At 39.1% G+C, this 132073-nt stretch overlaps 1 protein-coding gene and 1 long non-coding RNA gene across 7 annotated transcripts; one reads left to right on the top strand and one right to left on the bottom strand.

The window, feature by feature from the left end:
- Positions 1-32629: 32629 nt before the first annotated feature.
- Positions 32630-122626, bottom strand: LOC135795881 (LIM domain transcription factor LMO4-B). 6 transcript variants are annotated; one of them, XM_065307677.1, is made up of 8 exons: positions 121921-122626; positions 110085-110122; positions 75843-75891; positions 66010-66127; positions 55712-56007; positions 54912-55239; positions 47105-47430; positions 32630-34237 (listed from the first exon to the last, which is right to left on the bottom strand). In XM_065307677.1, the coding sequence occupies exons 5-7, from the start codon at positions 55857-55859 to the stop codon at positions 47136-47138; spliced, it is 771 nt and encodes a 256-aa protein (XP_065163749.1). In that variant the 5' UTR covers positions 55860-56007; positions 66010-66127; positions 75843-75891; positions 110085-110122; positions 121921-122626; the 3' UTR covers positions 32630-34237; positions 47105-47135. The 6 variants fall into 6 exon arrangements, with proteins under 6 accessions (XP_065163749.1, XP_065163750.1, XP_065163751.1 ...); XM_065307678.1 differs by having other exon boundaries at positions 75847-75891; XM_065307679.1 differs by lacking the exon at positions 110085-110122.
- Positions 122627-122663: 37 nt separating this feature from the next.
- LOC135795882 (uncharacterized) lies at positions 122664-123426 on the top strand. Its single transcript, XR_010549173.1, has 2 exons — positions 122664-123026; positions 123107-123426. It is a non-coding gene; the product is annotated as an uncharacterized lncRNA (long non-coding RNA).
- Positions 123427-132073: the final 8647 nt, after the last annotated feature.

The raw sequence follows: 132073 nt of genomic DNA, 5'->3' as shown, positions 1-132073 counted from the left end.
AGGGATGAGCATCCCAAACTCTCCGCATGCGATAAAATAAAGTCCTCCTCGGCCAATGGGTGGATTAGTCCAGGCGAATTAAAGGCCGCAATAAAACTGGCAAACGCCAACCAGTCGAACGGACCAAAGATTAGAAGATTTTCGAAATAAAAAAGCGTATAGAAACCGATGCTGACTTAAAAGAAGTGGGGAAGCGATGAAAGGATATGTAACACGCAGCGAGGGCGAGTGGACAGAAAGAATGGAAATGCTCACTGGTGACAATAGTTACGAGGAGCTTTACTGGTCATTACAAAACGCTTTGTTCAGCAACTATCTGCCAAACTGGATAGTTGCGGGTAACAAAAAAAACATTGGTTCGCCAAAAAGATCGCTAATACAGTGACGTCTCAGGGAAAACAAAATTTAAATAATGGTTTTTGTATATAATTTTTAGTGCCTTTGGTAGAATCTGAATCAACATTAAACCACTATATAATTTAAGTAAGTAAATAAGTACGTACCATGCAAGGTTACATTTGTATTGTGATTGGGGTTATATTACCCAATTCGCAAAGATCACATTCGAGTTGATTTTGATGCAAGATAGAAAACTCTATTCGAAGTATTTGAACTGGAGTATATATTGGGTGATTTTTCGTGGTGACTTTTTAGTGGTGGAGCGTTTTTTCTTCTCCTGATTTCTGATAACGAATAGTTCGGAAATTCGTTAGTGTTACTCAATATGGGCGGAGTCTGTAAACGATCTTAGATCCGATCAACGTTGCCATCTAAGCTCGCTTTTCGCATGGAAAGCGAAAGAACTGAAACTTTGCTTTTTTAGATGTATGCAAACCAATTTATTTTGATGAAATGGAATACAGAATGATAGCATTAAAATTGAATATTTGCATGTTTTATTTTGGGAATGCACCTAACACATGGTAACATTGTATAGGTAAGTTTTAATGCTTTCAATTGTAGATCATAGTGCTGGTTATTATATTGATATGAATATGTATGATGTGAATGCCGAAAGTAAGTGACCGTGCACCGTTTGAACAACAACAGGATATGCAGATATAATAAAGCGTTTTCATGTTATTGATTTTAATTTCATTACGTTAGTAGGTACACCTGTAACTGCCAGACTAAGCCAATTAATTAACTTTTACACACCCATGAACATGCTGCAAGTAATTGTAATTGGCAAAGGTGATGTACATGTGCCGAAACACATGCGTGCATGTACCTAGGCTGCGGAAATATCCGAGTGAGTTTTATTGCCGCAAGCAATTTTTTAATTTACAACAATGCCTTGATACAATCGCGCAACGAAGGTACAAGTAATAAATTAATACGTCAACTCTAGCTACCTGCTTGATTGTTTGCATTACGAAATGTTTATCAATATGGAAACATTTATTCCTTTCATGCATTTTGCATTTGATCGCTTCCAATCTGTAATTGAAATTTAATACGTCCAGCAGTAAATTACTTATTCCTATTACTTATCACATCTGGAATGCATTTATTAATGTATTAAGCAAGATGCAAATTTCATTATTTGTTGGTGGTAACGCTTCAGAAAATATATGTTTTGTTCGTAGTATCAGCACCAATTACGCGCGGATATTTTTAAATCAAAATGAACAGCATTGTGTGCGAGTGTACGGTGCGCAACACGGAGGCGTTTAGATGTAAAATTTATTTTAATTGAACGCAGTATAATTCACTTTTTAATTGGCAATATGATGACAATTTCAACATATCGCCCGGCGCGCCGCACATGAAATTAAAACCGGTGATTGTATTTCTATGTGCGTAGTTTTTGATGATTTTTAATTAAGAGCTCACGTCGATGTGCGCTTTTAATTTCAATAATTGTCAATCACAAATTAAAGCTTATACTTATTATTGCCGTGCGCAAGTTTGGAAACAATTTGCAAACTGATATTAACTTTCCAAGCGGGTAATTATTATCTGTTTGGCGTTTTATTTCAAACACTTTTATTGCGTTTAATTTTTAACAAAGTAAATAATCATATCATTTGTAATATAGTAATGTAGGGAAAAATGTTAGGAAATATATTTGTTATGGAGAAATGTAAGTTACGCATATTTATCTCATTTTTTAGACATTAGGGTAATAATCACCCAAATCAATTAATTAGTTTGAACATATACAAATAGTCACAATTAATGATTGATTTTACAGTTACTTTGCACATCACCGTTATTAGTCTTAATTTATAAAACATTTAAATATTTTGTACAAAGTAATAAAGGCAATAATATAAATTATTATTTATTTTGTCGTTTTACTTATTGCCATCAATCTAAAAATACATTTAATTAAAACGCATAAGTGTGTAATGATAAAAACATTTTTCTTATAATTGTCTTCAACAATTTTCGTTTGCTTATATTTACTTTGGAACTCCTCTAGATGGCAGGAACGGTCGATTATTCAAGCTCTGAGGAGTTTCTTCCAGGTTGCAACTCTTTGCTCATGCGATGGCGCTACCGGACTATTGCTAGGACTTTTAAAATTCTCAGGAACCCAGACCACGCTGCTTCTTAACACCGCGGTGTCGTTTTCAACACCCGCCAACACACTAGCACTGAAACGAGCGCAACTATTGTATTAAATTAATTGAGTATTAGAGCGAATGTTTCCATTTCATCTTCGTACTCATGTGTTCGTATATACAATGCACAACACAACCCCATACTCACTCTCACTGGAAGACAATGGAATTTAAATGCAAAAGACCTTTTGCATTAATTAAATTGAATTTAATTAATTTTTAAGTCGTTTTATGGTTAAAGGGGGTTGAAGCTGTGGATAGGGATGACTTCTACCGCCAACCGCCATGGTATCACCAGAGCAGTGCAGAGTAGTAGCGTAACATTTGCTATATTTTGTTTCGCTGAGTTTTCAGAGTGTTTGGTTTTAATGTTCGACTGGTTTGTCCTGTTTTCTCTTGTGGCACAGAACCTGGAATACACACACTCTGCCAACGGTGGGACGAAAGACTGTTTGCTAGCAGCTCGGACTGTGAAGCTGGATTCGTAACTGAATGGGAGTTGCGGCTTCCGACGTTCCGGACTCGTTTCGGTTGCGTTTACATTCGCGCGCATCGCATACACTCGCGAACAAGAGTCATAAATCAATCCGTAATTAATTTCAATTTAAATCCACGAAACCGAGTTTTCACTGTGAGGCGCGGGGGTTGCAGAAGAGGATAGAACGACGAACGACAATTTGCTCGCTCGCAAATAAATAAACATAAGGATTTTCTGCTCGACAAGGCTGAAATATTTCGATTGCGACAACGATTTAATTGTTATTAACCAACTTAGGAAAATCCAATTTAATTAACCATTCATTCATTTAAATATTTTAACATTCAAAATTTGAATTATATAGGTACTTACCTAATGCTTGTGTACCATACTAAAGTGTAAAATAGATTTAAGAAAGAGATAAAATCAGAAGGAATCAGAACGCACAATGTATAGCGAGAGACATGGGAGAGAGAAGTGAGTGAGATGCGGGCGATGTGGCGGTGAATGGTAAACGCGGCTGCCGGAACAAGTCGTTCGTAATAAGGATGAAATGTGTCGTTGATGAGCTTTGAATTGTGAAATTATCGCCGCTGATTCTATGCCATAGAATAGATATATAGATACCGACGGCGGTAGCGGCGAGCGAACGGCCGTGCTAGCGTACGTCGCCCGTGAAAATGCTGTGGGACGTGCGAAGGGTACCGGTGGTGGTTTTGCCAAGTCGCAGTCGTTTATGCACCACAACGCCAGACAAATATACTGCATGTGTCATAATCACAATTATATCTATTTTATTTTGTTAGTCTACATAAACGTAACAAATTTAAAATTCCACAAAAAGTTTTTAGTTTTTCAATGTCAATAAAATAGTAAAATTATTAATTATATAATGATAAATGTTTAATTTAACTGCAACATTAATTACCTATTACGAGCACAGTAAATCCATTGACACACAGTATAGTAAAACGTGCCGTTTGAATAAAAACAAAATCACAAAAAGTTCTCTAACATTTTTATATCATTAGCATTAATATTATTACCATAATATTTTTTACCACACAATAATCTGCTTGAAGAACATATTAAATTTTACTTATCAGGAAAAAACTTGAAAGAAAAAATAAGTCTATTAGATTAATTCTCGTTATAATTTCTATTTAACTTTGGTCTATTACGAGTCTATTGTTTGTGCAAGAAGTAGAATATAAGAGAAAATTACGAAAATTAAACGTCGACCAAACGAAGCAAACGCCGCGACCCGCCGAGAAACCAACTCTAGCCGCGCGCTTCGTGTGTTTTGACTGCAAGCGCAATTACTGGAAACTTAATTACGCGCAATAAAACTAACTTTATTGCGCCATTGTCACGTATATCTATCTAAATGAATGTTGTATAAATCCTGCGGTGCCTCCCCATGTTGTTCCCGTTGCGCTATGTTTTCCAGCGCGAGGTCTTAAGAGGCGGGCGCGCTTACAGCAAGCGAGCGCGCCATCAACTTGCGAACGAGCTGGAACAAAGCGCAGACGAGAAAAAAGAGTTGCAAACGAAACCACAACACATATTTTATTAGAAAATTTTAATCGATATTGGCATATTTACATAAATTCAATTCAAATTTAACAAATCTCATAATGATCTAAACTAGTTTCCTTTTTAAAATTAACTTTAATTGATTTTGAAAGAATTTAGGCAATGTTTGTAAAGTTGAAGCTTTAACACTAATTGCAACCTCCAATTAGGTCTAATTAAATACTCTAGACTGACCGATTACAAATCGTACGTCTCGCTTGCGATTTTCGCTCTACCTACGCTACCCACAAACTACCCCTTCCTCCATAAACGTCGGTTTTGCACTATCACACATAGGCACTTAAGTAATAAATCTCTAAGTAATAAATTAGTTAATTTGGTTTGCTTAAATATCTCAGAATTTACTAATTAATCTATACCTACTATCCCTTTTTCTTTTAATCTTTTTTTCATTTTAATCTTTCAAATCAATTTTAATTTAATAGTAGTAATTAATATAACATCTTTTGTAATATAATCATGCCAAAATGAACGTGAAATTTTGCGAGAGTTTTTGAGCAAATTAAACTTTGGAACGTTTTGCATACCTGCAGTTATTTAATAGGAATTTGAATAATTTAATTAGTCTCGGACCTTGGCGAGGTGGAGGCGCGGCGATGGCGTACAAATGCGCGTTTTACTCCGCCAAAGCGCGTATATTTGATTTAATTTGGTAATTTACGAATTGTTTTCTCCTTTAATTTTTGTTCCCGCTGATATTGCTTTCGCATAGTGCATACATAAATACATGGTGCATACATGGTGTACTAAGCAATGTAAAATGATGGAAGTATTGCATAAAAAGTTGAACACTGTTTTATTAATTAATTTATTATAGAGTTGTATCAAACCAATATTATGTTCTTAACCTTCATATATAAAAATTAAAGTGTGCGTAAGTGCGTAACTTTAAATTATGTATATGATTTGTGATTGTTTATTATAATGTGTATACCTATTACATAATATTATATATTACAGTAAACCTTGTATGAGAATCATTCGCACGAGCAAAATACAAAATGCGAAATGTAAATGAAGCTGCCGCGCGACCCTTTCCGGCGCTAGCCTCCTCCCACTTTAAATTAATTAAATCTAATTTTGTAAATCGACGCGCGATTCGGCGTCTATCGCGCGTGTATCGGAATTAATTTAAGTTTTCCAAGTAATTAACAATTAATCCACACATAAGCTAATTATTTATTTGTCAGTTACGTAAATTAATTAATTAATTAATTTTCGAAAATCGCACGCTGCGAGTATTAGGAATTGGGTTTCGATGCTGTTTTATTCGACATCTAAAACGGAAATAGTCTAAATTAAATTGATGTGCGCATTAATTTAATTCCATTCAAACAAATTCAATCGCAGAAATTTAATAGAATCACAGCAATGCACTAAAAACATTTATCATGAATAGTGCGTAAATAGATAGATATTAAAAAAGTAAATTAAAAATATTCGAAATAAAAACCTCAATTTACGACACAAGTTACAAATGTCAAACGAGTGTTTAGCTTTCAGTAAAGTGTGCGCATTCACTTTATTTATGTGGAGCGTTTAATCCGTTTTATAGTTATTGCACAAAGTTTTACGTAATTTATATTATAATGTTACATTGGCCCTTGTGTAACGGCATGTGGGTGTGACATCGCGCTCATTCGCGAACGGACAATCTTCCTTCCACTCAGTGCCCTTCTTGTATTGTCTACTCGCGTGTATTTTGTCGGCAATAACCATTTTACAACAAATTTCTTGGGTATATCTTTGGTTCGCTTGACACTTGCAGGGATTTGGTCGTGAATTGCTCTGTGTTTTGCACAACTTAAACTACGCTTAACTATCCAAAAGTGTCTGTTAGGAAAGTTGCAACTAAAAAATTTAACAATTTTGGTTGTCCTATGTGTGTAAAGCATGCATTCAATTTGATTAGTGGAAGAATTCAGTATCGAATAAGTAAATAATTAGGTAATAAAAATGCGACATGCGTTAGTGGCAATAAATCTCGCTTCATGGCACTATTCATGCACTTTTTCTCGTGTTTCATGCTTTTAATCAACCTGGTAAAAACCACCAATGATACTTCAGGGCCATTTTATGTCACATTATGGCTACAAAAAGTGATTGTATTGAATTAAATTTATTAGAATAAAGAATCATTTTTAATATTTTAAATTTCATGTTGAATAATTAACGAATTAATATTCCAGACATCATTATATAAGGATCTGTTCGTTTATTAATGTTTGAATTTACAGCCGCTGTCTAGTTACATTTGTACGAGAGCATCTGTCTACCTTTGGTACTGAAATGCTGATGGCGCTGACGTTTGCACTAGCGCACTCTGGTGATGGTGGCAGACGAAAATAAAATTTTAATAGCGCCTCGGGTCTCTTTCCTCTGCGTAGCCTACACGCGCTTGTACCTTCTATTGTATAATCAATGCAGATATTCCATTACAAAATTGGAATACGTTTCAATTCTAATATGCGCCGCAGTAGCGATATAGGTGGTTGTATTTTTGCCGCCGTTTGGAAATTTATTTTCATTTGCACATTCGTTCAACGTACACCGCATTTTCTTTTTTATGCACGCTCACGGAATTCTATTTGAATATTCTTGCATTCGCACATTCAGTTTTTAGTCTGCAGTCTAGCATGCAGTTGCATTAATTGTCACATTGTGAAATATATCGCTCTAGTAAAAACATGCTTTAAATTCGTGTCGAGAACAAGATTATTGGTTTCTGTAATATAATTTTTTTTTTCATCTCAATTATTAAAAACTTTCTTTTTGTTCAAACGTTTAACTATAAAAAGTTTTTTACAAAAAGATTAAACCGCGTAACTGTCATGAAGAAAAAAAGCCGCGTCGAAGAAAGTACGAGAGCATGGACAAAAGTCCAGTACTGTTAGTGGAAGACGATGATGAGGATGCCTACGAGGACGACAATTCTCGGTTTCGTTTTAAAATAACGAGGCTTGTTAGTATTAATGGTGCGGTTGTGGAATTCGAGCACGGCAAGGTATTATGACGACTGGTAGGATGGAGTCCGCCTCGATCCGACAATCTCCCCGCGAAACTAGCTTCACGCCGATGTCTGCAGATCCGAGTCTAGCAGCCGCAAACTGCAAGCCCATATTTTATTCGGCGCGGGGATTCCGATGACGAGCACGCTGAGCTCAAGTGTTAAATCACGGTCGGCCCTAATGAACTCGCCGTTTAAAAGACAGGGACTCACTCCTTTCATTCATACAGCATCATAAAATTCTGCATCGACCACAGATAGAAACTTATCGCGATCGACGTGTGACGGGTGCGGACCGAAATAATGATGAGCATGAAACAGCATGAATAAGTCGATTTTCACACAGTTAAAATTCCGCATGTGATTAAGGAAAATTATTAGTTGATTCGGTAGCATTTTATATCACCTGGTGTGACTCTAGTGAGATAGAAAAAGGGCAAGATTGTCGCCGTGTCACCGTCGGGATATTGATTGCTAGCGATATTGTTTACCGTCACGGGCATCGATTTAATCACACTCACCCGGTGCACTAACAACACGCGCCGGTGCGACCATACATGTACAACCAGTTCATACCCAATTTGCCTAATCACATTCGCCGTTCTTTTTCAATCCAATCCTTTCGGTCTCGCACGGGCCCAATTCAATTCACTCAATTACAATCGCTTTTGCTCGATCGCGCCGCCACCGCCGCCCCCAAAGCCGAGCAGCACGCAATCAAAAAAGGTTTCATAGAAATTAAAAAAATATATGAAGCGTACCCATGCGAATCAATTAAACTTTCGCAAACAATTTCATAATTGATAGCATTTTTTCCAGGGCCTCATAATGCACCGAGAATACTATTTTGGATATTGGACATAGGAGTAGAACATAGTATCAATATTAAAAAGGGTTCAAAGCAATTAAAGGATTAAACAAGGGCCGCTCTCATTGAAGATGCAATTAAAATGTGAATATTTGGTATTGGGGGAAATGAGACTGGGGTGTAAGAATATATTGATCATACCGGTCCATCTCTAACAAAATGATCATGATAACGTACTCACGGGAATACTATAAAGGAGGAATTGCGTTACCTAAGGCATTGACTGCAAAAAAGCATCTAGAAGCAAAAAAGAACGACTATAGTAATGTCACAACCGTACCCACAAAATTTGTCACAACCGTACCCGAACCTCTTTTTCGAAAACAAAAATTCGCCATGACTTTGTCAAATAATCTACGTAAAAAGCAAATGCTTATAAATAACTACCAAAGTTCAATTTAAATGAAACAAAAAACAGAAGTAATCTATCTGTATACAAACAACAATAATTATTAAGTGAAGCCGTACAAAAATATTTACTTTTGACTGTCAAAAAGCAATGTGGGCTCCTAGTTACGTACACGTCGCGCAATGACTGATGCAATACTAGAGAAAGGGTTCAAATTTGCACCCCGCTTCTTTATCCTCTTGCACCCTCCCCCATATGACGTATAGTTTCGTTATTATGACGACTGTCACTACCGTACCCTGGCACAACCGTACCCAGTCTACCCTACGTGGGTTGCATATGGTACGTGATAGGAAATGGAAAATAACCCTAGACCAAGATATTATAACCAAATTGAAGTTGGTGTATATCGAAATGAAAGCGATTAATATGAGGTATTAGGAGGGGTTGGTTGGTCGGTGGGTGTCGAGCGATTGGCAAAAATAACCTTACTGCCTTTGCGTGTTGGCATATTTCGCACGTATGTAAAATATATTAATGTGTACGCCCGTGTGTGAATTGCATGCTACTTGCACCCCGTCATCCTGAGGGCGAGGGTTCATTTCATTAACGCTATGCCAAAGGAGAGCCGTATCTGTTGTTGTTTTAAGCGCGCCTTTATCTAATCAGACAAGAGCGCGGGATGCAACTGGAGTTACAACAAGAGGACAAGACTCGTAATTTGCCTTTGGCACTACGATAAGGGGATGCTACGCAAAACTAACAAGAAAGACAATTCCTGCACAAAGCAACGCACAAACTCGCCTGATAACTGAATACAGCCAATTTAAATATGTCGAAAAGAATGAAACTCAAAAATCAAACCTCAAAATGTTAGCATGTTCAATGTAACGATGATTAAGGTTGAAATTGCAATCAGAGTGTACTTTCTATGATGACTTGCAACGTACTAAATTATCAGTAGATAGAATACGTGGCGTGTTATCACATCCAATACTTCGGTTGTGTTTCTTCCACATCCCTCGAGTGGCATAGTGCGTTTTGCGTCGCGCATTCTACGTATGAATGCCGGTGACTGCCAAATGTAAATTTGCACAGTCAAACAGTAAACATTCACACCGAGCAATTACTGGAAGTTATGTTTATAATTAGGCAGCGACAATATTTCCCCAAAACGTTCCGTTCGCTAATTCTAAGTAAACAACGGAATTCGAACGCGAATGAATGAAACGGCGACCGAGCAAAACGAGAGCGAAGACGTCAGCAAATAAGCAGCAGCGCAGTTCTACGAATGCACAACAGCAATACAAAGCAACTTCGGTATTATACCACTTCAAATTCACAGAAAAAATAATGGAGTTTGGGTGAACTAAACCTTTAAAGAACACACTAGTAGGTATACAAAATTATTGTTTATTATACATTTGTAAAACTCTGACCAAATAAATTTAATAAAAACAATTTTTTTTAAACAAATTACAAGCATGCAGAATGTATCAATTGTTCTACGTTTGTGAGAGAATATATTTGTCTGTAATTGTATGGCAGGTAATGAGTATCGTATCTGTAGCGAGCGTTTGTCGGGCGGCGATCGCTTCGGTCGATGTGCCCTTTTTACCAATTAATCGACTCGCGATAATTAAGCCAAGCCTATGTGGCTGCCTCTTGCTCGCACCCGTCTGCCGTTTGCTCGAAGCCCGCTGGCGTTGTTATAACGATTGTGTTCCAACTTCCACCTATCCGCCCTGTCCTTCCATCCGCCATCATTTACCTTGGCTGGTTGCACACATGTGAAATGTTTCAAATACATACACGACCTCGGGCTGCAATTAAGAAATATTTTCAACAATTGAGATATTGTAATCGTAATCAATTTTGTTTTGTTTTTACATACGTGCATTTCGATTTGATCTGAAAATAATATTTCTGAAAGCAGAAGGTTTGAAAATTTAATGAAGTCAGTTTGGAACATTTGGATGTGTGTGAAAGTCTAAGTGCGCACGCTTATTGTGCTCTTGATATCGTCCCTGCATACCTATTACCCGTCCCGAATCATTATTTATTCAGCGTTATGCTCGTGTCCAGCGCGCGCGGGCGGATAAAAGTCGGACGACGGCTCGAAGCATCTTTATTTGCCGTATTTAAACTTGTATGCGACGGCGTACGTTTGGTCGGTACCAATTGAATGTAACGAGTCCCTACTGAACCTGCCGCGATCAAATTCTACGAAGTTGACTATGACGTTTCTTTCACATGGATGTCAAATGAGTTTCAATATTTTCCTATTAAATATTCATGTGTAATTGAATAAAAGTGACGCATTTTAAATATACAAGTTAATTATTTACTCGAAGCATCATATTCAGCAAATTTTAAGATATTATTTAAACATTAACTGTCAAAATTGAAAATTGCTATAATTTTAACATAGATATACTTGAGAAATATAAATACGTGTTACTAAAATTAATTCGCTGCTGACTGCTCACATGTAAATTGTGACATAATACAAAATTCAATGATTCGCGATGATACAAAATCCGGCGCGATAACGATCAAACACGAAATCTGATTCACAAATAGTAATAATAACATGCAATAAGTTTCTAACTGCTTGCGTGTGCAAGCGGCGTGTGTATCGAATTTACACGTTGATATTTGAACGAGTTGATGGCAATGCCGGCGATTCATCCTCCCGGATGTGATGGCCATAGTGTTCGGCATCCAAACTCCGAATACGATTCCAGCGCTTCTGTTGCAGCCTGGCGCAGTTCCATGGTTAGTGTTAACGATTTCAGGCATTATAGACTATTGACTGATGTGCTCTGATATTGATACTATTGAGATGCATCGAGACAAAACGAATCTCATACGCGCAGCGACTAGTCCAACATTATAAAACACTGAACTATACAGCATGTTATATTGTGCACATTTCATTGAAATAATAAATTCATAAAATACAACATTAATGTAAAACTTGATAGATATATCTTTCTTTTCTTGGCCAAAAATGTTTTTTGTGTTATAAATTTCTATCACTCTGTATAAAATATTGTGCATTAACCATATGCCATTTATAAAGATCCAATATCCCGTACAGATGTAGGTATGTACTTTTATTCGAGCGTATCTCCGAGAGTTTTTTTCGTCACTTGTGATGAAAAAGTTTGATTTTCACACTTTGTGGATTAAAACCAGATTGAACACAGCAGCTTCAACAAAAAAAATATATAATGCGCAGCAAAATGCAGCAGAACAATAATACCGGAATCGTCTGCGACAGCAGAGAAACAACGTAAATTCTCTTGTTTGGACATTTAATAAACTAAAGTGTGTAACGGCACAGACAGGGCGCCAACGAGTGAGTGAGAGAGAAGAGGCAAGTAACAACTTGCAATTTAAATTTTTTTAATTAAATTAAAATTACCGCCCTCGTTGTCGTTGTCCTCGCTGTAGGGGTATGTTTCGTCCGCTTTCTGCAAGAACCTAGGTGCTATAGCACTTTTTTTAAGCGGCGGGAATTTAAAACGCGGTCAGTTTATTTTATAATTCGAGCGCGCAGTGCCGCGTGCATTTTTTAGCGTTTAGTTTACTGCTGATTCCAGGGCCAGTATTTAATTTCGCGCGCTTTACGCATTAAAACAATATGCAAATGACACTTACACACGTGTCACTTCACGGATAAAACAGAGTACACATTATAAATTAACCATTGTAGGAATTATAAATATAATTGTTAATATAAAATAATTATTATAGTCTAGAATAAAGTTTTACTTCTACTAATACTAGTTTTACTAATGTTAGTACTTAATATCGATATACAAGATTTTTTAAATAGACTAATATAAAATCTTACGCGACCCATAAGTCCATCAAGCAAAAGTGATTGTTTTATTATAATAGAAAGTGGCTAACATAATATGGGGTTCGAAATCAATTTGTGTTGGACACGCTTAATATTTCAAATTCTAGAGTCAGGTTTACTCGTACCTAGGTTGGACATAATTCGAATTCAATCCACTTTTAATGCGATCTGTTACGGCTAATTTTTATATCTTCATTATTTTCAAGAAAATTAGTGAGAATGGAGTTAAAATATGATTTACTTCATTATTTCTTGTTTGTGGTTGACATGTAGGTACTCCTAAACCCCGATATTAATACCTTTATGTAGAAAAACCAGCAAATACAATTATTTATCGTTATGCTACAATGATACCTTAATGACCATTGCGACGTGAAAATGAATAGTTTCTGGTCTTTGATATTAGCAGAATTATTCCATCATTTTTTGAATCACATGAATTAACATGTACCGTTAACAAAAACCTAATTGTATTCCTGTAGTTATGTTCATAACCTATCATTTCCTAAGGCATAACTCTACGCTCCGGGCCAACCAGGCTTGATATGTAATTGTCGTTGAAGAGGATCGCTGCAATGTGAAATTCCAGGTATGACGATGACATAGTAAAACTTGATGAATTTATGTTATCATTAAGTGCAACACGAAACTAGAAATTTATCATCGTCTTTATTGTATTTACAAGCACGCACTTTCTTATCGTCTGCGTAGTACATAATTCATTCATTCATGGCCTGACAAAAGTATGAATTAGAACCATAAAACCAGGTTTATTATAAGTACAAAATCCAGGCCCGTAATATGTAAAATGTTAAAATTATGCAATTTTTTTTGTAAATTGTACAAAAATACTTTGGTTTTGGAGATGGTTTCTTTCCGAACTAAAATTCTTTCAGGAATTTTTAGTGTGCGAATAAAATGTACCGAGTTTAATTACTGGCAAACGTGAACAAAACCTTGGATGCCGTCCTGGCATATCACCGTAAAACCCTTCCCTTGTTTAAATGACATTTAGATTAAATTCCTTTCGGCGCTGCCTTTGCAGTTGTTTTAAAAAATCCACCGCTGCAAAATTAAACGCAATATCATATAAAAATGACAAATATTACAATAATAATTTACTTCACTGTTGCATCTAATAGAAGCTAAATTTTGTTACAAAAATTTATTGAAACTTTATTTCAAGATTGAAGGGTCCGGTACGTCTTGTCGCATAAATCATTTACAAAAAACGAATAATCATTAATCATCGTCGTCGATTTGCATCCTCTTTCGACGGCTATTATTGCCTTGTATAACGAGCGTTAATCCGTTACCGTAATGGCCTGACGTAAATTAATCTCTTTTGGCATGTTTACTCGGTCAATTAAACATTGCGCATCTTTCAAATCTGTTTTGCATTTCTAACACACTCGTTGTTTTGCACAGAAACTAAAATAAAACAATAAATAAAACTATAAATAATAAAATCTACCAGTCTAGTTTTCAAATTAAAAAATTTAGAAATTACTAAAATACTATTGTACTTACTATTGTTCGAATAAAACATGCAAGTCAAAGCAACGCAAATCTGCCATAACACAAGCGCATAATGTAACTATGGGGAAGACCTACTAAACGTATTCGTTCCAGTTGGTCTCTTTAAAATTTAATAAAATCGCATAAACGTTCATTCAAACGTCGAACATCGCAAACGCCGGGAACAGAATCGAACCAAACCTACATTTACAAGCTGGCGTCAGTGGCTGCGCCGCCCTCCAAAGCTAATCTAATAAGAAAACCTTTCAATCATATGCAATTTTATTATATTATGAAATATTACCGGGAAAAAAGCCGCTCTGGGAAACTTGTTCGAAAAAACCAGCGGAGGAGAAGTTTGAGTTCTCGAGATTTCGCACAGAAACAGGACGGAAACATTTACAAACGTATTTACTATCAATACAATAAAAACTCAAAAATCCAAACCGAAATCGTTGTGCAAATTCAATTCAAATTCGCATTCGATAAAACTTTTCGCATGTTTGGCAATATTTATCAAAACTGATTTACTGGATTTTTGATTTTGTTTTAGTACCTACTTCAAAAAGGTTTTTTTTTTGCGCTGTTGTTTGCATAATATTTTTATACGAATCGACAAAATATTTTTCTTGTAAAAATGTTGAAATGCTTATTAGGTATGAGTTTGCACTGCTGAAAACACAACTGGAGTCGGGAGTGGATTGAATTAGATATTGAAATTCGGGTTTCGTATTTTTGCGCGCACAATATGCAGGTAAGTACCAAAGTGGTGAGCTATTATTGCCCGGCTGGACGGAATAACTGGGAACATAACAACAAGCATTATGGTCCCTCGTTCGAGGGCCGCTTCCAGTTTCAGCGTTTTCACTCGGCCCATGTCCGAGCCTGCTACTCGCTAAAGTAGTTGTTGTTGCAGCAACGAAACGAAACGCAAAACTAACGAAACGTACACGATAAAAGTTCTTTCTTGCTGCTCGCATGGTTATGCGCCTCTTCACGTGGGCACTGTGCCGCTGGCCGGCAAGTTTAAATAGCCCCTCTCGGACAAGGAGCTTATTTTAAAAAGCGACGCGTACTCTTCTTCCACTTGACAAAATACGCCGTTTCGTAGACCTCGTTATTTTGTATCGGCTATTTGATCATTGGTATTTATTTCCAATTTATTGCTATTTTACCTTTTCCCTTGTGCGCACCGAACATTGTCCGACTGGGCGGCGTTCATCCCTGGCCCTCGTTATTTCATCTCACAATCTACACATCGCAACCAAACTCTAATTTGTTTGCCAACCCACTACCACTTACGCCAAACATACTCCATAGAATTGCATATGCATGCCAATCTTCTTTGTTCACCAACCGTTTGCGATACTAAATTTTTTAAATAATTTAAGCACATGTCATTCTTCAATTTTGAAACGGTAATTGTACACTTGGTGGTGTTTGAACAATGAAGGGCATATGAAGTTGAAATAAAAGAGGGTTCCTTGCGCAGTTACATACAATCGTCAAACTGAAAAATTGAAAAGCACAAGAAAAAAGGAATACGTATGCGCTCGCAAAACTTCCCAGCAACCCAGCATATACTTCCTCCTTCCAAATTGCTTCCATTTACGAGATTGCACATGAGAGCTGGGGATGCCTTATTATATTATGTTATAGGTTGGTTATTTTTGTTGTCGATGACCATTAGTAAAATGATCTCTCTATTCAAAACGAAAGTTGAATATTTGATTTCTATTGCTTGGCATAATTGTAAAAGCTCAGAATGGAATGTTCTTTTACCTAAGCGTAATTGACGTCCCTGCTTACTAAAAATCCCATACTGAAAACGTATATAGATATAAAATCATAAACTTGCAAATATTTTAACTTTGTCATATCGACTAAATTGTAGATGTTTATATGCAGCTGTGTTTATATATATATATATATGTATAGATAATATATATAGAAAGTTTGGCGTACGTGTATTATATATATTCATGATTGTGAATAAAAGCGGCTCAAGTGTGTTCTCGTGAGTGTACACAAAAGTGCGCTTGTAGTGCGAGAGTACAGGCGGTAACCGCCGCGTTTGAAAATTAGTTCAATAAGAAATAGTCCACGCTTCTCAATCATTATCGTGCCGGCGACCGACGTTCTGCAGGCGCACCGCAACCGGCTGATTGGTGGAATTTGCATATGCAGACGATATGCGTGTCTTCATTTGCTCACACACAGCGTGCGCCTGCCAAGGAGTGAATGTGGAGTGCGACGCTACATAATGGTAAACGCGTAAGGAGCACTTTGGCAAATCATCCGAATTTAATGACGCTAATTGGATTCTCTTTCCCTTTTAAACTTTTCCATATGACGCGTTTTGCCGAGCGGTAGTTATTCACTTTTTAACAACATTACACGAAAAAACGAATTATTTGACGCATTGAAATTGATTTTATGCGTAAACAACTTTATTATATTCTTATGTTAAACATTATAAGTAAAGCTTTAATACAGTTATACCTTAATTTAGATGATTAGGGAGACTGGGTACGGTTGTGACAATTTGTGTTTGATTACCAATAGTTTTGTTAATTTACCAGTTAGATCGTAGAAAAGTAACTTTTATGGTAATTTGTACATTTGTCTATACAAGAATACTAAAATGTTGGCCCTAAATACGACGTATAACTAATAAGATAAATTTAAAAAAAAAAGTCAAATTGTCACAACCGGCCACACACCAAGGACGGTTGTGACAGTGGTTGGGTTCGGTAGTGACATGCAAAAACATACACTAAAATGGCCATTCTCTTGGCAAAAATCTAGTGCATTAATATGAATGTGAGAGGAATGATTATCCAGCAATAGAAAAACTTGATATGTTAGAGAAGAATTTCTTAAAATGTTCGAGAAATGTTAAGAATGAGGCATCCTGCATCCAACCTGAAGGATTTACAGTTCCAATTGATCACACCGGTCCATCTCTAACAAAATGATCATGATAACGTACTCACGGGAATACAAAAAAGGAGGAATTGCGTTACCTAAGGCATTGACTGCAAAAAAGCATCTAGAAGCAAAAAAGAACGACTATAGTAATGTCACAACCGTACCCACAAAATTTGTCACAACCGTACCCGAACCTCTTTTTCGAAAACAAAAATTCGCCATGACTTTGTCAAATAATCTACGTAAAAAGCAAATGCTTATAAATAACTACCAATGTTCAATTTAAAAGAAACAAAAAACAGAAGTAATCTATCTGTATACAAACAACAATAATTATTAAGTGAAGCCGTACAAAAATATTTACTTTGACTGTCAAAAGCAATGTGGGCTCCTAGTTACGTTAACGTCGCGCAATGACTGATGCAATACTAGGGAAAGGGTTCAAATTTGCACCCCGCTTCTTTACCCTCCCCGTATGACGTATAGTTTCGTTATTATGACGACTGTCACTACCGTACCCTGGCACAACCGTACCCAGTCTCCCCTATAATAAAGCTTTATTTTTTATCCAACATACAAAAAAGCCATTAGGGACATGTGGCTTTTTAATAGATTTCAAATTGAACCACGTTTGCGGAAGGTATAATCAAGTTTATTTCAAGAGACAAGAAGCAAATTAGGATGTGATCGGTGATCGTTTAAGGAAGAGAAGGTGGAATCAGTACGATGAAAAGCCCTCCATCTCCCTGCGAGTCCCAAACATACAGCTGCTCGTTTTCCGCGTTTCATAGGTAGTTTCTCTGCGTTGCGTTATCAGAGACTACGAAAATCTTGTGCAACTTGTGCGTTCGTGTGCACACGTATATGTGCGGGTTTAAACAAGGCGATGGGCGGTCCCACGTCTAACGAGCTAGATTGGATTGGATTTGAATTGGTTTAGATTGAACAGCATTTTGCGACAAGACGCAGCAATACACCGGGTTCAATCAGTAACAGAAACATTGCAACATTGCATCTTATCCATTTTCAATTGCACCTAAACTATTATAGGTATTTGATTTTTTATAAACTATGATAAGATTAATTACCGTATATAAATCAACGACTTTTCATAATATACAAGTATACTATACAAATCTTTTACTACTTTTAACCTAAAATAATACTTTTAACCTACTTGTTTGTTGATATGTTTCTGATGACTGCCTGTAAGTACGAGCTGCTGTGTTCATCGTCTTTGAGAAATACAAATATCTTTCTGTGGAAAAGACACCCTTTCGTTCCTTTGCAGGACTAAAGGCCAAGTGAACCAGAGACGGTTTGCGGTTTACACGGCGTTGTCGCCTCCCTTCCCGCTTTGCGCCAACCCACCCTTCGGCCGTTCTAGATAAACACTGGAACATTATTAATTGATTCCACTTACTAATTAGTACTCGACAAGTACTGCGTAACGGTGGGAGTAAAATGAGAGCAAGGTAAAAGGCGGTTTTAAGGGGGCGTAAGTCTTGTACGCAACCCTCGCAACGACGTTACAGGCAAATGTACACAGATATTTAATTTGTGCGTGCAAAGGAAAATTGGAAAATAAAAATTTAATTACCTCGTTAAATGTAATATCTAATATATTTTATATTTTATAATAATACACTAATTGTTGAAAATATGTTAGATTTTCGAAACAAGTCACGTAATCTCTCTCTGGATGTCTTGATTAAACCTAATTCAATGTTCAATCCGTAATAATTGTCGTAATTTGGTGTTAGACTGCATTGTAATTTTTTTTTTGCTTACCAAACAAATTATTAAATGTCAGTTTATATTACGAGTACGTCTTTTATTAAATAAAAAATAAATTAGTATGGATAAATGATTGTATTTTATTGTGGATAAACTAGGAAAATTGTCTGAAGGTCTAAGTATTTAATGTGTAAATGCGCATGTATCGTGCCGAATGTGGGTAGCTCTGATAAGTGGAAATCGGACGAAAATTCCTTGCCAAAAACGAAGGCTCGTTAGTGACGGATTAGTATCGTACGTGACAGGGGTCGGTGATCATTCCTTCCTTTCTCGTCCTCCTCCACTGGGGTTGAGTTATCTCCGGCGTGCCGGTGGTGGCGGCGGCTGCACGACGAGGACGCCCGCGCGCACGCCCTCATGATAGCGAGCGAGTACGCACAACGGCAATTAGTCGTTGTTAGAAAATATTACGCGTGTGTGTCCTGCATAATTGCGCAATCCCCGGCGTGCCAGCAGCGCGGTTGTATAATAGCAATGGTAACATTCAATCAGGTCGGGTATTATTTCCGCGCGTACCGCTCTTCTGTCGTCCGTCGCGCGCCGCGCTCTCCATACATATCAAAGTAAAAGAACAATTTACATTTCCAGCCGGCGCTCGTTAGAGGGTCGCATCGCTAATTGCTCATAACTGATTGCGATTGGGGACTTGCACACGTACAACAAAAATTCTGAAAGCCGTCGTTAATGGTGGACGCCTGGCGTGCAGCTTTCGTTTGCGTATCTGAACGAGGTAATGATATCCTAGTTCGAGCAGAATAATCATCATAGCACACTGACAAAGCTGCCATAATTATGCTTCACACTAATATTAAAATGATTATTAGATTTTTTTGTCAAATTATTCAATTACGTTTCCTTCATGAAAAAACTTTAATTTCTAAAAAACTTTAAGTTCAATCTAATATAATATTGGTATATGTATATTCTATCTATATCAAAATGCATTTTTTTTAATTGTAAATGTTCTGTCAAAGTGATATTCAACGTATCAAACATTCCAACATGTTAAATATTTGACAAATGGATTCGAAATAAATAAATAACTGTTCAATTTCCAATTAATTCATATTTTTTTCGTTTTTCATCGAAATGGATTCGTAATTTCGCTGTGCGCACGTGTGTTGGTTGTAAATTGAATTTTTTACGTGTTTCACGATGAAATTACCCCCAGGCCATCTACTGGTAATTAGTCGATCTCTCGTTTTTAAAATGTGTACCGTGTACTACACACTTGCGTTCATAGTACGTGAATAAAACGCGCAAAAATGCGGCGAAAAAAAAGTAGACAGAGAACAAACACTTTTCATTAACAAAATACATTTTTGAATCGACAGGCTGCCGTCGACTGCACTTAATTGAAGAATTTATTTTTTTAATTAACGCGTTTGCAAAACAGACGTGCACTCGCACGCGGAGGGGTTGTGATACGGTGAGAGCAGTGTGTGTCTGCTTGATATCAACACTATTTTTTGTGAGTTAATATTCCTCACGCAATATATTCAATACGTTAGTTAAAACGAGTAGTAGAGCAACGCCTTTGATGCGGTCCTGACATTTTAAAGAGTTAGCTTTGACCCGGTCGAACCGAAGTACTTTTATATGTATCCGAAGCAAGCAAATTCCCCGTAATAAAATGCACCCTTTTAATGGCCGGCAACTTTTTAATTAGGAAGTCCACACTTACAACCCAAACCCTCACGACGGCCCCACGCAACAAGAGCATCCAGAAGTGTACTATAACCACCATCGAAGTACGACGGGGTGGAAACTGGCGTCGGCGGAGGCGGCGGCGGCCTTCGTCCGGGAAGCTTAATTAACTTCTACGTATAATGCGTAATTAAAATAGAGAATACCCTCTTCACGCCGCACCGGCTACGCTTTTAATAAACATTAAACATTTCTTATGTTTGATTTCAACTCTTTCTGTTAACAAACACAGTTTTTTTTAAATCAACCTAAGATAATTTAGAAAATTGAATCATAAAAGTCTATTTAAATTGTGCTGACTAACATCAGTTTTGCAATAATCCTTTTTAATAGCTACTGCAAAAGAAGACTTACAGCAGCATTATTATGCATATTAATTCCATTTTGGTTAATCTAATCGCTTTTGTTCTCGCTTCATTTGGTGTGAGGAAAAACATCCCGTATTTATTTTTAGGATTGTTTTAACTTTCAACTATTAAGCCCTTTATTATTTCATTCCATTTGAATGCCCACAGTTTGGTTTTTGTTTCTAAAACGTACTTATTAAGCCCCGCGCACTATTTGAAAGTCCTTAAAGCATTCCCAAACGCCACCACCGCCAGAAAAAGGGCGTTCTGCGGTTGAAGATAAAGGCAAATGAAAAACCAGCCTTATGCGCCAATGCAAGAATACGCTTGCTTTCACGCAGCGCACGCTCTGTTTCATAGCTTAACGAATAAGATAAACAATGCCCGGCGTGGAACCTAAATGCTGCGAAAGGGTAGTCCACCGCAAGATTAGGAAACAGAAAACATGCTAATGCGTTTTAGGAAAAGTCGTCCTTCTCGTTAGAGCCGCAGCATGTAAGCCTCATTCCGAAACAAAAATTGTTTATTTTTAGGCGGTCAATTTGGTGCATATATGTGGGGCTTAAACAAACACTCGAAACGCGCACTGCTACAGAAATCGCGCAGGGTCCGCGGCATTCAGTACCTCATCATTTCGGGGCCTACGTTTCGTTTCCTTCGTCATTTGGCGCGTCTCGGGCCTCTGTGTATCCCCAACAGGCCGCAGGACGTGCACACAACCCTAGCCCAGGCTCGTTAGGACGGTTAAATCTATTTCTCCACGGCTGCCTAACTGACAAGAATGAACCAACAAATGCTTAAAATGATTGGACATGTGGGAGTTTTCAACAGTTATTAGTAAAACTTTTTTGTTAAACATGACGACTCCAAAATACATACAGGTGCGTTGGCAGTATTTATGAGCAAAATATTTCTAGTTTTATTTGAAGTATAATTTATTTAATGAAAACAAAACCTAGCAAGTTTCAATATTAACGTGTAATGATTGTTTCGAATGCCCCGAAGGAGCAGCTCCGTTGTAACCGTGCAGAAGACAGCTCTATTAGCTCGTATTTATCATGCAATTTGTGTATGTACACACGCAGCATACAAGGGCATCATAACGATGCGCAGGGATAACTGTTGTCCATCCATGCAGATGATGACCAGCTTGCCCAGAGGAGCAAAATAAGTGAAGCGCAAAACTTGATACGGACTCTATGACAGGTCGCTCGAATGGAAAACGTGCATAACCCGTGTGCATTTCGACCGAGACGAATTGTTATTTGTAATTTTGTGTTCAACTAATACGTATGTGTACGTAAATAAAGGTATAGATAATATATGCATATTTATTGGTTTGCGCGTTCCTACTTGACCAAAGCTATGATATATAAATTAATCGCAAAATCTGTTGGTATCCGCATAACTCAACAACACGTAGATCAATTTGACCATTCCTTTTTTTAAATGTTCGTTAAAGTCCAAGGATGGTTTTTACGGCAAGAAAAATTCGAATAATTGCCGGAAAAGTCCTAAAGACAGCCCTTTTCTATCGGATAAAAGTTGGCATTGAGATTCAATCATAGCTATAGTTAAATAGTTGAATCCGAGATGGCGCGCTGAAGTGTATTATTAGCAATTCTTTATATAATTAATTTCTTAAAAATACAATTGCGAATTTTATTGATAGAATTGACACATACTATGTCAAGAACAAGAGAGTAAAAACGAATTACATTTTTATTAAACACTACCGAAGTACACATCCACTTCAATTTATTTACGCATGGCTGGTGGCAGTTATTCATTTTTGATCCTATAGTTAATTATAAAAATTGTATAATCATTTTAAAATTGTACTTTTTGGTAGGTATATTTCTTTAATGTATTATTATGTTATTTAACGTCACATAAGTGATACTATCGATATGTCCCAAATAATTCGTGTATTGTTTAGTTTTTTTTTTTAACTAATGAGCTCACTTAATTAATGAATGACGAGATCATATTCAAAGAACCATGCTTGAGGGGGATTTATACGTCAACGCATCTTTATTAGCGGCGCATCCTCCAATGCCCACATTAAAAGTGAACCATAATAATAGGATGCTTCAATGGAGCTTAACCAAAGTACGAAATTCTTCTTAGCATTTCAATAAGCGGTTAGGTATCAAGCAATTCACTTTTCACCTCAATTGGCGCACAAGACAAAAAATGAACAAATATTTGAACAGGAGTTTTTTGACAGGAGTTTCTAAAAACCAAAGCGGGCAAATATTAAATTATGTACAAAATGCAAATAACAAATATTAAACGTAAATACTAAGAACAAAACAACTGGAATACTCTGCTTCATTACGCGCTTACTGGCGGCAGCCCTGGAAAGCAAACGCAAAGTGGAAAAATCTAAACCTTTTGTTGTGTCTTATATCATTTGCAACAAGCCATTGTACACATTGTTGTCTTACGCTTTGAATCCTTTGCATGTTTGCGTTTTCCTGGTATACGGCAGGGAGAATGAGAGTCATTCAGTCGTCTTATAACTTAAAAGCCAGGGTGTGGAAATTTATAATATCTTGCATATTCAGGCACACATTGTTTCAAATTTTCCTACAGGATAATTCATTTATGTGTATTTTATATGAATATTTTTAAATTGGCAAATGCTACTGCTACACAACTCCGCAGTCTATAGAAAACGTTTTCTCTTTAGTACCCTGTATATGGTGATACAGAAATCTGGAATCTAAAGTGTAAGGTATTTCCTCTAGCACGTGCGAGGAGTGTGCACCATTATAACGCCATACGCTAATTTCTCATTCAAATATTTCATTAGCTTCTTCATACATGAGAATAAATATTTAAAAACGCAGCAGAACGAGTGGAGTAGAACAAGCACACAACATTATTGTTCGCATTGAAAGCGCCGAGATGATGGAATGCAACAACCCATTCGTAGCGCCCTTGCTCGTTCGTTAAGCGATGAGGGTGTTCTCGCTCATTGCATTTATTCCTTCGCTTCGTCGGGGTCTCTCTTAAATTTAACACTTTTACAGCCTTTACAGTAAACCATATGGGTGGGTATTAGCATTATGCAAAGCAAAGGAACACAAATGAGTTTCGTTCTGGAATATTGTTTTAGATAAAGTTTTAGAAACTTGTGTATTTAATTATAAGAAACAACAGATTAATTACATTGTTCATTAAAAACCTTTGCAGCCTTTAACGACGGGAGAACAACAGGTTTGTTTGACCGTAAAACAATGTTATGGATATCTACCCACCAAAGAGCTTTCCATTTTATAATTAATATTATGCGTGGTAATGACAAACGAAATGATCAATGCAAATTTCCGCGTATGATTTTATTGAGGCAAATTTTGATCTTTTCGGTCGCAATTTTATTAAAATGTTTTTTTTTTAAATTGCAGTATTTATTTAGCTCTAATATTAATAAAATGCCCTTTCTTTGCTAATTTGTTGCCCACTCCACCAAGTTTTATTATAAAATACTGGATATTAAAAATAAAGATTTGAATTGCTTATGGATAAAATCTGTAAAAACAAGTGTAATTTACAATTCGATTAGGTAAAAAGTTAATCCATAAACTACATTGTTTTTTCTCGCCAGAATCCCATTAATTATAGAAAGTATCCATCCCAGGCGCAGCTCTTTACGGTGCGCTCGCTTGCTCGGGGGTGGTGGCTCACTTCCACAAGTCGCTTTTCGTACTCATTTATGTAATGGCATCCAGAAGCCCCTCGGCAAAGTACCCCGCGCTCGGAAACCTATACACATACTGCATCGAGCAGTATCGGGCTCACGCCTCGAACGGCGTCCCGGACGCAAGGACGACATTGTCCATCACCTTCCTGCGCGCTTGTCTGCGGGTAAGCATCAAGTAATAAAATTAACTCGTAAAATTTATAATAATTATTTTTATGTTTGCCAATTTCCTGTTCATCCATTCAATTAGACCCCATTTCGATAATGAAACAAGTTTAAAACTTTTGTTGTCAATGTGTACTTCTAACACTTTCGGTTATGACAAAAATGAATTATGAGCAAATTATTGTAACACCGTCTAATATTAGATAGAAAAAGAGGAGTTAAAGTTAGTATTTGACAATTAATTATATTTCAAAATTTTATTAGTAAAACAATAAAATATGACAATACTAATAAAATAAGAGATTCAGAGTAGGAATAACGTAGAAAAATAAAATCAATTTAGTCTAGCAAGGCGTAATCGCTCGTACGTTGGAACGTTTTAGAAGATTAGTGGTAGAAAGGCGCACGGATCGATTATATTAGCTAATAGTCGGCACGATTACACTTATGTAATGACATTTGTACGAGTTGTAATTCCATTACCTGGTCTCGCAGTAAATCTGCTCAAACGAGTAAGGCCATCCAGTAGGATGGCTAAACACGCCGCCAACACAAACGACTCCTACAACTTTGCCGAGCAAATATGTGTGAGTGCATTACATACATTTATGAAGTCTAATGAATTAGATATTTCACAAGGTATATTAGTGAAGAGTTTAACATAGCACTAGATAACGACACATAGCAAGGATAACAATTTTAAAATACATAATAATAATTAAAATATGTTACGTTTAAACAATTGAAATTTTTTTATGTTTCCTTCATATCGTAGAAGTTGTTACTAATCCATTGGACATGAGTCTTATCCGGAAAATCAAGGACATCATTTTGATTCTACAGATTAAGACGCAGCTTATGAAATAATTAATTACATAAAACTTATATAAATCGGATATTAGTCTGGTTGCCATATTTACCTTGGAAATCACTTATCTTACTCAATTTCCCCAACAAACAGTTTCAGTTAACAATATTATATTTAACATTATGCGGATTAATTAAATCTGCTGTTATCCATTCGTTAGTGTGTTATTTCATGAATATAAAGTGCATTAGGGTACAACTAAAAAAAATTGTCAGAATTGCTCTATCGACATATTATTTACTATTATGTAGACCCAATATTTTTGGTATCAAAAATTATATTTAAATTAAGTGAATTCTAAATTTTCCTGAAAACATGTTTAAATACAAAGCGCACAATTTAGAGTCCTCATTATTTAAGTTTTGGTGATGAATTTCTTATTTAGCAACAATCTTCCTTAAAGGGTATGACTATGTCGATATTGTTTGGTATATTATCATGTTAATTATTTCATGAAAATATTTTTGACAACAACTCAAGCCAATCAATTAGAACCACGCATAACATTGTAATATTTGAAGTAATTAATTATATTACACGAGCGGCGGAAAATTAGGTATCCGCGTGGTTCCGTTACGTGCAAATCTTATTTGTGCTATTCCTCATGCTTTATAATATCAACAATTATAATTGCGGAGGAGAAAAGCACGCGCGGAGGTGAAACGGTATACGCCAACTAATTACATCGAGGGGGTAATTAAAACGCAACAAAAACCGAACAAAAGCATCACTCAAACATTGTGCGAGAACGGCTGACAAGAGAAAAGAATAATTTTAATTAAATTTATTTGAAATCTAGTTAAAAGCGAGCGAGCGAGCGAGCGCGCACACGACCGTCCATATAATAAAAAGTGGCTCTCGTCAAGATTCATTATGTGATGTCGGTGTGACAAGCCCCTAATGAGGACTCTTCCAGGGTTTTACAACGTTAATTAAGAGAATATGATACTTCTGTGTTTCTCTTTTGCTTTGCGCACGGTCGGGCCTGTCTGGCGCTGGTCTGATCTGGTTGACTCTTCTCTCCATTCCGCAACTCCACACGTTCGCTACTGCGGCGTCTTTTTTTCTTCCGTCGTGTTTTGGACGCCAAGCGCAACGCACCGCGCGACATTCATGCACGTCCGCATCTGTCTATTAGTGAACTAAGGTAATGGTGGATTTTCCGTTCGTCGGTCTGTCACTCGAAATCAGAATTTACTATTTTGGTGCTCATTATTTCATTAATTAATAACAAATGCTTCAGGCGGACGCTATTTTGATTCCACTGAATAATAAACATACAATAAGCAATTTGAAAGTCATTTACAAATCGTAATATTATTTATAGCTATCTCTTTGGCACAGAGTAAATGTACACATCGAACATACAATAAACTAATTAATTAATATTCTGATGAATTTATAGGAAACAAGGCCGTGCCAAAGTTTGCGAATAACAGCGACCGGTCGAGTGATACAGCGCGGCGGCGACACTATTTTGTACGAAGGAGCGTTTCACGGGATCAATTTTAATAATTTGGGTCTTACCCCCGTTGTCTCACGATATGCCAGTACCGGAAAAAGCAAACGCGTCGTAATAAATTACCCTGCCGCTTACGTCCCTACTGATGATAATTTATGGCTAATTTAAAATGAAATTAAGTGGCGACAAATTAATTAGCGTTATAAAAATTATTATACTCGTACGTACGTAATTTATTTCAAGATTTAATTGAAATTATTCCATACATTGTTATTTAATTAAAACCACACCTTTGAACAAAAACTTGAAAACCTTTTCTTCTCTTTGATAGGTAATCCCATTTTTTTCAGCCGCGAAAAAAATTAAGCGTATATCCTACAGTAAATAACTCTGATAATTTGTCATACCTGAATTTATTAAAATGCACATATGAGTTTAATAAAGAAAGAAAGCAAATGCGGAAAGACTTGAGACTTCAATGCTCAGATTTAAAAACAAAGACCCGACAACGAAAGAAAATATTTGTATTCGTTTTGGGTGTTTTCAGTTAACTTTCATTTAGTTGGCAGTGTCTCCGCGCCGTTCCCTTTAATTAACAGAAAGTGGTTCATTAGAGCTTATTCATTAAAGCAAGGAGTAATTAGCAAACTCTAATGAATGCTATAATAATCTAACAGTGACTATACCCTACTTATAGTGTATTTTGTCTGCAACTTCAGTCTCTGCACTAATAGGACTGCATCCTGGCAGGCGGGCATCTCACTTCGGACGCCGCCGCCGCTGTGCGCGACTATCCATCTATCGCGTGCACTCCACGCCGCCGCGACGGTGTGAGCCTCTACTACCACCCCATCCCTCTATCAACTAACCCCATCGCGCGTTTAACCGTGCACCCGACACGCGTTTACTTCGTCTCGCTCCCACTGCTATAACCATGAGCTGCTTATTCATCTTTTGCGCTGCCAGACAGAAATATCTTTAATTAAATATAGCAATTACCGGCGGGAGCTCGTTAAAAGTTCATTAAAATTAATTTAATTCCAATAAATATATCTTCCTTTTAATGCGTTGGAACGAAATATTTCATCAACAAAGTCATAAATAGGTTGTTTGTTTATTTTTTTTGCTTGCTTCGTCATTACCAGTAAAAACATAGATTTTAAATATTAAAATAAATTAGTATGCTTTATATTCTATCAGATTGTCACATGAACATTGGGACTTTGCTACAGATAAGCTTTTAATGCAAAATGAATGTTTGATGATGCTAGATTAAAATATAACTTCGTGTCTTCTGGAATATGAAAAATGTTTTTAAGGCTATTCACTGCGATCCAATCGGAAACACCGAACATATGTGTTAATGAGTCATGTAGAAAGAAATTATCTTTTGACGTTCATCATAGCAGCCGCACACCGTTAGGTTAATCCATCAAAAAAAAAACGGACCAAACGTTGGAAAGACACGAAAGGAAAGCGTCCGCTTATTACTGGCTTTTATATTGCACTACCCAAATCGAACGACAGCGCGTTTTTATTGTTTTCGAAGGTTATATGTGAACGAACGAATCAACGAATGGTCGCTCGATGCAGACACCTACAAATTCGAAGCAGCATACTTTCATAAACGCTTAGTTTGGTTTCGCTAGGTAGGTGCTGGTACGCGGCGCAGGATTCCCGGTTCTAAATTAACAAAAAAGCAATTAAATAGAAACGTAAAAGTTTTATTTCCTCAATTCCGCGAGAGCCCACCGGCCTTTTCCGACCGTCGAGTGTAGGTACGAAGAATAACAATACTAATTTGACTTTACGGAAGTGTGTAATCCTCCGGAGTTGATTAATGAACTTTTTTCTCTGTTCGTTCCGTTTCGTTCAAAATTGCCTCCGAAAAAATAATTAAATCTTATCTTGTATTCTTTTTTAGGGATATAAAATGGGTTGAAATTCTTTTTGTGTAGGTACTAAAAGCAAAATAGCAATTGCGTGGATCCTGATCCATATTTTTATAAAAGGCATAATATTAAGTAAAGTTTTATCTCGTAATTTAATCATCACATTTCTGTTAAACTTGTTAATTAAATACAATTTGTTACATAGGTACAATTGATTGACTAGTGGAAAATGTGACTGTATAAAAAGTTTTTAAAATCAAAAATTGTCAAACTCATATTTGAACAAATTTGAATGAAATTATTTATTGTAATTGTATCGTAATAAAATTTATTTGTATTAGAACTGTAAATAAGCAAAACCCAAATTTAATCAAGTAAAAAGTGCGAAAGTAAAATTTGAAACTGCAATTTGCGGCAATTAATATTCAGATGCATTAAGTGAAACAGCCGGAAACAATTTTGATCGAATCAAACGTAACGCATAACAGAACGTGTGCACGGCCGCGCTAGTTTGAAACCTTGCATTATTCACATACGCGATAGTAACAGTTAAATAAATTAGTTCCTATATCATTGTTATCTGACATAACAAGTGCACATTACAAACAACCGCAAAACGTTTGCAGCGATCACTGACAGCATTGTGATTTAGATAAAGTTGACCGCATGCTGGCGTGCAAGAAAATGGAATCTAATTAACAATTACTTGCGCACGGCGGAGGCGTGTATTACCTCCTGTATTTTTTCCGGCTGATGAATTTCCCATGTAGCGTAATAGTATAAATTACCAAATGCAAAACGACCGTCTTGGCTTGTTTTTCGTGCTGCGATATAAAGTCCTTTCGAAATTTAAATATTCATTAAAGTGTTTTGTGATACGTATGTATGCTTTGCACATTCGCCCGTTCGGCAAGCGACTCCTTTGAGTGGCGAGCAGCGTATCCAAATCCGCCACGGCGACCGCCCTCAACCCAGAGTCATTTCGCCAATACTCATTCAGCACACATGTACGGTGGCATGTACCCGCGCCACCGCCACCCGCTTGTAAATTATTAAAAACGGTAGTGATTAGATTTGATAAATTTAAGAGGTCTTTTCAAATGTGATTAGGTTTTAATATTAGATGAACGCTTGTATAGGCAGTAAAGGTTTTATGTGTACGCGATGTGTACGTTGGCTTTTTGCAATAAGAATCTCCGAGCACCACCAGGCAAAGCCCAAGCAAATGCCAAATTGTAGTAGTTTTTAAGGGCAGCCAGCGAGATGCGGTCGCCCGAATCGTTCCTGACTTTCGTGCAAAGTCTTTATATTCACCGCACCGTCATGAAAAATCATGTTTTATTCCTTCTTACCTAGACGCGCTGAACTTAAATCCAAATGCATTTTATTGTTTTTAAAGTGTACGTATTTCTATTCACAGTACACAGGAGAACATCTAAGCTTACTCGTACTTTAAGAATCTGCTCGCTCCTACTTACGCTTAAATATAATTCCAACACTGAAACACCAGGAGACAAACATTCCTACTACATAGCTGCCTACTTAAAATATTAGAATCGTATTTACTATGCCAAGTCAGAGAAATACATTTAAAAAGGATATATAAACAATAACTGTTTCAATACATGAGATTACGTATACGTTTGCGTGAACAAAGCAGTCAAGAAGCATATGGTGGTTTCCCAGCAAAGCCCCACTTCTTGTCCGTGTTAGGGGGTGCTGTTTCATAATTCAAGTCCCTATTATTCATATTCATCCGACAACTACTAATTCCTGTTGTATTAAAAGGCAATAAAATGATAAAACCTATATTGTGTTCACAAATGCTACTTTTGGAAGTCTAATGAAGAAAATATTAAGAAATAAATTTTTGTACCATCGGATAGAAGTATTAAAGAAACAAATTCAAATAATTTTTAATAATATAGGGGAAGGTAGCCTAAGTTGGACCACCACGATATCCGCGGACTATTGAAGTTTGTGCAAAATTAGACAGGCCCCTTGTTTTACTCGTATTTATAAACAATTAATGCAACTATTTGGGTTAAAACTTGCCGCGTGTTTGCGTCGTGACAACAACTTCGTGTATCATTAATTATCAAATCTATTATAACGACGTAAGTGCAAAAGCTGTCAAGCCGTTTAAACGTTAGTTTTACCGATTATAATTATATCATCAGAAAGCTTATTTATTTATCTATAATTTATAGTATTAATTTTGAGAGGTTATGTTATATTAAGATTGTCATTGATCATTAAATATAAATTCTTCAAGTTGCCCAAGTTGGACCGAAGACAGGCACCGGGTTTTAACAGGGAAAACGTATATCATTTTCTCGATCTCCTAGAAAAGCTTGTGGACGAGCACAAATCTTCGAAATGATCCAGTGTATGAAATGCCGCACTTTGGTTTATACAAAAAGTGCTTGTGTTAGTGCTAAAACTAAAATTTACTATTGTGTCAATTGCCGTTAAAAAAGCATGGTCCAATTTAGGAAACCGCGCGGTCCAATTTAGGAAACCGGTTTCTTAATTTGGACCAAAAACACAATTTTTTAAAATTAAAATTTGAGGGATGTAAATAAAATTTTTACTTAAATCAAAAATATCATTTTGTTGGTATGCCCTTTGAGTCACTTTTCCGCTACTTAATTTTTATTGACAGTTTATATGTGGCTCCATAAATCAAAAAATATAAAAATGGTCCAAATATGGCTACTTTCCCCTACAATATCTACACCATATTTAATTAAATTTTTAAAATGTTGGATATAAAAATGTATTGAGTCTTCTCGTGTTGATCATAGATGCAAATTATAAAACAAGTGAACAAAATATCACTAACAATATGGCCAATTATTAGCTGCAATAAAGTTTGTATATATACATGTGTATATGCATATCTATGTTAAATTTTTTGTTTACAACAATTGTTGGGTATCCGCACGCGACAGTATGAGTTCCTAGATGATTGGACCGCAAGCTTAAAGAGCAACAAACGAGTCTACCCAGTATTTTAAATAGTTTGTAACATTGTTTTGATATTAAATACTTCGTGTAATACTGGCTCCCAATTTCAGCAAAAGGAGATTATTAATTGAATATGTTTCTTAAAGTAATAAAAAGTTAAAGTTGTTAGGTAAATGCAGTACTGATGTGGAATGTGTGTATATTATTAAAGGACATCACAAACCTTTTAACATCGCCGGGGAAAACGTTGGAAAATTTTTCGACTACCCTCTAAGCGACATTCGATGTATCTGGGCACCTGTGGAATAAAAACACATCGAAATTTTATAGAAAACGTTCAACCTTTCAACCGTTTTCGGCGTCGCACAGTGCTGGCTGGAACTCACTGCCAATTGAAGTGCATTCATTGAATGAACGAGCAAACTTTATTTTCAATTAATGCGGCCAAAAAAGAACCACTGAAAATATATGAAAGTTTAATAATAAAGGAAACGATTAATGGATTTGACAAATAAAGCACGACATTTTCAAATTGATTTTGTTTATTATTGTGGAATGCACACAGAATTAATGGAAACCTAACTTTTCAACGTCCTTTTCCAAATTTCAAAAGTTTGTCATTGTTCTTGATATTTTATAATAGAAACATTTTGAGCAAATTATTTTCTCAGTGTGTGTTTTAGTGTTTTTATACGATGTGTTGGTTATTAAAAGTACAAGACTCGAGGATGTCGGGATTGCTTTGGGACAAGACTCAAATAAAATACCACCAGGAAAATTGAGTGGAGAGTAAGCAGAAACAGGAACGAGGAATATATGGATACAATTTTATGGCTTGTTGCGATTGTGTCTGCTGAGGATGTTGGTTTATTGCACACAATTTAACTTTTTAATAACTACAAATCGCCGCAGTAGTGTATGAGATTTCATTATACGTCTTGCATGACAGCGCCCGTGGCAGTGCACTCGGTTGTTTTCAGTTTCAATTACGAACCAGTGTCACAATTAGAGCACCGCACGCGCACGACTATTTCGCTTCGCTTTCGATTGGTTAGCTTCACATGATGGTAGTTTGTACTTCGGATTAAATGATTGACAGTTCGTTCCTTCGTTCGATATACATTTTGGTGCACAACGTATGATTATTGAAACAATCACGGAGAGGAGGGTAAATTGACAATTTCCAATGACTCAAACCGTTTGTTATATGTAAGATTGAAGATTTGCAAACAAACTGCTTTGTGATCGGTCCGTTTGCAATTCCAGAGAATCGAAGAATAAAAATATTACCTAGTAACAACAATAGCAACGAGAAATAAACGAATAATACAATAATTTAAACAATAATCACAAGTCTCTCGCCAGGGCAAACTCGATAACTTGTGTTATCTCATCACTTCTGCCTTCCAGATGCATCTCTGCATTTGCCCTGCTTGTTACACTTCAAACGGAAGAAGAACGCTTATCGCATCTGCATGTGCCATTCACTCACAATGTGTTTTCGTTTTTATCTCGGATATTACTGGTTTCTTTCGATATTTAACAATTAATTATTATTACTCAATAAGTTTATGTACAAAATAAAGATTGTCGCAGATGTCGACATCTCGGCTATGATTGCTGTTCTCCAATCGCAGCTTGTCTTCACAATATTTGCATCGTTTCCTTCTGTGTATACCCATTTTCACATTATCTGTGCTTTAAATACAATCGAGTGATTCTATTTACAATGATTTAAGTACACAATAAGTCTCTTCATCAACGCAGGCCTTAAATTAGAGCGTTCATGATTAACTAACTAACAAACTTTGTACAAACAAATTCGGGCGCAAAACCCACACTTTGAAATCGGTGCGTATCCACTTTGACCTAGCTTCCTTCGTTGTTCACTGCATCGCGTAGACCTAACACCATTTCGTCGTCGATTAATATCACTTCAGCGCTTTATCACTGCGTCCAGCATTTAGTTGCGTAATGCGTATTTGTTTATTAAGATACTTCGTTGGATAAAACTTGGTCGATGTTGTCCATCTCCGACGACGTGACGCTGCTCTCTGGTCAAGTTCATTCGCTGCAAGACGAACATGAATCCACATCGTCGGAGGAGTCCTCATCGCAAGAATTTGAATCATCTACAACAAAGAAAAACAACATTATAATAATTAATTTGGTAACGCGGGGTGAGACCGAGGTCCTGGCATTCATGCCGGCCGAAAGGCATGCATAATGAAAAAGGGGATTTTCGCAGGAAGCAGGTCCTAGCAGCAAGTCGTAAATATCAATTACAATGCAGCTATGTGTTTCGGTACATTAACATTAGTATTAATCAATAATGTATGCGCATAATACATTAATTCATTTCCCGAACGTTTTCAGAGAACCATTTCTTTCTTCGGTCATCACAAGAGCATCCAGCGTACTGAAGGTGACTACTGCGTTACTGTGGCCCGAAGCAAGCAAAATAACCGGAAATGTGGCGGATAGCTGCAACGTTCGGGCTTAGGGAAGGGAGCGTGGGTATACGGCGATAGCTGAAAAACAGTCGTGGGAGTAGGTTCAATCTCGCTAATGGGCAATGAGGGCAAACTGACAAGCTCATATGGGTTCACCAGGATTATTTCAATAAAAAGTTTTACGCATCACAATAATATACTATCGTCGGTAGCACGCCGGAATCTGGCAGAATGTCTTGTTTTCCGTGCGCAAAATTTAATTTACATTAAATATTCAAGTGCATTTGTTGTTCGCTATATACGCAGTGTGTCCTTCTAACGCGACACCACTACCTATATCCCTGCCGCTGGCACTAGGTTCGATAGCAAATACACACAATTTGCAAATTGCGAGCGACGCCAAAGAAAGCCCCCGAAAAGGACAATTACAATGTTTCTCGTGTTCGTGTTTACACATCGCGCTCGAGGTCTTGTATGTGCGCAAGAATGAAATGGAAAAACAGTGAATTCGAATCCAATTAGTCGCTCTACTAAAGTCCTAAAAAAATTAATGAATTCCTTTCATTTCGCGAATTAGGTTATGCAATGTTGTAATTAGAATAACGAGAGAAGGCGGGCGGTGGCGCGGCGCGCATTAAGCAGCAAGTAAATTTATGTGCGCTATCGACACTTCTAGTGCCTAATGGAAAGTAAACATCATTTAGAATCTGAATCGAAATTGTTTTGTTGAAGGTCCCGCTCACCCTTCGCGTCGTCGCGTCGTTTGCCGACGCGCTTTCGCCACCATCGTCGAGATGCGCGTTCGTGAGGTATGTGTCCCCTTGCTGCCAGCTTCACACAGTCTGTTCTAAAATCCGCAAAACTCCTCTTATTACATACTAAATATACCATCATAATTTATATCGTAAATATTCAATAGTTTTTTTATAAGAAGGCAAAATTTAAGTACTACTGAGTGGTTTCTGTTCATTTCCTTAAATATTAAATAATAATAATTTAAATATTAAACGAATTATGTATAGCATATTATGAACAAAAATGATTTTCTCTTCTCATATATTATTTTAGAACCATCTGTATTTGAAAGTTGTATCCATATATCTATCCTCCTTTCAAAACAACCAAGTTTCCATCTGCAGACGACCCCAACGCACAACTGCACAATGTCTTAACTAATTAACGCAGAAAGGGGTGCTGGGGAGGTGTGCAACAAAATTAGGTTTAGATTTAATTCCCCAACGAACACATGTGGTGTTTATACATTAGAAGGGCTTGGCAACGTGTTCGTTTGAGCTAATCAATGATTGCATTATTAGGGCGAGATGCGTTCGTTCGCCGGCTTTGCTCGGTCTGCCATCATGTGCGGGGTTGTATAGTGTTTACTTTTTGTTTTATTAATATTTCTCTACCCCTGCGCATATGCAGCACGGTAACATCATCAATCAGCAGTTTGAGGAAATGACCACAGCGTATAGAAAATAATAACTGGAACAAGACGGATAGGATATTAACTTTTTGACTTTGATATAATGCTCCCACACGATTCGTTCGGCGAGCGGCGTAGCACCCGCACTACCACCCCGTTCAGTCCCGATAATGTAGCCAATATTATTGATATTGCTCGTTCGGAATAATAGATTAGTTTTTGATGATGTCCTTTGGATTTTTCGCAGAAATTCAGCCTGCTCGCACAGTTGGCACACACTATGTCCGGCATGTCCGCACCATACGTATGTACAACGGTGAAAATAATTGAATTTAATATTAGAAAGGTTCGTTTGTTATTCCGAACCCAGCAGTCCGGAGTCCAAGCATTGTGACCGTCGATTCGAATTGCATACGAGCGCGTTCTGTCGTCGTCCGGCCGCGTTTGAAACTTTCAATGCACGCACGTTAATGCAACTGTTCATAGAAAGCACTCAAATAATAAAAATAGAAGCCCAGTGCCCACACACCCACGTGCACACTCATACACACTAAAAATGTGAACGAATTGTTTGTACTAAAAATTGTCTGCGCCCAACGGGGGCGGTTTTTAATTGTCCGCTTGGACGAATGACTGTAATTGGGAAAAACGCGGCGAGAAACCCTTCGGCTTTGCACATGCAAATGTTCGAATGGCTCTGTTATGCTAACCCCTTCATTTTCCGGCCAAGCAAGGATACGGCGGAATAAAAGAGATCGCCGAACAAGTGTTGAGCAAGAGTAGCAGGAGGAAGAGTTGGAGAGGTCTCTCTAGCGCTAAAGGATGTTCCGTTCCATAATTAAAACAACGACGGGATTACACTACTTTATTTATGGTCACGATCTATATTGCTAATTAACGTTCTCATTTTCAGCTATCAACTCAGATATGACTCAGACGCAGACACAACGGGGGCGGTAATTACGCTCCGGCTTACATAAATCCTCCTCTCTCGCACAAAGATAGAAGTTTTACTTATTAATCTATATTCTATATGCTCTTTCTGCAAGCTTAATGCGGAACGAGAACGCGCTCGGGTACGTCAGCGTCTCATGTGAAAGGTTCATGCATGTTTTAAAATGCCGAAAACTTTATAAATAAACACTCTCATTAACTATATCTGCTCGTTCAATTAAACTAAAAGCTTCGACAAAAAAGTTCGTGTGCACTTACTCATCAACGAACACAGCGCGCTTGTTTTTCGATTCAATATTCATTAACAAATTTTAGTGACAAATTTGAAGTAGCAATAAAAAAATGCTCGTAGAATTTTAGTCAGAAAATGCTGCTCGACTGTGCCAGACATTTTATATCGATAAAGACGCAAAGTCAGTCAAATCGCGTGCTTCGCATTGAATTTGTCTCCCCTGAATAATTCAACAGTTGACGAGGGCAACATAGGGAGGACAAAATTGTCTCCGTGTGTGGTACTAAGTACATCATCATGACGTATTCAACATCTTTGTCTATTGAAAGAAGGCCCGTTGATATAAAAAAATCACGCAAGGCCTGGCAGTCTAACAAACATCATCAATAAATTTGATTCAGGTCATATAAAAATTAAGCATGAATTACAAAACACCATAAATTGTTAGTTGTTTGTCACAGGAAAACAACAATTTGCAATCTTGAAAAAAAACGTTAATACTGGCGAACAAGCAGTAAGAGTGGCGCAAGTCAATCACAGAAAGTGCACGGATCGTTGCTTAATTTCGGAAGTACTAGCGTCGTCTCTATCTGCCCGAACTTTCATTCAATCAAATAGAAACCGCATGCACATATTTTTGTGGGAAGTGGAGAAAAGGGCAGCGGAATGATACAAGACGTAGGAGGACATCACTTTAATACTAATAGTAAATGAATGGCGGGTGCGGGTGGTCACCACCAACCAGATGAGATGGTCAAGAAGAAAATTCGATTTGATTTTCGGCTAATAATTATAATGGAAATTAGAATTGGAAATGTAATTATTGAATGGCGTATACTATACCGAAAAGCAATCCTTTAATAGACTTCTAATTCCAGTACGCAAGTGAAAGTAATATTTAATTCGATTAGATTGGGTTCGGCAATTTTAATAAGTCGTTCATTAAATGCGTATTACGCCTGCTAAAAGTTCGCATTAATCGGCAGTGTCAAACCTTCATTCACACAGATGCACTCCCAACGATGTCAATCCGAATAGCCGTAGGTAGGCGAAACCCATTGCATAAACGAGTGCATAGAAATGTCGCTACGCGATATCCCACTCACGCTCGGTGACATTTTATTTGAAACAAACGGCTTTGATAAAATGAAGTAATAAATCAAACGTTAGCTAATGGGGTCCAACTGTTCATTTCACCTAATGTTCAATTAGGCTAATGTACATTTGCATCTCTTGTTCGCCGTCTTTGTCTGCGGAACGCTTTACTTTACCTAATTGCCCTTCGCACTGTGACTGCGTCTCGCGTCAGCGCGAGCGCTCGATCCGCCGCCTCCGCCACCGCTCATTCCACTATAAGATCCGGAAAAAAAAAACGAAAACTATACCAACCCGTACGTTGGCAAACAAGACTTCAAAAAAGACAGATTAATCCATGAAGGAACATAAGCTATAAAGCTATAAAAATTTGAGAAACGAATTAGGTCATTTGATTTTGTTTGTCATCGGCTAAACCTCTTTCTGGATATTTCGATTCCGCTTTTTATAGGCTTGTATAAAACGAATAGTACATCAACTTTCTCCCTAATGGAATTGATTTTGCTCGTTGAGATAGTCGATTGATTCTTGATTTGTAATTGGGTTATAAACGTGGATGCACGAGGGTTTAGAGTGCACCACTAAAGGGTGGCAATAAAGCTAATTAGTGGGTGGGTTGGCGGCATCCTGTCGTAGCATTGTTCATCCCCCTTACTAGTTGAGGCTGGAAATAGCGCCGATCGACGACTACAAGCAAACCAACAACGACAACTCCATCGACAACAGCGGGTAGACAGCCAACAACAACTATGTTGTTGTATATCAACGTTGACACTCGCCAAATGAAGCGGCTGCTGCATAAATATTTAAGTCGGTTGCAGCGATGGAGAAGAGTCGAATTGTGAAGAGGCCAAACGGAGCCGCCTTCGAGGGACGTTTTCCCTAATTAACTGGTAAACTTTCATTGCTCCCATGCACATCAGGCGGTAATTACCAGGGGTGAGGAGGTGGTGGGTGCGGGTAAGGTAAGACCGTAACGGCGACGGCGGCGTACGAAAATGAGAGAAAGCAACTGTTTCGACGCGTCGCACCGCGCGAAATACGTTCTATACAGGTCCTTCCAACCGCGGCATGATATAAAAGTTAATTAATGCTAGTACGTCATCTGCAATGTGATCCTGACACTTTGATATCTACGGCCGGCGCATACTAATATTGCTAAATATGGGAAATACGTAGTGGTGAGGTGCGAGAGTTTAGCGAGCATCCAGTAGAATGCAGGTTGAAGAAGGAATGGCAGCGGGCGAGCTTTAAAATGAATAACTCAGTGGTACAATTCATAAATCTTAAACCGGGGTCTTAGTTGATGAATTAAATTGTGCCAAAACTCGAGGTTAAACACCGACTTAAATTCCGGAAGCTAATTTAACTATGAAACCAGAGTAATTAATTAATTGAGTCGTCGTTTTGTTGCTTTTTTTCCCGGGAGCCCGAGTCGAAATCGTGCTGTTGGCGTCGTTTAATTAAAAAAACCCGCAGCGAACGACGACGCGGGCCACTGCCACGACGACGACGTTGTAGTGGTGGTGTTGGCGACGCCGCTGCGTTTATATCGTGCATGTCCGGAAGGAAAACGAACCGGCGACACCGGTGCGCCCTGCACACGGCCTTCGTCTTGTTTCGTTCGAAATTGGAAAAACAGGCAGCGACACGCGTGACTCACACCCAAAATCGCCCACACCAGCGATACCGCCCGCGTCACACACAGCGGAATTGATTTAAGTTGCACGTGTAGTTAGCGAGAGTGCCCCGCTTCCATCCACCGCAATTGTCACAGATTCAAGCGTTCGCGGATGGATATTAAAACGCAAAGGAATGCATCCAGATGGATTAGACAGCGAGATGTTCCGAGGATTACTCGTTTCATTAAGCTGAGTGCCTTCACCCGTCGTTCGCTCGCTCGCTCGCGCGCGCCACCCACGTCCAACAATCCGCTTTCGCGCCGTGCGATGCGCACAACGCGATTTTCTCATGCCGCTGTGCTACAAAAGCAACTATGTATGCATGTACATTCCATTTCGGATAAGTTCCGCAATGTCTTTATCGAAGAGTGCTTCCATTTTAAATATAACCAACAGGCATATGCATCGCAAAGATTATAATGCATCCTAATTGATTACCAAGATTATTTTTCAACAAAATATAATTAATAAATTATAATAAAAATCAGTTTATATGTTTTTAGTCTTTACGCGTAGTATCACTCCGTTTCTACGCCAGGGTGCGTCAAAACATCAATTTCAATAACAATTTGCGAAAATCGCGCCGCAGAAAGACGTCGTGGTGTGGTGACGCAGGGGACTCTGCACACGCCGGTGGAAGTTGCCATCGCAATTAACATTAATTTAAAAGCAATGGCAATTTCCTTAATGCGTTTTAGATTTTCATTTCTCATCAAGGAAAGTAATCCAGATATCGCTTTCCTATATCAAACTTCACGCCCTCCCATAAACCATGAATTGAATCTTCGTTGCCTGGTGCGGGCGGCGAACGCGCGTGAGGCGGCAAGGAAGCAAGTCGGTTGATGCTCAATTAGGAAATTCGCTTTTTTACGGTCGAATCCCTTTTATGCCGGAATAAATTATTACGCAATTTACTACTTTATTCTCATCTTTATTTCTGAAATGCCAATATATCGAAAATGCTCGTCAATATAATATGAACGCAATGAATATTAAATGGGAACAGTTTAACAGATTGCCAGGACTAAATCGATACTTACTAAAACTACCGTGGTGAAGCAGATACGACAACTGGATTGTCTCAGCATTTTGTTTCCTTAAGTTAATCTCGAACATAGCAGTTTTTCTTTCTTTTTGAATGACTTACATTCTTTTATTTTGATCGACCATTCCTTTTATAAACAAAAAATTCTATGAAATGTTGGTGAAATAAATTAAGTGCGGTGCTTGCAAACCAAATTTAGTTCAAATCGAGTGTTCAATTAAACTTTACAAGATTGGAGAGCAAAGGGGTGGCAAAGAAAGCGGGGTTGAGTGGCGGATATTGAGTGGTCTCGCGCAACATAGTCATCCCCTCCGGAGCGAGGATGGCGACAACGACGCGGGCCAGCGCAAATCGATTATCGACGCGATATTGTAATCATCGCTAATGGACAATCGATGTCCTTGAATTCCGCAAATTTTGTGTGATGTGATTGATTTCGAAAAGCTTCACACTAACACCACGACCAACCCTGAACAGTAAATCGGTCCATTCACATTTTTAATTTAACTTCACAAATGAAATCTAGGTTAAAAAATCACGTTTTCAAATTGTATTAAATAAATTGCCCAGGGTCTGAAATACGTACAATTCCTAGTATTTTACTTAGCTAATAGCTTGCATTAGAGAGGCCTAAACGAAACAGCACACTTGTTAATGTATGTATGAATTATAACGAACGAAAGAAGCTCTGGCGGACGGTTGCGTTCGAAATTGAGTGTGTAATAAAAGTTTCATCCATTAGCCGCCGTCGTTGCCGCTGGTTCTGCCTCTGATGCTGTCCGCTTGGGTCATGATCATGAGTGATATTTTAATTCGGCTTTTACATTTCGTCCCGGCTGCCGCGCGAACGTCGAGCAGCTCGTATAGTAGTAGGTGGTCAATGTTTAATGGATGCCATTATAGGCTTTTGACTATTCCGAGGCATAAGAAAAGCCTAATACGAAAGCGTCACTCAACTACACCAACACAAGAGGACGCGAAAATCGCAACGGAGCCAGAATATTCGTGTCCCTGGTTGTGGTTGAGTGTGCAAGAGAGAATCATAGCAGAAGTAGCAGATCCAGCGTCGGGCCGGAGAGAAAATGCCCTTTATGAATATTCCCTTAGCCTTATAGCCATCGAACGAAGCGTCGAGACTAGGTGCTGGTGCGCCGCCTCCAGCACGCTATAGAACGTATCAACAAACATACAATCTGCTTCATTTGCCACCGGCTTATCGAGAATAATCTCAATTAGGATCAGCAACAACGTAAAATAAAAAATAAATATAGAAAGAAAAACAAGAACTTGTTCCGAAATATTATAGGTGAATATTGTGGGTTAAAAAAATTTATTAAGCTTCAAACGAACTGTATACAAATAAAGATTGGAGGAGCGCTCTACAAGCAAGAAAGATTACCCTCTACACTCGTACTTGCCCATAGTACTAGGGAGTTTATCTGTACTGAGTGCTTGCTTACTGCCAGTTAAGTGCCCGAACGAGGCCAGAAAGAGAAGATTGCTGTAAGAGCAGCGGGAAAAATTAAATGTATTCAGCGCTCAGCCCTGATTGTGATCGAGATTCGCCCGGCACTACTTGTACTCAAGAGCTTAGTGTAAGAAGTGTACACACGTTTTCGAACGATTAAACAAAATCGATTATCATTAACACCCTTAACACTTGACGGTTTTGAATTACGCGGCCCAGGTCCACCTGGACATATTAATATTCATTACACTGAGTACAGGTAAATTAAACAAGCAAATGAAGAATGCAAAATGTGAGACGTTTGCGCAGAAAAAAACTGGTCCAATTAATATCGCGCTGAGTAATTATCTACACAATCAATTACACATAATTGCACATAATTGACTTATTTGTGTCTGGGTGTAATAAATATAATAATTATTTAATTACAGAGTGTGCGTCCGCGAGCATACTTGTGTGACGATTCAGTCATCTGGTAAATTATACTCATAAAGTTTTTATTCGCAAGTGTAATACATTTCGTGGAATGTAAATAAGTTCGTGGCAATTAAGTAAAATATGCGAATAAATCCACCGGCCCGATACAAATGCGTTTTTTTGTAATCTCGAGGATGCGCGTGATTGAAGTGAGCGGCCGCTAAATCCAACCGATAGAAATGCCAGAAAAAAGGCGAAACATCAACAACAAAAATTCAATTAGCATAAGCACGCCTTCGAATGTAAAATATGTTAATGCAAATTGATTAGAAATTGAAATAAGGTGTCAACAACAAGCCTACAGGCGAGATAAGTATGCAAATGACATTGATGGAGTTAGAATCATGTTTCATTTTGGGTAGAAATTTTGTAAATTGAAATCTGGACCTTTGACCACATGACACATGTCAACACGCGTGTGGAACTAATGGTGCAGAAATAAATTAAATAAATTAAAATTTCTAAGTTTGCACGAGTCATCTTGTCCCAAAAAAAGTTACTCATCGTAATCCTTTGAGTTACTAAAATACTCGCAGTGGTAATAAAAAGTTTATTTAAAAAACGTTTCAGATAAATACTTTAATAGGAAGTAAGCATTATGAATATATTTTGATCATTTTTATTGGTTTCACGTGTTTTATTCTAACCTCGTTTTTACAAGTTTTAGAAGGAATTTAAAAAGCTTGAAATTGTGCCGCATACAATCGGTGTAAAAAACTTAACGAAATAAATAAACGCAATTATAAAGGTGTATGAAATGAAAGTGCAACACGTAATTAAGGATATCACAAACAGGCAAGCGTGGCCATCAGCGACGCATTAGTTATGTGTACGTTGCGCGCATTTAATACGCGTGCAGACACATCTATCTGCACTTCATTTGTGCATGTCGAGTGGATACAACACGCGTGCTACGTGCACACCACTAAGGTTTGTTTCAATGTTTCACCTGATCGGCCTGTTTGCGCTCGTCCAGCCTCGACCGGTTAGTGCGATGCGAAATTGTGTCCGGAAGTATAACATCAAAGGAAAGGGTTTTGTTTGAAACTCCAGTTGTCGTTTTCAACGCCGGAGCTATTTACCTAGTTATTCGATAGTCTCGAAGCTTTGTTGCAATTTCTGCACGCGTAGGAAACCAATGCCCTGCTGGCAATCGTGGTGCACTGCCAAATCAAAGACTTTATAATGCATTATGTTGAATTTACACTTGCTGAATACTAGAGGTTATTAGTGTATTACTTCGATGGCGCTATTTTGCTAATAATTGCTTCGTTATTTGCAAATTTACCGGTTCATGAAATCACCTCGGAGCCAAATAATGAAGCAGAATAACAATATGTTACATTTTTGCATATAATTGCCGAGAATTGCAGAGGCAAATAGATGAACGACGCACCTGCAGGCATGAATAAACAAAATGCAACTTCAATAAGCACGTTATCCGCGCGTTTAGGTCTTCGTTATGCGTTGGCAACCGACAGCGAACGAGCACCCTCGTTAATGATCATTATAAAATATCGCCGCGGAATGAATGAAGCGGAAAAATTGAATGGCAATATATTTTCGAAGAGTCGTCCAACTAACCATAGGGAAACGAATAAATATGGGGAAACATGCACGACGAGCGCACGGCACACAGCGCCAGTGGCATTGATATTGGGGCATTGTTAAAAGCACAGCGCAATGAGCGCTAGTTAGTGTTTAGCTATAATACGCGCGCACACATTAATGAGGCATGCATGCGCATTTTATTGGTGCTTCGCCATTTTTAGTCTTGTTACAGATTTAAAACGGCGCTGTGTCTAATTAAAGCACACAAAGGATGGTAGTTGATTCGCTACTCAATACAAGCAAACGAACAACGCATATCTATTCTTCGGCCACCAGCAAGCACTAAGTGAGAGAGTGTGTCGGCCGTGGCGGCATCGTGCGAAGAAGAGGAAGATGAGAGCGGGAACGAGATCGGTCCCGGTAATTGTTAACTATCTATACCTATATAGAATACGAGAAGGGAGGTTTAATTATTAATTAAATCAGAAACTGAGCGAGATAATTAACTAACTTCGTTAATTATAATATTTAAAGTTTGCCTCAAATAATTCATAAATTCTTTATAAACGCGCACACTTTCCGAAATTCCACCACGTTATAATAAATCTACGGAAAAATCGTGTTTGCACGTCGTCCGAGTAAAAAATAAATTACTGACGATGAACAAACAATGAGGTAATTAAATGAACTCAAACGAAAAGAAAACAGGTTTTTCGTAAAGAAAAAAAAAACATAACCAAGTTATGCCATTAATTTCCCGACCTGCTCATTAAAACGGCGTTTATGATATTCAAACACCCCGCAAATAATCGACAAAGAAATCTTTTAAGACATCGTGATTAACAGCGCCTCAGTGCATCCTAATTTAATCACGTATCTTAATTACTAATATCGGAAGGTAATACTTTTATCATCTGATCTGAAAAAACGCACCCGAGAAAGTCTGTTGTAATAAAGTTGCTTCCTTGTTCATTCTCCTTTTTTGTATCGCTATCGTAATCTTGAGTTCCTTCGTCCTTGTCCTTGGCGCGCGCCACTCGGCAACTCAATGTACACCGCCGCCAAAGTTAGCCGGTTACTTTACTTTCGTTTGTTCGTGTTTCCTCCTTCATTCTTTCGTTTGGTATCTTGTCGTCGATTCCTCCAACAATTTAATTAATCCAAACACAAGATAATTAAGAACTCAAATAGAAATCAACATTTTAATTGACTCCACTGCTCAAAGTTTTTTTTTTGTGTTTTTATTTTCCCGGAACTCCCTTAACTATCTCGTTTTAAATTGGAACCTTTTCATTGCCCACGAAACAATAACAATGCATTCAGTTTCAAGAAGCGAAAAAGAGTAAAACCTTATCGCATTATAATAAATTAAATTTTATGCATGCACTCCTTCATGCAACCACGTGCGACATGTTACTTTTGCGTATATTTTCGTATGACTTATCGTTTAGTGGGCCTTTGGCACTCACCTTGATTTTTATTTAATGAGACATTTTCATGTTAGGCGCGTATTAAGTTTCAGCGCACATTCCATAAAATATGATACACGCCAGGCGCGAGGGTAACGACGTCGTAATAGCAGCGCCAAACAAATACTAATAAATATTGACCCTTCTATTATCGATAAGTCGTAAATTTCCACCGCATACAAACCGCAATCGCCATTATTTTGATTCATATTTAATAGGATACCTACATGCATCGATAGACAATAAACAAGATGTGTAAAAATGCTTTATATCGATGTTATCAGTAGTTTTATTCACCTGATGTTAAACCGATTGCTTTAAATGCATGTTATTTTATATGAAATAACAATAGGTCCACCACATATCCACCATGCGTAATAATATAACTTCGCAGGGCATACTAACATCAGTAAATCAAAACAAAAAGAAAAAACTGTTTACCACTTGAAAATTGTGAACTACGAGATTAATTTATGTTTTAATTCCTCGAACCATGTTTGCATTATTTGAAAGCAACATAAAACGAAGCTTAGTTTACTGATTATAATAGATTTTGTGGTATGTCTTCATCGTATTGTATAAAAAGCCTTGCAGGATTCCACGCCGTTGGCGAAAAGGAAATGGGGCAATTTACGCTTCGCGCAGGCGATTCGTTCGAGCGAAAATTATGTTAAAAAGTGCGCGTGGCACGCGAGTGCCATGAGGGTGAAAAAACCGCTATGTGCTTTAATACAAATTATTAATTATACCTGGGTCTCAAAAACAGATAAGCGAATTTTCGCGTGCATACGTGCACGTTTCCACAGTTTCCGCATCGATGATTCACAAGGAGAGCACCACCTCACTGACCATTTTATTCATACTTGTTAACTTTTTCTGTTTGGTTTTGTTTGTAAATGCAAGGCTCTGATGAAGAGAATTTGCTCATGGCAGTTTAATACAACAACCATGGCAAATAAATTAGCAAAGTCAACTGATGCAGAAGCACAAATACGTAAGATGAGAAGGTTAATTAGATTACATCAGAGCAGTCACGCGTACGTAATCATTTAGAGCGAGTAAACAAATTCAAGATCAGACAACAGGTAAATACTCCAACGAGTACAATATAATTGATATAAAATATAAAAATGAATAAAACACTTACATATTACATGATGTCGAAGGATCCGATATGCTCAATCTCTGCTTCTGCGAGGCCGTCCAACTTTTCCTTTGCGCACTGTCGTCGTGGTGGAGGTCTTGAGCAGCTTATGCCAGTCCTGCTCGCAGACAAGACTACCCGCCAGCATGTAGTAACGGTCGCCGGGCACCAGGTGCGCGCCGCACTTGCTGCACGCGAAACACTTCAGATGGAAGACGTGGGGCGGTGCGCCAGGTTGTTGTGGTGATGGTCCGCCGGACCTCATCACGAACTCACTGGCGGGAATCGTCTGCCCACACGCCGAACACGCGCCCGAATTTCCGAATAACCTGCGGGAGCAATTATTTGATTTGTTCAATTAGAATCAGCCACACACACCAACAAACATTTAAAATCATGGTCTATGCAAGTATCACATACAATTACAGGAAATCATAGCGCTGGTAAAATATTATAACAGTGTCCTCCAAAATTGAGCGTATTTTTGTGAATTTAGCCATTAATTTAGCAGTTCTAAAATGAACTGAATTCAATTCTGGACACAATAATACACTTCATAACATTTATCAGAATAGGAGAGTACACGTGCGGCGTGGAAGCCGGTTGCAACAAGATGAAAACTCAAAAATGGCAAGCATTCTGTCCGCCCGTTAGTTGCCCGAGTTTCGGGATTAATTAAAAACGTATCTGGGGAAAATTAAAATTCTCTAGGACCCCGCACTGCCGGCGTCGCTCACACCCGCACACGCACAGCGTCAGAACGCGCACTTTCGCTTGCATTGAGGGAGCGCGTCGAGCAGATTACGTGGAAACGCTAAATAATTAAAAGGTGAATTTCGCGCGCGTGTACTGCTCATCTCTGTTCGACGCTCCGTACGACTCAAACTATCGCATCGTTCGCAACCGTCCGTTTATCTGACTGGATTGTTTCGTGCCATCATGTACCCGCCCCGCCACCATCACAACCACAACCGCCTCCGTCCTATCGGCCGCGTTATTCGTTGTTGTTTTGTTGTTACTCTCGGGCATAACGTGTGCGCACTTAAAACTCGCTCTCGTCCGGCCATACGCCGCCTCCACTGCTACCGTGCTGCGAGAGATAACGTTCGTTATATTAGAACAACGACACATGCTCATCAAATGCGAATTTGCATTTACTGGATTGTTAATGTAAAGTGGTCCCGACATTAATCAGTCCCCATAGTGACAGGCGGGCAGGTCGGGGTGGTTTCGTCCGACGTTATTAAAACGCCGGTACATACACGGCAGCTAATTAATTTTATGCAACGCCACACTTGAATGGCTCTCGTAATGAATACGCTTACAACGCTACTTTCGCATACTTGCAGCCGCCGACCCAGCGCACACACCCATGAACAAATCCACTACTACACAGATACAAAAACATGCGTTCGCGCACGGCGCGTTTTCAGCTATCAACACGCTGTTTTTATTCGCCTTTTTCCACTTTCTTTATTTTATCCAGCCTCAAATCTTTTTCCTATTCATGGTCGGCCTCGTTGCGCCTCACCATTCGTCTAGTTATGCACCATTATAATAATTACCTGCGTTTTACCCGCAGCGGCGCGTACCGCGATTATTGCGATCATCATCATCGGGGCCCAGGATTTTTCAACGGTTTTGTTTGTTGTTGTTGGTGCGGCGGGCGTGTGTTTTCGCCTGGATTTGCGCGCGCGTGAAACTTATACGTGATCGGCATGATTGACGGCTCACGCTGCGGCCGCGTCTGCTAATTACGTTCGGAGCCCTCGCTTATGTATCAGAAGCTTTATTAATTAAAACCCTATTCAGGCTGTCTCGCTTTACCGAACGAGGCGAGCGCTACGTGTGCGCAGCGCAGCGCACAGCGACGACTGACTTTTGCCATTCCCGCTGCGCAAATTTTCCTTCTCACGTCTACACATGCCGTGCACACACATAAACATGCGCATGAATGCAATAGTTCACATCGCACAAATTTCTCGATCTATCTAACTATCTCGCATTTTATTGTCGTATAATTGGCGCGGGCCTACTACGAAATTTTAAATTGCTTCTTGCCCAAAAACCAAACCTCGTTGATGAATTCACTGCTTAACAATTTATATTACAATGCAAGTGCACGATTCAAGAGTTATTGTTCTAGGATTTCCAGGCGTTGTGGATTCGAGTAAAATCGCCGGTTGCAATATTATCAAGCACGAGGAAGATGGAGAAGGCTTGGAGTGGAGCGCGCACACCACCAACATACATACACACACACAACAACACGGGGCACGGCGAGCAACGTTCGAGATAAATTTAGCTTAGTAATCAATCTAACGCTCCGTTTCTGGTGTAATCTAATTAACAGCGCACAACTAATAATTTCCCAGGCACAACGTGACTATAATTGGATTCGTTAATCACAAACTGCCCGCGGATAATCGCGGCGTTTTCCACAATAAGATAGTTCTAATTAGAATCCAGGGGGGCGATGTATGCGTACTGTTTGTGTGAGGATGAATGTGTGCGCGAGCAACGTGCACGGTACGCCACCCCCAAGGCGCTTTACACCCACATGCACGATTTCCCTTCGTTTGCATCGCGCAAAGAACAATTGCAGGCGTTGTTTTACGAACGCACAATTTTGTTTGCTGCAGGAGGCGCACTTGTGGCGTTGGCTCTGTTTGCATCAGTGCATAATCCGCCCAGCAATAGGTATGCGTTCCGTTTTTACTTAGGCTTATTAGTTGTAACTCGAATCCCCGGCTGTAAGTGCATCGCGGTTTTATTGTGTATTCTCCTCCGCTTCCTTCCTTCATGGTGCTTGCGCCGCACCTCCCCCGCCATTAAGTTCCCCGCGCGCGTAAGCTTGGATTTAAATGCAAATTTTAAATGTCTTTCAATTTATCGTTTTATTTATGTCTGTTAATGCGCCCATTATGACTCTGCCAACAATGAGATTTTTACAATATGACGCTGGCGCTAATTTAGTGTCGAAACATGGGCGCGATGGAACAATACGCCTCACGAAGCTTTCGCACGCCGTTGTCTTCCCCCTTGTGCGTGAATTTACTTTGAATGTATGTGTGCCTATCGATGGGACTGGCGGCGGGCGGTAAGTGAAAACCGAATTTGGCATTAAATCATTCCCTAATAAGACGATACCGTGCTGGAGTCGGTGAGCAGAGAAAACCGATAATTAGCGTTATTGTTGTCAGTGTGGCAAAAACTCTGCGAGCATGTACATACATGTGTGTGGAACGATGGCTGCGTCTGTTCGCGCGTTGTTAAAAAGGAGGATCTGGTAATTTAAGCTGATGCACACGGGTCGTCAGCGTGTAACTTTTAATGAGGGTAAAAACGTTGCCAGCCTTTTTGTACTGACGTCGAACTGTGTGAAGTGTGTTGTTACGGGCTGTGGAGAAGAGAACAGCATATCCATACACGTACACATGCACACAACTAAAGTGGCGTAGATAGCAATAGTGTTTTGTTTGTACACTTGCGAGCAAAATTTTACTAAGTAAAAAACGCAACACATGAATCAATTGCGCGAAAAAGATTTTGCCCAAAAAATATCAAATGTTCTTGTTCTATACTTCTTTTAGTTAGTTAAAAGTTAAATCTTGATGGTAGATTGTTGTTGTTGGTGATTGGAAAACTTATAGTCGCTTGTGTACGCAAGACAGCCCGCAGTAATGATCACCGCAACAAAATTGCAATTTGCGTGAAAACTTGGTTGAATAATTGCTTCGGTTCGGGTCCCGTATTAGCATAGATCGGTCTTTCACCGCATCCACCATAACTGGCGTGGACTCGGCTGCACTCCTAGGACCGGGAGACCGTGTGCTGCCGGGTCCCCACACACACCAGCCGGAGAAAACGCGACGGGACGAAACGCGCTCTCCGCATAGCTTCTGTCAAACACCCATCCAATTAGAGGATCCTGCTGGATTTATTGCCGCGCGTATGCTAAAATAGACTTAGCTGTTTACTTTATTAGCGGCGTTTATTATATATCCATGGGGAGGCCCCATAGGTGAGCAACGCGCACATCCATGGTAAACACGTTGCGGGTGCGCGATCTAAGCCAGAGCTAACGGATGAGCATGTGTGTGTGTGTGTGCACGAGGACGAGCGAACGAACGAACGAACGAACAAGCTTCGAGGCTGCGCTCGCAGATAATTACTAACGTCCGGGCCAATTAAGGCGCAAGTCCCTATCTCATTAGAACCGACCGGCCGAACACTCACACGTTGCCACACACATACACACACCCGCCGCCTAAATGCCGCTCGCGTGAGGAACGCAGAAAGGGCAAAATTGAGAAAACTTAATGAATCACCAACGCAGGCATTTGCGATAATTTTTAATTCATCGAAACGCTGAAATTATGTTTAAGTTTGTGCATCGGCACACAACTAAATATCACGTTACACAAGAATGAGAAACAATTAGTGTTCTTCGGCCTACGAATTCGACGCTGATTGAAGCCGTTTGTAGTACACCGAAATATTTCAAGCACGAAACTTGCGTTCATCCGAATCGAAAAATCAATTATAGCAGTTAGCCACCGAATGGAGTCGAAAATTATCCCACGGCTTTGTAAATATTTCGAAGAACACCGAAAATAATTGAGATTAAACACACGTATCATTGTTTGTTCGAGTTACATGCGTTTGATAGATATTTTCGAAGCGAGCCGAGAGCAAATAACTTCTCATGATGATGGTTTATGCCTTCTGATGAAACACGCTCGGCGAGGTCAGCTGCGAGGTGGCTAAATCTCTTCATACACTCTTCATTCGCAAAAAGAAGGTAGATGTAGGTACGCGGGCAGCATTGTTGCTTCGGTATTGAGTTACCGGGCCTGACCTTGTTAACTCGACGATAAGAGCTACGTCACGACAAACGCTGCACAATAAAAAAACGTCTTTCTCAAGTGCGCAAACGTGCAAAGTGAAGCGCGAGCGTCGAGCAGTCGTGGTTTTTGCACATAAAAGCACCGCGGTAAACACAGAGACAACACACCACATATTGAATATCTTAATTAAGGCTACTTTCAAAGCGTACATACAAAGCCAAGAAGAAACAGTTCTCGCGTTAAACGAGGGTGGCCACAGTGGCAATTCGCGTGTAATTGCCCGAACGAGTTGAAGGCGTCCGCCTGCAAGTGACGATTAACATAAGCACATAAGCCCAGTCAGCTTGCTGACATTTGCTAACGCTAAACGCGGCGGATCATTCGAAGCAGATCCATATTTTCGGATTTGAGCATTAAGCTTGGTTAAGACAAGAGAGCGCGCGAATCCGAATGCGCTACGAGAGTCGAAATGTATGCAAACGGTGTTACGAGGAAAGTGGGCATGTAATTGGTCCCCACCGCGACGCGTCTATTGATTGAGGCCCCCGGCGCTGGCTGAAATTGAGTTAGGCAGTTATTCCCTTGAGCCACCCTCACGTATACGCGCACGCAGGCAGCAGACACGACGGCGGTATGTACGTATATATAGGTTGGTGTGTATGCGTGAAGAACAGCACCACGCCGACGGCGTGCATGCGAATGTGAGTGCGGCCCGCCGCCTCCATCACGCGGCGCGCAGTACGTTGCACCTAAAACGGGGTGTAAGAGTGCGCTTAAACGTCCGGCAATTGCCGTTTTTCATTCATTGGGAAAATCGGATTCGGCGGGCAGGCGTCAGTCGAGAAGAAAAAATAACGAGGACGGTGCGAATAGATAAAAAGCGAACGGCTCGCATTTCGCAAGCGGAATTCATGTCAACTTATTGAATTAACACCTCCACCACCGCCAGCGTTTCGGAATATTTTCGCTAATTCCTTATAAAACCTACAAGATGGTTGAATAAAAACGTTTTTTTGGTTGGATTTATAAATGTTCGACGTCTTTTTTAGCATACACGAACGCGACCAAACGCAGAAAGTCAGTCAATCAAGTACAATCAGAAAATAAAACGAAAAATTGGCTGCGGTGATGGTGGTGGCCGTGGAGACGAGTACTTTAGCAGTTTCCAGTTCGTTGTGACGTGGCATTTTCTATTAGATTATCTAATCGTTACGTTCCCCTCGCAATCATTTCCATCCTGCACACATGCACACATAGAGCATACACAAGGAAAGAGAGGTACACGCGCACTTCGGTCGATTCTTCTTATTTGCTGTCAAATTATGTTCACGTCTGTCATTCTGGCGCGGGCTGATTGCACACGTGACTGGCTCATAAGCGCGCCGTACGGCCTTCTTCGCCCCCGACACATTCTCGGGGCGTCCTCGCACTACCACCGCCACAACAGCCGCCTCCGACTTCGCATACGACAAACGTCCAACGCTACCAGTGTGCCCGTTATTGCGCCCCCTCGTCATCGGACGCAATTTATTATTTTGTATCGGCGAAAACTCAATTTGTTATACGTCATAAAGTAAGACGTGAAAGCGAGCTGGTCAATGTCCAGTACTGCACCTTACAGCTTGCAGCTTGCACTTCACCAAACGATTAGATTGAATCTTTTTAGTTCCTCTATTTTCCTTTATCGAATTTAATTTTTGTTAAACACCGTACCTATATACAAACAGTTTTGTTGTCATGTAGATAACATGAAATATCGTTCATACCTACACACTCGGAAGAAAACAAACCCGTCGACGCCGTTTTCCTCCCTGCCTGCTGCCTGGTTGCCATCACGTGAATCGGCTGATTGCCGTCGCGGAAGGTAAGCGCGAGCGGCCTTTTCGCCTTATGTGCACGTGGAAAAAAGTCGGCCTGATTGGATGCATCAAGCAGAGCTGATTGTGCCCGGAGCTTTTCGCAACCGCGTCGGGCGCGCTACATCACAACTCGTCAAGCTTTCCTACCACCGACACAGACCAGCACATTCAGATACAAGGCAGTCCTTTTTGGGGTGAAATTCACCACCAATTTCAACCCACAACGTCGATAAAGCAATTTGCAAATTTACTTATTTCATAAATTTATATCTTATGTTTTTTTACAGCTTAAAATCCTTGTAAACTTAATAAACTGGTAATGTTTCGCACTCGGCTGCAAACTGTGAACTCTTTGAAATGGGTTACGGAGTGTGCGAACGTTATGAAGGTGGTCGTGGTCGATCGATACAAGTCGCGGCGCGTATTCAAGTTATGCTAATAAATTAGACGGCTCTAAACAAACCGCAATGCAGATCGATGTTTTAAAAAGGCCGACATGCCAAAAGCTCCAATCAACTCGACAGTTTAATCATCATAAAGCATATGTTTATTTCTCGACCTATTTTTGACAAGTGAATTTCTTAATTTTTTTAATCACACGTTACAAACGTACAATATAGCATGATTCATTGCACTTGTTCTGAGTAAATAATTGTATTAAAATCAATGGTGACATCAGTGAACATGTAAAAAAGCTTTTATCAAATGCACTAAATCTAAAAATATGTCTCTTGTCCGAAATGATAACACGAGAACATGAACACTTTGCGTCAACATTGGACACACGCCATTATACTGTTATAAATTAGGTTTATACTCGTCCTAACCAAAACGCAACGAGTATATCTTTAAACTTAACAAAATAACTGTATTGCCACACATATTCGAATTTTATTTTTGTATTTGAATCGTTCCTTGTGATTGCAAACGTATGTTTCAATGGCAAAAATATATTCGAGATATTTTTAGTGTCAAGTATTAATAACGCTGCGACGCGACGCGGCGATGTCTATCAAAGCGATTAAATCTTAAGCCGACGGTGCGACGCTTAAAATGATTTCCATGTAATGTACGAAATATGATTAGCAGATGCATATTTACCTCATGTAATCCTGTTTACATAATATCATGCCGCCCTTCGTGAAACAAGACGAGCCGATGTCGGCCAGCATGGCGCCGCAACACGAGCATTTCAAGCAACCGTTGTGCCAGTAACGATCTAACGCGTGCAGGAGGAAACGTTCGACGATTTTGCCACCACAACCCGCGCACACCTTGACCGTATTATTGTTATTGTTGTTCACTGTCGTATGCTGGTGCTGGTGGTGCTGATTCGAGGACGGCGGTGGGCCACCACCGCCTCCGCCTCCGCTGCCAAACGCCGGGTGTTGGTGGTGCTGGTGCGACTCGTGCGGCCCGCCTTGATGTCCTGAAAGCAAGCCAAATTCAGTCCGGATCATAGATACACACACAAAACGCACGCGTGTGCACCGCATCGATTGAGAGAGCGCGGCAAAAAGATAATTAATTTCGCCGGTGGCGATGGACGACGGCGGGGAGGGCGGATAGATTGGATGCGGAGTGCCCGCGCCGCCATTCAATCTCGAATCGCCGTAGTTTGATGGGTGGTAATTAGAAATAGGTTGTTGGTTGTTAGGATTAATGGCGGATCGTGTATAATTAATGGCAGATTGGTTATTGTCAGAACTATATAACGATCTCTGCCATTATCAATCGAGCAATTAGTATTAATAACGTGATTAATTAGTGTGCACGTTACGTGACGTGTTTGCATTTGCTGCTTACAGACGATCCCCGCCCACCACCGCATCTAAATTCCCTGGGGGGACCAAAAATTTAGTCCTTACTCCTTATTTCAGGAGTAAAACGTGTAAATTTACCTAATGGTCCCATTGTGTGTCCATTGGTGGGGTGCATGTGGGGAGGTCCCGAGCCGGGATGGCCCGAATGGTAATTATTGTTGTCCGGTGACGGTGGATGCGGAGACGTCAGCTCCGAACCACCGTACGGGTGATAATGGGGGTTCATCGCCGCTAATGCACTGGCTGCCAGCTTGACGGTTTGAAGCGCCTTACGGAGCGCCTACACCCGTGACGAAACAATGAATCGCACTCGATTCCTGCGAATTCTCTCACTCACTCACTCCCTAGGTACGCTGTCCTTTTGCGAACGACTCCTGCAACAATAAAGCAAGCTGCATTAGTACCACCACTCACAAAGAACAATAATGTAACAAGCAAATAGGCTTGTGGTACAAGAATGAGCATTTACGCTTTCCGTAGAATATTGAAACATAAATAAATCAAGAAAGAAATCACACAGAACGGCCGAAATGTGTCGAGTTGGTACAACGAGTGGAAATGTGTTAAAACTCGTTTGGCTTTCGGTTTTGGTGCTATCAAAATCTTTATGGCCGTCTTTCGCGGAAGGATTCCTCTCAAGTCGGTAACATCATTTACGTGCTATTTTACTTGGGTTTGTTCAAATTGCCGTCTCTGTCTCAGGCGCGAGAGACGCGCCTCCGCGATGCATGTTTGAGACCTGAAAGACTTTCCCATTCTAATTACACTGGTTTTCTCGTTTAATTCCGCCCGCGGTTTCGCTCTAATTACATTATCGAGCGTGCCGCACTTACCAACAACCCCCACAATCTTTCCGATAAATTATTATTAATACCACGACGTGGCGCTTCATCTACACACCCTCCAGTCTGATTTAATTTTCCAAGAAAACACTGATTTGCCCAAATAGCCAACTGCAAACTTATGATAGTATGTTTAGATTTTTGACCTAAGAAATCTAATTATCCCCACACACTCATACACACAAAGGTATATTTAAACTGTAATGCGATGCGTTATGAGGAAACTTTACACTTAACTAATTTGCGGTTTGGCAAAATGGGAAATAATAATAAGCAAGCGTGTAACCAACGTCGTCATTCGCCCGCACGCCCCCAATATGCCTGTGCGCTACCTTCTCCAGCCGTCGACAACCGTCATCCACCGGCGAGAGAATAGAAGACAACCCGAGCCATCCCACGCCGCCGACTAGGCGCTGCAATAGAGGATATTGTATACGTATACCTGTCCCTGCCGACAAAAGCGGCGCGGCGACGGTGAGAGTCGCAGTTGAGATTCGGTTTAATTATAGGGGCATTTAATTTCATACCACATACACCATCATCATACCCGGCACACTCTTTGAATCGGGTGAAAACAACCGAAACGCTCGGTTAAAGTACAATTGCAATACAGACGTTATATTTTAATATCAGCAAAGAAGTCAGAGGAGAAGAAGAAAAAACACAACATAACTCAAAGCTATTATTGTTATTAAAAGTGTCATTCCACGAACGACACCCCCAACGGCACCGAACTTCTTATTATGCACGTCTGTTTGGATGCACCCTTATTAAATATATCGCATCGGCGTGTCATTGCGTAGGGTAATGTCAGTATTTATGAGTTTCATTAAATGGATTTTTTAATAACATCTGCTGTCCCCGTTCCCCTACGCCAGGTTACAATGACTTAAACGCTCATCTATTAAAAGCGACCTATGAAGCAAACATTCAATAACAATGCGTGCGTGTGTGCGCGTTCTTTAATTAATTATTTCATTTATTTAATAGATTTAATTCATTAAATTAAATTAATTTAATTAGAAAAGTCACCAAACATGAATGTGCACACTCTAAAGACTTGTCATGTTTAGTCCTTCACATAATGAATGTTAATTATTTAATGGATGACGTTCGTAGTTTAATTCATCATCATTTCTATCATTTTACATGATACATCAAATCAAATTACAAAAGTCCACGGAAAGAATATAGATTGTGATTGGTTTAGCACAAATTCGTTAGAAGCAAGAGCGCAAAGATACTAACATCAATTATTCTACCCCAATCGCAATCATGTAAGTGTTTTTATTCAATTATCCACCTTCCACACGGACAGCATTATTCACTCATTATTCTTTTATACCTTCTTGTCCGTTTTTTTATGATTCATTTCAAGCTGCAGCAGCAGAGCAACGGAACGCAGATTTTTGGTGGCGCACGGAATAAATATGATTTTAACAATATTATTTTTAATTTCCAATCCGAACGCACTCACGACGCCCCCGTATCGCACTTGGCAGTGAAATATCGTTTGCTAGTGCGCGCAGAAATATCCCATAATCCAAGCCCGTAGAAAAAGCACATGCATTGCTGGGGAAATATTCGATTAAACAAAACAAAAATTTCACGAATTAACGAAACAATGCGCACATGAGTGTGTATGTGTATAGCGAGTGATATGTAGCCGGAGAAAACTGAATTTAAAAAAGCAGTCAGACAACGCAAATACAGATATTGCACGAGAAAATGAATAAAACGAACGTTTTGCTACATGTCTGCTACATTCGTATAGATATAGAATAAAGTCGATTGCAAACTATGCATTCCAGAGTGGTAATAAATGTTAGAATAATTGGGCTATATTTTATCAATTTTATTCGGTAGTCTGTAGTGTATTGTAATCTAAAATATTTCTAGTTCACACATGACACATTCCGCGCACCGTGCACGAATGACTTAATATGCAAGTTATGCTATTGTGAAGGCATTGGGTACACGAATACCTGGCGTAATTTATGCGTCTGCCATATATAATAAAATATTAATTCGGAACGGGACTTTGAGGCACGAGTATCGCCAGGCCAGGACCGGTTCGAGGGAATTCGCGTCTGATTTCTTCAAGTGTTAGCAATCAGTTCACAATAAATTCAGATTAAAAACGAGTTATATTTATACCCATACACTGATTGCATTTGTCACCCGTGATGGTTAATCAATTAAACATAGCGCGCGTGCGGTTATGACTTAATTTATATTAGTCGCTCCGTAGCTTATTATAGAGGCTGGTAATTAAATAACATAAATTACGCCCTGCGAATGTATTTGTGAAGTGTTGTGGGTGGCGCGACGCCGACGCCGTAATCGTAATACGAGCGATATTGCGTTACAATCTCCGAATTAAGGGTGGAGGAGCGATGGAGTGGGAGAAAACGGTGCGGGTGTAGGGTGCGGGCGGCGCGCGCGAGCCCGGCGTACAAATTATAACGAGAAAGCTACTCGGGGGTGGTTGCGGAGTACGCACCGTGTGATAGAATGGCGATTTCATTGAGTAGGGGGTCGTACCAATTTTTTAACGCACAGAATATACGAGAATAAAGAAAAGCGTAATTATGTTAGGCAACGAGGGAAGCGGTAATTGCGTTTTAAAAAGCGACGCCCCCTCTCCATCCCTCTGCCGCACACGCATGTAACACGCTTTATTAAATATATAGGAAAATTGAAACCGATCCCCAGTAAATTTATTTTTAATTTGTTTTAATTTCGCAAAGCACGCCCATTTGTGTAAATTTTTCTATTTTCTATGATTGTTCATTTGCAGCCCGTGAACTAATTTTTTACGCGTGCTCCAGAAGTAATTAAGCATTAATATTGAATAAATTCCACAAATACGTAAAATACGTTATAACGTGCTCGCAATTAGTTGATTAAATGAAATTATTTCAATTAGTAATGAAGGGTTGGTTTAGATGGGTGCGTGCGGGAGGAAGACGAAGCGCGCGAAGCAGCTATGAATGTGTTTGGAGTCTGGCCGTGGTTGGAGGGAGATTCGTTTAACGAATATTTTGATATCAGCCCGAGGAAGAGCGGGAAGCCATGGGACAGAGGGAAGACGAGTTTTAATCGAAATTGGGGTATTTGAGAAGGGTAAAGGGTTAGATGAAATTTTCTATAATCAATTATACCCCGCGGATAACAAAGATATTGGTATTAGCCTATATAATTATGAAAATATAACATTGAAAATTAATTACTAAACCAGCTGCAACAATCACGAACACTGTGTGTAGCTAATCCACTAATTATTGCTGTACACGTCGGGTACAGATGGACTTTCTGGAATGCGATTTCATTAAATTATATCCAGAATTTAACTATAAATGTAAATATGTAAATTAATTAAAACTGCTATTGCCCGCGCAATTAGTCTTGCATTGTGAGCGGGTAAATATTGAAAAATTCGCACACAAAATATTGGTACAAGTCCCATGAGACTTAAAAATAGTTAAACGAGCTTAAACGCATAAGCACAGTATGCATAAAAACCAGAATAGCAGGTGGTAAGTTAGTTTTTGTTCATTTCTTCTCTTCTAATGGGGTCCTTTGCTCGGGTAGTCTTTCACGGTCCCAAAACGTCGGAATTCTTGGAAGCAGCCAGCAGCGGACCAATACACAAACCGTAATATAACAAGGACTATTCAATCCGAATATTATTATCCCTATTAAGCGAACGCATGTCGAGCGTTCCAAGCGAACCGCATGGCACTCGGAGAAACCCAAAAAAGAGACACGACAAGAGAGCAGGCAAAGCGCGATACAAAAACCAACACGGACACTTGAAATATTTTATCCATGCGGGGTAGCGCGTGGTAAGTATGAGTCGTTGAGTCGAAATTACTAAGTACCCATAATACGTAATCTAGTGTACCTTCAGTGTTGAAGAAGTTGTTCCAAAATACCAACACCACCGGCGACCACGTGGAATGTTGTAAACAAATACCTCGCACGCCGCCACACAAATAGCTAAATCAACAAGCGATAGCACTCAACAAATAATCACAGCAAGGGCGCGCGCGCACATACACACAGAAAAAGAACACTAACAATGTGGCACAAAAAGGCGCGCGAAGAGAACGAAATTCCAAGTCACAACACCGCCATTCACACACACGGAACACTCACCCGAACTGTGGCGCAAAAAAGACGCAATCGCGTGTGATTAGATTTTAATCTTAATCTTTATCCGAATCATCAGCGGTGTTTTTATTGCACATACAACAAACGCGCCGAATTGTCCGTATAGTGAAGAGAGTACGAGGGTTTTGTGTTGATGTTGACTAAACGCTCGTGCGCGCGTTGTTCACTCTCGAGTAGCGTGAGGAGAGACGCTACCAGACGAGAACCACCTCGAACCGACTCCGACGACCGACTGCCGGCACCACCGCCGTCTACTCCACGATATCGGAAAGCAATTTGTGAATTGCGAGAGACTTGTAGAGCTTATACTAAGGGGGATGCAGCAACCCTATTAGGTCTACCGGCGTGGCGTAGCGCGGCGAGCGATCGCTGTTTGTGTGTGTGAGTGCGCGCCGTGTTTTTCGGCTACCCCTCCGGCGCGCCGCACAGCGTGCTGTGCGTGAAGAGTGGGGAGGCTTGGAATATCCGACCGAAATCATACCAAGAGGAGGACCCACACGCATAACCTTCGACTTGAAGAACGAATTTATTCCGACAATCTCGTTTATGAGACAATATCGTTTACCCCTTTATTCTTGCATGTATTGGACATAAATAACGTCGCCTTTAATCGAATTATTTAATTTAATTGTTGTGGGCATCTGCAAGATTGAGTCGTGAATCAAAAAAGAAGAATAAAAATATAACTATGCATACAATACTCAAATGTCACATAAAAACGTCTCAAATTCCACCTCCACAGGCCCAGTCATAAAAAGACTGTTTTATTGCGTATCCCAACAATTTCAGTTTGTTTTTCAAAAATATTAGGAAGTGAGCACTCACACTAGTTCACAGCGAAAGTGTACACGCACAATCCCTGAAAAGGAATGACCGCGACGTGGCAATCTAGCTACATATGCAAAAATTCAATAGCCGAGAGGAGAGCAGAGCGTTTGACAAAAAATTTCAAAGTTTTCGTTTTCGCATTTCTTATGTACTTTACTTCCTACGCGCCCGCCGTTCGGGAAGTCTAATATGTTCGGCGCGCGCGCGTTTTTCAAGTTTCTCTTCTATTTCCGGCGCCTTCTCCGCGCACTTATTGGAAACAATTCAAACTAATAACGACCGAAACGAGCGCAAATGTGGGGTAATATTTGTTTTATATTGTTTATACGATATTAAATATTACGTTTTCGTGTTCGGGGTGCGTGTAATTTCTCCAACGGCTTGTTCTCCGCATACGCGAGTTGCGGCGCGCGGTGTTACTAAACGTTGTTGTTGCTCTTACGCTAAATGCACAAAACAGCCGATATACAATACAACCCTCGAACGGCGAACGCACACACACATCTACGCAGATTTACACAAACCCATATTATATTCGATGTGTGCGATATACGTGCGGGAAGGCTTTTGGAGCACTTACACGCCGCAGACCGTCATGGATGAACGTCAGAAAAAAATATATAAAGAAAACTTTTTTATTGCCGTATAGGTTGGCCGTAAAATCGTGCTCAATTAAAAAAGTTTTCCAATTCAAATTCGCGCACGGAATGCGTCTTAGAAAGGCACGAATTAAAGTCATAACACACATACATGTGCGCCGCCAGTCCGGACGGAAATCCGAGGGAGGTGTGCGAGAGCGAAACGACGGGGCTCTGCGAACAGCAGCGTATGAGAGCACATAAAAAATGCAACCTAATTTAAAGTCTCCAATCTTCCGTACGTACGTACGCACGCGGAGTACCTGCCTGCCTGGAAGGAAGCTCGCGGATTGCAAGGGGAAGTAAATTAACGTTTACAAATAAAGCACGATATGCAACAAAGTCATGTTATGTTTATATCATTGGCGTTGCCGACACCAGACGTGATAAAACTTTACGACTCTGCTTTGTTTCATACACGCCAAGTGCTAATTTACAAATTTACTTAGGTATAGATATGTAGGTATACTTGTGATGTGTCGAAAAAAATCACCGCTATGAAGACCACTCCACACAGTAGTAGGTACCATCTAAGCACTGCCAAATTTTAAACAGTGCAAAAAGCATTTTCTTATTCAATAGACACCGACAAAAATACCTGACCTGCCTAACATGCGTCTTTTCGACACCGAAAAACTTACCCAAAATCTGTGACAAGCTGATTCTAAACACAATTTTTCTGAAAAATGTCTCTAACTGCACATATGCTGATGGCTAAATATGAGTTCATTTCTGGGTTTTAGAGAACCCCAAATTGTACAAATTTATGTGATTTGGGGGGACTTTTGTTATACAGAGCTAAGTTATAAAGAGTTTATACTATAATTTGAGCATGCATGGAGAATGAGGAATCTTGGTGGGTTTGAGCTTTGGGGCTTTAGTGGCGTACGTGTGTGAATCGAGGGCGTAAAGTGAATGTGGCGTATCCACGCGAAGATAGCGAAATTCTCTGGGTAGCTAAGAGAGCTTATCGGAATTTCAATTGAATCCTGTAGTTATAAAGACATCGTATTGTGGAACAAGAGCTACTAATTAGATAACAAGTAGAAAGTTTGTGTGTACGCAGCGAGGTGGTCGGGGAAGCGAATAATTGTACGAAGGAGGCGAAGGGCAAAAAAGTCTTGCTGTAGTGTAGGGTGATCCAAAGTTATGCGGTAAAGTGGGTTGCATTACTTTACGTTCATTGTCTCTACAAAATCCACGGCCGCATATCAGTTTAATATAAATTTATTTTATTATGATTCTTTGTAGTTATTTATTACTAATCTTAAAATGTCTGTAGTAATTTATTTCAATTTTGAATTACTGTAATTTAGATGCCATGTTTAGTGGTCGACGCGGTTGATGTAAGGGAAAAGTTTCAATACAAAACCATCTTTGCCACCCTAGAGAATGATGGTAGGTATAGTGTGGTGTCCAGAGTTACAGCAACGCATTTGCTTGAAGAGTGTTTGCCCCGGTTACCGGAAAACCGTCGGCCCTAACTAGATTACGTCCTAATAGCGGATAACCACACTGCGAGGCGTCAGCCACAAGTCAAACGATAAACTTTATCATTACACCAGCAACCAGCAAGCAAGGATTTGAATTAAACTGAATCACATTCATTTTTGAACCGCAATATGCAAAAATTGAATTGCAACGACCTACCGGAAGTATTTATTATTTGGGGAGTATTTATATGTTGTGGCGAACAGGTGTGGAACGTGCAGATGTGGCCGTATTATCATGTGTAGAATACAAGGCACCGTGCGGTAGAAAAGTATACGATGCTTCGTTGGCACGCACGTGGAATAAGACATCACACCCCCACGTTTCATAGCACGCGAGCTATCTATGCCTGTCTGAAGTAATACTGCGAATTCGTCGACTACAAACGCGCCGCCGACAATTCGGTTCTAATGTCTAATACGGTCGCTAATTAAGCACGTACCTACCGTATAGATTGTTTATTGGTTCTAGTCGATGGAATAAGAGGAATGCTAAGTAGTTTTGAGACTACTAGCAACCAACCATCGGCTGCCTTTCCGGCTTTCTTGCAAAACTTTAAATTGATAAACAAACCTAATTAAATGAAGATCAAATTTACCTTTTGCTAAATTAAGTGTATAGAGATGTATTTTGGACTTGTATGGAATACACTTGATATAAAATACTATTCTTGTATTGAATCTTTCAATTTTCCTGCCAAAGATAAAATACCCAAGCCTTGAAGTTCTTGAAGTTCGCAATTAATTTACGACGTCTTTTAACAATTCTTTGCGTTCGGTGCGTTGCACTATTATAATCTACACAGAAAGGAATTAAACGAGCATAAAACGAACGCGAGTATCTTTTTCATTACGCCAGAGATCAAATTATTAGAAGCGACGGATTTGCGGAAACGGCGTGGAAGCCTCACACAAAGAAGAACGGGCGGGCTCCCATAGCAGACGCACGTTAATAATACGCTGTTAATTAAATCCACCGGTTTGAATGTGCATTAAGCCCTATAGTGTGATAAATGAGCAAGTGTGCAAGATTGATATTATATTTGTCAAGGGTTTCTCCATTACATGCGTCTTACATCTATACCACAAACGGCGATTTGTTAAAATAAGTTTGCGTCAATGGATATTTCATCCGCGTTGTGGATGTGTACCATGTGATGTGCGCTGAAGTGTTGCCGGAAATGTCATGCGACACCTGCTTGAACAAACGGAAAGCATATGCTAAGAACTCTTTTGGCGAAAAGTTTTGCTTCGCTTATATTCTCGTTATGTACTTAAATGAGATATAAAAGAATACAACACATTTTTGTTTCGAGTCTTCTCTTGAGCGTAGTGCAAAAATAATTTTATTTCGGATATTTACATATTCCGAAATCAACAATTTGCATTCCAAGCATTATGCACTAGCTGACTATTTCGTGGCGAAAAAACATCAAAAAGTACTGAGCTAGTATAAATAAAAAGTGTAACAATCGTCAGGTGTAGAAGAAACGTAAAATTTCAGTGGGAAAAATATAAACTCAAAGAGCAAATAGGCGGCAGCGTTCAAATGATATGCAAATGTGATTTTCGTAGTTCACTTGGCACGGATCAAAAGTCACCGCCGATGGTTTTTGCGCGTATTTACTATGAACTGCAATGTGCGATCGAGAAGCAGCAGAGTAACAAAACTAACGTTCTCTTCGCGGGACGATTCCCGTAAACTGGATTCCAGGTACGGATATACGAGAGTATATCTAGCAAATGCGTGCTTGGTAAACCATGAAATTAAAAGAGGCATCACGAGAAACGGTGATTTTTGCTAATTGAAGGCGATTTTACGTTTGATTATCGAAGTCGACTTGTTTGAATCGAAAATGTTTCAATTTGCGCGCAGTTGTCGAGTGGAAACCGATGAAGCAATGAACAAACCGCGAAGATGCTGACAAGGAGAGCAAAAAACGGAAATAAAAGTATCGCCGATGATCGACTCCTGAGTAGAAAACGAAGGAAAAGCCTCAAGTCGAAAGCGAATCAAACGAAGCGATTCCAAGTGCTTTGGATGGTAATTTTAAATATTGGTTTCCGTGTTTGTGCCTTGCTTCGAGTTTGTTCCATTCAATAACACTGATAATCTTGGGTAACAATGCTCTTTCTTGTTCTTTTTCCGCGAGAGAGACTCAATTTTCTGTGTCGGTAAGCAGATTAGTCGCGGTGTTCGTTGGTTCAATATTCATAGGACAGCAGAATACGTTTCAATAATTTCTAGTCAGGGCGTCAAATTTTCAAATAATAGCACTTGTCAATTTATTATAAATGCATGTATTTACGTATAAATTTTATTAGTACCTTAGAGGCACAGAGCAGCCAGCGAACGCGACACAAATATAGATATTTAATTGAAAACGCTTCTGTTTACTTACAATTAAGTCTGGAAACATGAGGGGCGCGCGCGTTGAACGATGGCAGCAGCAGTACCGGGGCGGCGAGACGTCGTAAGACGGTGGAGCGAAGTCAACGAAACTAATTAATGATGCTCACCTGAAACAGACGAAACAAAATTCATTACACCGAATGGCACGTACACATATACATACACACATAAGAAACACAACAACGTCTCAATTTAAATGCGGGGCGGAAATTTAATTAGAAACAAATTCATCTTTTTATCATCATTTTCCTCTTTCCACGAGCATGCGCTGGTATTATCAGCGCTATCGACTTTGTAACAAACTAAATTAAACCCTAGCTGATATTATAAACGTTTACAATGCATATCGCCCCGATTAATGCATTTAACATTTAGATAGCGCGACGATGGTGGCGACCGCCGGATGAAAATAATATAAAAAAGAGCCCGGCACGTACCCAAAGGAAACCGGTTGAAGAAGCGATAGAGTAAAGAAGAAAGCAAAAAAATCGTACGGCCAAGACACACCATGAAAGGACCAGCGCGCGGATAAACGCACACACTACTCCTCTCTCAAGATGCGGAACGCATACGACAATACAATGGCGCATCTCGTGGGGAGAGCACGTGGGAGTGTTGCGGACATTCTACTCAGGAATGCGGCTGGCCGCTGGTTCGGTCGTTTCGTTTACCTTTGGCTCAAACTTGCAAATCGGGTATTATAGCTGTACAATTCACCCGCCCGGCCACGACAAACTTCTACGTGTGTGTGTGTGCAATCATTCGCAACTTCTATCTATTCGGCGAGAATCACTACAAGAACCAACCAGAAGAACTAACATGCATAAACAAGCGGATGTGGTGTGGTAGACGATTGAATATTTGGTAATGATCAGATGTTAAAGCTGGCTGGATTTCCGTAAATAAATAATACTATGCCATTTATTCATATTTATTCAACGAAACGAAGAAGTGCAATGAAATATGACGATGTGCAACAGGACGGAACATTAAAACCACACCTGGAGACACCTGCTCCTCCAAACAGCATAATTAGTAGATACAGTTAGGAATTAATTAGTTTTTCGTTTTGAATTGCCAAGGGGTGAAAACTAATAAATTTAACCAAGAAAACAAATGTTTTTCCTCACCTTTATTTAACCTAATTTATATAATTAAAGTAAAATTTATTCATTTAATCAAAGAAAGTCATTCGAATCAAATGACAATCCATCAAATAAAAAAAATTAAACTAAAAGCTGTCGGCATGCTTTGTAGACACACCTTAAAACCCACTGCAAGATATTTCTTAATCCGAATGCAACCTTCATTTTAAATCACGCCGTTGAGAGCATCATCTTCAGTAAGCTACAGATTATTTATTTAAATTGGCTTTAATTAGTTTTATACGTTGATTTAATATGAAAACCTTACAGAATAATCTGGTTACAAAAGAATCGTATGATAACCAAATTTTTAGCTCTAAATGATCGTTCCAAGAGAATTATCAGCATTTTGTATCCGTATCATTACTACACTCAACAAGTAGTTGAAAAAAAATCTGGGTAATCAGAAAGCAAGAATTTGAAAAGATCAGTGTCCGGATAATATAACATTTCACACCCACTAAAGTTAAAAATTAAATTCCCATATAGGTACATAAATAACCTTGCAGAAAAATATTGTCATTACTAATATAATTAATATGCATTTGTAATAAGTAGGATATAGAAACCTGTTAATGAAGTGCCAATAATAAATCAAGTGTAAACGTCGTGAAAGTCATTGCGCGCATTTTTCCCACTGATTAGTCTTGGGTTTTCTTTTCAACAGCTCGGCAGAAATGGCAATTATTCGAAACCGTTAGAAGCGCGCACGCCGCAAGAAGGCAAACAACGCAATGATCGGGTCGAAGGTCAAAAACGGGAATAAATTTTATTTCACATTCGTGTCATCTGCACATTCCTGATAAATGCAGAAAATTATAATTATAAAAATGGCAATGAAAAATTGCTTTTAAATAAACACTACATATAGGTACTAAAAGCTATATAAAAATAACGAATAATGAAGTGGTAAATAAAATTGCTGGAAATACTTAACGATTAAGTTCTCGATGATTTCCCGTTCACGTCGAGTTAACTAGTGTTAGACCGCGCTGGGAAAAGGGTTGAGTTGAGGGTATCATTAAATAAATGATAATCGACAACGTACTAGAAAACGTGACCGAATGAAACGGTTCATGAGCGGAGTTTGCACTCACGAGACTGAATACAAGAATTTAAAAAACAAAGAAGACTATGCCGGGAATGTAAATAACACACTCATGCCATCATGAACCGAATTTACTTTCGATAATAACACATTCTATCAGATATTTGATGCATGCCTGCTGTATGATTCCGTAAATCAAAAACAAATCACTGTTAATTATAAAGCTGGTCTTGAATTTGTGTCCAATAAACACTAATATTACACAGAGACGCAAAACCAGACGAGTAGGTATCATTGCGAATATTTGATTTCTACGAGTACGTGAATAATGTGATGCGGACGAAGTAATTGCACACAGCTTTGTTTCAACTTTTAGGGCTTTGTGTGAAAGATCTTAACGGTAGTTCCATGGGAGGGAAAGAAGTGTTGATTCAAGATAAGATTTTTTTCTCGTCTCATTGAAATCAGCGACCAACGGTGGAACGATGTACCGCGTTTCTTCCGCGGCGGTCGCGCACACACGTCGACCGGAGAACAACGCGTAAATCATTATTTGATGCCTTTCGGTTTACACGACTGCGAGAAAACGCCGGAACAATCGTCGTGGTACTTAGAAGCCGTTGCGACATAAAAACCGGGAAGGCCATTAAAGTGACAATATTAGAAAAGCACTGCATTGTTCCGAATGCTCCTCGGCCAGTCGTTACGTCGCTATTATTCCTTTTAAACGCTTTTAATGTTTACTTCGTTTTTTCCGACACTTGCATCGATTATTTCTTGTAACTGATACTTAAAGGAGATGTGTAGGTTATATTTTAATTACTCGCACCTTTGATGATTGTATTAATTATTTATTTTGTGAGATAATGTAAAGAGAAATCCATGAAATAAAAAGTTTAATTAAATGTCACGTCAGGAGTGAACAGAATAGGCGGGAAGGTGATAGACAAAAAAGAATGACTAATAAATAACAGAAAGGTGTTCATCGTCGGCAATTGTCAAGTTAAATGAGTTTAAGTAATTACACATATGATTCACGTTTCACCTGCTCGTTGCGGTCGTATTTTCAACTGTTTCCATATTATTACATTTCTTCACTGTAACTTATAGGATTTGTTACAAATATTACCAAAATTATCTGGTAAGTACAAACCTGTAAATAATTTATCTCTCGATTTAAAATGCATACGTTCCACGCCGTAAGGCATCTAGAAACGCATATAAAATTTTAATTGTGTTTAAATACCCGAATATACATTATGTTTGCATCATATGAGTTCTCTTTTTGTTTAACGCACCTTTTTGCTCTTACGCTTTGTTGCCGTATTTGTGTAGTTGCATGAAAGCCCTGTACGTAATTGTCCTCTACATACTTCTAGGTGTGCATACCCGTGGTCTGCGTCGAGAGCGATAGGAAGCGCGACGAGGGAGAGAGCTGCTGCGACACACAATGGGTGCTGCCCTTCTGGCTAAATTAGGGGTTAAAATTTATCACCTGTCCCCCATACTCTGATAATTCCACTACCTATGGCAGCCGCGCGTACATGCGTATTTACGAAGCGCATTACGGCGTCTCGCTTTACTCGTTCGCACTTTAATTTCATAGATTTAATGGTCGCGCCACACGTCGTTGGAAGTTTTTAGTCGGGCGTCGAATGGGCCTAATTTTATTCAATTTGCCCCACATTGTAATGAAATAAACGCGCACAACGAAGACGTGAAAGAAGGGCGCAACGGAATTGTCTTTGTATAGAAGAGAGCTCTTAATTTTGGAGAATTCGTCAATTGAAAACGTCGCTACGCGGAACGAAGGAACTTAATAGTTGTTGCATGGCTCGCAATGCGTGCAATGTTTTGAATAGAAGAATAGAGTTGAGGTAGATAAAAATTAAGCTTTAATGGATAGATAGATCTTGATAGATTTACAAACAAAAATAAAATAAAATGATTGATTGAGATGATGTTAATTAATTAAAATAATCAAATGTTTTAGGGCAGCTTACATCCCGTGCATACTGAAATCATTACGCATAGTCAATCAATAAGATACCGATCTATCAAAGCACGTAGCTGATTGAAGAGTAAAAGATGCAAACGTGCAGTGCCAATAAGTCGGCGAAAGATTACAAGTACTCGCTGCCAATGGGAGAGCCAATGAGAGATAATTAAATGTTGATTAATTAATTGAACGCGGAACATTCATAAGTCATTCGTGACATAGGTGAACTTACGCATCGGCTCGCTGTGCAGCTCCGACAAACGAAAGCAAAAAAAAACTAAAATATATAATAAACGAATCCATTCCACTCCTCGCCAATCAATAACTAATCATAGCTCGCCGACTCACACAAACACATAAGCTCCGCGATTGATTACGGTTAATTATATTTTACTTGCGATCTCAGTAGGTATTTAAACGTTCTAGCGTTGAAATTAAAAACAAAGAGCGAAATAAGTGCATTTGCTTGTTCGAATCGTGAACGCACAGATGAATAATGACACCCCGAACGGTTTGGGCAGCGAAGAGCGTTAGAAAGAATATGGTAATTTTTACCACCATTAATTCGTCGTTGATTCCTTTTATATTTTATGACGTATCGCATGTAGCTGACACACGATGGGCTGTTATGTCCTGCTAATAGGTCTGCCGTGGACATTTCAATATGCCCGTCGATATGGAGCGCAGCAAAACGGGCATCATATCATAGTAAGCGATTCGCGAATGCGAACGCAAAGCGCACTCTTATCCAAAGCAGCAGAGATATAGAAATATATTTAATATACGAAGCGTATGGTACAAACGCACCGCATTGTCTAGACGACAATTGAATGATAAAAAAACAACAATTCGATTCACCAACGTCCATGGCAAAATGGCCGTTTTATGTGTTTTATGTTTCCCGATAACTTTACAACTACTCTTTGTATGTGTAAATTTATGTGTGCGTTCATTATGCATATTTTTTTGCGCGCATATAAATTATTTTGACAATATGTCGTTTCCATCGGGACAATAATTCATTACAGCAATATATTTATATATCTTAGCAGAAAATATAGTTCTGTGTAGGAGTATGGAAACAGAACACTCTATGGTTTTTATTCAATTGAAAATTTTTGGACTTTAGGTAGTTTGTAACTCAGGTAGACGCTGAAGACATAAGGTGATTTCGAATTGCAATCATGCATACAATACATACAATAGCCACATTTGTGAATGGAAAGCCCTTAGAAAATTCCATTGAATTATGCATTTCAATAGTTCTTTCTTACTTGTATGGAATTTTTGAAAAACTATAATCAATGTTCGACACCCTCAACCCATCATACAATTGAAAAAACTGTGACATTGGCATTGGTTAAATTTTCCCACGTCCGCAAAGAAATAAACAAATCTGATTGAAACGTATTTTTGAGAAAGGAATTAGTCCTCCCACCCTTGAACAGTCCAATTATCTATCATTATCATTATCTTTATTAGCATATCCATATAAATATGAAGACCCGAGGTACGTACGACTAGACGAGCACGTTTTGTGCAATTTGCGCCCAAAGAATAGGAAAGAAAGGGCTGACAAATGAAAGAATTTTTGAAAAATGAACAAGATGATGAGCGCAGTGCGCTCCCGAGGTGGAGGAGGGCGAAAGGTCGGTCGGTTGATCAGCGTTTCGGAATCGAGGTGACACAATACCGCACAAATGAAATACGCAAATGAAGAATTGTGGAACGTGTGAATGGTATAGTAATGATCCACGATGACACAGTCCGTCTCGCTCGTTTGGGGTTCACGTAGGGACCACACAAACACACGCGTTCGCAATACGCCGGCGAAATATGTGCGCCAGCATGGAAACCGAATCAAAATCGGAATCCGCAACCAGTACCACCACCAGCCACCGTCGGTTCGGTGTGATTGTCCTCATTCTCCCGACGAGACCTATCCGGTAATGAGACATTGTCCACTTTCAGCTCAACAAAAAAGAATCTAGCAAACATTTTCGATTCTTGTTATTCGCACTTTCTTATTCGTTAAATTCGACTTGATTAATCAATTAATTCCAATACAATGTCGTATAATTGAAAAAGAAATATCTATTGTACCGCAATGACCACAACAATCCTATGAAAATTAATATTTGTGTGTAAAAATCTTTCAAATACATTTTTATCGCAACCAAACTAAAAAAAAAAAAGATTTAAATTAAGAAAAGCTCTACCGCAAAAGGTATCTCCAAATAAAACATCAAACAAAAGATGGGACGCATCACTTAGTTTCTACCTGAAGTGTCCTTGCGATATTTATTTTGTTAGTTCGTTAGTCTACAATTCGACTGTCTATAACTTTGTGCCCAGCAAAGTCCCAAAACGTTTGTCCCTTTTATCTCGGCAAAAAACAAGCTATAATGGTGCCGCCAATCAAATTTTGCACCTGTATACTAAATAATTACCGAAGTTCTACAAACCGAAATGGACTTAAACCAATTTACAACATGCCAATGCTCATCATACACTTGCACACACAAATTAAATCGCGGTAGGTAGAACTGAAAAAAACAAGGAAAATAAATTATACTTAAAGAAGTGAGTGTCTCAGGTAAACATATCAGTTAACATAAATATATTAGTTAACAGGTTTTATTCTTAGAAGAAAGTTACTAGAAATGCAATTTTTGCAATTTTTTAAAAGTATATAAAAAAAAAAATAAAGTATAAGTATATTGTGTTTATAATAAGAAGCATAATTAAAGTTGACAAAGTGGTAAGAATAAAAGCTTCGTGTTTGCACACACGCTTGGAATAGTGATAACTAAGCGAATGAAAGACGATTACGAGCGCCGGCGCGTGCACAGAGAACAGCGCCGAGAAAGGAAGGTAATGCACGCTGGAGTATGAGAATCCTATTATCCTTTAACACGGACATTCAATTAGTAAAACCACGGTATTTCATTAGATGAAGTTAATGAAGTGACGTTGGCGTCGACTTCGGTGCGTTCGTTATGTTCGAAGCGCAGATCCAGGTGATTATCAATCATCTCGGTCAACAGAATATGGGTGTTCGAAACCCTACAAGGTACTTCAAAATATTCAATATTACTATATCAACAGGGTCTTCAATAATTAGTATCCGACCAAAAAATCTTGATATGCCATAATTACAACTTAAATAAGTGCAAAAAAGAATTAATTAATTATTCGAAAAATACTTTTTTTATATTAGATTCAAATTGAACAATAAATTTTATAACTGATTTAGAATTTAATAGAAATTATTATTGCCTAAATGAATTTTAAAACACTGAGAAGTAAATTGCAACATACTGTGGCAAACGCTTAGTTAAAAAATGCGTGGCGAATAATACAAATACTTTCACTAATTAATCGCTAATTAATCAACGCACCGCACCGTGCTTTCATATTTTGCAGTCATTAATAAACGTTGCATAATCATCCACGCGAAATGCATGAGAACGAGAACAACATTCGTGTGGGCAACATTCGAAGTACGTAACTTCCAAACGAACGTAAATCGACTAATTTAAACTGTTAATGAGAACTGTGCCCAGCATATAATTACCACACAGTAACATTAAATTCAACGGTGTTGAAAGTAATCATAGAAATAAATCGATCACTATTTATTTCAAAGCAAAAAAGCAATATCTTATTGGCTGATTCATTGAATTGAAACGAGCAAGCAATATCGAAAACACGAAAACGTCCCAGAAGAGAACTACTTCGTCATTCGTCATCCGTGACATTGGCTGACTCGGAAGAAGTGTCAATGGTGTCTATCTTCAGCTTGAAGTAGATGAAATGAAAAAAAAGTAACGAACTATAACAATGCTCATCACGGTCTATATTGTAGAAAAAATCCAGGTAACCTAACTCAGCGTTTTGTGAAAGTTTCAAATGCAATGACTTGTGACGGACTTGAAACATTTAACCTTATACCTATCATTTATTCATGAATGATGAGAATATTCAAGAAATCAAGTTTGACTTTGAATATCAGTTAATTTTAATTTATTTCAGTGGTAAATGCACATGGATACAAAAGTAATTATAAAACATCAACGAAAATCGCATTTTATTTAGCGTGTGAGCAACAGGTTGAGATGTTAAATATTTTTCCAATTATTTTACAATTTACACATTACGCCGACGTAATGCAATCGCCAAAATGTTAATTAAATAAATTAAAAACGAGGCGGAACCGTTTTGAAAACATTATCAAAATAACCCGTTTGTTTGTCGATAAATTACGCTCCGGTCGCGAATATGTTGCGTGTGACACGACGTGCGCTTCATTTATGTATCGAAAATCAACAAATGAATTTATTCCACAACGACAATGTCGCGCACCACCATGCTATTAACAAAAGCAGACCGCAAAATTTTGCCCTCGACATATATAAAATTAAACGCGCAAAACAAACGTTTAATAAATATTCACGCACGCACTCCATCGCGTACTATACAATGTGTTGGTTAAAGTTTAAACCAATATTGTAATAATAAGTAATAAACGCAAATAAAAGCAACGGCCGGTTTTCCGCAGCCACTAGTCAAACAAATTTACCGCTCGCGCATTTATTGTTTATGCGTATAATATGCCTGCGCGCGACAAATATATAAATAAAATATAAATATTGCGCGCTCGATTAAATCGCGTTTATTGTTGCACGCGCGTAATCATCGTCATCGACGGGGCAATTAAATAATTTTCCAATCAACCGCACGTCGCTCGCACGCGAAATATAAAATAAAACAAACGCAAAACGCGCAACACATCGAAATTGTCTAGATTGGCAGCGAATTGGTAAACCAAAACTGCAAGAGACAATAGGGAGAATAAAATTATTTATTTATGGTTTTTATTGCGGGTGGCGCTACTGGTGGTAGTAGTGGTTTCATGATTTCGATAAATTGTTGCCCACTTAATTGGCATAAAACGCACCTTAAATAAATAATAATAAAATTGCGTGCAAAAGCAAAATAAATAGAAACGAATGATTATTATTTATTGATATTTATTAATTCTATTTTAATTGTGCGAAGAGAAAATATGAGAAAATATAAAAACAGTGGATTTATTTAAATTTGGTTTCTCTTATTTAAATAAAAAGAAATTTGCTTGCATGTAATATCAACATTTATGTAGATTCACAACTCTAACCTTAAATTTTAAGAATATTAAGCAAATCGCTTGCTGTTAACCAGCATCAAATAACAAAATTTGTAATTAACTTAAGTCAGCTCATTAACACTCTCTTAACTGCAAGGAGGCTTCATAAAAACATTATTAACAGCCGCAGTTTAAGTTTGCACAGCAAATGAGTAAATATATTCTAATTACAATGCATGAGTAGTTGCGCCACAACGCCACATGAGTACTACTAAGTGAATCAACCAACTAATTCCATATATTCGCGAATGAAACAGTGAAACCGCCATAATGACGTTATTAAAACCTGAACATCGCACTCAATCTATTGGCTAAATAGTTTTTGCGCACTTCAGTTAATGTTAAGTTAATGAGAAACTCACTTCGCTCGTCAGAAGGTTATAATTACTGAGAAACAAACACCAAGCTATTAATTAATAAATATAAATTATCGAATACCTACCCACCAGAGACTGTTTATTTCTCAAGTAGAAATTGCCCAAGAGTCAAATCTGAAACAAGCAGGGAAAAAAATTAAAATCATACGTAGAATAACATGCATGCTTGCAGATGAAACAAGAAATTTCATAAAGTCGACAAAATTTTATTTTAATATTTATCTTTACAGCGTTGACATATCGTAAAGTTCAAGTTTAAGGGACCTTTTTCCGGCGGCAAACTCCACGAAACGAGACGAATAAAATGCGGACGTTCGCAAAAAGTTTTCACAACGCCCGCGTATGAAGACCGTTCGTAGTGATGAAAAAACATTTGTAATGTTTCTTACCTCGCATAATCCAAAAATTTAGATTGAAAACATATAACAAAATCTTTTAATGAAAACTATTAGGTAATCCAAAATGCTCGAAATTGTATTTACGGCAGAAAAAAAAAGCTTATTTAATAATAACCTTAGTAGTAATATTTATAAAAGTGTAGACACTTAACGAATTCTTTTTTGCAAGACTACTAGGTGAATCATGACAACAACAAATAGAATTTTGACACTCATAGTGTCAAAAATTCCAGGCAACTTCCAAGAACACTGATAATATAAAGAAGAATGAAAGAGAATATTATAATTCATAAGATTTAATAGATGTTGAATTTCACAGAGATTATTCTTATAAAGAAATCATATTTTTATCACATCTGGTTTTTGAGTAATTAATTAAAAAAGTGATAATTTCAGAAAAACTGAAATCAACCTATTACTTTATAGGTACTTTATTTTGTTATCAAAAATGTGCCATTCTCAGGTAACACATAGAAATGCAAAAGCATTTTAATAGATACAGACACATTTACTTCGCGTATACTACATTTTGCCTGATATAAAATTTTAAATATTAACTTCAATTTCATATTAAATTTATAAAAACTAATTACCCAAAAAGTTATGCAAGTACATGCGTTGAATATTTTCATACAAGTGGTCGTAAACGTAAAAATTCCAACATAACCATACGTTTCTAACGTTATCTCTGACAGGCAGTTACTACTCGAGCCATACTTAAAAACCTACAATACAGATACGATTAGAACTGGCGACGACTCTGGACAAGCAGCAGCCAGTCAACTGTGTCCACTCTTTTTTGCACTTTGCAGCGCGAGGGTTTCGTTTAATACCCTTCCGTTCTATCAAACCTAATATCATAATACAGTATGCGTATGTAAATTAATGTCGAGGGATCCCCATAACAAATGTAATTAATTAAGCCGAACCTAATTAAATTTTTAAGAGCAGCAGAATTTAACTAAAGCGTGTTTTTCTTTTTAATTGAATTTATTTAAACATGATTATCCATTTTTCGCTTTAGTCGTAGCATTGGTTGACAGCCAGCCCATTCGCTAGAGTCAGTTTCATTTGTCCGCTGACATTTTAGAATCCCAGATTTATTTTATTCGCCCTCGGTTGAATCCGGCTGTGACTCTCGAATACATATGAAGGCAATTTATTTTGATTGCGTTTTCCGCGTCGTTTTGATTTCATTAAGAACGTCATCGCGCTATCGGTGCAGTCACTATCACCCCGAAACGCCAAAACATATGGGACATGTTGCCGGCAGGCGCGCGCAGGACGGCCAGGGTGGAAAATATACGAGCCGGGGTATGTATGCAATGTGGACGGGCAGTATTAACGTGTTTTGCAGAGGAGGCAAATGAACAAAGTGCATCTGCCAGCCTGTTTTATTTCAAACGTCCTCGTACGCATTTTACTACAACAACCAAAAAAATGCGAACAAATTATTTTCGACCAATAATAATTTTCATATGTTTATGATGTAAACTAACGAGTAAAACGTGAATATTTTGCGCAGATTCGTATACACTCGCAGAGGTGGAAGTAGAGGAGAGACAGTGACGTAAAAGAGTAGATTATTTTTTGGAGGGTGTCGTCTGCATACGAGCATGCAGCGGTAATAAAACTAAATTAAATTTTGTATTTTCGTATTGCTCACGCGTTTTCGCACGCCCCGGAACAATTCTAAACAATTGTGTCTTTCATTCCGCTGTCGATTCGATATTGTCACATTTGCAAATTATTGACGAACCAACATACACCAACATAAAAAAAGCTCCCCACATAAAATTCCTTCATATCTTTATAAAATAACATAACTTTCGATTAACTTTATAACTATATTATCTGAAACATCATAACATTTAATGTAGAATAATAAAGCTAAATTAATACTTCATTTGTTTAGATTTGCATGCAACTATATCCTTGACACTAATAGTTATAAGATTGAGGCAACTGCTGCATGCACGTGTAGAAAAATATTTTTTTACAGGAAGGGATGATATGATAGTGGCGCCTGGCGTGAATATTAGGCGGGCCTCTCACAACTTACTGGGTCTTGCCCAATTTCCCTTCAAATTTGCTCGCATTCTTTCCCCCCATCGTTTTGACGTGCGTGTATGTAGTATTAGTCGAAAAATGCTAAAGCGCGATATAAGGTGGAAGAAACCAGACCAGAAGCCGTTTCGCAGTATAATACAAGCTTGTATATTGCATATACTGCTCTCCCCGCATGTCGGTTTGCAATTTTAAAAAGGCAAAGGCGGAACTGGCCGTCGGTCCGGCTTCGAGAATATTGGAATATCGCGGGAAAGAGGGCCGATGCGTGGCGTGCGCCAAGGAGATGGATGGCTTTCAGTACTGTTTATGCGAAGTTAACGAAACGGCAGTTCGGCCAACACGAATACATTTGAGCGTACGGGCGGCGGAGAGTGAGTGAGTGCTTGGAGGTAGCGAAGAAATTGGAAATTGAGCCGGACAGCAAACGTGCACACACAAACATTTATAAGAAGAAAGCCACAACAAGCAAACGCATTTAATTCAAGCAAAGAGAGAGAAGGTAGTTGTAAATCGATATAGCGCAAGAGGCCTGGAGGAAGTCTGTGTGTTGGGCAGACCCTTCTGTTTTCCATATCCACAATTTTATTAATAACAAGAGGTATTATTGAATTTTTATGGAAACCGTATGCACAGCAAACACACGCGAGTATTCAATCCACGTCGTTATGAACTGTAGTGCGGGAGTTGGTGTTACTGGTAGTGGTTGTGGATGCGCGTGGGGTAGTGAGAGTGACCAGTGCGAATTCGACCACATAACTCAATTCTCAACTGCTAGTTCCGCTGTATTGACGGGGCGAATATAGGAAATTTAATAAATTTCACTAAAAACAAAAACAACGGACGAAAAAAATCTCGATGTGTATACCTAATGCTATTCGAGAAGCAATCACTTATCAAAAATAACACTTTACATAATTAAATAAATGAATTTTAATATTTATTATTCATACAATATATAATACAGACGTGAGTTAATAGATGATGTCAATATTAAGAATTATCGAAGTGTTTCGTTTGCACTAAATTGATTTTCGTAAAACACATTGTATTAAGAAGTAAAAATACTACCAGTGCCAATATTAACAATCCTGGTCCTAACAATGTGCCAACAACAAAATGAAAAGCCTGCCAGACGTATTTATTCAAATTAAAAAACAAAAAAAAAACCTGAAAAACCAAATTGATTGATTACAAAAATAGTAAATATGCGTTGCGGGGTATTCGCTAAATTAAGTGAAACGCGTGCATTTCCCGAACGTATTCATGCTTAAATGTGGCAAACTGAAAATTCGCTTGGTAGAGGCGCTGGAGAGCTGTCGGAAAATTTTCCGATTGCCGAAAATGTTGCGGAGATTTATTATGAAATGGAATTTCTATGTTTTCAAAACTATTTTATGTCTCTTTCAACGAAATTTTCTACAAATACAGCGCGTAACAAAAACCCAGCAATTTGTAATCTAACATTTCATGCGCTAGTTCATGGTGTTACCACTGTTTCGAGCAATCGGTCGAATTAGAGAGCGATTTAAATAATTGTAAACGTTTAGAGCGATTCGTAACCTCTGACCGCGAACAACCATTCGCAGAACTTTCGGTATAATACGCAGACAAATTCATCGCAATAAATCCACCTGCGTGTTTACCGATGCACTAAACTAAATTATAGTCGCGGAATATCATTAATTGCGAAGTCGCATTAATCTGCTGACAGCAAAACGGCGGACAAGTGGAGGCCGACCGCTCGTTTTGTATGTTTCGCAAATGGGATGCTGGTCCTAATTACAATTATGTGCATTGGCAAACAGCACCGTAACACCAAGCTTCGAAACAAACGCATTACTGAATTTAAGCGTAATAATATCCGATGGTAAACGTTCTTTTAAACGATCGCAACGTCCGTCTTCTATTATCTATTTATAGTGTCATTAGCTCACTTGAATTCTTCAATATTGCAGTTTTAATAGCTTACGGGGAAATCAAGTCAAATTATGTAATTTTATTCATGGCAGCAAAGTACATTAGGTTGCCTATCAACCAAATATACACAGACTTTGTGAGTAAACAATTCTCTGAAACAACTTGAATCTTGTGCTGCTTGAAGGTGAAAAGGCACAAAAATAAAACAAGCTCGAACAAGAAATTTCACGCAACGCTGCGTCCGAATAGCAGTGCGATAATAAACACGTTCAAATGACACGTATCCGAAATAAATACAATGCCTCCAGTTGCGCCTCAATTATTATTAACCAGTGGAATTGCTTGTGCATCAGATAGCGCACAATCATTGGAATATCGTTGACTAATTGGAATTATTAAGTTACATTAAAAGCTGTAACGAGACTAAAAAATACCGATTAAGATTGGTGATAAATCGGTACGAATCAAATGAGTATTATTTTCGGCGCACCAAGCGGCGAGTCATCCTCTTTAATTTGTTGTAAGTATTTATTGTGCCATGCCGATGACGTTTGGGTGGGTTCGAAGGTTGGCTCGACGCATGGCACGCCAGATTCGTGCCACGATTAGACCAGTTTGGTAATACGCACATTACCAACTCTCACAGTGGAGAGAAGAAGGTTTGGTGGTTATAAATAACACACTCGGACATATGAGGTTGCCACGCGTCTGTCTGCCACCACTCAGGTGTACTTATTATCGTCTTAAGAAAATTAGATTATAATTAGGACATTTTAATGTGATGGGAGAACATTTTACACATTGATAATATCATAATATGAAGAAAATTTATAAAAAAGTAGCAGAAGCATAAATATGATGATTCGGACTTCTATCTAGTGCAAAGTGCAAACACACCACTTAATACTGGCATCTTACACGTCAGTCAACTATGCAAATTCAATAATAATAATCACAGTCTCCCGCGCAAATATGTTGCAACTAAGAAACGTCAATTTTTCTTCCAATTACAAAAACTTGGCGCGTGCAATAAAATAAATCAAATGTGTTCAACCTCATCACCGTATGTATCAATAAAATGTAATAAATTCTTGCATATACGTAAGTTTAAATGCAGGACATTAAAATATTGAGAACAATTATTTTTAGTTTTATTACGAATTCTATTGCCAAGTTTTATATGTCTATGTTTATTAGCTTAGTTAAAACTAAAACTAAATTCAAGACATCCAGGCCATCGTAAAAACCTTACCGAACGCGAGAAACAAGACCAAAAACGGCGCGCGCAAAGCGTAAAAGTTCTGAATTAAATCACGTGCATCCCAACACCAGCGCACAGCATGCCAAGAGACGACGACGCGCGACGACTCATGATTTTCAATTCAGAATGCCTCAATGTGCGCACATGACGGGATCTATGACCACGACGACTTCTCGGCGCGTTTCCTTCGACGTCTTCGCGGCGGCGTATCGAATCGTCCGCGAACGTTCCGCGTTACGGCAGGTCATAGCGTGTGCTTGCCGGTGGTTGGTGTAGTAGTACACACCTGTTCTTCCACCGACCTCGTAACATAACCAACATTGCAGTGACGAAAGCTCAGCAAGCTCAACGCTACACAATGCACACGTGCTTTTGCTCGATCGTCGCGCACTTTGCCTTTGGCCGGACTGTGACTGACGATAATTCGTACTTACCGTCGATATTATATGCAGCGTGTAATTACGACCGGGAATAAACAAACGGTGGAAATAATTGAAATCGAGAAAACAAAAAACACTCTCACATGAGAAAAACAATAACGGATATATGATGTATGTAACACGTCCAATTCGCGGTGATTTCCACATGCATGCAAATCACCCATTGTTTTTCATCTCAAGGATCATAAAGTCTATTAAGTAGTTTACTAATTATTGAAAATGTTGTATTCAGGGCAGTATCTATAAACCGCACATAAATCTACTTAGGAATCCGTCGATATTTTAGGAAAATTGAGGCCTAAACCAGCACCCTGCGGCATGAGAGATGTTGTTAATAGCTAATACGTCAAAACAGATACACGCCGGGCAGATCATCCTATTATTAGTGCGTATAATGTCGACCAATTAAGGGTAATATATTTCCGAAATAAAACGCAGGAGATTTACGAGCGTGCAGCACTCCTAGGATGCAGATGAGTGTGCGCCCTTTCCACGCACCTAAAACATCAGCTCTGAGCGTTTGGCATTGTTGTTGTGCTTTAATGCCATAAGGCAGCAAGAGCCGCACAGCATCAACGAGTGGCGGAGTGAGCGAAATTAATAAATCAAACGCGTTAGCGTGCGTGTGCGCTCGCCTATTATTATTACAGCGTAAATATGTGTGCGTGATGTGCATAAGTGCGTTGCGCGCCCAGCACATTCCGACCGATTATAATTTATACCTGTAGTCGAGGACTGATACCAACTGCCACAGGACGGCGTGCCTTAAGCCGTGCTTACGTGAGAGTGTTGAACATTATTATCATTATCATTATTATCATATTAGGATATTAAGTTTTGCATGACGGAGTGTTGCCCTTCCAGCTAAACAATAAATATACGCTGGGCAGGTGTATTATTAAAAAATTGCTGGCATTTTTATACTGGGGATCGTAAATTATTTGCATTGGAACAAATTTCATCCAAAATTCATTTTTGTATTTTACATGTTCATCGGCAAATCCACAAAACTTATTATTTTATCACAACCTAAGTCAATATACTAAAAATTAAATTAAATACAATGACTTACCAGAAAACAATAAATCAAAATTTGTTAAAAGATTGAAGAAAATGTTCAATTCTAAGCGTTGACTGACATAATTCGTCTGAATTCGTTTACTTTGAAACGTCAGTCACTCGTTCTTGTGAACGTATGCATGACTGCATGTGCAAGCGGAGCGCTCGAGTGTTGCGCAAATGTGTACGTAATAATGCACGTGTTCATTAGTGGCTGGCAAATATTTTTGGTACATGCGTAGTTCCTTTAACTAAGGAATTAAACTAACGAACAAGGAGTGGAATCCACTAACGAAGCGAATAAGGGGGATGAGAGCGCGACGACTCCTGCGCCCTCCCCTCGTCCTCGTTCGTCCTCAGCGTCGCGCGCGGGCGTCAGGAAAGTTTATCTACATGTCCCGATATATGTATGTAGATTGTAGGAAGTGTTTATATATGAATATTTAGATTGCATGCGCGTATACAGGTGGTCAAGGTTGTAATAAAACGACAGGCCTTCAACAAAACCTCCATTTCTTCGCAATCATTTACAACGCAACAACAGTTGATGAAAATATTGTAAAATTATGCATGTACATGAAACTATTCAAAATTCCATGGAAATTTCGCAGGTGCTTCGTGTGACATCCGGTTTATGATGTGTAAATTAAGATTGTGTACGGTGCACACGCGTGTTTGCTCAAATTCCGCGCGGACGTGTATGCAAGTGTGCGGGCGGCGCGAGTGTGAGTTGCTTTTTGCGAGTGAATACACAAATTTATTTATGAGTGTGCGTTCTCTCAACGAAGGGGGACGCGACGCTTGCAGGAACGCAGATGACTGGCGGCCGGCGGTGACTGAGTTTGCTTGCCGTACGAAAGCGTGCAAGGAGGATGGAGGGCTGGGCGTTAATAAGCGTCGTGCTAATTAACTAAGGACTAAGTCACTAAGGGGTGGATGGTTCTTAACGCAATCCTCTCATACACGTAATATCATTTCAGAATCACATACAAATTAAAATTAAAATTCTGAATGTTTGGGCAGTAATTTTCTAAGAAACTATATAAATTTTCATTTAAATCGACCACCCAGGAGATGTGAAGTATTTTCCTCATTATTGGTTTACACTATATCTTCATTATTCGCATTTCTTTCCGTCCTATTCGCATAATAGCGTATTTTCACAAAACACGCCGCTGTTCTTAATTAATAATTAAAAACAAGAAACTAATTATGAGCCTGCGCGCAATAGATTATAATTATAAATGGAGTTTCGAATGGCGAAACGCGTTGGCACGCTTTGCAACGCGAGATGAAACAAGCGCAGGAAATGTGCGACACATATTTCGTGAGGTCTCATTAAAACGTTTTAAGATTTATCGAACATTTTCGAATCGCTGAATTTAAAACACATTTCACACTATACACTGTTCTGTATTGCGTTAATATCGCTGTTGGTATAATAAATTAATCAAATTTGACAAATTTTTATTCTTCTCCAACTGCGCTGTCATCGTCGAGTAATTAAAACGCTCAAATTAATGTTCACCACATCACAAGAAACAAATATTTTGTCGGCATTTTAATAAAGTCGTTCTCTACATCTATGCGTATATGATTCGAAATAATGAAGCAATAAATTTGAAATAGCGCTGCTTAACAAAGTTATAAATTACGACAACAAATTGGTTTGGTTACACCCTGTACGATAGAAAAAAACTATTAAACTACAACTAATTTAACTAACGCGCGCGGCAAACGAATGTTCTCGCTCACAAACACACGCACATTGTAAGAGAGAACGCAAACGTTGAATGCGTAGTAAAGTTTAAAACCTCAATGGCAGTAATAATTAAAATTCAAATTAGATTAAAACGTCTAAATTATAATTGCTTCATTTACGTGTTCGCTCGCCGGCTATGCGGATAGAGGACTAGCTCTGCTCGACGCTGCCTTTCCTCGATTAGTATTACAATTGCCATTGCTTTACAGCCGTAAACGGAACTGGAACTGTAATATCTGGGCCGTACTCCTGCGGCATGGAGCGCGAGCTGGCGCGAATAATGGCGAATAAGTTAATTAATTTCACAGCGTATAATATTCAAGTAAACTTTATTGCCTACGATCAAATAAATAAAATTAATAAAAACGACAGAATCACAGGAATTAAAAGCACAAAATTAATACGTGCCTGTATTTAAGATTGTGTGTTGTTCGGTTAATTTAAGTTTTCGTAAATCCAATCCGGAGAAGAAAAGGAAACGGGCACGGTTTTTGATTAATAAGTTGAATTCCGGTTTTGTCCGCTTGCAGTATACAATGTGTCCAATGAGCTGTAGGAAAAAAGCCGCCTATGCCATACGCTTAATAATGGCGGAAAAGAAGCATAAAGTCGAACAAAGAGGCGCGTCTGGACCACGTGGCGCACTCGGGCTGCGTAATTAATTACTTTTAAATATTAATTGACATCGGAAACACGACCTTCGGGCTATTATACGAAACTAATTGGTTCTTAAATTGTTGTGTGTTGTGCGCTGCGTTATAATTGCGGCGATGATGCCGAGCAATGCGGCTCATAATATATTTATCTATCCGCACACACACACACACGCATTTACCAAGCATACACGCACAGAATCGAGAATACGATATGTGAAATTCATTGTTAAAAGTCTAGACCTCTGTAGATGCAAGATATCTCCGCGCGCCGAGAGTAGAGGGACATGAAATAAGAAACAAGAAACAAAGATTGAGCGAGTCGACTCTGCGCATCCTATTCATCGCCGGAACAAGACTGGAGAATGAGAATTCGGCGTCGAGATTGTGATTTTTGAGCAATTAATTTTAATGATGTTCATCGTCTCTCGTGGCGTATATATACCTATATCTGCGTGCGCGCTGGCGTCTCACGCGCGCAAGAAACAAAAATAAAGCGTTTACGCTTTTAATTAGTGCCATAACGAGTGGTTAATGCATTAAAATAATTAGGACGTTTTTACAAGCCACGCCAGCCGCCCGCCAAATAAATATGATGCGCAGCGCTAATGCGCGAATGTGTGCTTTTACTTTTAATTATTCGTCGCTGGTTTGTTCGCGTTTATTTATATAAGTGCGCCGCTGCCTCTCGCAGGATGAAATTTAAAATATATATTTAGTTGCATCAACGCGCACACGGTTTTCCGGCGAAACTCACAAACGCTTTTAAACCGTCCGCGGCTGTCTGTTCGGCTTGAAATATTCGCGTGCCGGCCATGTGAGAGTCGGCGAGGGAGGGGGTCTTATAAAACTTTTTAACTTTTCACTTTACCACTTTTCCGCGCTGCCAGCTCGCGCTGCCCAGACCAAACTACATAATACGGCAAATTACAAAATGCCGAGTGTGTTTGTGTTTTCCTCAATGCACTGAAACGAAATCACGTAATTCATACTTCAAACACAAACGTTACGAGTTTGACCTGATACCTATTATAATTAGACCAAACTTTTTCCTGCTTAATCTATAATATAAAAATTAATCGTAAAATCTGTTGGTAAGCGCATAACTCAACAACGCCTAAACCTATTTGGCCAATTCTTTTTTATAATGTTCGTTAAAGTCCAAGAATGGTTTTTACGGCGAGAAAATTCGAATAATTGCCAGGAAAACCCTAAAGACAGCCTTTTTCTATCAGAGAAAAGTTGGTATTGAATTTCAATCATAGTTATTGTTAAATAGTTGAATCCGAGATGGCGCGCTGACGTGCATTATTAGCATTTCTTTATATAATTAATTTCTTTAAAATAAAATTGCTAATCTTATTGATAGAATTGACACATACTATGTCTAGAACAAGAGAGTAAAAACGAATTACATTTTTATTAAACACTACCGGGACGAAGTCGCGGGCAAAAGCTAGTATATAATAAACTAATTTACTTAAAACCGAATTTATAAATATAAAACCTTTATTTGTCGACATTAAGCAACATAACATGTCCTTTGCTATATTAAAATTGCACATAAATTGAATGAAATGACAAATTAGTGACGATGAAAATTGCGCTACAGTATGACGTAGTAATTTCTCAATATAATACCCGTGCTGTTGAATATTGTGCATAATTTCACTATTGCACATTGCACACACTCGCTGGAAGATACGCGCCGTCAACGTTTAGAAGATAATAGATGAATAAACGCTGCATGCCAGAGATATTATGATACACGAAAATAGGAACGTGCAATTCATTACGCTCATGCGAAATGATAAGCAGTCCTATATGTCATTGCTTAAAAGACAAGATAAGAGACAAAGAGGAATGAATATTAATGAATTTCGGCAAAGTGTTTATCTCGCTTCATTTAATTAGCACGCTCGCGTGTGTACCGCCGTAACCCTCTGCCGCGTCCTCGTCACACTCTTCGACGCCGGCAGTTCTTTGCTCTGTCCCTTTGTATGCTGCGCTCGACGTTTCCACGAAATTATATTGTATATACTAACAGATTCATATGCATACTGATTACACCCGGGTGAAAAATAACGTGATTCATTTAAATTACATGGAATTTATTGATTACATGTAGATATTTTAAATTAGTCTTAAAAAAGAAGTTGTAACGAATTAAATTCGTAAAGTTAGATATAAATTTGTTTTCACGCAAACTTTAAATTCATTAGGACTCTTCCGTTGAAATAAAGCGTTGTTTTGCGGAGGGTTTTTAAATTAGAGCAACTTTTTCATCACGTTGTTTGCGTTGCGCCCTCCGAGAGATTTAATTAAAACATATTTTAATTACAGTCGAACATTTGATCAACCCGCAAATTTAGTAAAACCTTAACAGTTTATCCTTAATTATTGCAGCGTTCTTGTTCCGCCCGTACGTGCTTTACGTAATTATTGCTTTTTGCGTTTATTTCAAACGATTACGCGTCCTTTTTGCGCGCTTGGCGGCACCGTAGAGAGGCGGCGAGTCCGGTGGAGTACGGAGCCAGCGCATGGAGAGAGGACTCGACTCTGGGCGAGCTTTATACAACTGTTACTACTCTCCAACTACCAACAAGGTAATAACGACGTCGGTTAATTTCGTGCACAAAAGCGATTTCAATTAGTGAATATCCAAGTTATACGAGCGTGTATTAGTCGATTGTGCCAGGCGCCCGTCGGCAGAGTGTAGGTGGCAGAAGCGGCGCAGTTGCGAAAAGAGACCCGAGGAGGATTGAAAAGAGACGTCGGCCAAAGTATCTCGAACGTTAATTTCTAAGGTTGGCACCAGCGACGCGATGCGAGGGTTGGCGGCGTCAGCGGCGGTGGTCGAAACGGCAGCCGCCGCCGACGTCGTCCGGCCCGAGAGTCGAGTCCGAACAACGTCCGGTTCCGGAGATCAAAAGGCCCGGGCATGACCAGTAATTAAATACACTATAGCGCATTAAATTATCCTCGCATTGTACGGGGGACTGTACACAATCACCGTGGACATCACATATGCACAAAGCATTCCTCCCTTAATGAAAGGCCATTAGGTAAAACGTTTCGGAGTGCCGGGGCCGAGCGAAGCGGCGATTTTACTGTACGGCTGCTTCGCCAGCAACAGCAGCAGCAGCAACTCGGTTGGCTCTAGTCCGGGACAAATGTGTCTGATGGCATCGCTGTCCACTATTCGTTCGCCCATACGTATTTCGTCGGTTTCGGCAAACGTGTGCGCGAGATATTCGCCCACGCCTCGCATGCCCCGGCGCGCACTCGTACTTCAGTTTTGATTGCATCGGTTTCAATTTCGACTTTAAGTATTGACATTAAACGCGACAAGACGCATTCTTTCCTCAATTTAATTAAAGTTATTGGGTTCGTCACTCCCGGTTTACATTTTCATTTATTCCATTGCATACTGAAACATTCAGTACGTTGATTATTTGCAACGAATAAGACATTTTTGCAGAATATCATCTTCACCTATAATATAAAAATGAAACGCAAAATCTGTTGGCAAGCGCATAACTCAACCAAGCCTAGACCAATTTGGCCAATTCCTTTTTTAAATGTTCGTTATAGTCCAAGGATAGTTTTTACGGTAAGAAAAATTCGAATAATTACCGGGAAAACCCTAAAGACAGCCCTTTTCTATAGGATAAAAATTGGCATTGAGATTCAATCATAATTATAGTTAAATAGTTGAATCCGAGATGGCGCGCTGAAGTGCATTATTAGCAATTCTTTATATAATTCATTTCTTTAAAATATGTGTGAATATAGTGTGAATCTTATTGATAGCATTGACACATACTATGTCTAGAACAAAAGAGTAAAAACGAATTACATTTTTATTAAACACTACCGGGAGGAAGTCGGGGGCAAAAGCTAGTCAACAATAATTCATAAATTCCAGTCTCAATAAATGCCTAGATACACCTATAATTTTGTGAGTTTTCAGTTATAATCATCATGCCTATTTAAAATAACATACATAAAATTTCAAAAAGATTAATTTCGCATGAACACATTGTTGTTGGTCCACGAATAGAATTGTCGTGCGTTTGGAGAATAGCCAATAATTAAGTGCTCACTAAAAGGCAACTAAAGTAAACCACTTGCGTGTGTCGCACAAGCTTTGTTCGCATTTTTTTTTTTGTAATTTACGTATGTTGTGTGTGAGTGCGCAACTAAATGTTGAACCGAGCGCATTTATTTATGTCTTGTTTTCAGTTACGCACGTTTGTTACACATCGGCGCCGGTTTGCTTAGCGCATTTTTGAGTAACACATGGCCGTGAAGTTGGAAATAAAAATGTTTTTCGTTTTATCGGATGTTTCAATCTCACCATCCGCTTCCGGTTTTGATTTCCGGAAACGATAAGCGCATGCGTTTGTAGGTGTGCTCCTGAAATGTATGTAGATTCCATATATAAACCCGTCCACCACAATCAATGATAACTTTTACAACTTTACGTGTCATTAAAGTTATGCTAATTACCCTCGGTCTAAATTGCGCAACGGCAGCGAGTTGAGAAAAGCAGTGACTCACCTGTAACAAACAAACATAACGAAATGAGAATACATTGATACAGATTTAGAACAAAAATTGTGTTTATCTCAATTAAAATTAATTAATCGAAGAGGAGAGTTTCTGACTAAGTCTGTCACTTTGATCGATTGATCGTTTGAAGCAGGCGTGCCGCGAGAAAGGATGGAGAAGGAAGGAAAGCGGGGGAAATAGAAAAGGGAGCGGTAATTAGTAATATATTCAAGTCGATAATAATCCCCAATGGTATTCATTACACTGAATACACATTTAATTAGCTCATTAGTTGTCTAATTGACGCTCGGAAACTTCCAACTTTTGGCTCGGCGGCAGCTGCTGCTGCCTGTGTGCCTTGCCTGCCTGCCACGTCGGCTGTAAATAAACTTCGATGGCTTTTCGTTTCGTACTTTCCGTGTCCTTCGACTCTCGACAACCGAGTGCGTGCATTGCATCGATGGCCATCCTCAACATAATCTCAGCATGAATGCAACACCAATCTCGCATTAACTTTCATTCACCAGCACAAACTTAAAATTGAAAAAAGACATTACCTCAAAATAAAATTGAAATTAATTGCAAGCAATCATAATTAGGAAAAAAGTGAATGCAACTTTTGTAAAGTATTCCCCACGGCGTCCAATTAAATGTAACCAAAAAGCAAAATGGAATATAAATGGTTTTCGGTTGGAAAAGGAGAGATCGGCCGGTGGCGGAAGAAAGATAGCACCAAAGATGTCGTCAAATTAAGCGATTTTGTCGGCGCGCGCGCCGTTGATCCCTCGCCGGAGCTCAAAGCGCGAAACTCCAAGAGTCATCCGCGATAATTGAAATCGCAATCCGTAATTGGACACCAAGCCTACAAGTGTAGTACTACCAGCATACAACACAAATCCTCGGCACAAGCGGAGAGCTCTGAGAAGAATACGGAATAGAACAAGCCATTATATACAGTCTGTTCTCGCACTCAAAATTATTTTAAATATTCGTCACGACTTTCGGGCGGTTCTTATCAATATTGTTATTATTTAATTAATTGGTATGAAATTATTCGTAAAAACGAATTCATATCAAAACTGAACGAATACAATCACTGACAATGGTGCGTAGGAATTATGAAAAGCATGAATTCACGTCCGCTTTATGCGCGACGCTGCACAGTCGGCCTAGCGTGTTGAAATAAATTACACGGGCAATTAATCGAATTAACAATACGCTTCACGTTTATCGGAAATGTCAGAGAAATTGACAATGTGTGAACTCCGGTGCAGCTCGCCACAAAACGCAGCTAATAAATTTTTCTGCACAATTGTGCGTAAATTTCAGTCTGTTATTGAAGATACCTCACAAGTTCTACTCGTATATGTTATGTACCTATGCTTAAAAATTATACTTGGGTGTACAAAGTGATAATTTTCATATTTCTGCGTCTCAAATGTCATTTTAGAAACTCAATATACAACTATGCCGATGGATTTATGTTGTCATTTGAAAACAAGATCGTATCATGAATAATACGCACCGAAGGAGTTATTCTTCAACCACGCATTTATATACGTACAGCAATGAGCATAAAAAACCTTGAATATTAGTAATTACAAACAATTATGTGTTTGTAGGCTGGGCACAAAATAAAATCATGGGAATCCATCTAGATACCTAAAAAAACGGAATACAATAAAGGAGAATAAAGCAGTCTTTCAGCAGCCAGATTGTCATTTGTCTAAGTAAATACTTAAGCACTTGAGCCGCAGAAACAGTACTTCCGGTGTGCGCTAGAACAGCAAAGCATAGATTTCCTGCTCCATCGCAATTACTTATTAAAAGAGCGCAAAGAACAATATTTCGCTGGTACGAATACAACCGTAGCAGTAAACTCGAACGTTGTCATGCAAAAACATCAAAGCTCGCACCACATTCGCAGCTCGCTGACGACTCCATCGACAAGTTTCGAATTTGGCGTGGCGTGTGCGCCATAAACAAACGCGTTTGAACGAGTTGTGTTTTTGCCATTATGCGTGCACGCTGATGCTGCTAATTAGGATTTTTATTCTCGAATTAATTGAACACTGAATATACGAAAGGCTGTGTGCTTTGTGAGTACTCAGTACAGAAAGCCGGGAAAGAGTGAGCTTATTACGGGGCCTACGTTCGGCTCATAATTGGTTGTTGTGTTTTTTAAATAGACCAAACACACATTCATTCGCATCCGCGTATGGCGCGTCACGGAAAAGCAAATGAGAAACGCAAAATGCGAAATGAGGAGAATCAAGTGGTTTTCCTAATACACACAAACACACAAACACATATGATGTTAAAAAAGGATTCAATACCGAGTACTACAGAAAAAGTCATTATTGCCGGCGTGTATTAAAAATTCAAATGAAAGGCCTGGTATTAAAGTTTGAGATGAAAAAATCGCGAGGAAAAATTGCACGTCGATAAAGTTAATTAGTAAGCTGTTAATTAATTAAATCTATCATGGCTTGTTGTAATTCAAAGCCCTCGTCGTCACAGCCCCCGACTCGACGCCACTCCCGCACTCGTGCTATAGTTAGTTGGCTAGAGTAAGTAGTAGCTCCGAATTGTAAACGTTGGGTGCTTCAAAGTATTGCTGAACAATTTCCTATATATCGTTAATTAGACGGCGTTCGTAATTAGTCGAGCCCATCGATTTCGCGCCGCAGCCTGCGCCCTAATAGTCACTCATACAAGCAAAACTCAATAATTACCTTACCAAGCATATTTTGCCATAAATTCGTTTCGAACAAATACTTTTTATTTTTTTATTATTTTTATTATCATAAAGCGGCTCATTCACCTTATCGAATAAATTATTGATTCAAGTTGGCAATTGAGATAGTACGCTATGTGGAGTATCGTGCGCATAATATTCCTCCTCTTCGAAATAATCATTGCTAATTGTGATTGTGAGTGAGTCACTCAGACATGTAGCTAACCGCGAGTTATACGCGGTCCAATCTCCATGGAAATGGCACATTCACAACAAAGTCCGCCCGCCTGCGACGCACACGCAAACCCCGCTGCTCGCCGCCACTGCCGCCAGCTAGTAGGTACGTATTGTGCGAACGTTAATCCGCGCGTGCATGTGCGATGGCGGCGAGGCGCTCGCATTGGCAGCAGATATTGCACATATAATTAAAGCGATTCAATTACGTTCCAAACTTAATTATATTCCTTGTTCGGGTGTATCGGAGAGCAGCGTGTATATTTTATGTGTAGATTTCACACATACGAAAGCAGGTGTACATACTAACGAAGATACTGCGCGCCGCGCAAAGGTGGAATGCAATGACGAAGTCGACGGCGGCAGCGTCGTCGTCAGCATCGCAGCGCAGGTTTTACGCAAGTGCGCGCGCCGGAGATTTATACAAATACGCCGCACATGTGCCCGATAGTTTTGGTAATTGGAAATGTGAAATGGGCACTAAGAGAAATGGGCGATATGCTCCGAAAGGCAGCTTAAAACAATGCCGGTGGAAGTGTAATAAGTGGTGGTAGTGGTGCAGTGCTGGAGCTTTGTTTAATTACTGACTATTGTCCTATAGTCTTAAATATACAGGATGTTATAGAAATTTCACAAATACAGCCAATACTAATCGTATGCGCATGTTGGATTTTAATTGAATGTAATTTGTATTTTATTTAATTCACGATAAATGGATATGTATAGTTAAGAAGATGAATGAAATGTATAGCTGAGAGGCGGACGCCCCCTAAACTCGCCAAGTAGGTGTGAAATAGCTCATTCAATAGAATGACGCTGCAATTTTTCAAGAGCGTCATCGTCCGTCGGTTTCCGAGCGAAAAACTCAGAGGTAATAGGCATTGAATCAGCACCTCCACCTGGGTTAGTCACAAGTCATGAGGTGTTGTGTTATTAATAAGCTACAATTATTATTATCCCCATACATTACTCATAGTTTTATCTTAGAACATCGTAAATTCCCTCAATGAGTGTATTTCTTCTATTAATAATAATAATAATTGATTAATAGAAGTGGTATCGTTTAATATTGCAGTGATAAGGATTATTTGCTAAATTATTGACTAAAATCTGAATTTTCGAATTTTTACCTCAGCCACTACCGCTATCCTACATGCAATAGAATTAAAAAATAGTAAAAAAAAATTAAAATAACGAAAAATGTTATAAAATCAGTTTTTCTTATAAATCATTCAAATAACAGTATGAAAAAGATTAGAAACCACTTCGCTAACCATTTCCCAATATAACCATACGTCCTCAATAGCCACACAATATTTCGACATATCTATATCTATAATATTATATCCTGGTACAGACCACGTGGAAGTGCCGAACGCCAATATGTACAACATCTCCCTTATCGGCCACGATCCGATTTACTACGGACGGCGTTAGTAGTTTGAACAAGAGCGGCTGACGCCAAACGAACACACACTTCAAATTCCGTCCGAAAATCATAAAACAGAATTCAGCACAGCATACACACACACACATGCAAATACAATACGCAGCAGTCCATCCGAAACACACGTTTACGGGAGAGGAGAAACGCACCCAGAGTAAGGGCGGCAGCGTATAACGTGTTGCGAATGTCAAACATTAGATTGATACTCTCCATCAGGAATGCATAACATTTTGGGTAGTGTAGGAAAGCCAGGCGAATCGTCTATTGCCCAATTCAATTTGGCCGAATCAATTTCAATCATAATTTATGGTCGGTTATAAAACTTGAATAACATTTTCGAATTGAAAACGCTCGGTTCTTTGCATCGCCTCGGCGCGCGCATATACTCGTACACACAGTGTGTGTGCTCTGCTTTTGGGCTTCTTTAAAGGTTGCGATAATGCCTCGTTTTCTCAATATTATTAACGTTCCGCCAAAAGATTCGCATTCTATGACTTATGTTTAAATATTTAATTGCATTCTATAGCAAACCAGAATGCAATTCTTTGGTGGAGAATTTAAGACAAAACAAATTTTAACTACATAGTTTATAAAACTTTTCAACCGTAAGTGAATAGCCATTACGAGCAAATTGAACTATTATATTTTAGATTCTCCCGAGTAGAAGGGGGAAACTGTGGGACAGCTTGCCGCCGTTGCAATTGACGTAAGTTTTTAATCTGTAATAAAATATTACGAAATATAAATTGCTGAAAGTAACGAGTTATCGATTTTCTGGCGGCAGATTCTTACAAACGAATCCACAACGACAAAAATACTCTCACACACATACATACATACACACATACTTACGCGTACCTTTCCGCCATCATTATGACTTTACAAAGTTATTTTTCTAAATCTGCGCACGCGGCGCCGCAGAACACGCCGACTTGAAAGTTAAATAATTAGAAATCAAAACCGCCGAGTTTATTGTGTTTCAACCCTATGCGCCGGATGAGTTCTAAAATTTAATTACTTTTCATAATTTTAAAGTTTCGCATCGCAACGTTTAATTTGCATCTCCGCAAATTCAGGGCCCACATATTTCTATAGATGTAATTCAACACGAAGAACGCCGCGCGAGTTGCGATCGTTAAAAACCAAATAACGTCAATTAAAGAGGCACCCACGCTGGATAAATAACTAAACTTTCGCTATTTCCAACAAGGTGTTCGGGCTGTAAAAATTAAACGTACGCCAAAACCCGACGTAATTAAATACCTAATACATCTTGAATTTCAACACATTAAAAAGTCACTCACAAGCCCATCAAATTTATAATATTTAAAATTGATTTTCTCAGTTTTGACGATTGTAGATCGGCAAATCATTATTTTATAATCATAAATGTGGTACACATATTGTGTTTTCGGCCAGACAGATTAAATTCAAGTTATATACGCTGTTTTTTTATGTAACCGGCAACGCTAATGAATTTTTCGAAATACTATAGTTGTGGCTGCCTAGTCTGCGCACCGACGAAAAGAGAATAGCCGGTTCCCCCTGATCAGCAAAGCGTACATCCGCTCCGGTGGAAGCGGACGACGAGCTCGGGCGACGAGTTCGCGGGTGGAGGAAAAGCGATGTAACAAACGCAGGCCGACAGGAACGACGCTCAGCATTGTTCTCGGCGGGGCAGCCGAGATTGCCTACCGTGTCGCCAACAACCCGAATAAATATTATTATTATGTCTTTAACTTTCCATATACTTTATTTATGATGTATGCTATTATTATTTACCCGCGGCGCTGCTCAACCCCTCGCCGCAAGCGGCAATAAACCATTGTTAGCGAGTGATATATGTTATTAGTTGTTACCATCTCTGGCGGCTCGCATTTTCCCTCTAGTCACATCTAACGATTTCACTTTTCTCCTGCATCCCCAACGCTGGGCTGGTGTAAGTCTTCACTTTCGCTCATATATGCAGCAGCAGCAGCATTTTTTATGATTATTTTCACTAGTTCTATTAGATCTTTAATGCTTCATTTTATTAGCCATTTATCAACGAAATTAATCACGAGTTGTGATGCGGCGCGGCAGAAATAATTGGAGATTAAAAAAGAATGCGCTTGGAAACCGAAGATGAATGAAAGAGTAATGAAATGGCACGGTACGTTAATTACCGACAACCGACGAGAAGCGCTCGCGTGATCTGCAATAATTTTCAAATGATACCACGGCCTAACCGTAATTGGTAACGCAAATTCGAACGTAAAAGATGAAGCTCGCGATCGATATAATTGGTGGCGGCCACAATTACGAAGTACCACCATCTGCATGCTGCAAGTTTCCTTCGTTCAGTATATCTACCTACATATTATTTGTTATCTTAACTTTAAAAGGGACAACTTTTGAAAATTTACATTAAAACAAAAATATACCGCCTGCGTATGTGAACGCCATACTAGTTTTATTTGCAAGATATTTCATTTTATTGAGAAAACATTTCGAGTATAAATTTATTTTGGTTTGCTCATGAATTGTGGTAGCATTTGGCAAGTAGATAATAATTTCGGACGTCTTGTGTGGTCCAAACACGCCCATAAAAGCGATGGCACAACGATGATTGACGTTCGGCATTTATATTATCTGTTATAAGTAAGTGAGCCTTTGCTAAACATGTACTACACACTCGTTTTTCAACTCGTTGCAGCGTTGAATAAGCAAATACAACTAAAAAAGCCAAATGAAAATAAAACAACCGATAGCGCTAAAGATGAGTTATTTATATTCCACTCATCGATGTGGAGAGTGCAGAAATAAAAATATTGTAAATGCATTTATTCGTCACGACATTTCTATTTTGATGTTTCAATCATCATAAATTAATTTAAAAGCATTTATAATCTGTACGTCAAACATGATTTCAATTAATATTGTTATTTTTAAATTACAAAAAAATAATTCTCATAAAATGATTGTGGTAAATTTATATACGAGTTATAAAGCAGAAACTTCCATGCAATCAACATGTGGTTTTAATTTAAATGTAAATTTAAAATTTAGAAAACCAATCAGAAATCATGTAATTTACTCAAAAAATATGAATAAAATTAATGCCTTGTAATTAATCTTTTGTAAATTACCCAATGCATACTCATTTAAGGAAAGAATAATTACCAGTCATTATGAAAACAAGCAAAACGATCAAGAAATTAACTGTGAATTCGATACGAAACACAGAAAACACGCAAATTACAAATCGAAATAATGAATAATCATCTAGGAACGCCGCAAAACTTGAACAAAACTTATTATAGAAGACAAGAAAAAGTATGCCTAAAAATACAAAATGTAGGCGTTCCATCGTCGGATATTAACTCGCCTTTTATAAACTCATTTTGGTATTCGCTTTGTTTTCGACGAATATTTAATGAATCACAATGTGGATATAATATAATTTCAATGCGTACAGAAGAAAATAATAAGAAGAAAACAACACCCATAGCGATATTCTTTATAAGTCATTTCTTCGCCCACGCGGTACAAAATAACAATAACTAAAGAGTTGAAAAATAGTAGACAACGACAATTAATGCAGTTTTATAATGAACAAAGAGAATGCATTATTTCAATTTAATTTGGATTCAAAACTTTTAGATATTCAGGCTAGATACGTAAAATTTATCTCCACAAACTGTGAGATACAAATGCATATTGATGTTAGGGGTTGTGGGCGTTGTATATTGCGGGAGCATTAGTGTTTCGATCGATCTGCGTGTGCTTATCCTCCATGGACCACAATTAACACATGTCATAGATATAAATTGGTAAATAGAAATCACCTAGTCGAATTAATCAAACATTTTGAGTAAACAATGTACTGAAGCAACGCGGAATTAAAATGAAGTCCAAGTTTCTAAATCTAAAATTTGTTTGGTTTAAATGTGTTTTATTTTTTTGGAATCTAAATTGCTCATATGGCGTGTGAATGAATTGATTCGGATTGTGCAACACACAAATTGAATTAATCACGCGGACATAACAACCGATTAGTTCCGTTAATAATAAAATAGAAAGGATTAGCACAACGCACCGTAGATAAAAGCTATTGAATATTAATTAAGCCACGAATTCAGTGGTGTCCGCACCGAGACAATCAGTAATAATTAATATTATTCATAATTTAATTGAATGACCCCTTCACGTAGGTAATTAATGATTGCGTCCTCAAGTTGCGAGCGAAAATTCATTACTTAACGAAAACGTATACTGTACTCACACGCGATAAACAAATGCATACACGCGGTGGCGTCCCTCTCATCATCATCATCAACATCGTCAACATCCAGCGACCGCACGACAACTATGCAAATGCATGAGGCTAAGGGAGCATGGAACATGAGTGGTTTCCGCGACGACGCCGAGAATGATAAGAGCGCGTGTTGGGCGTGCGGGTAGGAAGGGTCTTTCGCTGTCGTCGTCGGCGGCGTCGTGATTGCGTTCTCTTGTCTTGAGCAAATTGATTACAGCACAAATTAAACTTTTTGCGTGCGCACCTACACGCGCGCGTGTGGATGCGCCGGGTGTGCGGGCGCGAAATGACGCTGTGGCCACCCTTCTTCCGCCGCCCCTTTTTCGTTCGATTAAACATGCATGACTGGACCATGCTGGCTGTGGCGGTCCCAATAAGCCCGTCCGCTCGTCCGGCTGCAGCGTCAAATGGGATTTTAATTAGAAATGCCCTTTTAGACAGACAGCCCAGCAAACGAAGCGGTGGCCGGCGGGACCGGAAAATCAACACCACCGATTTGTAATATTTGTTTTTCTTAATTTAAACCGTCTTAACACGTACGCTGCTCTCCACCCATATTACTAATTCAATGTCCTAAGTATAAATTTCAATATTAGTTATTTAGTATTTGCCAGGTGAGTAGAAACAAGAAAATAATTAATGTATCACGCACGAGATTAAAGCGCTTGTGACAATAAATTGCGCTACGATATTTGTACACTGCAATGACATAAAAGTTTTTCGGGCAATCGTAAAACTACACGTCTAGTGCTAATTGGAAGACGTTAAAACAAAAGCAAAAGTGGCGTATAACAAGCCTGAGTTTACAACAATTTCAAACTTATACCAATTGCCGTTGCAATTCGCAACATTGTCGTTGTTGCAATAAAAAAGTGTTTGTTGTTTCGGCATGTTCAGCATCAGCGTGCACGCGGCAAACTTCGACGACATGCAGAATGAATCGGGATGGAAACGAAGCGAGGCTCTGGCACTAATTTAACGCGTGTCGAATCGCTTAAAATAAATCATCCAAGTATAATGACGGTGGTCAATTTAGTCCCCTAACTAATTGCCAATATGTGATTATAACGAACGCTGCGCGGCTGTTGGCGCATATATCATCAGGATTCGGAGAGCGAACAGGCGCCTGCGAGCGTGTGCGTGTGCCAGGATATTCCTGCAGTCCTGCTGCTTGTCAGTGTCTGTGTGTGTGTGTATCGGACCGCCATGCCACGCCGCGCAGCTCGCTCCCCGTTTCGTTCGTAATATTCGTTGTTAGCTGATCGCGTTTACCATTTCCCATCCTGATGGCAAGCCATAGTTCAACCGACGCTACATGCACACACATACGCCAACAAGTACATACCACCTTCATTATTATACGGGGCACCGGGATTGATTTATAAACGTGCTGCTTAATTAGGATATTCCAAAAAGCAATAATTATGCCGTCGTATCACCTCGACAGACATTTTCAAGCTGCATTGTTCGCGGCGAGGAACACGATATTTCCTCCTTTTGTTCCCGGGCAAATTTTAAAATCTAAATATTTATTACGATGGAAAATCTAATAAATTAGCGCAGCTGGAAAATCGAATGAAAACGTTACTCCAACGCATTTCGCTGCTAAATTAACATAACAAGTGCACTAAATTAACCAAAGGAATGGCGTGGAAGAAAAAACACTGCCACGAATAATTCATTAAGCCATCCTCTCACTCTCCTGTTAATTTCAGTATTTATACGTTGTCATCGGATTTATTAATTTAATAATTTCGACCATCAGCGGGCGATTCTTCTTCTTTATTCTTTAATTCCCCACACCAGCAGTGCCGGTCTGGGCCGGAGCCGTTCTCTCCGTATTTCCAGCACTTTAACTGCGCTTCCTTAATGAGATTCGCGCAGTAAATAATCGTTACTTATTGCCGCGGTAATTATGGCCTCGGTGCGCGTTCTCTTTTTGGCTGATTTTTCTCTCGCTATCGTCGCGCACTTACGTACGTCGCTTACATTTATTATTCGTTTGAGTATACATTCATTATATAGGTTAGGTTTTTCAGGCGCGCGCGCGCACACACCGGCGATCGACGCGACGACGCCGGCTACAGTCCGTTCATGTCCGTTGTTGCATTTCGTCCCGCCGCCAGCCAGCGAGTGGTGCCCGTAGTACTTTAGTCGCTATTACGGCTTTTAATTAATTCCCAAAGTTTTATTACTTTCGCTGCGCGCCCCGGCTGCGTGCACTACGGGGCTACATAACGCGCGCGTCCTTGTGCAAAAATAGACGAAAAGGAATGATGGAAAGAGAGAACAAAAAAACTAAAGCCGAAAAGAAAAACAACTCACACACAGCGTGACAAAGAGTCCAGACATAGTTAAATTATATGCATTTGCACGAAAACAATTAATCGTAAATTGGATTTTACCACTTTCAGCAGTTTTAAAGACAAATTACCTACTCACCAAATAATAAGTATGAAAAAAAAATGTTGACATACCTGAAACAAAATAAAAGAAAAATCATTAAATTGTCAGTAAATGCAACCATTACATCTACTTGAGATTCGTTATACACTCCAACCATTAAATTCTAAAATAAATTTTAATTTGCATTTTATGTTTGCGCAGATAGAACATGTTGGCAAAAAACTTGCCAACTAAATAATTGGCCCATAAAACAATTTCAACACCCCGACACTCACGTTTTTCTGTTCGGACACATACGGCGCGTACGTCATAAGAACTGCAAAGATATACCTAACGACTATATATAGTTAGACGCGATGAAAAGCGTAATCGTTTTATTTCCGCCATTAAAGGCATTAGAACTATGAAAACCGCCGCTTTCAATGCACTCCTCGCGAGTTGAGCATGTTAATATAAATATGTTATAAAGCAGCTTATAAATGACTTTAATGCACCTTAAATGCAGCAGGTCGCGCTGTTGGATCCAATAAAACGAATTGGTAAAATTAACCATCTTGCTTTACTCACCAATTCTTTCTTGCCGGTGAATACCACCTTTCAAGCGCAATCAGTGCACACGGTGTTATTGGCCGCATTTCAAGAGTCCACTGAACGCTATCGTGAACGTATGCGTTTCATATTCGCTGATACCACGTTTGATTATTTGATTGCCCACCGTGGACCGAGACCATAAATATGGAAATCGTATTCTTGGACATTGAGCGTTGTAACGATCAAGAACACGAAAACTCACTCAGAATGCTAATGTGCTCCATATATCGGTGCGGGAAATCAAATAGTTTCCGGACGAAATTTCAAATTTACATTTTTCCCCATTGCCGAATATTCGGGTCGATACATCTATTAAGTGACGCTAATATCATACCTGTATTAGACTGCTTTATTTATAAACATATCATTCGATAAGGAATGAAAATTGCAATCTGGCATTATCAAATACAATCAAAAATTGTGGTTGAATAAAACAGTTATGATATTGCACTTGGTAACTATAAAGTTATTGATATTTTAAGCAGCTATTTCTAAGTCAAAGTAAGCTTATGGAGAAGCAAATGTAACAAAATTTGTAAAAGTATGAAAACTATTTTTTTTTTTTAATTATTTCTACCTTTTGCACTTGCGGACCCTAAGATGGTTAATGCTTTCGTATTTCATTGGTGTACAAGTAGCAGAAGCAAAAAGCACAGATACCTACAACCTAGAACATAATTTTCCGTAGCGTAAAGTTTCCTTAATTGACATTAGTGTAATCAATTGTTTCCACTATGTATTAACTGCCCTAATTGCATTCGTGAACAATGTTGCAAGGGCCACACAGTGTAGGTCAAAAATAACGGAAGTAAGCGGACTGCCCGCGGCTTGTTTAAGACTTCGGATCGTGTCGAATCGGTATAAATCTTTTGCCGTCCAGCCACGAAACGAACGCGCAACCAAAGTTACCAGCGTCGGCACGCAACGCCCGAGTTTAATTTCTATTAAATCGTGTAATGAAATACCCTTCTACATAACGCTAATTAGCTACTGTGTTTGACACGTGGAAAAATATGATTTTAACTACTTGCACACACAAACTCATACACAAAATAACTACATACAACTCGGCGATTGATTTTATTACTGAATTATTCCAGCAATCGATACAAAAGACTATTTATGTATGTGTCCTCGAGCTTGATGATCTCATTAAATGTGATATGGTGCGCGTACATGCTTCACATTTTAAAATATCCATTCAATTAGACCCAACAGTCGGATTTTGAATTTTCCACCGACGGCTTCTGTGTAGGCGTGCATTAAAACGTAAATTCGTACGATGCACATTTTTTCAGCACTTTCCAGTAAAAAATTCGTATTAAACACGACGATAATAAAATTTATGCTCCCTGCATTCGTGTCCGCATGGATAAAAACGTGAATAACCACCACCCGAAGCATAGCATTTTCCTTTATCAACGCTCGCAGACGCGGATACTCGCACCATAGCGTTGGAATAATGCGTGTGCTGTTGACTTTTAACGACTGCTTAATATTCAACAACAACTTATTACGAAGATATATCTGCGATATATAAAGAAACAAATTGCTACTAAAGCGCTGTGTTTACTACTTATATCTTATAACCGCCGCTCTTCCAATACACGAAACGCAAACAATTTAAACGTTTTCAGCGTATAAAATACACACTAATAGTTTTTGTCTGAATTTATTATGAAACAATTTTCAATATTTGCTCGCAAGCGCGAATAGTGTTTGTTCTAGTAGTGAAGTTAGGAAATCGTAAAAATACGACTGCAGTGCAAGGAGGAGAAATCAACGAAAACACAAAAAAATAAAAGTGGCACCACAGAAAAACGAAGAAACGTCGAACAACAAGAACACTACAAAACGTCACAAGCTCTATTTGTCACGCATAATTGTATTATAAATCATTTGTTTTTACGGTCATATTTTTACACCAGTCGCGACGCTATTTCATGTTCAGCGTTACAACATGGTGAGCACGCTCGTTGAACTGTAAAAATATTAAATAGTTTCGTATTTTCCTACACCACATCGACATGTAAGTAACCTACGTGTACAAACACAAGTCGGTCGTCCTGTATCCCGCAACACATTTTCATTTAATATTTAAATGCACAGAGTGCTTACAAATAGGTTATTAACGTACTCTAGGCGAGAACAAACAAAAACAAACTAAGTACTTATAGTTTCACCATATTTATTTATTTGCAACATAACGAATTCATATTTAACAAAAATATTAAAGGCGTCCTTACGTGGCGCAATAATAACTACTTATTCATAGTTATATCGCTATAAAGGTACCTATAAAACCTCGAAACTAAATCAAATTAAAATGAACACAAATCAATCTTAAATTAACTATTAAATACGAAAATTGATTGTTGCAAATTTTAATGTTATTGCGCATAAAATTATATAACTAAAGTTAAATTTAATAAAGAAAATCATATAACTTACACGAATTGGTCTGAAATATCTGATAAAGCATTATTTTTAAATTAATAAAATGATATTAAAGGAAGAAAAATAATTCAGAAGTAAATTAACAAAATAATCGTTTAAATGAGTTAATTGGTTTTTGAGTAAGGCCTAAATTAATAACTAACCGGCGACTACAGCAAAAACTGTTAAAGAGTTAATGTATCACCTCATTTTGCTTTCTCTGAATATTTATGTGACTATGCATGATGATATGCTCATCAGTTTTACAGTTTCACACTAAAATTAACGCGCACGGCTCTGATTACTAGCCACGCACCCACGGTAGTTGGTTAATTCTTCTTGAAATTTAATTATTCTTCGTTCACTTATGAATCGCCAAGAAGCAATTTCTTTTCTCTGGTTGTCTGTGTTAATTCAATAAGAAGCACACGCAAGAACCAGCGCGGTCGATGTGTACCTATACGTACGCCGAACGCATTCGTTTTTACGCAATAAAACTTAATCACCGGCCGTAAAAATGAAAACGAACGTTCAAACATTATCTAATTGCAATTACAACTCGCACCGACTCCTCGCGTAAATAGCAATTGTTTATCTGCAGCCAGGTTTCACGAGGAAATAGCTCACAAATGGCCCCAATCTCAAACCTCAAATCTCGCTCTACTCACCTCTCAAATACAGTAGTAGAAATCGCGCTTCCGCGCGTTTAATTTTATTTCTGTTATCTCGCGTTAGACTTAAATATCGCATTTCGCGCGGCGTAGAGTACAATAGGAGTAGATGCTTTCAGCACTTCACTCACTGGATGAAAAAGAGACAGAAAAAAAACGTACGCGCGCGCGACTTATTATCGCATGAACTTGCCTCATTGAAAAAGGCAAGCATTGCGTTGTTCGTAACCGAGAAATCGTTGCCATCGTGCACGATAAAAAAATTCAGTCGGACTGAAAAAAGTATTCCACGTGTGCATTTTTTCGCGAATGCGCCTAGCTATGCGAATGGAAACTTTTCTTCGCAACGAGTCAGCGAAAAAATGCGCACTGCCTTCGGTACGCACTTAATTAACGCGCCTTAATTAAAAACAACACGTCGATTAGATATTTTAATTAAACGGACACTCGGAGCGAACGCTGCAGGCCTGCAGGCTTGCAGCAACCTTAAGGTATCGTTAACATTCTTTTCACTCCTTTTTTTTGCTCCGCCGTTGTTTCTGGTGTGCTTTCAATCTCGCTGATACGCCGTAATCACCAGGCCGTTTAAAACGAACAAATATCTGTTTTCCGTTTGAAGTATAAAGGGTTAGTTAGGCTTTTTTCCTACAGATTATTTCAACTTAATTTTATTATATACCGAGTGATAAATAATAATAAAATAAAATCAATTAATTGATTGTTCCGATCGTTTCGCACACTTACTCAATAGAAATTGTAAAATTAAATAGGGATATAAAAACGTTGTAAAACAAATGTACACACGCGATAACTGTGCACACAGCGCGAATTTTTTTGATGTCATACCGTATATACTCTTATTGCCTCCTTATTGTTTTATAGCAACATATAACAAATTGATACAGCAGTTAACACATTTTTATTGCCGACCGTAAACAAATAATAGAAATCTCACGGCATCTCACACTCGGTCGACGCGCATTCCGTAAGTCGCTAGTTATTTTCGTCATTTTATACTCGTAAATTTAATTGCTCAAAGCATAATACATTTTCATTAATACTAAAAGATATTTTAATATCCTCGAATATATCGTTAGTTTTTCCACACACATTTCCTCCTCGGCGGCGCGCACATTTTTATACGCGTATAATTATTTTACGGCGCGCGCATGTTTAACGACTGTCAATTAATTAAGTCGAGCCATTCGAACATTATGGAATTTAGCAGGGCGCGCAATGAAACGGACGCGTTCGTAGACACGCGACGGGAGATTAAACCGATGTCACTTGTGCCGGCGTGAGTTTCTTCACAACTTTTCCATACAGTTTCCTTCGCCGTGTCGTGCGTACACATGTGAATGTTTTGTTTAAAAATAAACAGTATAATTTGAGCAAGCGAGCGCATAAATATTACCAACGACTCGTTTCGCGTGACGCTTTCTTCCCGAAATATAAATCAACTCGAGTTATCTTCGCTATGCGCGCGCATACAAGTGCACTCATATAAAGGACGACTTCTCACATGTGACCATCAAGCGCTTTTCCGTTTCAGACATTCTTTTCGAAAATATCTTAGAAAAACTTTTCGAGTATTAAACAATTGAAAGAATTTACGATTGAAACCTCGGCAGCCAGTTAAAAATGAAACTCGGACACCACAGGGATTTGAAAGGCCTCCCATCGTTAAGATTATTAGATGGCAATCAGCTTTACCACCCTCCAAGAAGTCCAGTCCGACAGAATATTAAAATTGTGTGGACCAAAGCAGAAGCACGAAAACGAGGAAATTAAATTTGAAGAAAAAAAAATTAATTTATCGCCCTCCACTCAAAGAGTCCCGGCTATAAATAAATCATTTTTATGTTTACGATTCACGGCGTGCAGCCGCATATGCCAAAGTTTGAAATTTCGTTACCGAGAAGAAGACATAATTTCGAGACGTGGTGAGGCGGCGCGCGTATCGATTAAGCAATCACCGAAGAAAATGACGCATAGACAATGCGCGTTTTGTCTGGACTTCTAATAGATCTGTCCACTGGCGGATGTGGTGGTAGATGCATGCACTCTCATATCTATAATGAACGTCGAATTGACGATAGATATTAGGAATGTGGCGGTATTCTCGGTTGGTCGTTCATTCGCTTATAGAATCTCTCGCCGCTCCCCGCTGTCGCCCGCCACAACCCAACCGACCGAATGCGCGCCTAGCCTATTTCGCGATACACGAAACTTCAATTTATGAGGCTTGCATGGGTATTAGTTTGCTGTCAGTTTAATTAAATGAGCTTAATTACATCCTCGGATAGTTGGACGAAGAATTTCCACCCAAGCGAATATATATATATGAATATACTATATATATATATAATGGCGGCGGTTGTAACGTCGGTGGCGGCAGCAACACCAGGAGGCCGGCCGGCGCGTGAATAAGCATCTACCGTCTATTATCATTCGCCCCTTCTTCGCACGTCTTCATTACCCACATGGCTATACCAAAAACAATTGTATTAATATTAATAACTGATTGCATTCAGAATGTTTTAAAGCTTGACCACTACCTGTTTGACAGTATAAATATTTTTAATAATAACTTCAAAACCACTTGACTTAATTAAATACTTCTCTAGAAATCTCCTTGGGTACTTCTTAATTAAGCTATAACGAAATTTAATTCAGATCAGTTTCTGTTCACAAATTTCATATCAACTTCAATCAATTATATAAGTTTTAATTAATTAAAATTTTAATGATCTGTGTATGTAAAATACAAATTTGTGATGGAATTCACCTAAAAATTAAATAGTTTTTGAGTGAATTGGTAGCAATTAACCGCACAACACTAATAATATTCTCCTTCCCGGCCTAGGCATTAATCGAAGTCTAGACCGAATAAACCACGACCTATGACAAGTATCAACCGAAAAAATAATTGAAGCAATAACATAAGTTCGCCTCATTTATCCTGTAATGAACAATGAAGCAATAAAACAAAGCAAACGAAAAACGCTGCCGGGCATTAAAAGGACAACCGTCGCCCCACACACACCGACTGACTATAAATCGTATACGATGTACGGAAAAAAGAAAAAGACGCCGCTGCTAAAAAGGTAAATAAACTCTTATCTTATCGTGCACGATGTGTATGTATGTATGCGCATACCCGGGCATAATTACTTGTAAATGTTTGTAACCGACTTGAACGAACCAATTCGTCGCAATCGTCGAATGTGTTGCTTTTATTCCATGTTACGAAGCGCAACCAGCGAGCGATATAAACGTTACTTAATTAGTCGAACCACCGAAATCTTGCGACATGCAGTAAATTGGAGTGCGCCCTCAACACGCCTTGGCAGGCAATAAATTATACATATGAAGTAATTGCGGGAAGAAAGCGAAAATTCGAAGATCATTTCAGCGGTCTTCGGTTTTATTATCGTAATTGGAAGTGAGTTACTCGTAAATCGTTCGTTTTCCTGTGCTTCGATTGCAATTCTACCAAGTAGGTATAGCATAAGTACAAGTAAAGTCTTCGTCGACGTTGTGTGTTTGCAATAAAGAAACGGATTAAGCATCGCGACGCGTCTCACTCGACAGAATTTATAATTGCGCGCGGTTTTAATATGGCCACGTTGAGACACCCAATGCCGATGGAGAGATTTAGCTAGCCACACAAACGTTGCGTCATAAAGATGCCTGCACGCTGGGTTGCAGATTACGGCACATAAAAACACAACCTCTTTATATGCGGGCATTAATATAGTTCTAAATCAACAATATTTTTTTGTAAATAATTACTTAAATACAGAATCTATAAATATGGATAATAATAATTCTGAATGGGCTCATGGATGAAGTAATTATTTAATTTTTAAATAAATAAATCCGGTTCTGCATGGGGTGTAAACTGAACAAAGATGATCCACACCGAGAATAAACTGTAGAATGCAGATAGAAGTATAAAGTTTTTACGGCTAAGGCAATTAAATCCATATCTATACGTATTTACGTCTGGAAATTAATTACCATTCTTGGTATTGTGAAGATAACCGAAACATGAAGTAAGCAAAGGCGTAATGAGACAACGAGCAAACGAGGGAAGAAAATATACGACGCCCGACAAGAGGTTGCTTTTTTTTCTTGCGTTTGCTTGCTTCTACCGAAGTGTATGCATATACCTATAGAGGAGGAGATGAGGGCGAGATTTCGAGTTTTATTGTTTTTTGCCTTCGTAAAGTTATAAATTAACGCGGCGATTAATTCTCAGCAAAATATATCATGTGCAACATAAAATTTTTACGTCCGCGAAACTATCGCAAAACGCAAAGCACTAAATATAAAATTAATTAATTGCGGTGATTAAACAAGAAGTTCATCATCTCACAATATGACGATAATTTCCCACCTAAAAAAAACACGTGCGAACGATACAGAGAGTGCAATTGGGAAAATGGCATTCATGGTCGATTTGCGTTTTCAATCCCCGGAATCGGTCGATCCGATGAGCAATGCGCAATACCCAATTTTCGCGCGGCCACATACACTCGTTCGTGAAGCTTTCGTTTAACTCGCTCATTTAACGCATCGACTGTTCAAACGTCGAAAATTTTCCAAACTGTTTTATGCGCGATTGTGACGGATCGTGCGTAAATGTTGTTGCGGCGTTATTTTTTCGTAATTTCGGATTGTCGCATATAAAGCCGATTGATGCAAATGCAATTCAAGAATCCGTGTTATCCTACGCCCGCAATGAACAAATTCTGCAGCCAGGGTAATGAATAGTGTGTAGTAATATTTCTATCCCACGCGAAATCAATTGGCCGTGGTTTGCAGAAAATTAATTGTAACATCATCCGGAAAACGAATATAATTGCAATTCGGGTGCACGCCTGGTGTATGGGTCGTTTAATATCGCGCCTGCCGAGCCTCAACCGAGAGTCTACAAATGTAATTCTAGTACTTGTAATAATATTCAAGTGCGACTGGAAAATCCGAAAAGAACACAAGACGGAACGAATGCGCGGAAGCTGTGCGAAAACGTTTCGCTTTCCGTGCGTGTGTGTGCACCACCACGACTAAAACACACAAATGCAGCCGAAAGAGAGGCCCTTCTTTAATTTAAATTCTTCATTCTAGCGCTTTAATCTCGGGGGACGCGATGCGCTGCTCGCAAAGTTACAGAAAACCATCTCGCAACACAAGCCCCCAACATGCTTGGAAGCAAGCGAGAGAGTAAAACACGCGCAGTTTATTTAAACCGCAAAACGCTCCTAGTTTTTGATTAATCAAAGCGCAAATTAAGTACGAACTTGAAGATAAAATAAAAATCTTGTACCAGACATGGAGACAATATATTTCTGTCGTGAGTTTTACATACCTTGTTTGTTTGCATCAAGATAATTAACAATATGGGGTCTGTAACAAATAAAAAAGAAATATATCAATATCAGACAAATGGTATGTGCGTAAGAAAAATATTGCTAACAGCGTAATGTGAACATGAACATGCGAGAGTGACATGTTATCATATTAAATGCGACTGCGCGGGGGTGAGAGGACCGGATTATGCCACAAAACGATCCTCGGAGACTCGGTGGTCCCGGGACGATTTACTAAAGGGTTTCCAGTTAAGTCGGCGGCGGTAATGCGCGCCAAGTGTGGCGGCGCGACGCGCTGTGGTTCACGAAACACTCGTTTATTATACATCCTTATTATGCCGCCGCTTACATGACATTTAACCGCTTTCCTCGCGCAATTTTTGCGTGCTTTAGTGAAAAATCATTGTAAACAAACACGCGGTCATCTTTATCTCCTCCGATTTTTATCCCCAACTGTTAAAATGTCAACGGAGACAACTAAGTGAACAGGCAAATATTGCCGAACAAATGTTTGATTTGTAGAAATAAGAAGTATTGGACGATGAACGCGGGGATAATGCGAGGCGTGTATAAACGCAATGGAAAAAAGATATTTTCGAGATTTCAAGTGATTGTTGACACAATACGTCGAGGTAAACATCTTAACTCGCTATTTAAATATTGACGTTGGTTCATTATGGAAAGAGTAAGCACGATTCGAAGAGCGTTCGAAGAGATGGGCACAAGGATCAGGAACAAGCACCAAACCAACTGCATTTTCATCGGCAGTGAAGCGAATGTGCCAACCTTGAAGTAAGTGTTATTATCTATCAATTAAAAAATTATCATCGTACACACTCATAATGTTATGATTACTGCAACGATTATCGCGGTAAAATAGCGTAATATTAATATATTGTGTTGATTGCTTTGCAAATGACGTCATTTAAATTTATCAACATTGCACAAGAATAATAATAATCACAATACACGCAATTAATAAATGTATCAATATATAAATATTCGAAGAAGTGATAAATCACAATTCAATGAGATTTAATTTTTTTGTAATTGACACCTCAAAAGTGCAATTTACGTACGCCAATAGTAAAATAATTATTTGTTTTGATATTTTAAATTCGTAGGCTAGTGTTTACAATCCTGAAAGGCAGAAACGAGGCGCACGTGATATGGAAAGAAATGAAAGCAACGGGAATTTTATGTCGACGGCACATGTGTGCCGAAGTAATCGTATAAATAATGAATAAATATTAATGCAGTCGTACCCGCACGATGCACGCGTGCGCGCACATAATTCGATACTAATGTATCATTAAGCGATCACGTATTCAATTAAATATTTACATAAAATAAATCGACTCGCGTTACGCGGTGCTTGGCTATACCCGCGCACACCACACCAACTCACACCAGCTAATTGAAGGTATACAAATGCGTATTAGGTACGCGTATCGTTTAATTGACATGCACGTGCCATTATCTAACCTATATTGAGAGAAATCTTTTTGGTTATTAAATGCGCCACTCGGTGGCACTGGCACCACAAATCAAATTAAGGTTTCAATAGTATTACTCTATAAACAGGTTGGTTGGGTGATTTAACTTTTTTGCTTTGAAAACAATAAGTATTAAAAAGTTTAAAGAGGAAATGAAATCCTATAAAAACACTGAATAAAATGAGCCAACCGAAAAAGTTCCTAATGCGCTGGAAGGGTCTTCGTTGGTGGTTTCGACGTTTACGTAAAGATCCCACAAGAACAACACGACGCCGTCGCCGAACAAGAAGAATGGTGGAGAGAGCAAGGAGAAATATAATGGGATGCGTGCATGCAACAGTGGCGTGCGCGTGTAGTATGTGTGTGCCCCCTCGTGAACACCGCGGTAATTATTTCAAATTGGTGGCGTATAAACCGACGCCGAATGTTACACCTTCGGCCATTATTCTTCGACTTTATATGCAGGTAAAAGGTCCGCGCGCCGACATAACCGACTCAACTTTATTACAACAACACTAACAACAAACGCTGAGTGTATCTATGCGAAAGCGTGCACGATTCGTACTGAACAGACCCCACTAACGTGTACTTTGTTGTGCGTCGCGCGCGGTTCTATTTTAATAAAATAAAAGCGGCCCGCCTTTCGTCACACTTATCACGTCAACGTCAATCTTCTTCGCCGCGCCGCTGCAAACGTTTTTCATAACATAACAATCTGAACAGACTAGATCCATGCACAAATCCATTCAGAATGAATAGGAGAATAATACCACTTTAACCAATAAGAAGTAAAATGAGCATCAACTCGCGCAGGCTCTTGGATTTTTTATTTCTATTTCAAGTAAGCGCGTAGGCGTGCAATGCTATAATTTACACTGAATATACGAACGATGAATAAACCATATAAACTTAAATTAACTGAAATACAATGGTAGGTAGTACGAGAGGGTGAGTATAAGCTAAGTAAAGTTAAGTATACACTTACTGTACGCTAGTACGCTAGTTTAGTAAAAATATCGTTTTGGCGATATTGTGAGGGTATAGCGTACAGTAAGTGTTTACTTAACTTTACTTAACTTAAATTAACTATATATTTAATTATAAACAAAAAAGAATACTACAGGGATATAAATTAAGGCGCCAAATGCATCCGCGAAATTTATTGTAAAATTTAAATATGCAAAGCGAGAGAAACAACACCATCATGATTGTTGTTAGGTTGGCTGTAATCCGTGCTTAAACTGCGCCACAGCTTAAGACCTTACCGGAGACGATGGAAAAAATCCGCCGAGCGCGCTTAAACCGTGCGTGACCGTTTATGTGTTATTAGTGGAAGTCGCTGAAGTCCCCCCCAGGTCCGCCACACGATGCTTAAACTCATCGCACACACGCGACTCGATTGACGTGTGTATGTGTATGGGTTCTCTTCGTCCGCAGGGAACTTTTCTTATTCTTGCGCTCTTCTTACACTGTCTCTCGCTGTATTCACTTGTAATACCTTTGATACTTAAACGCTTACGTCGGCGCAGGCGGTGTGTTCCGCGATGGCCGGCCTACAACAACAAAAACCAGTTTTCGACCAGAAGAACTTCTTCCTCCAGCGCGCCGCCGGCAGACGACAGCGTTTACAGAGTAAGTACTACAAACTACACATTGTGCTTAAAATACTCTCGGTATGGAAAAAATAAAATTAAGTAAAATGTGTTAAAGTTGCTTTTCTTTTAGTTTAGCTTGATGCTGAATTGCAATGAATGAAAGTCGCTTATATTTATTTAATCACCGACTGTAATGCCCGTTAATATCCGTACTTACATAAATGAAGGGCTTTAAAAACAGATTTGGAAAAAACAAAAGCTGCATTATGAAAGCGAGTTTGTTTAGTCTAGCGAAGCTCGGGACATTAGCTCACGTTGTAATAAACGCTACAAGATTAAAAAACAAATCAGCCTTTTGCTTTGTGTTTTATTTATAAAAGTGTACATGAATGCAAAAAAAGGAACACAGCTAGTTTTTGTTTGCACTTTTAAATATCCAAACGACCAGTGTATTGCATTGTAATAGACTAAAAACTTAAAATCAGACCAACAATAAAACACCCAACCGCAGGAAGAAAAAAAGAAGAAAAAGCACCTCAACAATATACACAATCAGAGCGCTTCATTATTCTGATTAAATCGTTTCATCTTGCGGGATTCGTTCATAAAAACTCAAAGCGACCGAGCTTGAAATAGAGGGAAGCACAAGAAAAAGAAAAGTCCCGAGATTATTGAGTGGATTTTTAATTAAAAATTAATTAATCTGGTAGGTGCTGAGTGCGGCAGTGTTTCGTTCTGGTTTCGGTGCACGCCGACGTGCTGAACACCGAGGGAAAAACGTTCGTTCCCGTCTGAAGCCAGAGCAAAACGATAGCAGCGGAGTAGTGTTGTTGTTAGTTGTTGAATAATCTTCGTCTCGCTTTTATTATCCGCAGCGCATTTTCATGCGAATCGAAACCCGACAAATTGCTGTATGAAAGAAAACCAACTCAATGAAATTCCGAACTGCAATATTAAAGTATAATTGGGAGCTACAGAATCAATGATCGTAGATCATCGTCACAGGAAGTGCGCTGAACATTTAAAGATTCTGAAAATGTCAAAAATAAGAAATTCCGCGACGATAATAAGGGCAATTATGTCCCCGAGTCTACCAAGTTTCGACGTTTATTCCTGTCGCCAAGCGTGCGAGATGCCCGTTGGAAGTTTCGTAATGAATTCTAAATGCGATCGAGTTGAAATTTTTAAATGAGCCGTGAATCCTTAGTCGTTGTTGGTCGGGCTGGGGCAGGACGTTCGCCTCGTAGTTTACGCTTTTTACGAAAATTTTTATTACTCGCATTTTGTGTTTCGTATTATTTATCCCACCGCTGTAACGCAACCAGGTTTGTAGGTGTATAGCTCCGCCAAGAAATGATGTTTGATCTTGTTGCTTGGTTTTGTTACGCCGGCCGCCTTTGACAGCACATTGAGTATACTTAAAAATTAGTCACGTTTTTCCAAACTTCTTTTACTTGCGTCATTTCGTCAAGTTTCATTAGCACCGTAGCGGAAACTGAATGAACAACCGATTGAAGGTTGTAGTTGATAACAGTAATGTCCCCGGCATTAAACCATCAAAAGCAGGACGATTATGCCAAGTAGATTATTATTAAATATATTGGTAGAGAGAGCAATCGCGGCGATAGTAACTGTGCCGGCAAACAGCCCGCAAACAAACCATCCATCCATAGTAAATCAATTATTATGTTCAACCTAATATGATTGATGTACATGTCAATTAGCTTGTCCGTTACCCACCGTGCGTTTCTTGCGCTATTGCACGTACTCCTGGCACATAACAAGCACGGCTTCCTCGAAGAAACGGACGAGAACCAATGATCCTCGCGCGCGCGTCTTAATCGGACTTCATTCGTCAAACCAGATGCCAAGAGAGCCAGATGAAAAAACCCAATCGCCGATTATTATGTTACCGCATCGGTAACTCATTCATTGATCGAACCAGACACGATTTCTTTAGCCGTGCATTATAGATTAATTAAAATAAGATATACGCCATGACGTGGGTGATAAAACCTACCACCTACTCAGGTAAGCTTTAATGACTCTTGGAGCAAAAAAATACCGCACTGCCGCCCGACAAGTTCTACCTACTTTGAAGCAAATTAAAAGTTAATAAACAATGATACAAATAAATAAACAAAGAAGTTAAATGAAGCCTTTTAATAACCGGAAGAACTTTCATCGAGACGCACAACTGCCGGAGAAGAAGCCAGAAGCTCAACGCAGTTGTTCCTGTATTGTCTACAATGGCTGAGTAGAGTTGGGTTTTAATTAAAATTTCTAATTAAAAAAATATTCGTCGCGCTTAATTAGCGCACAACTTTGTGCAAGAGTTTGCTTCGTTTCGCCGAGGCCGTTCGCCGTCTAGCGCTTCACGCCACAACAAGTGGATGTGTAGTGTGATACTTTCCAGCGTTTGGTTTATTTTAATTGTGAATTTTTAAAAGCATACTCGAGCCTCAAATTGGGGGGATGAATTGCGTGCACGTGTGGAATTTGCCGTGGTGCGTAATTACCATGTTTGCAACATACACAGGTTGGCAGCATTGAACAATGGGACCTTAAGGTTTTTGCACTCTCGGAGTTTCCCCTCTAGAAAAAGCTTTATTACCTCCGCCGACGTCGGTCACCGCCGTTCATTGGCCAATATTACACCCGTTATAAAATTTCAATTTAAAAGATTTAACTCTTAATCAAAATAGTGTTGTTAATATAATATAGATTTATAAACATCACGTGGTATGGTAAGATGATGGGGATGGGAAACGCTATGGGACGCAAAAGTGCGTCGGTTTTGCAAACAAGCGAAAAACCCCTCCGAGCCAAGAGCACGCGCATCGCACGTCCGGAGGGTATACACCATTCGCGTTTCATTTCATCTCCATCCACCACACGACCACACTACACCACTAGGGTTTTGCATTAGTTTATTAAATCGGGTATTGTTTTAGCCGGGTCGAGCCAAAATGCATCATACAGCAGTAGGCGAGCGGCGAACGGCGTTTATGGCGAAACGATTGCCACCGCCACGAGCCAGAGAAAGAGAGAGCAACGCGCGATAAATTGCAGCTACAAATAATTGAAGTGGCGGGGGTGGAGATGCGGATGAAGCAATATCTATTGCTCCAAGCAGGAGTATGGAATGGACGAGTATAAATTTAAAGAAAACTGCGAAAACGTTTTACGACTTCAAATATAGACAGATGCATAAACTGGAAAAATCAATTCGCCTGTACCCTCCCACACTCATAAAATATTCGTTTGTAAAGCACTCTGAAAATCGTCGCGTGATTAAACAAAACTTTCTCGGTACAAAGATGTATAGCTCGAAAATATGCAATACAGATAATATTAATATTTACGATTATAATTGCTCGTGAATACCTCGAAACGACGTGTCAGAACGTCGATTAGAGGCGCGCTTTAAACACATTTGCATAATGAAAAGTTTTTTTGCACGCGAAAGCAGCCAGCGGTACCGAACGCCGACTACAAACTCGTGCAAGCGCACAACGAAGGAAACGAGAAGAGCATCGCGCCGGCCCCAACCGCCGTCATCCTTGTCTGCAACTTTTACTTTCCACACGGCACAATTTTTTTTGCACACGTTAAGCTCTTTTTTTTATGATCTGGATTACACTTTCTCGATTGTTCAATTTTTTTGGACACTTTTCGCGGCCGTGGAAGAATAAATAAAGAGTGTAACACTTCAACTTAAAATATCTATTTACCTACCTCGTTGATTGAACACAAGAGAGCACATAGTTTTAGAAGGGTTGGATGGTACTTAATCTATAGATTAGGAGCACTTGTTTATCGTAATTTGAAAAGATGCTTAATTGAAAAGAGGGGAGATGAAGCCGGTGCTCGCACCTGGCAGGAAGAGCAATTCCGCGACGCTTAAAATTTGAAACTAAAGACAAACAAGGTTGCCCCAAGTTCGCGGCGTGTTGCGCTCGGGGTCTTGGCCGAGAGAGCTAACAACCGAAACGTTTAGATCCGCCAGCAGGCAGCGAGCGCACAAGCGTCGGGCGCGCTTTGTCGCGAAACGAAGCGAGACGCCCGCGAGAAGAGAGGCAAGGCTAAAATAATTGAATATAAGATAATGTTCCATACATATTCATGGGGCAATTACATCGAGTATTGAGTATCAGCAGAGGTCCACGCGCGTCGAAGAGACACATCCGTGAGCTAATACGACTTTGAACACACGGGCGGTGCGCGTATGTCGACGACAGCGCACAAACTCAAGAAAAAACGGAACCCGCGTGCCCACCTTCTCGTCAACGCGCGAGCGAGTAACACACGAAGGAAAAGCTAGAAGTACCAATATGTGGAGATAAAACATTGTTAAATAAATAAATTGCTTAGATAAAACCGGCATTAAGTAACCGAATTTATGATCCGCAGAAGAAACAGGTAGGTTTCTTCTCATACTCTACGTAACAAAATAAACAAATTTAGTTCTGACTTTGAAAAACAAAAGAATTACAAAAACGAATCTGGAGTGAGAGGGTGGCAAACAAGCGAAAGAGCAATCAGCGCCATAGTGGTCGTGAAAAGCTTTTAATTGAATGTCAAGTCGATATTAATTAAATGCGTATTTAGTGCGCGGTCTCATGTGTGCCGACTGAAGATAACACGCCGAGAGAGCGTAAAACCGGAAAAGCGGGAAATTACGTGTGTATACGTGTGTACACGCACTGCGCTAGGAAAACCGAGCGCTCTGCCGAATGGGAAAACGACAGCCCGCGAAAGCGGAGCGTCAGCAACGCGACGAGGAGAAACGCACACACGCCGCCTACCGCCGCCAGGCAGGCAGATAGAGGTGAGGAAAAGGGAGCACGAGCGCGAGCATTGACAAAACCGTGGAATATTTGCGCGGAATTCTTCGCCATATAGTTGTTAATTAAAGTCCTAATTCCGCACCAGACAATGACAGTCATCAAAATAGATTAAATTTGGATGAGTTTTATTAAATCGCTCGCGGGCTTTCCACGCCCAGGCACGATTCACCTTCGAATCCGGAGACTTGACTCACGTAGCAAATGTCAACCATACTTTATGTATTATTTATTATTTATTTATAGAAAATAAAAGTGAAAATCGAACACCCGGTGCTCCCTGATAATAATTTAGCATATTTTGATTTGGCTATCTTTCACTAAAGTATACGTAATTACGCCTGGTAATAAATGAATAAATTATTGATAATAATAACATTTTAACGGTAAAATAAACAAGTACCACGGCACGAAAATAATTAACTTTTGGCATTGTATCGTATTAATTATATGTTAATTTGACCTGAAAACCTTCTTACATCGCGCGAGCCCGCTGAATGGCTTAGCGGGCGCAATGTGTAATTAAAAAATCGATTTAATTACCAGCCAGAGCGTCTAAAATAGATCGTTGAAAAAAAAACATGGCTAATTTCAAGAATGTGCTGCCACTCAGCCCACACAATCCGTGTTTCAAACCATAACGCCTTTGGTGGTTATTTAAATGTATTTATTAGAGTATTAGACTATTCACATACTGCCCATGCGAGCGTAGGCAAAGCAGTCTCAGCGCGCACTCATCCGCGTTGCGTAGTGAGCATCATAATAAACGCCGATAAGATAAAATCAGCGGATCATGTTGCAAATTGAGTGGATTAGAGCATCGCATCGAAGCGAACGAAACGGCGGGCGCACACAATCCCCGGTCGCGTTCACCCTCCGATTCGAATCTTGGTGTGGCTGTACACACAATTGATTAAAGCCGCCGCCGCTGCCGCCGTCGGTTGCTCGCCAGCACACTCAACTTCCACAGCTCGACGCGACGCTCGCCACCGCCACCCTTCCGAACGTACCGCCAGCACAACCCTCTCTTTCAATTCGTGAGCTAATATTAGCAAATGCGATCTCTCTAATAGGCGACTTTATTTTTTCACTAATGAAATGTTTGTTGATCATTAACTGACCTGTGTCAACTTGAAAATTTCCACGCAGCCCACCCAAGAAGGAAGCAAAAAAGAAAAAGAAAACAAAACAAACGCAAAATAAATCTCGTCACCTCGCCACCTCTTGTGATGACCAGCAATTAAGCAAACGCGTTTATAAAAGTTTAGGAGTGACTACGTAGCTGTAGCACAATGAAACGACGAATTCAAGAGCGCGTGTACGACGTGTCGTTTACCACACTCGATGTTTCTTCATTCCTCAAGCTCCTCCAAGCCGCTGATGATGCTACTCGACGAGCGATCGTGAGAAGCGTAAGGCACGCAATAAAATTCTTCGGGTCACACGAGTGGTTCCACTCCTAGGCTCTCGTCCGAAAACATTATCCTTCATCTGACTAGCGGCCCAGACGAAGGGAGTGAGGAGAAGGCACGCCACGCACGAGAGACGGACTCAGAGGTATCAAAACGAAGGAGACAAGTTATTCGAGAGATTCAAAAAGATATAAAAGATGCGGAGGCAGATAAAACGTCGTCTTGACCAATGACCGCGACCAAACAAAGAAGATCAAGGTTTCCCTCTACGTTATTTTACCTGTCATGGAATTCTAGGGGATGAAAATATTTGAATGATATAATTTTAATTTCGGTGCGTGCTTATGTTCAAATCGAGTATTATTCATGATCGGGTAGGTGCTCGATCGTGTTTCCGAGATGATTTGTTCAAAGGAAAGCGCCGCTAAAATGCGCAAAGATGCATGCAAAGAAGCAAAATAAAAAAACACGAAACGAAAAGAAAACGCAAAGAAGGACCCTTCTTCTTCACTTCTGCTGGTGCACACACAGTCGAGTTTTATACATATTATATATGGCGGCGAGATCTGTATCTTTTAACTCTTCTCGGAATTGTAAATTTCGTGGCTCGAATTTACATCTTTTTTGAATAAAAATGAGCGCGCGCAACTTTTACGAGTACTGCCACAATAACACCGGCCGCCGCTCTACCTTTGCAGAACGCGCCAAAACGAATTTACAGTGAAATACAGAGTGTTATCGAGGTTCTTCGCAAATTACGATGGAATCTAATCGGGCTGTAAACAATGTTTAATGCCAATTTGCACTCGCGGAATATCGACGTCAAAAGAACAGCATACGCGCTTGGATTATCCCGGCTATTAGTTTGCAGTTTAATGCGTTTGTGTAAAAAGCGCATCGCACAAGACAAATCTTTCCGCAGCGCACATGCTATTTCGCTGGTTTTTGCTCAACACCACTGCACTGCCACCCGCACGCCCGCCAGTCGCGCCGCATCTTGTAAACATAATCAAATTTATTAATAGAAATAAAAGTTTTATTATGCAATTTATGTCTTAGTCACATGTAGATCTCGCACGCACAAGACACGCGAAAATTCCAAAGCGGGTTATTCCTCGGTAAGTAGGATGCGCGAGCGAAAAATAGTGCCCGGTTGCATTCCCGAGCTGCCGTAAATGAAATAATAAATTGGGAGGACAGAAATATAAACACGAGACGTTAATATATTAAAAGGGAACGAAGCGGCCAGAAATGTCGAGACGCGTTTCGCTTGCCTGGCAGCGTACGCGCGCGCGCTTTGCATGCATGGGTGTCTCTCGATGTCAGGAGATTATTAATGGAAGGTGACGTCACGAAGACGTCGACAACGGCGGAAGGATGCCGAATGCATGCGTCTTCGCAACCACACAAAACCGAACACAAAGTGGCAGCGAGTGGGATAAGATGCATTGTAAATAACGAGTTTAATAATAGTTTAATTAGTGAATATTGTACGCGTACAGTACGGGTGAATATAAACGCGATGAATTAAGGCTAGTACTGAGGTTTTATATGAAATTTCAGCATTCAGTACCACATTCCATTCAAGAAGCGCATCGCGCCGCTGATCCACAGGTTGAAAAGTTTTTCGAACTCGCGGTGTGGAGAGCTGCTCCCCGCGCCCCGACGAGAGACCGTACGAAGCGATTGAACCCGACGAACGACTAGGAGAAGTCGCGCGCGGCACCGTGGAGAGAAACCGCGACGACCCAACTATTAAAAACGCACACAGACGCGACTCGAGGAGTTTGTGTTGCCTTGTGCCCTGGCGACAGCAAAGCGAAATCGGTAACAACAGCACGACCTTTGCAATTTACAACGACGTAAACCCTCCAATTCAATCTGCATCGTCGGGGCCGACCAGCAAAACACAGTGCGTGCGCGCAACACACACACAAAGCTAGTAGAAAGAAATTAAAAAAAGAAATCAAAATTTATGTCCAAATATTGTATACGCCAACTTTAATGGTTGCAACGGCAGCGCCACACGGAAATCTATTAAGGATCTATTCTTCTTTTCGCACCTCGTGGAAATAGATTTCGTTTTTTTTCACCCTCGTCGCCACGTGAGGAAAAAGGTTTTCGTACTTGGCTAGCGAATGATAAAGCACTATCGAGGCGATTAACGTATGCAAACGAGCACGTTTTGTGGCGTTGCTGATTAAAGCGCGCTCGTATTGCTAACATGCTAACGAAACATTGATAAGACAGAAAAACGTCAGGCGTTCAGCACCATAGAGTTCCATACTTGACGTACTTGCTTAATATTAATAACTTGTGATAATGAAAGGGGAAGCGCGCGGCGAGCGGCTAATACGCCGATAAAGAGACAACGCAAAAAAGGAAGTAAACATTGCGGCGTTTGTAAACAAACCTTCGTGGCGCGATAAAAACAAGTGGATGATTTCTATTTTACTCTACGTACAAATATAATACGCACACTTACGTTTTGATAGCGGATGATACAACGTGGTCACTGGTTGTGTTGTGATTCGTTTTCTGAAGATTGTCCCCAAACTATTAATCAAATTAGATCCTCGAACGGATTGGAAACGCGCACTTGGTCACGAAACAAAAAAAATATAACAATTTCACTTTACGACTGCGGTGCTTTTTCACGCGCGCACTTGTATCTACTATTTACAAACCTATCCAACCTTCAATTAATGTAATATGCACAACGAATCGGTCACAGTGGTGTACGTAACAACTATGGTCGCGTAATTATGCAAATAAAAATTCAGCGAACGCGTGGTGCGGAGCGGCGAAACGACGTCGTAGCGACACGCCAGCCTCGAGTCGACTGAGTGAATTTCGGTCGCGCTCGCGAGCCGCGCGCGTCTGGCCCGCGTTCTCGTGCACACACGGGCACAGCCGGTGAGTCGATCTGGCGTTCAGCGGGCACAATCAAACATCGGCCGGCATCGCACGGCTTCGTATTGGCGTTGTACACGTGCGTGAGCGAGAGCAAGTTAGTGTTCGGTATATCTGCTCGATTGCGGCATGCACCTGGTTCTCTGGCGCGGAACTGTCCTGCCGTCGGGTCGGGTGGTGAACGCGACCCTGCGCTGCGCCTCCTGCGGAGTTGCGAGCGACGTTGCGGCAGGCACGAGCTCTCTCGACGAAGTGGGTGCGTTGAGTGCGCGCTCCTCGCCGCCACAGCTAGTCGAGTGGTTCGTAGCGCTGCTTGCGAGCGTGTCCGCTGCCGCGCCGCGGCAGAGCCGCTCAGAGGCGGGCCGCGGCCTGTTCGCGGTTGCGCGAAATGCGTGCCAGTAGGAATCGCGAAACGGCAAGAAGCGCGCGGCCGGAGGTTGGGCATCGGCGCCGCCGTCTCTCCGCAGGTGACAAATCAGTTGTGTTTGATTGGACGTTCGAACGTTATAGTCCAGGTATCGGCCGCGCCGAGAGGATGTGCTCCACGTGCGTGCGGCGCTTACATCGGCCGCACCGGCCACCTTCATTAATTTCTGATCGCGCTCGGACGCGCACGATACAACTTCATATTGGTGCCCCCGACTGACCACCACCGCCGTGCGCCGCATTGACTAAATGGTATTCCATCCAATTCTATTCTCTGCGGCCTGCTGCTGCGCGCTCCTGTTTAACTTCTATTCTACTTTAACATATTCCAGAATCCATCAGGGCCACGGTAAACTCCGTAATGGACAATGGGAGCGTCGAGTCCAGAAAACGGGGGGGCAAATTTATGAGAAATAAATGATGAATTCGCCCAATCGAGACGTATTCATCACTTATGCATGTCTTGCTTATATGGACGTCAGGCACCAACGTCGATTTATTTTGCACGGAATAATAAAATGAATTATTCCGCGCTGAATTATTTAGTTTCCGAACTTTTATTTCAACGGAACCTAAACGAGCTTCTCATGTTCGTGCTCATCAAATATAAAACTTATTTTCGCCCAAATAAAGTACTCACAATGTTCCTCCACGACAGTATTATCTCAATATTACTATTTATTATAAACATAAGATAATTCAACTTCGACTAAAAATTATCATAAATTATTTTATTAATAACCTGGCAGTAACTAATTTGAATAATGCCGGTGGTATTTGAAGAATGTCTGGAAATCTGTAATAATTTTAAACACTGCTATTATCAGACAAACACTAGAACGGCGTATAAAAAACATCGGCATGCAGTCCACGTCATGGTCGAGTAAACTTCAAGTGACCTGAGGCGAAACGCGATGCCGCTGCACTGATAAAACATTTGATAGATGCGGCATTAATCCGAAGACCGCGCGGGAGCGAAAGTCCCGCACCCCCCGGAGGTGTCCCTCCCGCCGACGTTATAATTTTTTAGGCACCCACACATACATCGCTCACAAGACTAACCACAACAACGGAAAGAAAACAGAGATAATCGTTCACGCATATGTAATGCGCTGCTGAGCGTAATGATGCAGTAAAGGTATTCACCAGCATAAATAAAATGCGCGGACGAAGAAGACAGTTCGTGTACGGTGCCCTGGTGCAGGGGAGGATAACGGATGAGTGGTTTACGCACGACCCGCGAGGTGTATATGTAGGCAAGTTGGTGGTTTTTGTGCTAATAAGCACCTGCTTCCATATGGTCTGATTCATGGTGGTTAAACACTGTATTTGGTGCTTTCTTCGCCCCGAGCAGGGTTTTAAATTTGTTTTGTTGTGTGTGCCTTTGTGCTGGGCATAAATTATTCACAAATTGAAAGCAGACTATTTTCTCAATCTTGCTAAAAAATATTTCACAAAAACACAACGCGCTTCAGGTTTACGAGTACCTATTTGAAATAAATTCATGATTTTATGCATAATTCCAGCTGGCAGCTTGACTTTAGAGTTTGAAAACTGAACTCAAGTGTAGTGAAAATTGTTGTAGATTGGTATTAACAGCCAAATTTGTAGTCGGAAGCAGTAAAATGTTGAAATGCAGAGATTTTGATTTCAGCCCGTCGATGATAGATAACAACGGCGAGGAATTAGTTGTTAAGTACACGTTCACAGTGCATACCAATGAGCGCCGGAACAATAGAATGCTTTAAATGCTATCAGCAATATCGTGCATAGCGCACCAACGTAATACTAGTCAATAGGTTGAACACAATTCATATTTCCAGTACATTAAACCACTTGAAGCGGAAAAACGAGAGCACAAATTTGGGATGCAGGACTACTTGATATCACCAGCGCATACGCAAAAAAAAACCGGAATTTTGTTGTAAAATTCAACGAATTAAAATGCAATTCAAGTTATTTCCGGGATTAAATCAAGCAGGTAAATATTTTAAATATAAATATTCAATAATATTATCTGCACAAATGTGTTAAATGTGCTTAAGCATATACCTGCCTATTTACTTTCCATCAGAATACAATATGTTAGAAATGCGAAAGTAATTAAAATCCAAAATAATACGCGAGAAGTATGCTCTCATCGAAATTACAACAAGAGTAAAAAATGAAGCTAAAAAGCGCGTTGTTTGAGGCGAAACGTTTAGTAATGAAATTCCTCGTGAGCTCTCGGGGATTATTAACTCTTTCAATTTAATTAAGGTCTTCTATTTTAATTAATTATATTAAATTTATGCTACACAATATGTGGTTAGCATAAGAACTGGCTCGTGAAATTTTGCAAGTTATTTATGAACTCGCCCAGCGTTCCATCAGCCGCTCCTTTTCGCGCTCATTGGCGGCGCAGATTCATCTTTTCACTGCACGAATCTTTTGCCGAATCTCGCGCATGGTGTGCCCCTAATGTGCGAATATGCGAATATTTCAGTCGCTATGCAACAAGATAAAACAATGTTCAATGCGGTGCATACTTAACATACTTTCATTTATTTTACGCGTACGGGCGTATAAAAGGTAGGATTAAACTATTAAAATAAAGAATTCAGATATTGAAATTGTTTTCACTGTTTTTCAAAACCACGAAATATATATACCTACATTAAAAGAATTGAACATTCCCAAGTTGATCATGTTCATATTAGATGTAATGCAAGGACATAACTTATGCATATCACTTTGTAGACTGAGCATAAACGGCGAAGACCCTTCCAAACACCAGTAGATATAACATTTCGTATTTTAGCATTAGACGTAATAAACTCGTCTCCGTGACTACGTTTCGATTTCTTTTTGCTCCCTTTTGGTGGATGAATTTCTGATGCAACGTCAGTCGCTCCCAACTCTCACTCATATGTCTCATTGCGCCATTTTTTTCTCTTGCTGTTGTACCTTTTAAGATCGTTTCGGTCTCCACGTATATGAATTTGCTCGTCCCGCATCAGACCATGATGTTTTTTATAATTCATAAACACGTTTACCATAACATTATACACGTTTCAGGTGAATATTTTATTGCGGACGTCTCAGCGACACGGAATGTGTGTGTCATTTCAAAAATTTCAAGCCCAAGTAAGTCTAAAGCGAGCAGAAAAATAAAAATCATAAAAAATGCACACCAACTTGCATTTGATATGATGTTGGGTTAATAGTTGTAAACGTAAAAAACCGTGCGGATGGAAGTGAAGTGTGGAACATTTACAGAACAATACTACAAAGTCTCTACAGCGTTAAAAAAGTAATAATAATAATACCGCGAAATGTCTTAACACACGTAACACCATCTGAAACTCGGTACTCGGCATCTGAGGATCTTTCGTAAAGGACTAATTTCATAGTATTCATTTTTTGATGTTATATACGAGTATCAAAAATGATGTGTTCGTGTTTGATGCACGTTTCGCACAATTTGTTTATACGGCGAGAATGACGAATAAACCGTGGCACGAAGACGGGAGAAGAGAGTATTCGGCGTCTTTTATATTCGACTTAAGAGCACCTGTCGATGTTCCCGCGTTAAATTGCAGAGCACAACGACAGTAACGTGAGGGCGCAGTATCGCATATTTCACAAACACATTGCGCAAGCGAGGGCAATCGACATATATTGTGCCGGCGCGGAAAACGCAAGCCGACGGAACAAAAACGTTAAAGAGATGAATGAATCGTATCAGGAATCGTTTCGAGATGAATTGAGTTGTGAAAGCGGAGATTCATAAAATTGAATGTGATATTATATTATGCCTGTAGGTGTAGTAAGGGACAAACATAGGTGGGCACTAAATACTCCTTGAGGTTGCGTTTCACAAATTGTAATCCTATTCGGAACATACAAGACTTATGCTTAGAATATACTTCAAACTTGAGTTATATGCTAGAATTTGTGAGAATATATAGAAATAATTTGCAGTATCAAACTGCTACCGCCATCTTACGCGAAATAATTAACCAGAGCTGATGTATGATACTCATAAATCACTATATATAAAATTATTAGTGAACTTTTGTGATATGAAAATGGGTCATAAAACTACCATTAAACAATTTAATATTTTATTATTTTGTTCGGGCACTTTTAACTCAACTTAACAAAAACATTGAAACTCGAGATAGTTATTATCAATTAAAACTGTACGCAGAAATGCCTGACTTTCACGCATCATAAATTTTCATAATAAACGTATTAAACTTCAATTTAATGTTTTATCACTTTATCAGAGATATTTTTGCACCCAAATTATTTTACTAGCCAAGAACAATCAAGTAACTACTAAAATTCTTGTAATGCCACATTAAATATGTTGTTATAATGGTTGCCGGAGAAGTAATTCATTTTATATAACTGTGCCTGTACACTTTGACGATTGGCATACAAATTCAGAAATAAGTAATCACTGTTCGCCCTATTGCATAAATATTGTACTTGCTGTGTATTGCAATCGGCGCGTATACTCAAATGTATGTATTATTACGACTTGCCGCCACATTGGTGGCAGTGTCACATGGTTCTTAACGTGAACTATGTTATTGGGCGTATAGAACACAAATGGTAGTCAATAAATGAACATGCCGTGTTTATTATTAAAAGTTGCAGAAACAATTACAGCACGCGAACCGCACAGTTCCTGAGTCATCAGAAGTCATCGCTGTTGCAATTGAACAATAGAATTATTAATTGGTTCAAAGCACGTCCTATCGGTAAACATTTTAGTACAGTTTGAAAAGTTGCGTTTTTGGTCTTGTGTTTATTCGTACTATGTGCACATCACTTTGAAGCTGGTTACAAAACGCTTTGTGCCCAAACGAATTTATTAAAACTAATCAGTTATATTAAACCGACGGTAAAGAGCAAACGGTGAATTGGTGTGCTTTAGCAAATTAACTCTCTTTGTGCCTGGCGTTGCTGCGTACACGTTAGGTGCACTCGAATCGACAGGACTTTTCGGCAAACACACATACACAGGATGCGAGAATCATAATATTGGCATACTATGTGCGCACTCCTGTATATGAATAAATAGTAAAATAGCAAACGCACAATAAAACAACAAAGGCTCTTTTGATTTTCTCCGCCCGCTCACTTTTAAGCGTGCGTCGAAAATTTGTTTTCCCACAATTGAACTCAAAAGCATTGGAAAATCAACTAAACACGCTCGAAAACAATAACACGCCATAGAACAAATTAACGAACTAAACAAATTTGTATTGTACTGGCGAATAACACGAATATTGTGAGTTTATTTGTGATATTGAACATTTTCAATTGGCCAGTGCTTCAATACGATGCCAATTTTCAACTTTGTTTGAGCTCTAACAAAAAAGGAACGCGAACAAAAGATTTCTATTTACGTTTTGCATATTTGTGTTGCAGTGTTGGTATTTTTTTAATATTTCATATTTTCAAAACATATTACCTATTTTTTATTTTCAAGAAATTTGGACAATAATTTTTCAGCCCTAAGCCCATGAAAAGTAATAATGTGAAATAATTAATTTTGCCTTGTAGTACATTAAAATAATATAAGAAAAATAACTAGAATACCAGAAATATAATTCAAGTTAAACTTTATACACATTGTTGTACATCTGCGATTGGCACGTTTTTCCGTCGGCAAAAATTTCACCAAAAAGCTCACGTAGTATGTTTGTGCATGAAATAATAATTCATAAAAAAAGTCCGCATACATTGGAAATATATGCCGTATTGTCCGAACGAATTCGAACGGTGGTTGTGCATTAACTGCGTACATTGAATATTAACTTGGAGTTCGCTTATAATACATATAAATATGTGTGTGTATAAATCTATAGAAAAATAAATTTTTGCAGCCGCTAGAACGGGTGCAACGTGCGCACGTCCGCTCAGTGTTGCATTATTTTCCCGACGACTAAATAAACGTAATTTTTTAATTATTGACTATGAACATGACCGCCGGCTACGAAATCAGAATTGAAATGAAGCCATTGTTCCCAGACGCGTATCGCAACCTAACACACATTGCACACACATGCACACCTACGTGCACATACCTACATACTCTGTGGAGGAATAACAGTGGAAAAAAGGAAAATATAAACTCACCGCGATTTTGTATGGCGTATTTATCGCTTCTGTCCAGGATACCAACTAGTCAACCGCAATTGCAACATAATTTACAGCTTATTACTGGATCTACATTTAAGACAGCTTATACTATGGCATTTTTAGATATTTAAAGTATAATGAAAATATAATATTTATTTTTAATGCCTTAAAACATAAAAATGTGTAGATTACAACCTTCTACATCATTGTACACTGGGTAGATTTATGAGTTCGTTGAATTTGCCTAGTGGTCAGGTTAAAATAGATTTTTTTATAATTCGATGAAAAACGAACCGAGTGATCGCCCAACAGACGCTCCACCGAACGCCGCGAATGCATCGATTGTATACACAAATAGTCAGCGATTGAATACATATATGTATTTGCAATTCACCTCCGGTCATAGACCAGAAAAAAGAAACGCATGAGAGCAGTGCGTTGAAATTTAATTCATTTAGGAGCAAATTTAATTCCAGAAAATCCGCACAGCTAAACACAATTTATAACAATATCCCACCTATTATAAATTCAATATAATATTTAATAAGATAGGTTTATAATTATCAAATCAATATTTATTTATAATTAAATTATGTTTATTATTTATTAAATTTAGTCACTTTTTCTAGTGATATTAAACATTTTGAAACTTTGTAGTTTCAGTTTTGTGATATTTTTAGCAATTCATGTGTAAAAAGTGCTTTGCAAATCTGTTCGATGCTTACACACGCCAGGGAAACGCATGTTAAACGGCATCGCCAGAATCGCGCTAATTAAAAAATGTCGGATGCAGCTATTTGAACATGTTTGCTTAAACAATTCATCAATTTGCACACTCCTGGACAATATACTGGATGTATTTACAAAACTACAAGAGATTTGGTAGACTTTGATGGGGAATAATTTATAAAGAAAATTTGAAGTACGCAAAAAATATTGAGTATATCTTTTGAACTTGCATAAATATATTTTACTTTAAATAAAATTGGCTTAGCAAGTGACTCAGAACCAATAACAGCTCTGATTTTTGGAATCGTCTGAGTACGGTTAACTTTTGGCTTCTATTGATGGCAAAATGCGTGTCAACCTCAATTCAGTGATATTACAGGTCAGTGAATTATGAAGAAAGGGTTTTGGAATACAAAACGCCCATTAAGTTTACACGATTTCAGTATAATTAACAACTAACACAAATAACTACGTACAGGCAACTATGATTAATTACTTCGAAATAAGGTATTGAAAAAATATTTTACTTGTTTAGAAGCAAAAAGAAAACATGCCTACAGAGTCTAAATTATCTTCTTTTTCTTACAAAAATGGTATCAAAAATTAAAACTTTATGAAAAAGTGAAACTGTAAAGTTGTTTGGAGCTAAAAAATACTCTGATACAAAATCAGTAGGTATATTTTGGCGGTTGTATATAATAATTTATTTAGGAAGTTTGCCCATTAAAATTTTACTTTTGAGCAACATATGTTTATTCAACATTGTTAAATTGGAAAATTATTATTAATTGTTTGCGAAAGGCAGTGCAGAGAGAAGGAAGAAGAAAGAACGTGAAGAAGACGCGGATGATTATTAAAACGATAACGACTCTGATCATAGCCGAAGCTAACGGAACGGAATATCGCGCGGCGACGAAAGAACGCTGCTACCGCCGCCACTGCCACCGCTCTTCTCGCGATGTCGGTGCGTTCGGGTGCTCTGTGTAAATTTTAAAGGGTTATGCAATCAATATATTCATTAAGAGAACAAACTCAATTACAGTTCATTAGGGAACTTTTAATATTTACTAAACTTCTAATTAATATACTTGACGGGAGTGAAGACCCCCTGTATTGGTATTCGGTTATGCGAACTAATTACACGCCGCCCTTGCCGGTGCCACCGCCCGCACGCGCGGCAAAACGTCCGCCATTCATTCATGATACCCCTTCACCACCGCTCGCCCGCATTTAGCTTTGATAGAAGAGTAAGGACTAAGAAACTCAGCACGCCGCGCAACAACTGTCGATGAGTGAAGACGCCCAGGACGCAGCGTGGGTAAACTGAGGCGGAATTATGGCGTAATGAAGCAAAGAAGGCAACAACAGCCTGGCGCTTAATAACATCAGGGAAAATTTGGAAAATATTTGCGGAAGATTTGGATAGGAGGCAAATTAACGAGGAAATCTCTTAGAAAAAAATACATTTTAATGTTTTGATTTCTGTAAGAAACATTCACTGTCTTTACGTAATGTAATAACTGAACCAACAAAGTACAGATACACGTCATGTTAAACGAATGGTCTCGGTTTAGGGAACAGAACATTAGCCGGTACTATTCTATTAGAACTCGTTTAAATCCTTACATTGCTATGGACACCACCGGAAATAAATTCCAAGAAACATGAAACAATAAATAAATAATCACGAAATATAGAAGCACAGGAACGTCATGTTAAACGAATTGTCTCAGTGTTGCTATGGACCAAACCAGCGTACATCGATACGATCTTAAACCATGCGCAGCAAAAATGGCAGAAAAGAGAACTATGATTTGTGTAATAACCGAAGTAAAGTAAACACTTTATTAAAACCATTGCAAATCAATGTAAGTGTTTGTCAATCCTGAAGTGGATAGCTATTTCGACCATTAGCAGTATAGCGTACAGTAAGTATGACTACTATGGAAAAGCCTATACCGAGCGGGCTCCTGTGTATCTATACTTCGTGGGGCAACAACGATGGGATAAACTAGTGGGAATATTTTTTAGTTGAAACAGACACTCTAGCGACATCTCGGAAATATTTTAAGAGTACAGTTAGAAATCGTTTGCTTATGTTATTGAATCGCACAATTGATTAGTAGCTGTACAAAGAATTGAATGGCGAGGCAAGCGTGTACCTGTAATCGCTCGCAAGGACACGGATTTCAATGAACTACATTATTAAATTGAACCCAAGAAATTAAACATACATACTACATAGTAATAAAGGAAAGTCGTGTTGGTTAACTCCTTTATAACTAAAGAACGGCTAATCCAATTTAGCTAAAAATTGGTGGAGAGGTAGCTTAGGGCCAGGAGAAGGTAATAGGATACTTTTTGAAGTGAAAACTTTTCTAAAAGGGCACTAAACGACACTAAAAAGAGACAAACATATTTGCGTATATGGA

Source organism: Atheta coriaria, unplaced genomic scaffold (genome assembly GCF_025399875.1).
Source record: "Atheta coriaria isolate IRGN ID8LTWV9N9 unplaced genomic scaffold, Caltech_Dcor_3.1 hic_scaffold_7_pilon, whole genome shotgun sequence".
Classification (NCBI taxonomy): Eukaryota; Metazoa; Arthropoda; class Insecta; order Coleoptera; family Staphylinidae; genus Dalotia; species Dalotia coriaria.
Note: the sequence above shows the minus strand (reverse complement) of the source record. Positions and strands in the feature narration are given on the sequence as shown.

Bases quoted from the DNA above. Each gene is read 5' to 3' on its own strand.
- LOC135795881 (XM_065307677.1), bottom strand. From the start codon at position 55,859: ATGAACCCCCATTATCACCCGTACGGTGGTTCGGAGCTGACGTCTCCG. The intron at 55,240-55,711 runs GTAAATTTACAC...GCTTGCTTTCAG, and splicing joins ACACACAATGGGACCATTAG to GACATCAAGGCGGGCCGCAC. The intron at 47,431-54,911 runs GTAAATATGCAT...TTGCTCCCGCAG, and splicing joins TGTAAACAGGATTACATGAG to GTTATTCGGAAATTCGGGCG.